The 144,179-nt window shown below is 41.1% G+C and overlaps 2 protein-coding genes across 3 annotated transcripts; both read right to left on the bottom strand.

Moving 5' to 3' along the window:
- Positions 1–26,148: 26,148 nt before the first annotated feature.
- plod2 (procollagen-lysine, 2-oxoglutarate 5-dioxygenase 2) lies at positions 26,149–67,353 on the bottom strand. 2 transcript variants are annotated; one of them, XM_061713056.1, is made up of 20 exons: positions 66,923–67,353; positions 52,095–52,186; positions 50,139–50,275; positions 47,855–48,018; positions 43,238–43,350; positions 43,091–43,154; positions 42,865–42,962; positions 40,545–40,646; positions 38,393–38,518; positions 38,186–38,307; positions 36,456–36,560; positions 35,439–35,564; positions 32,664–32,805; positions 31,929–31,991; positions 30,667–30,780; positions 30,304–30,369; positions 30,020–30,124; positions 27,797–27,943; positions 27,455–27,580; positions 26,149–27,282 (listed from the first exon to the last, which is right to left on the bottom strand). In XM_061713056.1, the coding sequence occupies exons 1-20, from the start codon at positions 67,023–67,025 to the stop codon at positions 27,127–27,129; spliced, it is 2,271 nt and encodes a 756-aa protein (XP_061569040.1). In that variant the 5' UTR covers positions 67,026–67,353; the 3' UTR covers positions 26,149–27,126. The 2 variants fall into 2 exon arrangements, with proteins under 2 accessions (XP_061569040.1, XP_061569041.1); XM_061713057.1 differs by lacking the exon at positions 31,929–31,991.
- A 13,646-nt stretch (positions 67,354–80,999) lies between these two features.
- On the bottom strand, positions 81,000–89,623 carry si:ch73-206p6.1 (phospholipid scramblase 1). Its single transcript, XM_061713118.1, has 7 exons — positions 89,531–89,623; positions 88,464–88,553; positions 86,244–86,286; positions 85,935–86,155; positions 84,159–84,320; positions 83,482–83,643; positions 81,000–82,949 (listed from the first exon to the last, which is right to left on the bottom strand). Exons 2-7 carry the CDS (start codon positions 88,530–88,532, stop codon positions 82,920–82,922), a joined length of 687 nt encoding a protein of 228 aa, XP_061569102.1. The 5' UTR covers positions 88,533–88,553; positions 89,531–89,623; the 3' UTR covers positions 81,000–82,919.
- Between the last annotated feature and the right edge of the window lie 54,556 nt (positions 89,624–144,179).

Raw genomic sequence — 144,179 nt, 5'->3', positions numbered from 1 at the left:
AAGGAAAAAAGGGGGAGAGTTTCGAAGCTCAGATCACCATCCCAGCTGTGAATTCTGAGGATGGGAGCATCATGATGTGGAGTTGCTTTTCTGTACGAGGGACTGATTAACCTCACAAAATAGATGAAGAAAGAAGATAATGTGAGTATATTGAAGGAACATTGCAAGGCATCAGCCAAAAAGTTTGAGTTTGGATGGGTCATGAATTCACAATGACCCCAAGTATACCTCCAAATTAGATGCAAATGTGTCAACAGCAGTATAATGAAGGTATTGGAGTGGCCATTAAAAAATCACTGAAGTCAGTCCCCTACAAAATTTATGTCTAATGCTTAAAAAAAGAAAGTCCAAGACCAAGAGTCTAGAAAAACATTGTGAGAGTCTTGTGGAGTTTTACCCAAGTAAGTGATTCAACTCAAGCAGTTGAAAGACAATATAAATGTATTACTAACTTACTTGAAGATGTGATGGTGAAATCTCTAAGATTTCTGCTCATTATTCTGACATTTTACAAAAAGAAGAAATCAATATCAGAAACCCTCCCTGACCTAGAACAGGAAGGGTTTCTTCACCTTAATGTCAGATGTGGAGAAAAAGCTTTGATTTTTCTCTGTACAGTATGTAGATATTTGGATGTGACTGCAGCTTAATTTGGATTAATTTAGAAGACACTTTAATCTACATTGAAGACACTTTGATGTCCAAACTGGACAAATTGATCATCCAATTAGCAACCATCTGACTGAAGCACAAGGACTCCACACTCGGTAAGTTAGTTGTTATAAAGCACAGCTACATCCATTAGACATTAGTAAACCAGGTGGGGGTTGAATCCCCAGCTCTGGAGGCTTATGGCTTATCCATATCAATCAATCATTTAGTTTCTATGTGGGCTCATTTCTACTCAGGGTTGAGGTAGGGAAAACGTCGGACAGGTCGGCCGTGCATCACATGACTAAATCAGAAATGTACGAGGAGAGAAACCATGAACACTCACACTAACAGTCAATTGAGAATATTTTCAGACTGAGTGAAGAAGCTGGAGAAAACCACGTGGTCACACACATCAAAACTCTGCACAGAAAAGCCTGAGTAGAGATTTAAACCAAGAGTATTTTCTTTGCTGTGAGGCAGCTGTACCAGCCACCACTTTTCCAGCCTTAGATATTTCAGTATTTTTTTAAATTTTCGATAAGTCAACAAAACGCTTCCAAAACCAAGTCTTTGTCATTCAGGAAAATTGTCCAAAGGCTGAAGGGAGAAAAATTGATTGAATTTGATCGAACGAATCCCAACAAAAGCAAAATTTGGAAGATTTCAAAATGACCTGAAACCTTTCTGTCTCTACACTATATCTATCCGTGAAAGGGTTTGTTCTTAGTGTGTTGATAGGATATAATCATTGTCGGTACAATTTATGTCATCGAATGTTGGGATCGTTGTAAACTAAAGATGCTTGTATATCTCAAAGCTCTTCCTCGGTTTTATCACATTCCCTGCATGAGGGCCAACCACTTGAGGACCCATTTCATCCGTCTTTGTGGTGTTTCTTCATTTGGCCTCGCAGAGTTGTTGTCCCAGTAATTCATCACTGCAGACAAGACTACACAAGCCAGTGCAGCATCCATTTTCTTGATATCAAGCATTCACAGATCTATTTTTACGGTAAAGTTTCTTTAAGAGAAGCTGTATACTGTATTAGCTATTCTTTTTAATAAAATCCGCAAATATTACTGATGTGCTCTGGTGTGAGATTTTTTTGTGAGATTGTTCACTATGCTCTATGCTAAGCACCTTGTGAGATATCAATTACTACAGGCCTCGCAGTGGGAACGTGCTGCCGACACAATAACAAGTTCAGCGTGCCATTTATATCCTTGACAGGAAAAGAAAACTAGTAAATTGCACAACGAAGTCTTGTCATCTTGATAGCTTTTGTACTTGTGCATCTCTCCTCTTTACCTCCCCTGGCTGAGATTAATTGCTCCCTCATCCAGCACTGACAACAGCATTTATGGAGGTTAGGGCTACAGATATGGAATGCCTGTATTTCAGGTCCTGGTCTCTGTTGGTATCTCTTATTTACCACTTTTCTTTGATTCACCAGAGGAAAAAACATAGAGGGAGCATGTAATGGGAATACAGTAGATATGGAGCGCCGGGCGACAGCCGGCTGGGGCCGGAGAAAGGTGATGTCTCAATTTATGATTCACCTCCCACACTGTTCGTAAATGTATCGCCCAGATACCACCTGGTGTCACCATCCATGCTTCCATCACCCACACAAGTGCAAAAAAAATCAGCTGTGATGCTGGAATTTCAGAGTTGTAACCATTGAGTTCAGAGAAGTGCACGCTGCAGTAAGTGACTGTAAAGTTTTTGTGAGTTGTCTCTGCAGCCCAAGTCTACTGGATTCTCAATTACACTTCAGCTGTCTTCTAAACATATTTCTAATGGGTTTTGGCACTGACATCATCCAATTTCTATTGGTACTGTATAACAGACTGAATGCTAATAATAAGCACTTCTACACTCACATTTATACTTAATAAAGTAGTGAGTATGTGTATATACATATCAGACTTTATCTGCGACATTGAAAGCTTTTTTTCGCCTTGAACACAGTTGTGCTTTGTCCTACTGTATGCTTTATGAGAGTGGTTCAACAGCTGAGCACTGCTTTCAGTGTTTTCAGAATTCAGTGTCCTTGCCGAGGTTCTGCTATGGTATCTTTAGTGACAGCAGAACAATACGTTCACTGGCAGGGCCTGAACTGAGCTGAGCCACGGCAAAACCGTTAAAAAGCAAGACTCTGACAAATGTTCAACTAGACACAATCAGTTGTTGTACACATTTTTTTATCATTTTCTGAAGCTGTTGGAAGCTGTTGGTCAGTGCAAAATCAAAACAAGGACACATGTAAAACCATTGAATTGATTTTGGTTTTCAGAAAATAAGAGAGAAATACTTTAAAGTAAACCTTGTTGTGGCAGGTTGGAGAGATGGATGGAACACGCACCTGTGTCCCATCCGCCTGAGTGGCTGATTCTCTCCACCTGCCTGCCTTATAAGGCGGAGCTGGACAGCAGCGAGGGGTCGGAGGAGCTGCTGAAGCTGCTGTCTGGGTGATGCTTGTGCACATGTGGGTGTTGTGAGAAAAAGCGGAAATAAAAAAGGGTTTGCACGATTCCTGTGTCTCTCCGTCCTTCGGTCGGGCCCCGGTAGCACTCGCCCTGCTACATCTGGCGCCCAACGTGGGGCTTCGGAGGGCGGAGGAGGGGACGCATGGAGCGGGCCCTGGACGCGCTCGCCCAGGCCATGGCGGGCATGACGGCCATGTTCCGGGACCAGGGCGAGCGGCAGCTGGCCGCGATGGAGGCGCTCGTGGCCGCGGGGAGACCCACCCCTGTGCCAGCAGCGCGGGAGGAGCTGGCGGCGACGGCTCCCGAGACGGCGGGACCGACGGAGCGACCCATCCCTGCACCCCGTCTAAGGTTCGCCGCAGCAGCGCTGTTGGCGCCGCAGCTTTGGGGCCGCGAGGCAAAAGCTGCGGGCCGCCAGGCGACGGCTCCTGGGATGGAGTCAGCGGCGGAGGCGGAGGTGGCTGGGGAGGAGGCTGCGGAGGCGCAGCCTCCAGCGACGGCGGGTCCCGCGAAGACGGGGGCGGACCAGCAGCCCGCGCAGGGCTGCGTCGCGGAGGAGGAGGAGGCGGTCCCGGAGGCGGACCGGCAGCTGGCGCGGGGCCGCGTCACGAAGGAGGACGTGGTCCGGGACGCACCAGCTCCAGAGCGGGGCTGCGCCGCGAGGGACGCGGTCCTGGACGCACCGGGTGGCCCGAGGCCACCATGGGCCCGGCCCCGAGAGCGTCTTCCCCGGCGGGCGGGCCGACGCCGGGGGCGACCCCCGCGACCGTGCCGCAGGTCAGGCCGACGCCGGGGACGACCCCCCGACCAGGAAGCCCGGAGGGTTCCTCTCCCGCTCCGAGGGGGCGGGGGGGGGGGGAGTAGGCTCGGCCGGACGGACCCCGGCTCGAAGTTGGCGTTGGGGGTGTGTGGCAGGTTGGAGAGATGGATGGAACACGCACCTGTGTCCCATCCGCCTGAGTGGCTGATTCTCTCCACCTGCCTGCCTTATAAGGCGGAGCTGGACAGCAGCGAGGGGTCGGAGGAGCTGCTGAAGCTGCTGTCTGGGTGATGCTTGTGCACATGTGGGTGTTGTGAGAAAAAGCGGAAATAAAAAAGGGTTTGCACGATTCCTGTGTCTCTCCGTCCTTCGGTCGGGCCCCCCGTGGCACGCACCCTGCCACACTTGTCTCTTATGAAAAGGCATTGTATGTGACAATACCATCTCTGACAACACTGATGGAGCCAATTTCAAGTAAGTTCATGTGCCAGCCGCATGGTTAAAACATTATGAAGTGCACCTCTAGTAGGACAAAGATGTTACAAGATGTGCTGGCCGAGTGCTGCTTACTGCTGGGGTTGCTGTGCAAGCACAATCCCACCATTTGTTGTCTTGAATGTACAAATTTGGTTAATGTGGCAAAATGACCAGCTCAAATGCATGATGCATGCTATGGCTTTTCTTGTTGGTTTGTTGTACTGCTTCTGAGAAAATCTGCAATTTATCTGCAGAAATACCCATATAATTGAATTTTTCGGAGGCCAATGTGTAACTGACATCTGCCACTGTGGAAGAAGCTGGAAATGAAAAAGAAAAACTTTTTCTTCAACCTGCTCTAGAGCCCAGAGTTTTCACCTCACGGGCCTCAATTTTGCATCAAAGCCGAAAAAGAAATCTCACCTCTCTCTCACAATGTAACTCCCTAAGGCAACAGACCTGAGGTTTTTCCTTGTAGCCTCAAAATGAAAAAAAAAAAGCTTACTCAGCTGCCCTATACAGTCCAATACAAAATCAGTGGGGGGTTGCCAAGGAACCAAAATGTAGTTTTTTTTTCAACTTACCTGTATGGTGACAATTTTTGCTCCAGAAATACGAATGTCACAGCAATCTGTACAGGGATGACTTCTAAGTCTGATTGTGACAACAACATTTTATCCGGAGCTACGGTCTCTTTTGAAATAGAAAAAAGCTTCACTTTAAGCTATTTGACAACAAGATTAAGGTAAAGTTGACTGTTTATGATGTGACTTTCAGATTGTGAAATTATGAAGTTTTGTAAGGAGGAATAGTTAGAGATTCCAGTGGAATGTTTGGCTTTTGGTCACTATGGAAACCATTAATTGCCAATCCGAGCTTTGATGAGTCCAACTCAGACTTTTAAACGATGAGAAAGTTAGTTCAGTTCGTGTTCACAAGTGATGTTTTCACACAAACTCAAATGTTGCATCAGAAGCCACATGACAACCATTAGTGCTGTTACTAGTCTGCATCAGTGTTGACAAAGCGCAGTCGTTCCGTGACGACTGACCTGAAGCGAAGGGTTGAGAAGCAGAGCAATAAAACAACTACGCGTTGTGGCTCTGAGTTAAAATGAAGCGCAACTGAGCTGTGTTACTTTCTTTTGTCATGTGTTTTTATGGGCTCCCTTGAAACCTACAAATCCAGCTGCCAACGTAAGCCTTTTTAGCTTAAACATATATTCATTCAAATTCAAACGTTTATTGATCCCTGAAGGGAGTAGTCATGACTTGGAGTCCGATTTAGCCTCTCGCTGGGTCAAGTCGAGGTCACAGAGCTTTGTCACCTAAGACAAACCACATCAGAGTTCAGTGACGGCTGTGTTCATGTGAAGTGAACTTATGCCCGGAGGTCCTTCGGGCTGACCTAAACAATGCCAGCGTGAAAACCCCCAAAGACTCGACTACAATGAAAATAATTTATGGTTACGAAGCAGATTGTTGGATTTGACTTATTTCTTTTCTTTTCCAGATAGTAATACAAAACTACCGCGAAGAACACACTCAAGCACACATGCAACCAAAAGATCTTTGCTTGATTAGTAATCATTCAAACTGCAAATACCTTTGCTGGCACAACTTATTAGTGGCATTCATGCATATTTGGTTGTGCTTTTGTTTTTGTTTTTGTTATAATCATTATCTCTGTAACTTTATTTACTTGTTGCTGCAATAACAGATGTTTTGCTGGATCTTTTGGACACAAACTGCAGACTAAAAGGCAGTTATTTTCCTTCGCTGCCTGCTGTTGTCTCTCAGGGTAACAGTTTTTATACGGGACTCAAACTGACGCCCCCGAAAAATAAAAAATAAAATAAAAAGTACTTTTTCCATCTCGTGTCCTTGAATCTATCGCATCTCCCTGAACATAAACAGAGAGACGATAAACCAAATATATATATATAGATATATATATATATATATAGATATATATATATTACTTTGCAGAAGAAACTCATTTCTCATCAGAGACTGAAGAAAGGCACAGAAATGCACCAGGCAGCCATGTTAGGCCAGAATCTGTGCACTGCTGTTTCCCCCCTCTCTGCCTCCACCCGCTCCCCCGACCTGCTTTCAGGCCCCTGTGGCATTCACTCTTCTATCCTACTGATGAAAGAGATTGCTTGGGTCTTGAACTAATGAATCGGCATTATTATTAAATGATGTTTATGAATAATGACCCAGTTTACTTCCAGCGGATGGTGTAGAAACCCAAAACCTACATCATGAACTAGTAGATCACAACTACTGCCAACAGTTAGCTGTGGAGTTAAACGTTTTTTTTTTTTTTTTTTTCTGGCCTGAACTTTGGATTCAAGAAAATCCGTCTGCGGCTCGCTGGCGCCGCCTTGTGGTGCAAATATAAACGTGCTTCTTGACCTGCCTTGAAGCGCTCTACTTTTTGTAGCAGCAGACCCAAAAATATGTTATTAAAAATGACAGCTCTATTTTGAGTTATGCTATAAATAAAACTGATTTCTATCCGATTTTTATCAGATTTCATGAAAACAATTACTGATGCTTAATTTAGTTACATGTGGAATTGAATTCATGCAATGATTTTTGCTTTAAAAGAAAATCAAATATGTACTTCCTCACCAGTTCTACAGGGACAACCTCGATTTGGACTGATTTTGTTGTCCCATCTTTAGCCACAAGGGGGAAGAGGAGAGGCGCGGATGCAAGTGCAAAGCTTTTCATCTCTCTCATCAAACATTTCCTTTTCATTTGAAATTCTGCTTTGCAGTTAATGATGTTGACAACAACCTCTTTTGACTCTTGGAAATGGATGTTGATCAAAAGTGAATGCTTGACTGATAATTAGATGTTTGATCCAATGTTTCTTTTTTTCTGAAGTCTCTCTAATGCATTGATTAGCTTGTATGAGAACAACAGCTCGCTTTTCACTTGGAAAGGTTGTGAAAGACCTCAGCAACAGGTTTAAACTCATCCAACTTCAAAAGCAATGTTTATAAAAATCCATTACCTGTTGTCTCTGTAGGATGTAGTTAAAAATCAGGCATTTTACAGAGGATGGCACAAGAACATCAAAGATAAAGAGAATGGACATCCTCCAATCATCTCTCCACTTTAGTGTTTCATATACATTATTGTAATCTATATTTTTATACGAGGGAAAGGGATCTTTTCATAAGTATACAATTTAGAAATAAAATGTGTGTTTTGGTTAGTAATTTAATGTAAATGAGAGTCTAACTAACTCAACATACTATGGTATTTTACATCGGCATGCACATTACAAGTCTGAGTTCATGATGTAGGTTGCTTTCTGTTGGGCTTCTTATGATGTTCTCTGCTCCTTCAGTTGGAACACCGTTACTGACACCGTACAGGTAAAGGAGTCAGCTGCTCATCTGACGCGAAGAGAACCATCACAGCTGAAGGATGTTTGTCTGCTATCCTTGTGTCAGTCAGAGACAGACAGGTGCTCAACTGTTCTCTCTAATGATAGAAGGCTACAAGTTTTAAGCTACAAGATACAAGAAATACGAAAAAAATAAACCAAGTGAGTGTTTTGAGCTGCAAGTACAAAGTAGTGCTGTAGTTTCACTCTCCCAAGATATTAAATCAAATTGATGGAAAAATAAAATATGATCAAAGTGCTCACTTGGGATGCATTAAGGCGCTTTATTAGAATGTGTAACTGCACACTAAATCAAATGCATCAACACATAGACGGGATGTGGCTTTATTGCTTTGTGTTGCGCAGCTTGGATGTCTGCATGAGACTACCACATGTCACTGGAAGCATCATTTTATAGACTGTAAAAAGACTTTATGTGTCCAGAAAATAAAAGAGTACAAGTTAGAATTCATGTGAAATCAATGTGGGGGGAAATGGACTGAAATGGTTTACAGATCATTGAAGTCAACATTCAATATTTTGGAAAGAAACAAGTAAATGATATGGCCGTTGAATGAAAAAAGGGACAAAAGTCAAGAAAGGTGGAACACAAGACTGAGAAACGTGCGTCCTGCTGATCAAAAACATCCCTGAAGTGATGATCCTGGTTGCTAGTTGGTAGACTGGTCATCCATTTTAATCTGTGTCTTCTTAGGTCCAAAGAATGAATCTGTCCCTTCTAGAAACCTATGTATTGCTAAGAAAACCCTGCCGTGGAAACATCGAGAATTCCAAAAATGTAAATATCACAACACTTTCCTGACATGGTTCTTCAGATGTGTCCATAAATGTCCCCCCGCCACGTTCCTCTGAATGTGACACAAAAAAGTCTTCTTAACCTACCCTTAACTTTATAAAGCTAGGACAGGAAGAGTCAGCCTATTTTATTTAGAAAGGGGGTAGAATCATTTACCCTGCCTTTAAATGTGGCTGCTTAGAAATAGCTGCAGCAAACTTGGGGAAAAATAGGTATTTGGTGATCTTTCTGATTTTCTGGCACCAGATGATAGTAGGTTCGTGTGTCCTTCAAAGCTCTTCGAGACTGTCTAAGAAACCAGTCAACCATTTACACATCTGTGTCTCCTGGCTGAGACTTTCCAGACAAAGCTGACTCAATATGCAAAATTAGCTGCCGTCCGTCAGAATCCATTACCCAGAAATATGGGGGTGAAAAAAATCAGGCCAATGCTCAATTGTGCAATTCTATGATGAATACGATTCATTAAAGAGAACCATATGTGCTTGTACCTTCATAAATCTAGCACATTTCTTTCATCATATGTACATATAGTTGTAGTTTTATACGTCTGGCCCCAGAGCTAAAAACGTTTTGCGCATTACACCATGAGAGATGAAACATCGGCGACCCCAACTGCCCAGTAATATTCATATTTGAAAACAATAGCAAACTTTTGGCCTCCGTTTCTGAACACTGACCCAGGTTTATTTCTTTTGGATGAGTTGCATAGTTGTAAATGTGTCCTTGGTCCAAATTCAAATTCAGTTTAGGCCTTGAAAACAACCTCAGTTTCAGAGAGTCTTGAGAGCATTTTTGGTAAAAGATTTGCAAGATAATATTACAGAGGAATTTATTAATGCTGTAAACGAAAAGGAGGTTTTAATGACTGTCATTTGGTGCATCTGCCCCTGTTTTCAGAAAAAATGCTCAAACATTCTGGGAAGGACGGTTAGTCATGCAGTGTTGTATGATTGGCCAGGTTCCACTCCCATACTCCACTGACCAGATGTCTACCCCACACAGCTGAGAGGCTGGACAGTGCTGCAGCCAAAACACATGACGGATAGCCAGGCTCTCCCTCCCATTTCATTTCATGTGGGACAACATAAGATGGTATCCGTCTTTATCAGTGATGAGTCACGCCATCAGTGCAGGGGAAGAAATTCTTCAGAAAGGATGTGCTTCTCAAGAATCCTGCTGCTTTATCTGTGAATTTAAATCTTCCCAAGGCTCTCTGCGTACTTCATTCTTGTTCATCGCATTCATGTGCACAGATCTATTGATTTAATTTGATCAAAGCGGTAACGCCATGCGGCATGGGATTCAGTTTAATGTTTCATATATGACCTAGACACGATGCAACATAAAAATCACTTAATGCCTTTTCTTCTTGAAGGGTGCATTACATCAGCCTCTCAGTAAATAGCAGCTGGTAATAACACTAAAGTAATGCCTTCATTCTTGGGCTTTTACTATTTCCTCTATGCTGTTTGAAAATGCTTGAAAGTTAAATTATACTTTCATAGTTCCAACGTATCTGTGGACCCAATCAGCTGCAGAGTTGCTTCTTGCACCAAACTCGACGTAGATTCAGACGTTTGGCTCTGTGAGCCTCGACTGCGTCCCCCGCAGATGAATTTCACAGCTTTGTGCTACCAGGCCTTGAGGGCTGGTGAGGCGGGGTGTCACATTCCAGACCCGAGGCTTAAAGGAAATGATATCACCCCTGCCCAGACCATTAGATTCGGGCTGAGCTTTCACGTTGGCCCACATTAGAAGCCCTGGCAACTACGGCTGCCTTGGCAGAGCCACCATAAGAGGAAAAGCACCTGGTCAGTTACATTTCCGACTCACGGTATTTTCATGTTTCTTTCCTACATTAAAAAAAAAAAAAAGCCACATTTTTTAATCCGAGCTGTATTATTCACTATTTTTGCTGGATTTGAATTCACACCGGTGGAGTCTGGTCGAAATTTAGAGCACCCTAAACTGGGATTGTTGAGGGCTTTTGACACGGTGGGTGTGAATGCACGATACGGACATTTCTCCCCATGTTACCTAATTTTAGTACAGACAGAGCAGAAAAAAAGCTGCACTACGTAATGTCTGTGTCGGTGAAGCGCAGAGCAATGGTGTAAGATCTCAGTAGCAGAATGAGAAAATTGCGGGTGGAATGGGAGGCGATCAACTCACCCGGCACTGAACTACTCGGAGTTGGGTGGTCATAGGTGCAAATTTAACCTGATTGCAGTCAAGTGAAAATTATACTAAATTGTGCATGAGTGTGCACGTAAGCAGGCGTGCACGAATGACCAGCTCCGATTTTTCAACCTTCAAAAGAAATCAAAGACTTTGTGAAAAGGTGTGTACGGTACTGGGTAGTGTAGTCCGACCCTGATGTTTGCGACTTGTCTTTGTTCTGTTCTTCTCCTTCTGTAAAACCTCTAAATGACTATTATAAAAGCTCAACATGTGCAGCTTTTATAAATGTTTAAATTTATAGCTTTTAAGTGAAATTGAATAATAGTCACTTACCTTTTGTTTATTTAGTTTGTTCATAGTGTGTCTACGGATACTAGTGATATCTCAAAATCATAAGGAGGCCAAGGCATTTGCAGGCCAGCCGACACCTGTCATCTCTCCAGCGTGTCCTGGGTCTGAGACTGGTTTCCTCCCCAGATGGATCTGTCCAAAACTCCTCCCCGGGGAGGCATCCTAACCAGTATCAGTACCTCAGTTGACTCCCCTTTATGTGGAGGAGTGGAGTTCTTCTTCGAGCCCTTCCGGGATGACGAAAGTTCTTGCCCTGTCTCAGTCCATTTTTGATCTCATTCTTTGTGAAGTTCATGAGTGTGGGTGAGGATAGGGACATTGATCTGCCTGTGAAAAGAGCATCTCCCCTTTTGGCTCAACTCTCTCTTCACAGACCCGCAGTGCAGATGCTGCACCCACCCCCCCTGTTGGGATGCTTGAACTCTTTCACTTGAAGCACTGCTTTACTTCTGACTCATGAAAGGCTTCTAACCATTTTCATCGGAAATCTGTGGTCTCAGATTATTTGGAAAAAGGGGAAAAAAAAGTATTTAAAGTACAAAGAAAATTCGTTTGCTGTTTCAACAATATGTCTGAATTAAGTCCAGGAATCTGTGAACAAATTCATTTCAAACAGCTTTAAGGGATGGTTTTGAGAAGTCTGAGAAGTTCCAGTTTGTCTTTGTTTCTTATTCTTGGCTGATCAGCAAGAGAGACAGGAAGCTATCCAAATAAAGATTTCCCATCAGCACCGTGAGTCCTTCTAGCTGTGGCTGTTCATAACTATATAATCATAAAGAGAGGCAGAGAAAATTAAGGCTATTTCAAGACAATCATTTTTATCATGTACTTGTTGCATCAGCTTGTCATTAGTCCCCCCCCCCCCCCCCCCATGAAAGCCAGCATAACTTAAGCTGCGTGAGGTAGTTGTTTGTTTATTGGGTTTATCTTCAGCCCTGTCATTGTAAAAGAACTGAAAAACTTTGAAACAGCTCAATTTTTTTTCCTTCCAAAGCTACTGAGTTGTCAACTTTGTATGATCAGGTCATCTGTATTACTCTGGTGGACTAAAGTTTAGCTGTAAGACTTCAGAATCAGTCCTCTGCTTCTGTCAGCCACATCATGAATAAATACCAGTGACCTAGTTGCATTGGCAGCCATTAGTGTCCATGCCCTCGCGTTGCCTCCGCCGCTTTGACAGATGATGTTTTTTTCATCCATGACCCTTGCTTATTTTTCTCCCTCTTCCAGTAAATCTGGTTCAACCATAAAAAAGAATCTCTTTCCAGAACTGCACAGCCCTTTAAAATCTCTTTGTTCCGAGAGTACAGTCTCACCAGAAGATGCATTACTGGTGTTTATCCACATCTCTAAAACGCAGGATTCTGGCAGTAGATTATTTTATACAAGGCAGCGACTGCAAAAGATCGTGGGAAACGTGACCCATGAACAGTTAACCCCAAACATGTATCTTTTGTGCTTTTTATATTTTTAAGTCTGAATGATATGCAAGTGAGAAGTAGAGAAGTAAGGATTGGTGAAAGATTGGGGAAAGAAAAGTGTAAAAGGTGTGGCCCACAAGCTCCAGTCAGGCAGCCAGCTGGTCCCGTCACTGTAGCACCTTTATTTATTCTGTGCTGTGTGAAACACATGGAGGTGAAATGGCACATTTCATTTTGCCTTGAGAGGTAGTAACCTAGGTGAAATGTGGCTCGTGAATCGGCAACGCAGACTCCACGAAAAGGTTCAAAACAGTGAGTTTGTTGCAGATTTTCTTCATCTTGCTTCATACAACACATCTGGTGTTTGCAAACAAATTACCGATGTGTTTATTTTCATTTTCAGATCCGACAATGACTCAAGATAAATCTGGGCACACATTTTAATGCCTCGTCTACTTCTGTCTGCAGCCACAACGCAAATAAACACCACCGGCCTGTTTGCATTGGTAGCCATTTGTGAACACGCGCTAAAATGCTACCAGGTCTGAACCAGCCCCCCAGTCTCGCACTCAGCAGGCACGCCGATTTTTCCCAGTGGCCAGCCGCGGTACTGCAACAAAAAATCCCATGGGGCCCAGAAAGCTTTTTTCCCATAGACCGCAATAGTAAAAGAGAAGCCTCTAAAACTGTTCACAGGACACCTCCAGCTGTAATCACCTGCAATTACTAATCTTTGTATTCTATATTTTTAAGTCATGGACTTTATATCCATCAAAAATGTTTTATAATGGCCAGAAAAGTTTTAAAAAAAGTCTCTTTCTGGGCGTGACGTCACGGCTGACGTCACAGCCGTGTCCATGCACTCCATGGATGTATTATATTAATATATATTATATAATTATATTATATTAATACATTAATAATATATGTAATACTATACATGTAATAATATACATTAATATATTATATTAATACATATTATATTGATACTCGCGTCATTGCCCCGGGGCATGATGGGAGGCCCCAGAGCATCATTCAATTCAATTCAATTTCATTTTATTATCCCGCGGAGGGGAAATTTGCTTCACAGGGGGGGAATAAAACCAAGAAACATAAAACATAAAAGGCACAAAAACACAGAGCACAAAAACACAGCTAGGACACAGCACACAAAGTACACACAAATACCCTGGGGGGGAGTGAGGATGTAGTGTGGAGAGTGGGGAGTGGAACAGCTGTTCATTTTTTGAGTTGTAAATTAAGTTGGGTGATGGCGTGAGTTATAAAATAATTTTTAAGTCTGTTTGATTTGGTCCTGGGCAATCTGAATCTCCTGCCAGAGGGTAAAAGTTCAAACTGGGCATGGAGAGGATGGTCAGGACACTGTAGGATGTCCTGAGCCTTGGATGTTACCCTCCTGCCAAAGACAGGGAGGTGACTCAACTGCGCATGCTCTATGGGCCCCTTAACGCGGAAGTAAACCCGGAAGTCAGGAAAGTTTCGCCGTATGCGCTAGGTGAGCAATTTACATTGAAATGAATGGGCGGCCATTTTCCTATCTCATATCCAGTTATTTAATACACCCATGGTCTGAACGGGGCCTTATGGTTGCATTTCATTCTCGCTGCACACTTCTGCCATCTAAAGGCTGCTTGAGCAAACTGCAGCTGCACTGTTTGACACCGTTAAAGGATTTCAAACCCTTTAATGACATCATGTTAGTAGTGGGACATTAAGGCTTCAGCTGCATCCCACGAGACCTACAACACCTACACTTCACTGTTTCTGTAAAGCAGGTCAACCCCAGCCATGAACTTGTATCCCATTAATGTTCAATTTACTATGAAAACGGCAAGATTTTGTCAAAAATGTGCAATATCGTGCAAGTGAACTGGTAATAAGTTGAATATTGTTGGTAATCGGTACATTTATTAAAAGAAAAAGCTAAATATTATGGAATTTTGCAGCATGAACTAGCTTACTGCCTGCTCCCAATCCACTGGTTTGACTTGGTTTTACAAACAATACCAGAATCCAGCACTGTAGAGGAGGCTGAAGTGAGTTGCAAAAAGGGATCAGACACGAGGGCTCTCTGACCTTATGAGCCAGTCTTCAGCTTCACATTCCAGGGCTGTTGCTCAAGCAAACTGTGTGATTTCCAGACTTCTCAGCTCCCTGTGGTCTCAGGCATCTGTGCTTATGTGTGATGAGGGTTAGGGTAAGGTTGGGCTTGCACGTGACCTTGAAAGCGACCACCACTTGACTTTTTGCTTTGCATTAATTTTCAATCAAGCCTTCCCAGACTAAATTTACTCAGTCATCTTACACAGGACCTCCTGCATAGCAAGGGTTTGCTCTATAATTCGGTCCAACCAACCCTAATATTATACTGAGCGATCCCTGACAGATGTAACAACTTCTGCACATTACTTCCTACCACCATAACTGTGCTGTTGCAGAAAAATAGCTGTTTTTTTTTTTTTTGAAAAAGCCCAGTTTTGCCCTGAGTCTTTTCAGGGCCTCAGTTTTCTACAATTCACTCTTGAATAATTTACAGTATGTGAAGGCTTGCTATTGAACTATTATCTAGCGATAAATTAAATGACCTCTACTGCTATTTTTCAATGGCACCTGATTCCTTTTGGGACAAGTGATATAATCCATTTGGGTGTAAATCACAAGTTTCATCAAAAACACAATATTATTTAGATTACCTGAATGACGACTTGATATTTGCCAATATCACGATACAATGTTTGATTCGATTTGATTTAGGAGTTAGAGATCGATATGAAAAAATGTCATATGTTGCAGTAAGTAAGTAAAATATCATAATACATTTTTACCTTGGGCTTCTTCCAGGATCTGTTCCTTTAATAGTCAGAACGCTCCTCCGACCTTTCCACAGTTTACAGCTCGTTTTTTTTTTTTTGTCGTCGTTAAAGAATATATATTCATAGCCTCAAAAGAAACATTTTGTTTTGACGCAAAACACTTGCCTTCCACGTCATGGCGCACTTCACGTTGTGTGAACATTCAAGTGGACGTGGCTGTTTTGGATGAGAGGAAGTGGAGGAAAAACGACCACATCCATGACGGTGACCATCTACAATCTGATACTCAACATGTTTATGCAGATCAAATAAAACTGAAACTTATGAACATGAAAAATACTCTGTGTGGTGCTTTAAATGTGTGAATAGACAGAATAACAAAACACAACACTAAAAACATTAGCAGGACTGTCTTTGTTTACGAAGCCTGAGGAAATTTGAGGAGAAAAAAGAATGATGACTGTGACATTTGAAGGGTAAATTCGAGTGACTTTGGTAACTTTAACTTGACTTTGGTAATCCCCTGGACTTTAATGTAGTTGAACTGGCGGGTTCGAGTCTCTTCACTGGTTTGGAAGACACTTTTTCCAGAAACCATCTGGCTTCCAGTGATTTTGTGGATCCTTGCTTTGTTGACATTTCCCTCCATCACTCTGTTTATGTTATCTTTCTGGATCATTTTGTAGATCCTGGAGTGAAATTGGAGAGAAAAACGTTTTCACTCATATTTAGCTCTTGATTACTCATAGCATGCCTGCCTTAGTCAACTGTTTTTCTAGGAGTCTTATATTGAATTGCATGGCTAGTTGCACATGATTATGATCATAAATAATCCATTTATGTAAACTTGTTGAAGTCAGAACAGAAAGAGGGCAACGGCAGAGTTCCCAGATTGAGTTCAGAGCCAAATGTGAAGCTACAGACCATAAAGTGTAGTGTGGAAGATTTCTTTGTACATGCGGCAGAGGTATCCAAGGGGGAAAACAATCCCTCACTTGTGGTTGGCCTTTTAAGTTGGAGCCAGAGAGACAATTAGAAGGATTAGACTGGGTCACTTCTGGTTTTGTCTTGATGTGCTGTGGTCACCAGATTGCCAGTGTGGTGCTGTACTGCCTCCGGCTTCTCAGAGGGCAGCAGGTTCGCATGGATGGCTCTAAACAAACATACCCGCCCTGAGGAATTCTTCATCTTTAGTATCTGATAGAACTTGGGGACAACGTGCTAACTACAAATCTAACAAGAGCCACACAACTGGGAACACATAATTATGTCAAACCAGTGGATAGACAGGAACTGGTTGACAGCTTTCTATGGAATGAGGTCAAGAGTAACTATGGGAATGTTTTTATGTCACGAACACTGGTGCAACCCTGCTTCTCTTTTTTCTCTGCACAAATATACATAGACTGCGGTGCCGCAGCTACTCATAAACAAATGGGTTTATGGGTGGCGATTTACACTTTTGCACATTCAGATTAATGAGGTATTTAACTGACAGCACGTAATTCAAAAGCTCTGAGGGATTGTCCCCATCTGTTTGGGCCAGTGATTTGGGGAGCTTCTGATGTTTCCAAAGAAGCATATTTATGTTTCTCTTGTATCTGTCCTGCCTGGCCCTCATTCATTTCCTCTTTGATACAAATAATTCATCTTGTTCCCCGGGAGCTGACTTTGATTTTCAGGGGAAATACTGATGGAGACGGAATAAAATTGTCTCTGGACTCTGTTGGATACATATACAAGCGATCAGATAAATAAACCATGTGATGCAGAGCGACAACCAGTATCAACAAGACATCCCAAATAGCATGCGGTTAATTAGGATTGACTCAAGGTGTTACTTACAATTCTGCAGCCATTTTGTCTGTTTTCAATAGTAGATCTTCATGTGTATCATCAAAGATGTATTCTACAGTAGGCTATTTGTCTTAATAAATAAATGATCAAGTGCAATTTGATCCCATTAATTTAACTGGATTTTTGTATTCTATATCAAGAAGTTGTTGAACACAATTGGTAATGTTTTAAGTAATATGTTTGCAGTAATATGAAATATTTTGGAAAGTTTCAAAATGTCATAACTTTATTGAATAAAACATCTACATCAAAAAATCCTAAAAATTAACCCTTTCCTTAGTTATAAACATCTTGTTATAGACGGTGAAGATCAGATCTATTCCTTTAAACCCCAGAAGGTAAGATCATACTGTCTGAGAGAAAGGTTTGCATGAGTTGACTCTGATCAATAATCAAAGCAAGGCAAGGCAAAGCATGTTTATTTGTATAGCACAATTCAACACAAGGTAATTAAAAGTGCTTTACATCAACATTAAAAGCGGCAAGACACAATTACAACATAAATAACAAATAAAATGATAAGAAAAGAGGTAAAATAATAAAAAGCACAAGTTGTTAAAAAGTAAGGGCAGTAGAGTACAGCAGGTACACTTCTCATTCTTAAAATGGCAAGAATTATGTTTCTATACGGTCAAAACGTACAAAGACCGGGTAAAATACAATATTACAAAAGTGATCTGTAACAATTCGTACGGTGAATTAAACCAATTTGACAATTCTATGCCAAAATGCCTGTTTCCAGGTCTTATTTCACACAACTGACGAAAAAATACGTTTCTATACGGTCAAAACGTACAAAGACTGTGGGTCAAATATAGTATTACAAAGTAATCTGTGCCAATTCATGCAGTGAATCAAATCAATCAGTGCTCCTCACTTTAACCCTTCAAACCCCTCAAATTCAGTTTTAAAACCACTGGAGACATTTAACCTTGTGTTTTTGTAAATTACTCTTATATGTTCATAAATATCTTAAAAATCTTAATAGTTTGGGATTTTTGAAAAATGTATATGTGACTTGCTCGTCAATATAAGCTTGAAGAACCAGGTGTATATTAGAGGAAATCAATTTCTCAGATTTGCTTGGAAATGTGTTGTAAAATACTTAACCAATAGCTTTTTAAAACATATTAAAAGACTTTGTTGCTTATATCAAGTATTTCGTGCAGAAGATAGAAGATGCACTATTCAAAAAACAAACAAAGTAGCTGCAGAGTTTATAATAACACCATACATCAACAAGTTTTCCCTGCAAAATGGACAAAAATCATTATCTCCTCTGATCAGTTGGTTGTAAGCCTATACAGTCTGGTCCAGAGGCAGTTTCTTTCAAATCAGAGTAATTCAAAATCATAGTTTAATGCAGAGCTATCAGGCTTGTTTTTTGTGTTGAATTAGGATGTCTGACCAGATTACTGTGATGCTGCAGAGTGGGGGTCCAATCCAGACTAATGTGACTCTGCCTTGAACACAGTGATGTTTTAACTCGGTCTGCTGCCATGCATTTAGCATTCTAGCAGCATATCTGACAACTAGTTAGATAAATGCTGCCTTTACTACATAAATACATCCTTCCTGGATACTGGGATTTTGCAGAACTTGAACTGTAATTACACTGAAGAGTAATAATGAGAAGATGAAGTTAAAGCTTTTTTTTAATCCTTGAAAATGTTAGACGTTCCAAACTTTTCATTAGTGCGGACGAAGTCTACCCCTGCATCCATCTACGTGTAGAGCTTATGCAAATGAGGATTATAAGGAAAAAATATGACTCCTCAGTATTAGACTGTGCCTACATGGGAATTTGTGCATAGTTCAGGAGCAGCACAGCCCCCGTGATAGCGCTGAGAATCCCTGCCAACATTTTCCTCTGGCTGGTTTCATAAACTTTCACCAGAGACATCGGGAATTACCAGGCCCACCGGTGCAACAGTATCATTGTTGGATTTAGTTAGTCCCTTGCCTGCTGATGTTAGTGCATCGCAGCAGATGGTTGCACCGTGAAAGCATAAGCTGATAAGTATAGCAATATTGCAAACTAATGCAAACCTTGTGTATATTATTTAATATCTGCTGTGTACGCTTTTAGCTGCATTAGTGGCCTGGTCTGGTTTAAAAGAGCGCTGCTCTGTCGGCGCTGTTGGTGTGGGTTATTAAAGCTGGTTTTGAGATCTGTCAGTCAATGTTACACCACACAAACCCTGGATGCATGTTAATTTCTGCTTTACTGTGATTTTAGTATCATAATTTGGTACTATGCGCATATGGATAGGGCTTTAATATATGCTGAACTCTGAAATTAGATTCTAACCAGCGAACTGTGATGTGTTTTGGCTTCAGAGACTAAATCCTCTGAATTTATCATCGTCATGACAAGTGTGGGTGGCCTTCTCTGACACTGTGCCAAAAATGATAAACGGAATGCTGGAAAGAAACTGCATCACATTTGGGATGTTTTTATTGTTTCTTTTTTGGTATCTGCAGACTATTTAAAATATTATGAGACCGTCTTTGATATTTAAGGTGGCCCTTTCTTCCCTGGCGTATCACTGTCTGGGAACTGAAGAAACACAAATTTGAGCCTTTTTCAAACAAACATTTGCACAAAAAGGGACTGAAACTAGCTGTTATTCCTGACGAAGAACAAGTGGGATTGATTGTTTGCACTTATGTCTAATAATAATTGGTTATTTTACAAGTGGAAGTGCTCCTGTCACCGATAACGCGAGCTTTCTCCTTTCGAAGTGGAAAATGTTGGCGTCCACTTTAGAACTGGCAGCTTTTTCCCACTGGGGGGCTCTGGGAATCTGAGCGCCAGCGGCCTGGTGCTTCTCCTCTGCACCCTTGTTGACCTGGGACACGTTGCCTCCACGTACCCTCCAGCACACGCAGCCTGACACCAGAATGCCCCACACCACCGTCATCTGCAGTTTCGACATAAAAAGGCACTGATTGAAGGAGCAAGCAGACTAAACACACAGAGAGATCATTCAGGAGACTCCAAAATAGCTCATAAAAGACTCATATTTTTCTTTTCTTTACTATAAACAGAGCTCCTGTGGCTTCTGACAATTCCCCATCCACCACCCATCCTCTGTTCCACTTTTGTCTTCTCCATAAATCAATCTCCGTCAGGGAGTGTGGGTCTGCTGATTGTTTTTACAGGGCATTGCTGTGTAATTTGACTAAATGGTACGTGCACGCAGTTTACTCCGAGATGGTAAACAGTCTGGCTGGTAAAAAAGGGAGTGTGCTGATAGTCTTGAACCATACAATCAGCTCTAATTGGTATTATGGACACTGAATGTATCTGATTACTTACCTGAAAACCAGACATAATGACAGGTGAGTAATAATTCTTCTAATGTTAAATCACATAGATTATGTTAACAAACGGTCCATTTTTCGGGTCACATTTAAGTGTAGATATTACCCCAACGCACAAGCAAATATTAAAGGATTTTGCAAACAGCTCTCGGGTTCCCAGGGCCTTTTTTTAGAGTCCAGTAAAGCTTTTTTTACAGTGTGTTAAAACTGCAGCTGCTGCACGTTGTTAAAATCTAAAAGAAAACAGAACAAAAAGATCTTTATGTCTCCTTTTCTGCAGCCGCTGCAGCAATTAGAGCTACGAGATGCGCATGTATTGATATAATACATAAGATGTATATGTTTCTTCCAACAAAACATCCTTGATATTCAACTAAACATTCATCGAGATGTTTAGTTCAGCGCAGGGTCACGTATTTGATTGAGCACCAGCAGCAGGTTGCACTTCAGCAGCTGGAAAATTGGCTTTGTGGCGGACCGCTCATACTTTCAACAAGACTGTATTCGTTCATGTTCACTTTTCCCGTAATCCCGGTAGGCTATTGTCGTTTTAATGGAGATAGAAGGTTTATAAATCGATACAAACACAAACGAAGGTAACACACCGAGACTGAAATGCACAGCTGCACTGAATCGTTCCTCCCTCACTCCGTGACCCATCCTGGTACTTTTCCACTAACACAAAATTGCATCGTCTCAACCCAGATACTCCCGTCCCTCCACCCTCTTCTACAAACATAATTAGAGAAATGAACACAGTTTACCATGCAGCGTATTGTATCCATCATACACAGACGGAGTGGGCGTGTCCTTCAAATGACCTAACTGAAAACTGGGTTTTGGTAGATTTAAGCATTTAACTTAAGCATTTAACTTCTTTAATAGTTTTAACCCTTCGAATCCCAAAATACTAAATAATACACAGAATATCACAGAATACACAGAATAATATATTTTTATTAAAATGGCCTTACAGTGTTGAAGGAGAAACATCACTTCACTTGATGTTTTCCCAATATGTTGGAACGTGTGATAAAAGCAACGTACTTGATCATTTAAATAAATAAATAAGTACGTACGCTCTTACAAAAGCTCTTACAATAGAGATCTGATCAAAGTGTAGACTTTTTGCTTTAATGTCACAAACACATGGTATCCACCTTTAAGACATTTTTTTAAAAGCCTCATCCTAACAGTTTTGTAGCATTTTTTTTGTAGCATTTAGCTGAATGTGAGCAGAAACTGCAGCCCTGTACACCTCAAGGTACCAGTGGTTTGCACCTCTTTGTAAATCCTCAGCATTCATGTTGATGTTGTTTACATACTCCAGAGTATTCCTGACTTCTGATGCTGTGAAGGGGCTCGTCTTCCCCCAAGCAAAATATTCTGTGATCATCCACTTCAGTTGTTTTTTATGTGGTCTTCCAGGAGCTCAGCAGTGCTTTCTTTGTTTTTAAGTATACTTTTCTTTAAATCAACTGGAATTCCTAGATTGTAAATGCCACATTTTTGGGAAAGCTCCTCAATTAAAGTTCAAAGTTTACACTTTGATGACATCTTTGTCATGACTTTGATGAGAAAAAAAAGACTTAAAGTCCGGTTCTGAGACCATTCCACAGTTTTTCTGAAGGCCTCTCTGGTAAATTGCCTGGTGCACATGGATTGATGGTATGATTTATTGCCACAAGTGGTAAAAGGGTGACTCGCTAAACAACGTGTTGGTTGTAGACAGAATTTTCAGGAAACTACTTCTTACTGCCATATAATTGTCTCCATGGCATGGGCAGCAGCTGGGGCCACCATCGACTAAGGCGCTTAAATACTAACATGATTGTAAAGACTTAATTTAAAACCGTTGTTTGCCTAAGGCCAGAGTGGATACTGTGGTAGTGGCTAAATCACTGTCTTCCACTGGCAACCCTGCAGTTAGAGGTACGTTTGAATTTTCTTTAGTATAAGATGCATGGCCACCCGCTGGGTGGGACCTAAAATAATGGGCCTTTGAATTTCAAATACAAAGTTTACGTTCGCCTATATCAACTTTTTTACCTTTTTTTGCCTTTTGATAAAGCCATTCCCTGTCAGGATCTTCTAGTTTGGTTGGTATGAAGGTTTTCCTGCTTGCCTGGTTGAGATCAATGTCACCTTTCAGAGGTTTATGGACACAGGGCAGTTCATGGGAAATGATAGTCACAAAGGACTCTTTCAGCAGCAGTGAGCTTCCCCCCAGACTGACCCAGCTCTCCTCCTCCTCTCCCCCTTCCAGTTGCTGCTTCATAATAGCGAGTCAGACATTCAGCCTTCATCTTGACTTTACAAGGGGCAGAAACGTGCGGCTGGTCAGGGAGTCGGCCCTGCAGGGTGAAAACGCGGCCATCTGGGGTTGGCTCAAGTCTCCGGAGGCTCCTGGTGCTAAAAAGCAACACGATTTGATTGGAAAGCAACACTTGTGGAATTTAAGAGGTGAAATGCTCCACATTTGGTCAAAACTGAGTCCAGATTCTAAATGGGGTTTATAACATAAGTTCTGTCTTCTGTCGAAGTCTCCTGGTTCAATTCTGTCCCAGTTCAGAGAACAAGAGTCAAAACTGTAATTCAAGCTCTCCGTGAGGCACAGAACCAAGTCAACCAAGTAGTGTAACACCATCATACAATCTTAAAGGAAAATGATGGTTAAATTATTAAAACATAAATTATTACGACGCATATTGTTATGAATCTTTATTTCGGCTTGTACAGAACAAGATGAAAAGGAAGAAAAAAAAACAACATTTCTTTTTGCTGAAAAGGTGTAGGCTGAAGCCGTAGCTTATAGTGCCTACCCTTTTTTCTTATGATCAGCAAAAATATGAGACATTAGCTTTTACTCAGTCGAAACAAACAATACATAAAGAAGAAAAAAAATAAGTAAGACAAAATATAAAATTGACGTTTCACATCCTAGAATGTTTTTGATAGTATACTTTATAATTATAGTGTTTTATATTTATTTACAGTATTTTCTTTAAACAATTTCTTAAACTTGACGATAGAGCGACACATTTTTAGGTTGTTATTACAACTATTCCAAATTTCTCTAGCCTTAACTGATGTACATCTCTTTTTAATATTAGTTCTTGCTGTCGTCATCTCAAACATGAGTTTCCCCCTCAGGTCATAGCGGGTTTCTTTTATCTGGAACAGGTCCTGAATGCAGTTTGGAAGCAGTTTCTGCTGGGCTTTAAAGGTTTTCTGCTCTACTATATCATGGAATTTTAAGGTATTATATTTAATAAAAAGATTATTTGTTGGTTAGGCTAGGAGAATAAATAACATCTTTATCTGATTAAAATGTCAACAGCCTAAATAATACCCTGAACTGAGACGCCAAATCCCTGATGAGCCGTAGAAGAGATGTTGTACAGCTGGAGCAAAGCGGAGAGAGAAAAAGAGGATGTTTAAACCATCTCTTCCATAGTTGGGAACATGAGATTTCTTCCAGAATAAGATGGATGAGTTTGGAGCGCTAATCAGCATCCACCCAGAGTATCAGTAATACGGTACTAAATTATGTTTTTCAGTGAGATGTGTTTGCAGCAGCCTATTCCCAACTCCAATGTCTCTCTGCTCGGCCTTCAGGTGACACAAGCAGACAGAGACTCAAAGAAGCTGGCAAAAGTGGAGGTGGTGGACTTGCAGTGATTGTCGAGATGCAGCTGTATGTTTTTTCTTCTCCAACAGAGTTCACCAGGGTTATTTTAGCGGCAGCAGACATCCCACCATCAACTGGTGCCGACTCTGTGTGTGAAGTTGCTGGCTCAATTGTTGCTAGGCTACCAACACAACACCCCACTGCATTTGTGAACATATCCTGGGATTTCAACCACATCTCTCCCTGCCACATTTCCAATGTTTCAGCCATTTTTCAAATGCCAGTAAAGAGAGCATAAAATGTTTAGATTTGTTCTATGCAAACGTCAGAGACGCGTCGGCTGCAGCTCCTGCACGGCTTGCTCTCGCCAGGGCAGGTCATCTGGTTATTTTCTCCCTTACTTACAAATAGGGTTGCCACCTTTCAGAAATAGAAATAAGGGACGCCCTGATTTCAGCAGTGCAGGAGCCAAAAAAAAGCCCCAAAACTTCTAAACTGAATAAAAATGTGTTTATTTTATATGAAAAAACAAAATGCTTTGATTTAAAGTTTAAAGTGCTTTAATAGCATTGAACTTGCATGACTGTAGAGACAGACAACCATACTAGCAACTGAAATAGCCTCCTATGCTACGTATGTCCACATCAGCCAAGATGTATAATATAGTTACAGGTGAAGAATATGGTGTAAAAGTTAATTTATTTCAATAATTCAACTAGAATATGGTGTAAAAGTTAATTTATTTCAATAATTCAACTAGAATATGGTGTAAAAGTTAACTTATTTCAATAATTCAACTAGAATATGGTGTAAAAGTTAATTTATTTCAATAATTCAACTAGAATATGGTGTAAAAGTTAATTTATTTCAATAATTCAACTAGAATATGGTGTAAAGGTTAATTTATTTCAATAATTCAACTAGAATATGGTGTAAAAGTTAACTTATTTCAATAATTCAACTAGAATATGGTGTAAAAATTAATGAAAATACGGTACAAATCGTGTCCCGTATTAGTTCAATACGGGACAAAACATTTTTTTCTCAAATAAAGGACAATTCCGTATTTTACGGGACGGGTGGCAACCCTACTTACAAACCACTCAGAGGCAATCTGTGACCAAAGGAACGGAGAGATGTCCACAGGAAGCTGAAGAAACTCTGCAGGTCTGCAAGTTAGCTGGCTCCAGTAAACTTATGTCAAGTTAAAGTTGTTTAACGTTCGCTGGTTCCAGTAAGCTTGTAATGTTAAGTTAATGTTAGCTGGTTCATTAAAGTTATAATGGTAGTTTAAAGTTAGCTAAAATTTCTGGCTCTACTAATTGGCTGGTGCAAAATCTAAAGACATATTTCTCAGTTTGAGTCAAAGGTTTGGATACGCTATCCCATTCAGTTGTAGTTCAAATACTGCACTCCGCCTTTTCATGACTGGTCTATCCATCTTCAGGACTTCAGCAGCTGACCACAGACATTCAGAAACGCTCAGTGGATTGATTGCAATATTAGTCGGATATAAACACGAAACGGCCACTGGGACTAGTTTAGGAAGTGCAAGAGCTCCATTCTCCATATGTTTCTCCTTTGTTCTGCCATCAGTCTTACAACCCCCGTCTGCACCGCTCTCATAAGGTTTCATGTTCATGTTTACACAGCCTCTACGGTATAGTGAACTACATTCGCACTGATGTACATCATCACACCACACCCCAAACACTCCATTGCCACATCTGGCAGCAGAGCGAGAGCAGGCCTGGCTGATTCTACATGTGACATGTTCAGACTTGGAAAATGACACAGTGATGACATATAAGGTTTTGTCTGCAGAGTTGACTCACTTCCAGACATTATACTGCATCTAGCAAAAGTCTTCAGAAAGCAATGGAACACAAGAAAAGGAGATTTTTAAAGTATACTGAGTACTTATAATAATGCACAAGGGGACATTTTTATAGAGAATTTATTCAATCTTGACAATAAGTTAAAAAAGTTTATTTTCTGAGTTTCAGAATCCAGTCGCACACATTCGTCAGCATGAAAAACAAAATGAGGGAAAAAAAGGGAGAAATATTTCCAGTAAACTAAATGAATCTTGCAATTTCCAATTTAAAACAAAATAAATACATGAGATGGGAGTTCTTTCAAGTAAAGAGAAGCATTGGGCTGAATTCAAACAGATTCACCTCAAACTCTGCTGTCTTGTTTATCAGGCGTGCACAGTTTCAAAAGCAGGTTTCACTGGGCACAAATAAAAATGAAATCTCAAAATCTCAAATGAACTGCCTCAGGTTAGGAAAACGCATTAACATACACTCCAGCAAATACAGAACTGAATCTTGAGTCCAGAAACATGGTAAATCAACAAGCACCAGTAGTAATTACCATCAAGATTACCAGTATAAACTACCAGTATAAATGCACAAATGCATTCAGTGACATTTTACCTGAAACACAATACGATACACACTGATCCATCTGCACACTTAAATGCGGTAGCTGTTTTGTTTTTTTTAATGCTTTTTATGCAACACTACCACTGAGCATGTATGGTGATTACCATGGCAACGTAAGATCAGAGTTGTGAAAATCACAGCAACCTACAGTACAGATTATTCCTCTGAATATGTTGCTTTTTTCGTTTTTAAACTGGCATGGTGCACAACTCTGTCTCGTCTGAACACTTTCTTTTTTTTGGCAAATTTGTAAGTATTGATTACTTTTGTCTATTCCCTTGCCATGACGCACTCTGTTTGACAGAGATTGGTTTTATGAAATCATTTATGATTTTAAAGCTACAGCTTTAGAAAAAAAAGCAAAAAAAAGTATTGCCTCAGGAAGATATCTGCTGCACAAAACTTCAAACTGAAAAAAAAAAGACCAAGACGTAAAGAACAAAAATAATTTACAATACAAAGAGATATTTCAAGGATCGATGAAGGACACTGCGATGTAGCGGGTTCCGTTCGTGGTGGGTAGGCCTTCGTGGAGGTGAGTCAGTCGTCCCGGATGCATGAAGGTCCAGCCTTTTCTTGGTGATTCTATGGAGCAGTTGTACCTATGAAAGCGACAACCTCCACCCTAATTAGGAGACAGAAACAACAGACACAAACGTAGCATTGTCAGTTTTTAAAATGGCACTAATGGTTGTACAATAAGTCATGGAGTTATGGACATTTAGATGAAGTCATCTAGAAATGGCTTAAGATTAAAGTGGTGCAGGTGGGAAAGTTTCAGCGGCACACCAGCTTACCTGGAAATCAGCGTCTTTGTTATTGAGGGCGATGTTGATGGTGAAGGTGGAAGAGTCATGATGGGGCCTTAAATACGACTGCCTCCCTGGTGTATATTTTACCACAAAGTTCATTACTGCGTAACCCTGCCACAAAGGAACAGAAACACATCAACTGGGAGGCAGATGTGTGGTATTTCATAATACCACCCCGTGGCGAAAGATGTAACGAGCTGTTAAAAAATGTCAAATATAAGTAAAAACAGGTCCAATAAAAAGTTCCAACTTATTCTTTGCTTTTTACTTTGAGTAAATACCAGATGGTTTCACAGTTTATCATTCCTTCCAGCAGGACATACTAACCTTTGTGTAGTAGCCAGAGAAAACCTTTAACGTGACGGGTGATATGAATTCTCGGATGAAGTGTAACCACTCTTTATCAAACCCAATTTGCTTCATGTGAATGTCATCAGTCGGCACTGTCTCATAGCCTCCAGTAATTCTCTTGTCCTGCAAAAAAAGTAGCGGAAAATAAAACTGCGTCATTAACGATGGAATGAATTACGCAGCAACTATGAAGTGTAGGACCACAGCCTTCAGGATGATGATGATTATGATGATGATGAAGCCTCTGTGTGTGGGTGTGCCTTTAGAGCTGCAGGCTGAACTGTCGTCTGTGTGTATGAGGCTAAATGACCCGTCCAGCTGTCCTTTCCTAGACAAAGTATCTGTACACATGTAGTCTTGCTGCAAAAACAGACCAATTCTGAACTATATAAAACTACATAAAACAGACTACACAAATGAGACCATTACCCCTTTTTAAAATCTGTTCAAACCTCAGACATCTAAATGATGGCAGCATTTATTTAGATGTTCTGCACCCCAATATTGTTTCTGTCCATATTTGTGTTTAAAAAAAAACTCGTAAGAAATAAAAAGATATTGTAACAGACCTGATCAAATCCTGCACACACTTAGTTTTTTATCATGCAGTTTATGAGTCGTTTGTGAATTCTCAATATTTTTTAGTAGTCTCATGTAATGTAATGTCATATCATTTCCCTGGCTAAGTCCACCCAAAATTAGGTGTAGCCTTCCTCCAGTCCTTCTATACTTAGCCATTTAAATCCACAACGCCATACAATTATCCCTCCAACAATGTCCAAGTCAGCTCTCCACCATCAATTTGGTCTCCCTATGTGCTGCTTCCCCAGTCTAGATCTCCATTCTGTCAGTCTTGTCAAAAGATTAACGGTCATATAGACAATATGCCCCACCCATCTTGTTGTGGAGAGAAGGAAGGACTTCGTGGGAAACTTTGATGGCCTTGCAGCTCAAGCAGACATGTAGTCCTGCTTTGCAGAATCCCAGAGTGTGGTCATGCGTATCCGGTAGTTTTTGAATCCTGTACATCCGAAGAGCATTGTCGCGACAACGCGTTTTTGGTGAAATGTGACACGTGAAGGCAAATCTTTTGGTCTGGAAGTTGCATTAGCAAGTTCTTGTTCACTTATCTACTTAACGTTAATTTAGACCAGCATATTACATTGTTGGAGACTCCCCTCAAAACTAACGCTGGTTTCTGTTGAAGAGTCTGAAGAGGCTGAAGTAGCATTATGTGGTGAAAAGATTGTCAACAAATTCCCATCAGTCGTATGTAATGGGAGAGGAGCAATGCCCTTATCTTTGGGTTGCAGGCATGTGTTTACATGCAATGCAATGAATAAGAAAGTCAGTAATACTTAAAAGGGACAATGAGTAGCTTGGCTAGCAATGCCAATTCTTTTATTATTCAATTGAAAGATTATTCTGGAGAGACTAGACATCGATTTCCCGTGGGCAATGCCGATGGATGAAGAAATAAAGAGAGCTCTGGGTGGCATAGGTCGTTGTAGGCAGAGTGACAATCAGATTAGGATCAATTAAGGACATTCGTAATCGTGTGCAGTGGAGAAGAAATGCCGGTGAATGATTATTGTCGTTTTACAGTTAAAAAATTCCTGATATACGTTTTATAAGCAGTTCTGCAGCTAGCTTTATTGTATTGAATACAATAAATTCCACCCCATTGCGATTGGTTTGGTATATTCTGTACTGATAGCAATAGAAGGAATACCCAACACGATTCACAAGAGAGGATTATTGTGAACTGAATGGCTAGGCTCTCGTTGTTGCCAGACATCCAAACGTCCGACTTAACATGAAGAGGGCTGTACGATGTCATCTCCTGCCGACAGCATATCCAATCAGCAGTAAGTAAACACCATCCCCTCACCTAGTGGTCTTTTGGACTGTGGTGGAGTATCTAACTCATGGTAGGGTCACTTTTTGGTCCTGTGAGAGTTGCAAGGTTATTCCTAGTAATGGAGAAATATTCCACACTATACTGGTCTGGTATGACCAAAAAAAAAAAAAAATCCATTCACAGGCATTTCCTTATTGTTATCAAGCTCCGGCTCTCGAAGATCAAGCTCCGGCTCTCGAAGATGTGCGACCACAAGCATAAAAACAATAAGGCGGGTATTCAGCCTGTAGTAGCATAACTGCACTCATGTTCAGGAAACGTGAATTAACAGTACTGACCTCATGCCTGCCCCCGGACCATGAACCATAGTGCTCCATCTCCTCCACTATTTCATCACAAGCCTTTTCTGAGAAAACTGGGAACCAGAAAACATCTGGGCAAGGCTGGAATACAGACACAAAGACACTCCTGAGAATACGTTTGGATCACACCTTCACCTGCAGTTGCAGTGTAATGTAATACCCAGACATGTTAAACGCAGATGTTGGGATTTCCATACGACATTATGTCACTCTCTCTCCCGTGGACATGCAAATGTACACACACACACACATATACAAACCTCCTCCATTTGGTTCTGAGTGAAGATTTGTGAGTAGTTTTGGTGGATGTACTTCTCCTTCCAGTCCTGTAAGCAGGGAGATTTCTCAGATTAGTAGATGTGTTTTTTTGGACCGTGTCCCGACCTGCATACCTCAGAGAGCTAATGCCTTCTCCCACAGAGCAGATCTGAGCTTGAAAAGTGCAGCAGCCTCATCAATCAGGAGCCTCATCACGCACAAGTCAGTGGCTCAAAATGATCTCATTTTTCTTATCCCTCCATTATAGCCAAGACCCTTTACAGGTGGCTGTTGTTTATCTCAACTTTCCAGAAAAATTGATTGTGTGTGTGTATGAGCGATGGTGAGAGAGCGGGATAACTTACCACAGGGTTTTCAAATATCTGCCACAGGTCATTGTTGTAATGAGAAATGTTATAATTGGCAGTGGAGATGAGCCTCCCAAACTCGTGACGGTTGGTTATGTACATGAACACTCCCTGCAGCAGGCCGGAGAAAAGTTCAGTCAATTTCACATAAATGAGAAAGGCACAAAGTCTTATATTCTGTATCCATAGTGATACTACATGCAGAACTACAGGGCAGTAAGCTATTCAGTGGTTAACCCTGCAATAAAATAGAAATAAAGATTGATTTCAGTGCATTTAAACACACTGAAATCTGATATATGTAACTCTATGTTCAAACACAGACAGGTGTCGTATAAATAATCTGAGATTATTTATGGTTGGTGGGCTGCAAGGGTTTTTGTAGGTAGGGAACACAAGGTTGTGAGGTGGAGGGAGGGATGGGGAGAGCAGGAACAGAAGGGCAGCTTGGGAAACAGTAAATCCAGGAATGATATTCCTTCTACAGTGAAGCGTGGGGAGGGCGTGGTGTAGCAGGAGATTTGGACTCACTGTCAGACTAGGCTTCTTTAATAGCAAAAATAATAAATGAGGGATTGTTTGGCAATGCTGTGTTGCAAATCACCAACTGCAAATGTCTAAAACCATCTTTGGCAGGCTGTGATTAAGCCCAGATGGCTTGTATGGGTGAAGGGGAAAGTTGGAGCCTAGTCTGAGATTAGTCGGTGTGTTTAGACGGAGCAGCTGGTTACATGTGTTTGCTGTGAGGTTTGGCTGTTTGGGGTAAAGCATCAGGACAGGGGACTTGCATGTGTACGGACTCTTCAAGCCTTGTGCCTCCTCAGTGATCTTGTCTCAGAAATGATTATAAAAACAGGACACATACCAAGTCTTTCTCACTGTAGCTAAAAACAGGTCTGCTTTTCAGTGTCAACGCATCACAAACAAATAAGGTCAACATCAATTTCCAAAGAGCTGCCAGTCATACTAATTTTTGTATACTGAGACACAGGCAGCAACTCATTATTAAAACTTTTTTTTTTTTTTTAATGTATATTCCGGTAGCTTCCAATGGGGCATGCTGTGAAGAAAATACTTAATCACGAACCTAAAGGAAATTGAAGCTGGTGCTGCCAAGAAATCTTCAATCAAATCAGATACAAGGCTTTTGCATGTGAAAACGAGTCTGCTTTATGAAACGAATCAAAGCTCTGATCATTTTCTGAGTGTTAACCCATTGGAAATGGATGTTTCAGAGAGAATAATAAGTAGAAGGAGACCTTTGGGGGCCTGAGCATATGGAATGATTCCGGAGAAGGGGAGTCTTTTTCCCTGTGACTGGTCTACAATAAAACAGAAGCACCATGTAAACAGGATAACATTAATCAAATGACTTGAATGAGAGACACAGTGACGGTTGCATGATGTATTTGTCACATAAGAACTCAGGAGGAACGGAAATGCGGTTGCATGAAAAAGGAGCAAGATTCCCTCTGAAGCTGATGTTTGTGGTCGGTTAATAAGGGAGGAATGCATGCTGGGAAAAAGGGCCTACCAATCCAAGAGTGTTTGGATTAGGCAGAGTGGCTGGTTATTGCTAAGCACAGATGATCCGTAAGCAATTTACAAGTGAAAAGATAAACATGTAAAAGGTTAACTGCGTTGTCAGCGAGCAGGCGAGCAACTGATACAGAAGAATGTAAAGGATGATGGCATATGTGTAGAACTTGAACACATCATACAACAACAATGAAGGGTCATGCCTCATTGACAGACAAAGACTCATACTTGCCCGTCTTTGGTTTCCGTTGAGCTGTTGACTTTTGTCAGGAGTTAGATTCATTGCACTTGAGCACCTAGTTGTGCTTAGTCTTAGTATGTAAATACAGCACAGAACGGCTACGTCTGTATGCAAACATTCACATTCCAAAGGCAGTGCTATTAAAATACCATCACCCCATGTTTGAAATACCCCTCCCTAAAAAAAAACTAAAACAATATCAGGGCTTTCTTACCATTTCTCTGGCATTTCTACACATAGCCATGTCTGGGTCCAGTTTCTCCAGAACAAAGTAGTTCCTTTCTTTAAGTTCGTTCCTCAGGACGGTTCCTTTGACGAGGTATACATGTGCCATGTAAGGAATGTTCCACACGCCCCTTGAATCAACAAGACAGAGAAAGTAGGTCTTCGTTTTGCAGTAACCTTCAAAATTAGCATTCTTGGGATTCTGGTGGAGACTTGGCTGATGTTATCAGTCCATTAGGGACTGATGTGGTGGTTATGTGTGTACAATGAATCATTCAGAAGAGTCTTGTTGGTCAAAATGACATCACACACGAGCAAGGGTTAAACTGTCCTCATCACTCAGGATACTTAACTTATCTGCAGGGTTATTTAGTTTCTCAGGCGGGTAGGAGTGCAGCCACATGCTTCAATGTTGAATCAAGGCAACTGGATTTCCTTTTCTTGGTTACTGAAAAGTTTCACCTTCCAGCCAGAATGCTTCCTCAAGTCAAATTAGTAGGGACACATATGGAAATCACTGAGCCTCCCGTCATTCCTGTGGAAGGTGGAGCCTTCTGGATGGAAGTTTAAACGTCTTCATGAACCAAAAAAAGGAAGTCCAGTTGCCTTGAATGAAGCTTTGGAGGATTACCATGACCTGGATGACTAAGCGTCTACAACAGTTTCCACCTTTTTTTCCACCTTTTTCTGTTCATGCGATACGTCTGGGAGTCCACTAATTCCCCTGGAAACATCTGTAATCTAACGTGATTGCAGGACTCCTCTTTCCTGTAATCTCCAAATGTTATTTCCTTTGCTGGCACGTACAAACTGTGTTAACACTTGGCTGTGCAAATATTAATTTCTTTCAGTTGTTAAGCAATAAAGTGAAATTGTATAAGCTCCAGTTGTAAGATGTTATTAGTTGTTTCTCTCTCTTGGTAGCAATCAGTCAGCATCATTATCTGTCTAGTTAGCATCAAGGCAACCATCGGTTAAAAAACTGTGCTTGCTAGTGATGAAAACCAGACAGTATATTTCATTTTTCAATTCGTTCAAAAGCAGTAGCTGCATTAAAGCGCCTCAGCTGGCTCTAAAACACACCGGTGCCACAGACTCTATGCTGACTCAGACGTAGGAGAGGGTTTGTGAGTGGTAGGTGCATGGAAGATAGCAAAAGATAATTTAAACTGGTGTTTTGTTGTTTTTTGCCAATAAATCTCCAACTAGCTGCTAGCAGTTCAAAATGAATTAAAGCTGCAAGCAGCGATGAACGGACCCTCGCACTCATGGCCACCGCCCCCCATAAACATATCAGAAATGACACCACCCACAACTTTCTATGTCAAACCATTCAAAAGTTATGGCAGAAAATAGGAACTATGAAATATTGACCAATCAGAAGAAGGGGCGGAGCTAATTTGCACCAATTATGGTCAAGGACTCAAAACCATGTCCAATGACACCACCCAGTCTTTATGTCAAACCATTCAAAAGTTATTGCAGAAAATCGGAAGTATCACATATCGACCAACCAGAAGAAGGGGTGGGGCTAATTGTTGTGTGTACCGATTTTCGTGCATGTACTTCAAACCGTATTGTGGGGCTTGAGGCACAAGGTTTTCTAGGGGGCGCTGTTGAGCCGTTAGGTCACGCCCATTAATGCAAACCATTAAATATAACATTTTTCGCCAGGCCTGGCTTGCATGCAAAATTTGGTGACTTTTGGGGCACGTTTAGGGGGGCAAAAAGGCCCTCATTTCGTCGAAAGAAAGAAAGAAAGAAAGAAAGAAAGAAAGAAAGAAAGAAAGAAAGAAAGAAAGAAAGAAAGAAAGAAAGAAAGAAAGAGAGAGAAAGAAAGAAAGAAAGAAAGAAAGAAAGAAAGAAAGAAAGAAAGAAAGAAAGAAAGAAAGAAAGAAAGAAAGAAAGAAAGAAAGAAAGAAAGAAAGAAAGAAAGAAAGAAAGAGAAAGACAGACAGACAGACAGACATTTCTACAGATACAATAGGGCCTTCGCACTGTAAGTGCTCGGGCCCTAACTAGAGAAGTAGCTTTAAACTCAACATTCCCATGCCTACGGTGTTTTGAGCACATTGTCATGGCCAGATGATGGATGATAATTGAACGCTAGCAAATGGCAGTGAATTATCCTTTTTTTTCCTTTGCCTTTTCTGGCTTTGCCTTTTCTGGTTCTGCTCAGCAGAACAAGACTTAATCTATGACAGACAAACACGCTTCTTCTAAAGGTACATTTGCCAGTAAATTTAAATTTTTGCCTACAATTTCCATTTTGTGTGTTGATTAATAATTCATGTGGTAAACAAACCGGAGATGCATATTGCATTGCTTTATCTTGTTAGTCAAATGTCAACACCCCCCCAAACATACATGTACATATAAAATACCAATTTACCTTCTAGTTGTGTGTAATAAATTAGGACATATTTTGTTTATTCCTCTGCACCATCTGGCTGCCATTGTAACATATTTTTATGTACAGTCATAGAAAATTGTTGAAATTAACGATAATGATTTTCATGCCTCCGGCTTCGTGTCTCAATGCTAAATCATTACTCAGATAGATTAAAGCTTTAATGCCTCTCCATATGTGCAGTTTAGTGTGAAGTTCATAATAAAGACAGCTTGTGCCGTTGTTTATGGGTAAACAATGATGAGAACTGCTTGAGCAAACAATGGGAAGAGATTTATTCATGGAGGCATGCAGGGGCTGTGTACGAACCATAAAAGATGCAAAGATATTGATTTGTGTACACTTGCGACTTACACACGTTTCCTTTGCACAATGTCGACATAATCCTCAGAGCGTGCATAATAACCATCCAGACTCAAGGCTCCCCAGAAGTTGGACCACAGCTTGCCATGACGAGTGACAAGGGGGGCAATTATATTTCTGTGGGAAAGCAGGAGACAGCGCAGCGAGGTGTTGTCAGAGCAGATAGAACTGAAAGAAATCTCACAGACAGCCAACCACCTAATGTACTGCTTCTCTTGGTAGTAAAACCAGCCTGCAGCTGGACGTATGCACTTACTGCCAAGACAATAACAGGCTGTAGAACGGTGTAATGCAAACCTGTTGTGAATATCGTGCTGGACTGAATTGAAAATTACAACAATTTGCTTTAGAGGACTATTTTTAAAGCTCTAAATTTGGTTTAGTTCTCGGAACTTGCATGTCATATACTGTTACTCAACCTTTACCTTTTAACCAAACTGATAACAAATCAGACTTCCCTTTTTAAAAATTAAATACATTACTACGGTAAATAGAAAAAAACTTCAAATTCATTTCACCTTAAGTGTTGGTTAAATAGATGTACGACAGAATATCAGAAGAATAATGTTGACAAATTTTCCAACTCTAGTGCTTGTGCCACGAGATATTTTAGATGCTGCCTTTAAATACCCAGCAAAGTCTTTTGCTTTGCATGCCTTCAATTCGTCACACTCGCGCCATAGCTACAGCGAAATTCTGTTAATGAGAATGTTTCCTTCCAATCATGATCTGCAGAGGGGAAACGGGGGTTTGCATGTTTGCTTTTTGTGTCGTGCTAAGTGGCATTTCAGGGTTAGCGCCAGACTGTCACGGCGTTTCCATGTGCCCGGGCAAAAACAGGAAGCCAGTGCAGCTTATTTTAAAACTCTAATTGACTCGCCTGTAATGTTCCTGTGGTTTTACCACTTGAGGGGTAAATTCAATGGCTCGGTGATCACGACAGCTACCACGAAAAGGCTTGTCGTGCTGTCTCCACGGGGGCTTCTTTTTCAGTCACTGTATGATTACCTGTTTTGCTCAATGAGAAGCTTGAGTGTCTGCCTGTTGGTGAGCATGACATCTGAATCGATGCTGAAGTAGTGCCCGCATGTTGCATCCTTACGGCAAAGGTCCCTAGTGAAATAATAAAAAAAAAAAACAGTTAATCAGTCAATCAATGCCTTATCATATCCTCAGGAGGCAAATACGGTGCAGCCAGTAGTTAAACATGTCCTCACAACAAATAAGGGGAACCCTTTGGGAGCTAGTTTAGGCAGACATCTCAAGCAAGGATTTCATGTTCGTTCTCACGTCTCTGCATGGTTCACTTACCTTACTTTCTATTCTATTCTATTCTATTCTATTCTATTTGAAAAGTAAGATGCAGGCTTCTCTCGCATGCCCTGTAATGGCTCTCGCCCCTGAAACATCCTGTTACAATCCCTCCTCTTCCCCAGCTTCCCCCTCTATGCTCAGATGTTAGGCATTAGGGAGTTCAGTTACGTCAACATTGTTTTATACGAAGTCTGCAGGAGGTGTCACCTTTGGGTGAAGAACGAATAAAAGAGAGGAAGCACTCCTGTAGAAGACACAAGAACATCAGATAAACTTCCGCTAACTTTAACAAGTGATCCATAAAATCATCTTATCAGAGTAAGACCAACACCATGGGCATGACTCAACCTGTCTAACAGGATTGTTGAGAATTAAAGAAACTCATTTTAGGACCAGCTGCACAAAAGTATTTGTGCCATCCAGTCGTGTCGGGATCAGATTCAGCACCGTGCCAAACAGGCACACTGGAGCTGATTTGAATCTGTCTGGACTTTCTCAGTCAACACCCCTCTTAATGGTTTTCTCAAATGTTTAAAAAGCCAAGAGTTGTTTTAACCACAAGTTTGAAGTCATCAAAGTGGACATAGCCTACTTTTCCATATGTCTGCACTTATCTTAGTGTTGAACGATGACGTCTTTAAACGACAGTGAAGCATTGAAAAGGAGCTGTACAATGTGTCGTATTTCTACTGTATGTGAGATAAACAAAGCGTTTCCAAGTCTTGGAGGAAATGTGTATTTGACTCTGAGGAAGCAACAAAAATGTTCCAGCTTCAGCTGGACTCTACAATCATCCCAAACAGAGACGGTGTTTGATCTAGTTACGGTTGATGACTTTCATGACTTTCCGACAAGTGTGACTGAATATCTGGATTTGTCAGAGTTGTCAAAGTAAGAAGTCTATCAACGTTTTTTTTTTTTTAATTGTAGCTTGGTTTGGAGATCTGTGCTATATCCTGATCTGATGGTAACCGTAGCCTTCATGAGGCACCCCTATCCACTGAAGAAAGCTTACAGAAATTTGACCAATTGGGACACACATATCTTTAACTTATGTACAAATACACCACATAGGACAAAAATGGCTCTAAATCTCCATCTGATGTCCAATTTCAGCACTTTTGGCTAAACGCTGTCCCAGCAGTTATTAGGCGAGATACGGGGAACACCCTGGGCGAGTCACCAGTCCAGTTTAAGCAAGTGCTTTCAGGCATTCTGTGCTTTTAATTATCTATAATTACATCTAAATAGACTAGTTCTGCTTGGATCGGCAACACTGATAACCGTTTGCCTAAACAAAAATATCATAAGCAAAATGAAGAGGTCTAACTGTGATTTATATTGAACCAACAGAAACACGCCGTAATCAACTCCTCCAACGGTGCAGTGTGAAAGGTGACTGGTGTTATTATATACACACGTACATTCCCATATTCCTGGCCTCTCCTTGGCTCAAATTTTCTTCTGGTCCAACAACCTTGAAACTCTTGAACACATTCTTGTTGTCTTCCCAGAACCTCTGGATGTGCTTTTCGTGGTAAACCTCCTGCGCAGGGAGCCAATAGTGATGGGATTAATTCGAGCACTTTGGATGTCGAGAATTAAACATTTGAGCAGCGGCTCACACTCACGTTGTTGTGGATGAATAGTGTGAGTTTATCCTTTGGATAATCCAAGGTCAGCAGCCGCTGGAAGAATTCTGGAAGAAACGGAGTTGGCTGCTCAATGAAAACTCCGACCAACACGTTTGGAAACTCCTGTTTAGATTAGAGGAAAGAGACGTTACTTCTACTTTAAACAACTGTTCCCAGCAACGCGACGTTGTTTAACTTAAAATCACAGTCGATATTTACCCTTCACTGCTCATATAAATAAACTCCTGCAGATGATATCTTTGCCATGACCGACCTGTTCTTGTTTGATCTCCCCATTTCAGTGTTCCCCACTACATTAATCTCTGCATGAAATGAAAGGGCATCTTTTGCTCCTATAGACCACGCCAACCATTGATGGTAAGTATACGCAAAAAGACCCGTGCATGCATAAAAATGACAGCTGGGCTAAGATGATTTACTGAGAAATAAAGAGAGCTGGAGAGCAGAGAAAGAGAAAGACTTTCCCATGACACTCAGCTCCTGCCCACATGTCCTAGTCTGGACTCCTGATCCTCTTGACCAGTTCACAGCAAAGGTCTGGGCCGGGGATGAAAAGCGAAGTGAACAGAACCATCTAATTTGTGAGTTCCGCAATGGCAGCGTTACAGGCACACGGAGGGAACCTCAAATGCGATGCCAGTTTTTGACTTAAATTGTTACACCAAGAGAGTCGACGGGCAGACAAGTGAAGTGGCAGGGAAGACAATGACAAACAAAACTAAGGGATTCATAATAGCAGAGAGAAAAGAGAAACACCCACACTCATTTACCGCAAGACAAAACTACAGTAGTCAATGAAGTTGTCTGGCTGGCACGGCGCTGGTGGAAAACTCAGAAGTGCACAAAGAGCCACGCAGAACTGCCTTTGAACTGAGTCTACCCCACAAGAAAGGGCTGGACCCAGTGTTTCCACATGAGCTGAGCATCCAGAAGCCTCTGTCCCAAACAAACAAAGGTCACAGTGGAATGAAAGGTTCCCTCTAACTTGTCCATTATTGTCGTGAGATCCAGTCCTTTCTGCCATCCATCATGGAAGGTTACAGAAGGTAGCTTTCCCGGAGATCCCTTTCTTGGGTAATTCACATCTGGTTTAACAACTTGTTTGTTTTTTAAGCTTACAGGATTACAGTAAATCTCGTATTTTATATTTTGTGCCAGTAATTCCGGCGCCGGAGAGGATGGCGGCCGCAGTGATTTGGTGCGTGTTACTTTGTCTCTTTTTATTTAATAACGCAGCTTTACTGTTTATACTTTTTATTGTTTATACATTTAATTTTATTTTATCTCTTATATATTTGTTTTTATATTTGTATTGTGTTGCACCAATCCCCAAAACAAATTCCTCGTGTGAAAACTTGGCAATAAACCCTTTTCTGATTCTGATTCTGATTCTGATTCTAATGATACAGTTTATGTCAAATGACGTTATGACGCTATTAATATGCACAAGACCATTTTTTTGTGTTGTGTTGTTTTTTTTTTCCTTTCAAAAAAACAATAAAAACAAAGATTAAGCACGCTGGCTTCAGACGCCTGACCGCAAAGAGGGAAGAGATTTGGTAACTTTCTTGACAGATGCAACCACACAGCCTGAGAAATTTCCCGGTGCCTGCCAATCTTTCTGCCTATACGTTTCCAGCCTTGGCTGAACTCTGCGACAAATTTTCAGCGTAACCACCACAGCTTACTATTGTGAATAAAAGCCACACATAGGAGCCCACTAAAAGGCAGGCTGGTCGACGGTGACACCCCTTTAAATGAGGCTTTCTGAAAACCTCAGAAGCCATATCCTGCACCACAGCTGTGCAGAGCTTCCTTTTCCCCCAGAGTAGTTCACCTCACACTTAGGAGATTTAAAAAAAGGGTCCAAGGGGATGAACTTATTATTGTTGGAAAGAAAGTCTGCAGGACCAACAGTCTTGCTTATCTGTTTAAATAAGACGAGTTAGGCTCTACTCCTGCTGTCTAGACAGGCATAGATAAGTGGATGGCTCACTCTGCAGGACTGGCATCATCCCGCTTCATCCTTTCCTACTATGGCTGGAGACAAACTTTCCACAGCAGAAATTTAAAAATGAGCCAAGAAGGATGGTAAACACATGGAAAATGGCTAAATATGATTGCTTACTTTTAACTCAGACAAGTCTAGAAGGTCGTCGTCACAGTGGCCGCAGCCACGTTCATAGTTCCAGGCATTAGGAACATAGTTAGCCAAGTAGTTCAAGTACATCTGTGGAGGGAAGAAATACAGAGCAGGTAAATAGGTTACAACCTGAAACTCTTAAGAGCAGAATATGGAACATATTTAGAAAAAAAAGCCATAGGATACTATTAAATAATTGCAACCCATGTCCAATTAGCAAAGGGCAGAAGTGCTTCAAAGGCCACAAGAAAACCTGTTCGGTTTTCAGTAACAATATTTTTTCAAACGATTCAAACAATACACAAAGACACAATAATAAGCACTGAGCAAAGACATGCTGCATGGGAAAATGCTATTAACAGTAAAAATAGCCCATGTAGTGGCTTTTAAAAAATAAACCATGAATCAAGTTCTTTTCGGGATGTTATTCAGTTTAAAACTACAGTAGGGGATCTAGTAGTTTTTTAACCCCACATTTATACGTCATTTATATTGGTATTCTTGTGACCTGATCTTCCTGCTATTTATAAATAAACGTACACATCATTTTTCCTTGTTAACACCAAATGCGTTGCTGTTGATAGTCGCCAAAGGCAGCAGCTTGAAGTGACTAGCCGTAAGGAAAGGAAACAAAGGAATGATGGAAAAATAGCCAGATGAGGAATAGCCTTTTTTCCCTAAACTTTATTCAACAAATGATATGTTTAATACAAGGGTGTAATAGCACCTTGTGATCATATGCCTGAGCATGCATTTTAATACGAAGTCTAAACGGGGCCCCTTGTGACCCTGTACTAGGTCTGGAGGGATTGAGGGGTATCAGAAGTTTTCCTTATCATAAAATGAAACCGATGAGGGCAATAAATGTCATATCAACACATGGTAGAGGTTCTCGAGCTCCTTTGTTGTTATAACACAGGAAGCATAAAAGGAGGCATTTTTGACGGACGTGAATTACCTAGAGGTGTAAAACAAAGTTACTTGAGCCCAGCCAGCACGTCCATGTGGGCCCCATCTTCAGAAATATGGGTCCCAAATGCAAAGCCTACAGTATATGGGCCAAATGTATGGGACCATGAAGGATTTGAGTGGACTAAATGTCAATGGACAGAAAAAGTGATAAATTGTGTAGGTCCCATATAGTTTTAGTACCATATGCATCACATTTAAAGATGATCCGGTTGGGGCCCATCTAAAATGTGTAGAAGCTGTCGGTGTTGACCAAAAGTGCAATGGCTCTTATCAATGGTGCTGATAATTGTGTCTGGGGCTTATAGACTTATGATTGCATAATATTCACTTAATGCAAAATGTGTTGTTTTTTTTTTCTTTCTCAATAGCTTTGGATATTTCTTTATTTTTTTTTAAATATTCTGATAAAGTTGTTTTTTTTTCATGTGTGTGAACACTGAAACGTACCAGCTGTGTGTAATATATAGTTGATGTTAACTTCTCAGTGTGTTTATACATTTCAACATATTGTTCTCATTGTACTCTCAGTTGCCGCTGCTCTGTTTAGTGTCCAGCGTGCATTTAAGTTGTATTTTGTGTATGTAATTTCCAGGGTCAAGTTGGCCACTAATCTGTTATTGTAGACATTAACACTGTGATCTTGTGCTTGTCACCAGACTTAACTTGGCATTAAAAAAACCTGGAAAACAATAATAAACTTCAGGCCAGACATCCATCTGGGCAACTCCATGGGGAAAAACCACTTCTGGGACATGGATTCTGTGATCTCCCATGGAGACTTTCTCCTCCAGCTGTTTAGGCTTCAAGGAAGAATGACTTAATAGTTTGGTGGGTTTGGTTCATCACCAAAGAGGACCAGACACATGCTCCTGGCAGCACAACGGGGGCATGTGAGGAGTTACGGGAAGGAAAAGGCCAAATAAAAACTCCATAGAACAGTAGCAATATCAAAGGGGCATCCTGTGTTTTAGGTGAGTGGGCTGCTCACATTGATATACAAATTGAAAACACATGCAAAGAAGCGTGACCTGAGTGACTAATGAGCAGCTCTTGATTATTGTGTAGCTGGAAATCATCTCTTCAACAGACTTGTTTTTTCGGAATGTGTCAGATTTTATCAACTGGAATGTACTTTGAAAAAAATTTAAATAAGGAGTGGTTTCATGAAAAATATTCTCGGTAAATAGAGGTGTTTCTGTGAATGGTAAAAAGGGAGTTTAATAATTTAACACAAAGCTTGTTTCATATGTGATAATAAGGCATATAAAATTAGCTGAAATGTGCCATGTGTGAAGTCCATTAGGTGTGTCCAAGAGGGGAGTTTCTTACTCACTTTGGTGTTTGCGTTGCCATGGACAACGACCGGCAGAGAGTCATACATCGTGTTCCTAACTCTCACTCTGTCTGTTCCAAACTTGAGAAGGACTTCATCTGCCAGTGTTAACACATAAACAGCTATTTAATGCAGAGTGTTTGTTTCTCACCTACGAAAAGGACTTCACAAATACAGAAAAACTCAAAATGGAATCATGAGTTGTAAGGTTTCTGTCATTTCTCACCAACAGCCCCATTCAGATTCTGGAAAATCTGGCACTTGTGGTCCAAAGTCATATTGAGAGTTTCCTGGAAGGAAGGGAAACAGACATTTGCTTGGTGGGTCAAAATGCAATTTCATCTTAAACTTGGTACAGACCAAAGAAACATACTCGTTGTAATGGATCCAGGTATATTTTGGTGTAGAAGAGCTGGTCGTCGTCATTGTCGTGGAGGTTCCACTGTGAAACGATTCTGTTCACGTAAGGGGCATAGCCAATTATACCTGCAAGAAATCAACCATTTCACAAACATACTTAGACATGTTAAGCATACAGAAAGAGACGTTTGGCGGTTAATACACAACTGGCAGATTGTCCGTGATTATCGAGGAGCAATGTTCAGTACTCAGAGCTGTCGCCAATGTGAAAAAAAGAAAATTGCAGTTCCTCGAATCACCATTAGGGGCTTCAGAAACATGTGTGTTTGTTGTTTTTTTTAAATTGAAGGTAGGTACGGAAGGATTTGCATAACTAATTGTTGACCACTGACTCTGAACAGCCTTTTCCTCATGTCGAGCCACCCTCCAGGTTGTTCTGCACTCTTTCAGACTAAATAACTTGGGATTGAGCTCTGTCTGCTGTCAATTAACCGTTTGTCAGCTTTTGAGGGTTCTGGTGTTGCTCGGTCGGAGGTCTGGCTGGCATTGTTTTAGCTCTCGCAGATCTTGTTTCGAATGTTTTTTTGTAGCAAGAACAGAAACAAAGAATGGGTGGAAGGATTCCATCAGAATAAATGTAAGGTAATGCTAGTTAGCAGTCAGCCGTGCTCTAGCTTGCCGAGGATCGCAGTTTCTCTCCCAGTGCTCCACCACCCCTAGTTCCAGCTCCACCATGGCTCATAACAGAACCCTATTGGGTAGCTGAAATAAGGATGGCTCACCAGATTCAATAAAAAAAGAATGTTTTGAAATGTTAGTTAGCAATAGGTTAGCATGAGCTAACCTATGTGGCCATATTTCAGGTGGTCGATAGGCTTCCTTGTACTATTTCTTGAACCATTTTTGGATTGACCAGGGTTGGACTTGGTTATCTCATGCTCATATTGTGTCATTCAGCAGTCCCCACACAAAAACGAAATAAACAAGTCGGGGGACAAAAACAATTATTTTGTCCAATCTAGTAACAATTATAGACTACTACAGTATGGTCTCTACCTGGTCTCAGCGTGATCGGGCTGCGGATGAAGCCCGACGGACTGAGTCCTGACAGGAGGTCTGACAAAGGAACTCCAACCGCTGGACATCGGTGTGAACTGGCCGTTCAAATTAAGGCTGCGAGTGGCGTGGGAGCGATGGATGACCGATGGAGACCACAGTTTCACAGAGTGAAGAGTGGAAGGCAGCGCCGGGCAAGTTACGCCACAGTTTGCGGATGGATTGTAGATGCGTGGGCTAACGTGTCTGCTGGCACTGTTGTTCGAGCTTTCCCAAAAGCCGGCATCATTTCCGAGGGGCCGCACGGCACGGAAAGTGACTCTGACAGCGAAGAAAGTGGAACTGGCATATTTGATTTAGCGCAGCTGTTTAATGCAGAAATGGAGGATGAGGACTTTGATGGGTTTGATTAATGCAATAATGATTGTAATAAAGACTTAAATAAAGCACAATCAAACTCAGTTTTGCTCCCGCTCTATTTTTAAATACGCACACTTGTATGTTTGTGTGTGTTGTTGTAAGGCGGCGCGCCATATGTGTGTGTTAAATACAGTAATGGCACACATAACTGAGACTGCGCCTTTTCATACTGCGCGCCGTATGGCCGTGAAAATACAGTATATCTACTGACTCCATGCTCTGCAGGCGTCACCCATGCAAGCCTGAAGGCTTTAAACAGAGTGTGATATTTAGCAAGGTCCCCAAGGATATAAGCCGCTTGCAGGGACTTTCCCTGCCCACATTTTCTTGACATAAAGGGTTGTAATAATGGCTAGCAAGAAAGTTTCAGTCAGTTCGTCATGACCATCTCACTGCTTGCTGCACTCCTGGAAATGTGTCAGCTGCTATTTCTCACACTCTAAATGTACATTCTCATGGCAATCCGTACTCCAGTTTCCCTCGAGGGTCTTTTTTTCCCTCCCTCTGTAGCTCAAGGACACTGACCACAGTAACAGATTGCAGGGTTTAGCTATGTTGTTGGTGTGCACCGTTTTGCATCCCATCATTTGAAAAAAACCTCAGACATTGTAAAAAAGTCAACGGATAGACATGACATAATCTAAATAGCAGGAATGAAAAAAGAGATCAAAGGACAGAATTTTTTTGCAGACTATATTGTTGGTAGGATCTTTACGGATCCTGGGAAAATGCTGCAAGCGGCCTGCCTTTTTCACCCCGGCCTTTCAGAGGTGGAAAAAAAACTGTTTTCCACTTCTCGCTTAGAGACGTAACTGAAAGAGAATAATTATTTTATGAGATGTGTGTGCTTTGACACAGGTTTTAGTCAGTTTAATTTGCACCATTGCAGCACTTAAAGTAGCTCTGTGTTAAAATCCCGGTGGTTTTAAGTAAGGAGATTCCAGCATTGTCAGTTTTGTAAGTGAGTGACCTTTTTGTTAGTCAGCAGCCACAAAATAAACAACCCATCTATATCTTGAACCCATCTCCAAGACACTGCACTCTCTGTGATCCAGTGGTGTGTGTCCAAAGGCTATAAAATGTGCCCTACGGTCACTTGGGCGGTAGCCATAGGAACACAGAGAGAGCCTACAATTTTGTACCAACTGTGGCACATTTGGGGGCCCAAGACAAATCCACATGTCATGTCAATGACAATGAATGCTAAAAACGGCCTCTGATCAGCCTGAGACAGTTGGGCTCCACTCTGGGAGGTCAAACCAATCGGATGACCACAAAGAAAGCAGTAATTCAGCGTCCTAAAGAACTTTCATCACTCCCTTTGGGAATAAGCACAAGAACTTACTGTTACTCTTTGCTGAAAGTACATCTTAATATCCAAATTATGCAAAATTTTCAACACGCAGCAAACATGGATACTGTATCTGTCAGAGAGGGTGATGTCTAAATGGAGACATCCAAGTATGCAGTTAATATTAGATGAGTGGACTCCCACATCCTGTGCACTATGGACAGGAAATACCTCACAGAACAAGTTTACAGTGAAAATATACTTCCATCCTGCAACATGACACAGTAATGAAAATCCTGGGGTTTTATATTTTAAAACTAACACCAGTCTGTTGCCATTCGTCTGAGCTGCTCCGGCACTCTTTACAGTAACAACACTTGGGAGGGGGCTGCTGCTGTGGAGCTCACTGGATTCCAACAGGGCCTGCAAGTCCTCAAAGTGTGGCAGCTGACGGTGGAATGTGTAAACTCTCATGAGTGGAGTTGAGCGGTTAAGATGAGTTTACGTGCAGGTTACCTCAGGTTACCTCTTGTGTTAAATGCCTAGATATACATGATAAATACAATTACTAAAATTTAAATGAATATAGGTGGTAATCATTGCATCACATGTCTTTTCCGCACCGTTAGATGTAGTATCCCGGTCACTGTAACTCAGTTATAGCAGAATAAAGTGAGATTATTTAGTGCATAAATCAAGACCAAGCAGGGCGGTCCAAATGGGGCACGTTGTAGGTCACAGGAGAGCAGAGCAACCTACAACTCAGCTGTAGGTCACCACAGTTCTGACGGGTCAGGACGTTTGAAACGGATGAAGAGATAGCCGGAGCCTTTTTGCACGTCGTGAAGATGCTTATGAATATGGACAAAACACAGTAATACCACTGGAAGTCATGGGGGCAGTGATAACTCAATCCTTACACATACAAAAAAGGCAAGAAAATTGGCAGACATCCATAAATTAAAATTACATTTGTCGTCAATTTTGCGTCGTCAATTTTTTGCATGGGTTAAATTTAAAATATTTCATTTTGTTTATATTTCGCCGTCATTCAGTGGTCTGTTCTCATCTATGTTTTTGTTCCCTCCGACTCAGAATTTGCACAAATAAAACAATTTCCTCTACAGTTGCCACGTTTGTTGATATCAGTAGCAGACTCATCTCCGTCCCCTGGTCCATCTGTTGCTTAACAACCATACAAATGCTGCACGGAGGTGTGTGGAAGCAACTTGTGCAACAGAGAGATGGACAAACGTACAAAAATGGAGCATAAACTAGGCTTTAGAACCAGAAACAAACCTACTGTTATTATGCTCTAGAAACAAAAGAAACCCAACTTTTATCACAGTTACCTATTTGAGTAAAAACATGTTGCTACTTCCAGACAGCTGGGTTACAGACTGCATGAAGCCCAAACACCAGTTGGTAGCAGTGTGTGTGGGTGTGTGCGTGTGCACATTGTAGACCATGTTGCACAACCTACGAGGTCAAAAGGGCTCTCTGCCCTGGTGCTCTGAAATAATCCAGTAATGCTCAGAAGGAGCTGCATGTGCAAACATGATTGTCCACTCAGCATTTTTTCAGAAAACCTCAATGACCTCAATAATTCAAGAAAGTGGAAGCACAGCTCCCTTCTCTCACAACTTTTGTAAAGACACACTCTTACATTAAAGTCAACTTCAGATTCCAAGATGAACAAACTGCAACAGGATGTGACCCAAGACCCGTACATCTACTTTCTGACCCAGGATTTCTGAAGGTCACCTTTACACGGTGTTAACATGATGTTGATGTAGCAGCATGCTGTCAAAACAGCTGAACCTTTTTTTAATCTTCTTAAAGTTCTGAGTTTTGGAAACTCACCTCCAGAGTTGAGGTAGCGCTTGCCGCTGCGGACTGAGGGGTACTTGTCAGCCAGTCGTTTATCTGGCCATACCAGCCCCTCTGCAGCGAAAAGCACCTTGTTATTGGCTTGCTGGAACTTCCTGAGAATTTCTTCAGGTCCCCCGGCGAAGATGAGATCATAGCTGAAAGGGAGGAGTGAAGACAGCAGATCTTTATCTTTTATTTATCCTCTAAGAGCAATTGTTTTCTTCAACACATTTCGTTATACTTCAGAGACAGATGAAAATCTAAAGATAAACACAGAACATTCCTCGTGATTTGAAAGGACAAGTTTTCTGGAGACACGTGTTGTATTTAGGTATTTCCAGAAAAAGCTCTCTATTGCCAGACATTAACAGACAAACAAACACATACATGCACGGGCTGACAGACATAGGAAATACTGTGAATCTCTAACTAGCTGTTTAAGAACTTTGAATATATCTTTCACTTGTGAAATCATATGTTATTAGCAATTCTGCAGCAATCTGGGCTGTTCTGAAAAGTGGCTCTTGAACACTCCCGTATGAGTCACAACATAAAGCCCATAACTCCCCTGCTGGAATTTGTTCGGTACGTTCCGTACCGATGGAAATGGCAGCGCGTATAGGAGGGCTAACAGACCCACTTCACAGCTCGACAGAATTAATTCATATGGCTGGTCTGGCTAACTGCCTGAGGTTATCAAATATAAATCATCTTAGATTAAATATTGGTGTGATCATCTTAGTACACCTGGGAACTCTATATCCACAAGTGATGTGTCCAAAAAACAAGCAATAGAAAATCAATGGTACTAGATGTGTGGTTTATAAAATATGGCAGCCGAAGTGAAAGTTGTGGGAGGAGGGGAAGTCTAGTGTGTGTATAGAAGTCCGAATGGTCTCTCCACATCTGGCAGACACGTGTTTTTACCAGGAACCAAGAATCCCCTGTGACTTGTTATCTCATAAATCATGGTCCAGTATTGACCCAGTCCTTGAGAGCATGTACAAAGTAATAAAATGAAGACAAATCTAGCCAGGAAACCGACTGCTGTTTTATTTTTTTTGTTATCCCTTTTCTTATTGTCTAAAATTGTTACTGCCGTCACACTACACTATGCAGAACTAAAACAAAAGGCCGATTTAAAATCAAACTAGTATGTAGATTATCATGGATTTATTTTTAAGAAAAGCAATGCCTTTATCAACCATTTATTTTTGGTTTTACCATTGATGCGCCTTTAAATCAAATCAGAGCCAGGAACCAACCTATTTATACATGTTGTGTAAAATAAAGGAGATTATGCTTTATAAAAATGATAATCTGTTTTATTTCATCCCTGTAACACATACATGCAGTGTGATTAAGAAAACCTGCCTACTTCAGTTTTTTATTTTCCACAGAGAAGATAAAAGCAAGGAAAATAAAAACACTAGTTAAAGAAAATGTTGTTCTGTCTCCATATTTAAATATGGAGACAGAAGTCTTTAAATCACTCCAAATAGCCTCCATTTAAACTTCTTTTGATTTATTTTTGTTTTGTTTTATTTTTAGATTTCACCTCGCTGAGAATGTTTCATTTCACTTAGTTTAGTGACTAAACTGAAGATAAGAGATAATGTGAAGTTGTATCTGCATGAGAAGCAGAAACCGAGGAAACTTAAAGGGTGGAACCACATTTTTATATAAAAATACATTTGGATGGCTCATAACTTTATAAAGTGCAAAAGCAGTTTATTAGTCTAAGATCACTTCCTCTAAAAGACAGAAAATTACATTCCGGCTACCTGTTTTGAGGGTGTGACAGCTTTGCGCAGCAATTATGGGAAACATTATTTATGTGAGCTGGAACAGTAAATATTATCATCTTTTGCTCTATTTGGGGAAAGATGTCATGCAAAGCCCTTATTATTCTAAACCACCCTAAAAATTCATTGCAACTTTCCATTGCTCTTGAGCTGATAATTCAGCTTCGTGCATGTGAGAACGACTCTCCTCTTATACAGTATAATAGTGATTTTGCCTGAATTAGTGGTGTTGCCATCAACAGCACTTCTAACTCAGGAGATGACTTTCTAAGTTATTATCACAGTCTATGATTGTGAAGATTAACCCCATACCATAATTAAAGGTGTTTTGCATCACCTTTTGAAATGAAAATTAAAGATAAATTGGATCAAAGGTCACTCTGATGTATAAGAAGAAATGCTGGGTATTAACGTGTCAAATCCTCCGTGTAAGACTCAGACAGATGAGAAAATGTTGGTAGTTAACATACCTGTCCACAGACAGAACAACAAGATCCTCCTGTTCAGCAAGCGCCTCCATGGTCTCCTTCAGTAGTCTGACTTTTTGTCCTCCACCGATTGAACGACCTACATCGCCCCCCTTCCATGTTTCTCCCATCCCCAAGACCTGAGAGAGAATGCATGACAAACTGTAGCTCATTTGGACTGAAAAAAAAAAAAAAAAAAAAAAAACATTTCAAAAAGGGCTTTAAAACCCCCACCCAGACTATCACTGCAATAATTTCAGCATCAAACAGCTGTAGTGCTGTTTGTGTTATGGTTTTGGTAGTTTCCTGTTTTATTTTGAAGCCCGTGTCTTTGTGTTTCAGTTCTAGTTTGACCTTCCTGTTTCCGATTGGCCCTGATTGTCTGCACCTGTGTCTCGTTAACCCTTGTGTATATCTGGTCTCGTCTTTCCCTTCGCTCCCTGCTGGTCCGTGCTCCGTACTGTTTCCTCCCTCTGTGGTTCCATGTCAGGTTTTGTAGTTTTGATTCATGTTGTGGGTTTTTGCCGTCCTGCTAGGCAGCGCTTTTTGGTTGATTAAATAATCACTATTTTTGGAACTCCTACATCTGGGTCCGACTCCAACCGCATTCCTAACAGTTTGTTTGTATTGTGTCTAAAGATGCTACCCATTTGTATTTTTGTCTGTCTGGCAGAAATTTAAATGTCTTGGTGGAAATTCATCCCTCACAAGGGGTTGAAAATCAGCACATTATGTGAAATTGGCCCGTTTAACTGTGACAATTTGGGTCTCACATAAACTAGACCAGCTCCTCCCCCCTGGTTCATACCGACTGGTGCTATCCTGAACTAACCCGCTCTCACCAGCTGCAACCAAAACATGCAGCCAAACTGACAATTCTGGAGTAACGGTCATAATTTGGGTTTTGTGCATTGCACTTTGGTTTTGGTTCATTGTATATTACATTTATAATTATTAGTATTACTTTGTCAGCTGTTTTTAACTTTTATGTTACTGTGCTTCTCTGTATATCATTCCACTCGGAGGATGGGTAATCTGTCTCTTGCCTCCCTTATTTCCTGCTGTGTGCAGCGGTGGAATCTGGTACAAAGCTGCATTTTGTCCAAACAGCACATCGTAGTGGAAATCAATATTACTTCTTTCATTCTTTTTACTTGAATCCCCTCTGAGTACAGAAAAATCCTATGTGGTATACACTTCAGGTACTGAAGCCTCCGCAGACCTATCGTACTTTCAGAAATGTCTGCTTTGTACATCTGAGCTCAAGGAGCTGATGAATAGATTAAGTTGCATTTCTGTGACTAATATTTTTATTAACATGGTGTTTTCAGCTGTCCAAACGAAAAGTAACGAAGTGAGAACAAAATCGAGAAGAGTTTCCTTATGGTTCATTACAATTTACTCTGGCATGACAACAATCAGAATGATTTTGGCACATGGATTGCATCATTTTGAGATTCACCCATCCATAGAGACGGACTACGAATAAGTACCTAGTGGCTGTGAAGCTATTCTTTCTTTATTTTTGGCTTATACCACTTCAGGGTATAAGGGGTCGAGGTAAACTCAAACTGATAACCCACATCAACGTCTGTGTACAGGGAATATCTATTTTTAAAGACAAAAAAATGTTGTTTTGGAGGTTTCTGTAAAGAGATCACAACACAAGTTAAGCCTTAAAAGGTACATGTGGAAAAGAGAGGTTTTAAATTGGTGCAACACATTATCAGGCGGGGGCATGTGAGGCAGCTGAGTCAGGCCAGAAAACAAGCTCCAGGCCAAGATATCCTCACAGAGGAACCAACATTGATAAGAGTGATAAAGTGATAAACTGTTTCCAATCAATCCTGCCAAGTTTGTGTCGTAAACATTTTTACAGAAATTTGTATGAGTTCAGTCCTGTCAGCTGAAACAAAAAAAGAATATTTGTAGAGAAACCTTTAGAAAAGGAGTCTTTACCTTCACAGTGTAGTTGAAATAGTTAGCAGACTGCATGAAGCGGCGGAAGCCATCAGTCTCCTCAGTTGCAACGGTTAAGACGAGCAGTTTTTCTGAAAAAAGATAGAAAAGTACAGTTTCTTAACCAAAGGTAAAAGTCATCATATATTCTTTGGCTACCAAATTGCAGGGATAGGCGGATACACGCTTGCAGATGTAAAGTAAGACGTTTAAGGCTGGAAAAAAGAAATAAAAATATGGTTTCAGTTAAAGGATGGTGTATATTGTTCTAGTACTTATGCTTAAATATAAGTCCTGAGAATTCAGTTTTTTTTTTTTAACCATGTCCCTTGTAAACCTCAAACCTCCGTCAACATCGTGGTAACTTTTTGGTTTAGCAGTCTAAACGTATGTCTCAAATTAACAACAAGAACTGTAGTTTTAATTCGATTCAGAGACAGAGGCATATTTTCAAAGACGCGCTCGCTGAAGTCATCTGTCGCGGGATGGAAGAATTCCCACAAACATTTCCAGTGGCCACGGGGGCTGAAGTCTGAGGTTTGATGAAGGGTTAACCAAGTACAAATTTTCGCCATAGTCTAATGCAAGGCTCAAGAGAAGATGAGAGTGGCCACTTCGCTAGTTTTCACTGGTCCTGTTTGGTTTGTAAAACAAGCTGCACAGCTTTATGCAGAAATATTCCATCTGTTGTTGAGAGCCAAGGAAGGAAATGCCCTGGATCTCTAGATGTTGTTCATCAAACACATGAAGGGGGACGACAAATGAAGTCCCAGATGACATCTCAATCTGTGTAAAATTCTCCTCTGTACTGGTTTCCAGACAGCCCAACAAAAACTAAATGACACCTTAATATCATTTTATTGGACTGCTTGAACACTAAAGTTTCCTTTCATGTTTCAAAAGCCATTTTGCCTTCTGTTTAATATATGCTCTCCACCAAACGTTTGTAAATGTTATATTACTGGTCGCTGCCACAAAGAAAAATAAAGCAGACTATTTCAGGATCCTATAAAGGCCTTGACTATACCATCTTCAAAACTGCAATCTTATAGTCCAATGATGCAATTTTTTTTAATTTGGTGCCTTCCTGTTGCCAGTAGAAGATGCCGTGACTATAAATGAATATTGGCCTCTAAATGTCTGCAGGCTGGGATACTTAGTGTGTCTAAAAGTTTGTCAAATATTTGATATTGCATGTGTTTATTAAAATGTTTGATCAATAGAAAAAGATCTACATTTACATTTACGTCCATGTTTCATAAAAGCTAAAACGCTTTTAAATTAGATGTAAATGAAATGATAATTAAAAATTGCAGACTTCATATTAGGTTCCATGCAAAGTATTTTACATGTGAATACCAGCAGTTTCATCGTTTCGCAGGCATATTCACAATAATTTGCTGTTTTGGGGCTTGATAACCAAGTTTGTAATTTTGTCTTTGCAAAAGACCAGCTGGTCCAACCAACATGTGAAAACGGTCTTTGCTGTGGAAGGTCACTAGTCAGACTTTTCCAAAAGAGATTTTTGAAGGTTTTTTTAAGGAAGAAAGTGTTATTTTTAGGTATGGCCATAAACAGAGTTTTGTAAAAGCCATGGCTGATATCATAAAGCTCAGACATTAAAGGTGCATAGCTATGTTTAGACCAGCCATGTCCTTTTGCCAAAATTTAAAAAAAGAACTTCTGGAGATTACAGATATGGTACATTGTCTGTGAAATATTATTAACTAATTGATACCAGAGTGGTAATTTGTTGCGGATATGGGGCAAATATAATGGCCAACAAATGTCTTAGATGCATATTTTGGCTGAGAACTGCTTACTTACTTCATACACGGGGAAAGAAATGCATTAAATCTCACAGCAATTCAGGGCAGTTCAAGCCACAGCTGAGATAAACATCTCACCTAACCATTATGAATGCTTTCATCTTTGAATAGGAGGCTAAAATGAAAACCATAACGCTCCACAAATACATGGCACACACCATGCAGCTGGTGTGAAGCCAACCTGGTTTCCTCCCAGTTGGGTTGCTGGACTCCAGCCATGGAGACAGAATTAGAAGCTCTGAAGGGAGCCTGGAGTGGAGCCTCTGCCTGTTTTGTGCCAGCTGAGGTGGTTCGAGCATCTGATTAGATCTCCTGGGTGCTTTTCTTTTGAGGTTTTCCAAGCAGCTGGAAGGAGCTAGATTGCTGGAAGTATTTTATATAAACTGACCTGGGAACAACTGGGAATGACACACTGGATGGATGGATGGATGGATGGATGGATGGATGGATGGATGGATGGATGGATGGATGGATGGATGGCAAGTGAGCCAAGCTGAATTCTACATTTACTCATTCTTAAAGGAGCATGAGGCTCCTTTAAGAAATGAGACTCATTAGCGCCACCCTTCGCCACGACGGCCGTCGGGGGTACTGCAGCCAACAGTGAAGCCGGCACGGGAGAACGGGGAGAACGCGCATGCAGCGTCATGTGACGTCACATCCACAGGACAGCGCGGGAAATTCGGCCTCCGAATTGCAGCACATTTTGCAGCACACAGCCTGTTCAAGGGAACGGAGAGATACGCTAGAGGAAACATTCTTTTTGGTTTGGAACGCTTCATCTGACATTATTACTAGAAAACTTAAAACGTATACGAATTTTTTTCATAAATCCTCCCTCAATCCTGCCTCATGCTCCTTTAAGCAACAAAAATACTTTTTGTACATAATTTGGGCCAAGACATCTTCATTAAGCTGCCATTGTTCATCTTTGGTCATTCATATAGAGTCAGACCAAACAGAGGCAACTCACAACAGCATCAGTCTGTGATTACACATTGCATCTTGGGATCAGCTGAATGCCAACAGCCTTGACGGTAAGAGGAGTGTGTTGAACCTGACTCACCCTTACACACACCAACTCAGCTCTGCAGCTACTTTAGTCTGTCCACAACCACCAGACATAACTGTGAAGGAGAGGAATACCAAACAATTTTCCTAAGAGAACCTTTTTGCAAAGGGTTTTGTACTTCAATTTACCAATCCCAAAAATGCAGACCAGCATAAATCTGATGGGTTAGAACGGCCAACAGCTGTCATTCAGGGCACTGAGAAATGTACCAAAGTAAAGATAATGGGCACACTGTACTGAACAGTCCTGTACATACAACTCTCTAAATGTGGGACAGAAATTATTGAGTTAGTGAGGGATTTCAGGCACAGCATGACTTTATTTAAACATCCCAGGTCTCGTTTTAAAGCAGAAAATAACAGCAGTGCCAAAGAGCCTCCTCATAACTCTCCCCTATTCCATTCTTGTAAATATGACTAAGCCATTCCTTTTTCTCAGTCTCACCTATGTCCTGACATCACTTTAATAGCCATCCCAGGCCCAGCCCTCATCTGACGCAACCGTTCTGCTGGAAACAGTTCCTGTCTGGCTTTGTCCTAACTCACTAACCAGAGGAAAAAATAAGCCGACTCCCAAGAATGTGAGTCTAACATTAAGCACTGCACAGAGGAGAGGGGGACGTCTTGTGAATAACAGGTGTTCTCTGTTCTTGTTCTTGGCTTGACAGAAGACGATGTTGGAACATAATATCATGTGGGAGATGATGTTTTCTTCATCTGGGAAACACATTGCCCTTACAGCTCTGTATAACAGGTGATGGTTACAGGAGAAATTTACAAGCTTCCTTCCTCAGCACCAGACAATGGCAGGGATAAAATTGAGGCCCAGCTCAGACGAATTCAAAGGTCAGATCAGGCAAAATAAAAATGTGCTTTCTTTAAGAACTGGTGTTTGGCGTTGCTTAAATACGGAAACGATAATGCCTACTTTTGCATTCTTTTGATGTAGTTAAAAACAAAGAGCAAAAATGGTCAGAAATGGAGCGATTTTTAAGCTCTTTGACCTTCTCGTGACCCATTCACCTCGGCGACATTCGGCTGGGATTTCTTGTCAAAATTAGAGAACTTTGATGACAGTTCAATGTTGCACAAGGGTGTTGTTAAAACCCAAGTGCATATTCAGTATTTCTCCTCACAACAAACTCAGTTTTTTTTTTTTTTGCTTTTCCCATAAAAATGTGATCCGTTGCCAGTCGCTGTATAAACTTGCACAATGAAAGACAGCGGTGTGCTTCAGCTTGTGATTTTGTGCCTTGTCAAGTTTATAAAATGTTTACTGATTTCGAATTTTCTTTGGACTAAATTACAAGGAACTGTGCACTTTGTCTAGCCCACTAAAATAACAACATGCGCAACTTGTTATACTATGTAAACCTTTTTCCATCAAGAAACAATACACAAACACTTAATAGTTATTGCTTTGCAACTTCGCACTCGTCTTACGAAGTCACATAATTTACTCTAAACATCCAGGTCACACGAGTGCTTCCTGACAAGCAAGCTCCCTCTTAAGTATTCCCTGCAGATGCAAACTATCTTTGACTTACAAGAGGTAGTGTGACTTACTAGGTAGTGTAAACTTTAGTGTGTCAGAGTCGCTCCTGTAGTTTCTTGTGCTGGCCCCCCCTTCTCCTCCCTTTTCTCTCTTTTGTCCATGTTGCAGCATCCTTTGCCGGACACCGGAACCTGCAGTGTGGGAGTGAGGGGGGCAGGGTAACAGCCCGGGCAGGTGGGGGAGAAGGTTTGTCCGTCAAGACTCCTCTCCTTGGCCCTGCCCCTTTTCAACCCTTCCCCGACCCTGCACCCCAACCTGGGACCTGATGATTGGGCCGGAGCTTCGGGAGCTGCGTGCTGGCCTGCGGTCCCCACCCCTGGTCATCCCGTTGCTGCTTCCACCTGCCTGCTGTGCTGTTGCCGTCCCTGACCCACCAGTCTGGCCCTCGGCAGGAGGGTCCCCCCCTACGAGCCTGGTCCTGCTCAAGGTTTCTTCCCTCCTAAAGGGGAGTTTTTCCTTGCCACTGTTTGGCTTAAGGTTTTTCTCCCACTATGGGAGTTTTTACCTGCCATTGTTTATGTAATAACTGCTCGGGGGTCATGTTCTGGGTATGGGTCTCTGGAAAGCGTCTAGAGACAACTCTGTTGTATTAGACGCTATATAAATAAAATTGAATTGAATTGAATTGAAGAGCTGCATCATATAGTGCAGTTCTGACACCACATTTACTTTCTCAGCACTCAAATCTCATCTGCGGCTTTTCCATACATAACCTCTGAAATCCCTTTTGGAGTCACAGTCTTCTTGGCTACGCAACATTATAATATATCCAAAGACAGCTCAAGGCGCCATGGGACGAATCCAGTATACCAATTCAATTCCAAACCAAAATGCATCTGTCGAGATTTTGTATCATGATAGTTCCAAATGGTGTCAGTAAAAGAACCCTCTTTGAATATAATGCTTGCCAAACTGTCCTTGCAAAACTAAAATTTGTTGGGTTAGTAAAAAGATCTCTTTTAAAGCTGATTGTATGGTTGCATAATGTTTTCAGGGCATGCTTATTGAGACTTAAATGTCAGATAAGCAGCCAGTAACTTCAAATGTTCTGTGAAATGTGTATTACAACCACTTAAGTTTAAATAGTGGTATTCTGTTGATTTTGAACAATATATAAGGCTTTTCTGTGGATTTCCTTCATACATTTAGCCAGTACTCACATTAGGGAATCCATACCATGCCTAAACATGACTGGACCCTTTAAGTTTAGTTCACTTTAGTGGTAAAACAACCAAACTAAAAAATGCTCAGCATTGTGATGTAGAATGGATTTTTTTAAGCAAAAATGTGAAAAACATGAGTATGTTTCCTCTGACCCCAATAAGCCTACCTATGTAGTTCCTTGGTGATGTCTTTGAGAGTACTCTGAAGACCCTTCACAGGCTACAAATTTCAGATGTCTCTGTTAAACTCATAATCCCTGGTTAAAAATTATCTGTTTTGAGCGATTTGATTGTTTGCAAATACAAGTGCTTGTAGTCCTGGGCGGTATACCGGTTCATACCGAATACCGAATACAACTGAACGATATTCTGGGTTATTGTGAATAAGTAGAATAGTTTGACTTCCATGACTGTTTTGTTTGGCTTTATGTGTTTTACCATGCACTTTATAAACCGGTGCGACTTATGTATAAAAATAAACCTGTTGATATTACGTCTTATAATGCGGTGCGCCTAATGGTCCGCAAAATATGGTACATTAAAAGGCTGGCGAGACGATGGCTGCAGATGTTGTGGAACCATCATTGCAGAGAATTATGTTCAAATTAAATCTAACAAACTGCTTTTCAAGTGTGTTTACCATGTTAGGGAACAAAATTAGTTAGATCCTGGAACCAATGAGATTTGGCCAGATATACGTGTCCAAGTCTCATGACTCAGGAAAGAAAACATGGTTTGGACTTAACCACAGCCTTTGGCAAACCTACATGACTGATAAAGTAGCAGCATGCAATGAAATTATGGAAAGACCAACTTCCTTTGAGCAACAAATGATCAGATACAAAATGTTTGTGGTTTGTAGAATAGTTGAAGGCCAATATTATGATGTAGAGACGGGAAAATCTGACTTTACAAAGTTTTCTTACTGCATGCAGGTCTAGCGTGAAGTTAGAACTCTCCCCGTTCCCTTTTTGTGCAACATTCAAACCCTAATCAGTTTATATTAATTATGATATCTCTGCTTTATAAATTACAGGGTAAAGTGAGTTCAACTGAAAACAGGCAGGTATGAATGTCAGGCATGGGATTAGTTTACACAGTATAAGGGAGAGAAACCGTTTGAGGACAATGTAGCTAAAAACAAAAAGAAAAAGCTATGCATTCTGTCTTTCTAGGCCCATGTTTAATCTGGTAACTACTGCACAGTAGGATATTTGTCCAAGATGCGTTTTAGTGCTGACAACATAAGCACACTAACAATAAGGTACAGTTAAAACTGAGATGTCAGCACAGGACAGCTGGATTTCGTACAGATGGGTTCTTTTGAGGATGAGTGTCCAGTCTAAGTAAACAGCATATTTTCTTGGCAGTACTGTATGAAAAGCCCTGCGAGGACAGGAATGTAGCTCAGACAGAGCTGCTAAAAGTCTCCTCCAAGAAAGACATTGACGGCCAGTGATCTTTCTTTTGCACTCATTTTCAGTACCACATGGGTTCAGTCATCTAGGTAAACTTTCACACTTCGATGAGCAAAGGTTTTGGCTCAGTGGCTGGGCCTTCGCTTATGTAAGCATTTCTTGCCTAAAAGGAAAGAGGTATCAAGGGAATATGGCATGGGTTTGGACATAATCATAACAGAATTGTCTTGTTCCTGGCCTGTCAAGACCAACCCCTGTTCTATTTTGATCATCCAAGTAAATATGGTTTTTACCTCAAGGCCAACCAAAATTGTCAGTTCGAGGAAAGTACAAGTTGTTTAATGCATTTTGTGACCATTTTTGGAGATAATACGACTTGGATCACCAGTGTGACTTGCAACTATGCCTCTTTTATTTGTTTTTCTTTAAACTCTCATCATATCTGACCCAAAGCCATAAAAAGCTGGTGATGTAAGGGAAATACTTTAAAACCAGCCCAGAGAAACCTAAAAAGCAGGTATTTTTACATGACCTTTGACCTTTTCTTTCATTACTGACAATTGTAGCCCACCAACACATTGCAGGATTTGTCATACTGGGTAAATCACATCCTTTTTTATAATTCATCCAGCAACATATTCTGACATCTGTTGGGATGGAGCCAGACTAGGTCTGGCGCTGTGGTAGAAAACGTTATGGGGTTTTAAACTAATGACTGTATCATGACTAGACGCAGGGGATTGCTGAGGGAAACCTTTGTTTAGCACTACAATACGGTGTTAAATTTGCAAATATAACTTAAAACCCTGCTACCCATCAAGACTGCCTTCAGCAATAAGTTCAAAAGCCAGTGCATTGTAAGAGTGCCCTTGAGCAAGGTCATTGGTGTTTGAATGATTGATGCAGAATGTAAACAGAGATTTGAGAACTACGTACGCTGGCACTAAAACTATATCTTTTCAGATGTCAGATGTAGTTTTCAACAAAACCAAATTATGGACACATTACAAAGGTCTGGCTAAGGAAAATTATGTGGAGAAGATGTGGTTTTAGCTTTACCGTCCAAACTTTTTTTTCTTTCTCTTTTTGGAATGTGTTGAAAGTCTGAAATACTGTAGATGCACATTAACAAATGAAATGAAGTTGATGTAATGAAATTTGAGATATTTTGAATTTGACATTGCCTCTGTACTGGAAAAGAAGTAAGTATAAGAATTATTATTATCTTTATCTTCTTTTTTTCTGCTTTGTCCATACTGTGTCCTTGGTTGTAAAGTTTCAATAAGGGTTAGGGTAAGGAGAGATTTTTTAAGGACAACAGCAATATTTATTTATTAACGAAACTTTATCACAATCGGAAATTAGATTTCACTGAAGCGTATGTGGATTCCTGTTAAAAAAACAACATCTTGCTAAACTTGTTCACACGGCCTTCATGTATGACAATCTGTGATTGTCTTGTCTACCACCATTGAATAAAGTATAAATCATTATACTTTATTCAACGCTAACATGATTTATGGACTGAAGACTTGTTCCTGCCGCAGCTGAGGACCCACAAGCTTTTCAAGTTCCTCCTCTTCCCAATGTTCGCCCTTACTACTCGCCATCTGATGCCATTTGACCGCTTTGTCAAATCTTTTTGTTTTGTTTTTTATGGTAAGAAAGGAAAAAAATAAAAATAAATCAGCCGGTTGCTCACGCAACATCTCAGGGCTCAGAGACTCATCTGGGCCGACCATGGATCATCTGTGCGCCATTAGAGCTGTTAGATTCCCGTTTAATGAACAAACCTCCAATGGACTACCATTGTAGAGAAAATATGCCATGTGATTCTGATAACAATGATTATTGGAAATAAAGAGCTGCTTCTAATAAGGGCCGGCACCCTTTGTTATCAACGTAGGTAAAGGCTTTGGCACATGGAAATGAGAGTACATTATTATTTGAAGAGATTGCAGAAAGGTGCATTTAAAGGGATTATCATGATCAGAAATTAATGAGACTTTGTTGCTACATTTTATTGAAAATAAGAGTACCTAAAAGCACCTGAAGTGGTTTAAAAGTTGCTACATAATATTGGCAGCAGTTTAAATCCTTTTGTTCATACACATTCCTCCTGCGTATGATCATGGATTGACTGATGTTTTAGAGTGATGGTCCAGTGCTGATTTTACTGTAGGATTTACTCTGCTGGATATCTGAAAAAATGCATATAGGTGAGTGGGTTGCCAATGTACTTGGGTGACGGATAATATACCTGGGCAGCCTGCCAAAATATATACATTTAGTCACGCAGTAATGTTGTTAAGACCTACAGTCCGTCTTCTTATTCACATGCACTTCACAGCTCCAACATACCGTGTGGAAAACTGTCTTCAACTACTCATGAACGCATGCTAGCAAACCAAAAGTTGCTTCCAAAGTTCTCCAGCTTTAGAAAACATTGAAGCACAGGCAGATTTGAAAGTAAAGCATTACTTGGAGTAATAGTCCAAGCCAGGGGCCCTTGGACATGCAGACATTCCTTTTAACCCAGAGTTACAAATTAATGTAGTTAGGTGAGTACTCCATGTGTTAGCAGTTAGGCTTTAAAAAAAAAACAAAAAAAAAATACAATTTAAGGGATGGATGGACATGGGACCAGGAAACACAATTGTTCGCAGACTGTTAACTCAGTCATTAGTTGTTGTTGACGTATGGGTTTTGTTCATAGTAGTTTTACAAAGACATATTAATCAATTATAGACACTACTTCCATAATCCATGAATCATGCATCGTACCCACAGAAAAGGCTGTGTTTGCAATTACACGTGTCAAACCACAAGCACTTCAGCCTTGGTATGTGGCATGATGTCACCAGCATTGTGCCAGGAAACTGTATTTTGGTCTCATCAGACGTAATTTTGAATGAGGAATAGTTTGTTTAGTTTATCCTGTGAAGGAGGCTCTAATGTTTGCGTCATGTGAGGGCTCCTGCAGCTAGGACAATCATTTCCTCTGGCTTTACTGGAGCTTCAAATTCCTCTGTGCTGAGAGAAAACACTAAAACGTCAACATGAAGAACTTTGATCTTTACAATTTAACACTGTGCTCTAATCAGCGTGTGTGTTTATGGTTTGTGCTGGATAAGTGTATGTGGAAAACAAAACACTGCTGTACAAAAAACTTTGATAACATCTGCTACAAATTAGATATAAATCCAACAAATTAAAACAGTTGCTTCCAAAAAGGCCTATTTTGGCACCTATAGTTTGGCACCTATAGTATAGCCATGTTAGCTCATTCAATGCTGACCTTGTCATTCCTTTTTTTTAAATGTATCTTTATTTTTTTCAAGTTTTGTCTTACTCTTCTTTTATTTATTGGCAGGTGGCAAACAGGAAAAGTTGCCCACTATCACAAATAAGTGGTATTATTGAGTGGTAGTTAATAAAGTCAGTAGATCCTACCGGGTCCCGCATTGCTACAATTGGGGCCCATTGGTTTTACCCCAGACCGTGACCTATGAAAACACAAGTATTGATGAAAGCAAATAAACTGAAATGATTAGCTCATTAAAATAAAGAGATGGTTTTACTGCAATATAACTGTCAGTGTCCTGCAATTTTGCTGTGTTAAAGCTTCATTTGACCATTTGTTAATGCATGAGTTATTTGAATCATCAATCCAGTCAAAAACCCTGAAGAAAAAGTTGTTTTGTCTCCAGTATTAATGTGTAATAATTTAGAGTGTTAAAGTTTGCATTTATTTCACTTTTTTTTAGTCTGTAATAGTAATGCACATCAACAGCTACTCAGTCATTGGGCTCAAGCTATCACCCCTTTGATGACTTCCTCAATAAAACATGATTTTTGCTGAGATGTTACTTTCACTACAGTAGAAACAATAAATGAACTGAAGACAAACCTGCTTTTTATCCTCATCTGGGGACATCATCTGCACCTCAAAACAAAACATGTATATACATATAAATAAACCCACTGCTCGTCTGTGTCTGTCCATTAATGTGATTCAGACTTGTGCCATGTTCAGTGTGACCTCGTCATATTGTCTCCCACATCACCAAGAATCTGGATGTGATCCAACAAGTTTAGCTGCCAGATTAACGGAGAGAAAGTGCGTGTCTGAAAGAGGCCTATTGTGGTAGTTCGCAGAAAATTCCTCAAAGTCAGTCAAGTAAAAAACAGACAGCACAACACATGCTTGGCCAGAAAGGAGGCATGGAGCAAACCTTGTGGTGATAGAGTGACAATGTTTTAAGGCATGATTATAGCCTGGGCCTGCCAAACGGTTTTGTTAGTTGGACTGGCATTACAGGCGAGAACCATTATACGGTAAACAAGCCATGGACAACCCTAGGTGGAGTTTCCTCATCTAAAAAGCGTTCTCTGCTGACACGTCAGTGAGGTCAAGGAAGGTCTGCTCAAGAGATGCTCTCTTCCAGGGGATGGTTGAAAAATTCATCAATCCATGAGAGACAGAGTTGTCCTTGCCTTCGTTTAGCATTCACAAAGAAAGTGTGTCAGCAGCTGTCAGCCTTAACGCCTATCTGATGATATAGAGAAGTGGTGGACCAGTGGCATCTTCATGCTCAAGGCAACATGACCACTAAAGAATGATAAATGAAGGCTTGATTTTCTATGAACCTCACATTGAGACAAAAATATTGTAAAATGACTCTGAAAGCAGCTAAACTCACTTTAAATCAATCAAGAATAAAACAACGCTTTATTTGGTTCCTGTGTTGTAGCAAATTATTGGATCGGCAGCTGGATGAGGAGTTGTACTCAGAAATAAGCCGAGGCACAACCCCACACTATAAGACCTTCACAGTAAATCCAACACTTAGGAATAAGTGAAAGGCTCCTTTCAGGTGGCTGGACAGTGGGGGTCTACGCAGCCCCAGTTTTTGTAACTTTCCAAAACTGACAAACCAACAGCCGCGTCCGTTGTTCACAGTGACCGGCCAGGTGCACACTGGTGAGAAACAGCCAGAGCTCCACATTCCTAGTCCCCCCACTGCCCCTGTTCACTGCTGAATCACACCGTTTGTATGGGACCTGCAGTGGACGTGTGCTCTCAAGGGAGAGTTGGAGGAGAGGTATGAAAATGCAAATGACGTCTAGCATGTTTGCCCCACAAAAGGAAAGACCTTTGTGAAACAGCATGAGCAGCGTCTCTTGTTAACTAGAAGGAAGATACTGTCATGTTTCTTGTTCTAAAAAAGTATAATCAGGCTAACTCGCAGCATAATCCTAACTCAAAATTTCACTTGAAAACTTCCTGTGACTTCATCTTGGAACAAAATTAAAGCTGTTTGATTGAAAAATAAAGTGTGAAATATAGCTTTGAGCTGATATTCAACGCTGTTGCAACACACAGTCTTTGAAACCAGCTGGAAACTGATGGAATCAAGTTGTGGTACAGATTTGGCCCTGGATAGCTCAGTGGGTTGAGCGGGCGCACCATATGCAGAGGCTATTGCTTCATGCAGGCGGCACAGGCTCAAATCCTGGCCTCTTGCTCTTTACAGAGTGTTTTCCCCTTTCTCTCTCTCTCTCTCTCGCTCTACCCTTTCTCTGTCCAGCACCTTTCAAAATAAAGGCCACTAGAGCCACAGAATATCTTTTATATGTATTTCTATATGATACAGCTCTGATTCATTTGGAGATTTGATCTTTTGCCTCGTACTAACCCTACTAGACTATTTCCTTTTCAGAAAAAAAGCATTGTTGTAACTCATTTAAACGTTTTGGGTAATATACTGTAGATGTTTTACTTTTTTTACAGTTTTTGCAAACAACTCCATTTTTATCTTGATATCAGAATCAGTAGGTTTGTATCAGAATCAGATTGAAACAAAAAAAGGGGAAATTATGTAGAAATTTCAGAATCAAAATCGACTTTTTGGCAGGTTTGCACAAACAAACACGGAATTTGATTTAGAAGACTGTCTTTCAAGGTTCAGTAAAAAATAACTAATTAATAATTAAACAAAAGGTAGAGTTTTTTGTTTTTATTTAAGGACAGTATAAAACATAAAACTATTATTTACAGACATGGGGATGTTGCACAAAATCCTAAATTCAAGATGATATTGATGGATTAAATTCCATTTTCATTAAATTAAACGTTTGTAGCAGAAGAGGCATTTGATTGGGGCATTGTCCTGCTTGTGTTGCACATCAAAACACTGTAGGGTGACATGCATTCTTTAAACAATGTTTATATTTGACAGCTGACTTGAGAAATTGTGTATTTTAAACCAAACCAAAGTAGTTTTATTGCTTAAATGTCACAAAACTGCAAGAAAAGGGGAAAGAGGATAATGGAAAGTCCTTCTCACGACTTGAACCCCAGGTTTTTTCTGGGTGTTAGGCGCCCATGATGTAATGCAGAAACAATCCCCTCATTGCAGATTTTTTTTCTTTTGAAAAACAGTCACAGAATTTGACATCTGTACATTTACTTTTCGGATCAGGTTGACGCTAAAGTTATGACACTGACTTGTTCCCCTGTAGTGAACATGTGGGTCTGACTCACAGTGGCTTGTCTTCCCTGAAATCCCAATCTCCCAAGAAGCAGGAAGACTTTAACAAGTAAACGTAATAGGGCTTGTTGACTTTCGGCCACTGTTTGGAAGACTTACTGACTTACTGAGTCAAAACCAGATGGAGGGAAAAATTAAACAAAACTTTATTTAGTGAACGCAGCTCTTGAGTGAAAGGATTAAATAATAAGATGAAAGCACAGTTATTATAATAACCACATCCATATTAAAAACATAGGTCATTGTGCCACAGGCTAGAGGTTTTAAGATCCCTGTGATTGTGTAAAAGGATTTTAGGCCAATTTGGAGCAATTTAGCTGCAGCGACATGTTAATAGGGGAAGGATTTTCAAAGAAGTCTATAAAATTGAGACAGAGATTGCTGGAGGGGGTGCAAACTTCTGCATGTTCAGTATAGGATGACTTTTGTGGCTGAGGAGCTGCAGAAAGAGCAGTTACAGTATATGCTAAACTCCTGAACCTTCAATTATAACAGATTTACAAGCACCTTCTGTGTCTCAATCTCATGCTTGACTGCTAATAATCACTTTTCCCCCCCATTCTTTTCTCCAAATTCAGCTGTATGTTGCTAATGGCTTTCACTCCTGCAGTCAGAGACGCGTTTGCAGTTGGTTTATTCTCGCCTTAAAAACTTTACAGCCATATGTATATAAAAAAGTCTGCACCGCAGCGCAGTCCAATAAAAAAAAGAGTTAAAAAATATACATTTAGATGTCTAACAAAAGAGTGTGACAAACCGCAGACGGGCTCCTTTGTGTGGAAAAAGCATCATTTCACGCCACAACATATGTCGCTCCAGACATGATCGGATTCCCACAGAGGAGCCGCAGGCAGCAACCTGCGCACTGACATCAGCAGCCGGGAAATTACAGCTCAAGGCAGATTTATGGTTCCGCGTTACACCAACGCAGAGCCTACGGCGAACGGTGCGCGTCGCCGCGAACCCTACGCCGTAGGCTCTGCGTCGATTTAACGCGGAACCATAATTCAGGCTTCAGAAACACAGCAGTCCTTATTTGTCCAGTCTGCATGACATCTCCGAAGTTCAGCCGAAGCATATGTGATTCCCCAGCTCTGCCACACATGAGACGGCATGAAGCTTCAGGCTGGATGAAGAGGCTCCAGACTCTGTTGGAGTTCAGGGAACTCACTCTCTCTCTCACACACTTATACACTCAAACACACACACATGCGCGCAAAGTTTTGTGGTGGATTTACCTTTAGGGATGGGCGCAGGAGTTTGGGGGACATCAGTAGGGAAGATGCAGTTCGCAAACGTGATCCAGCATGAAAACAGCAAGCAAAACCTGAGGTACTCCATGGTTGTTGTAGGATGATCAGCCCTGCAGGGTCTCACTCACGATGACGCAAATAATTCAAGGGGAGAGAAGTCGATGAACATGTCCCGGAACAGACGAGCTGGTCCGGAGCCCCCTTGAGACGACTTTTTCTTTAGCTCCGGGGGAAATGGTGGTGGCCTATATAAGCACTGGGATGAGGAGAAATTAGAGAGCAGCGGGTGCGGTTCCTTAATTGCAGCAGCCAGTCACTTGAGTTCCCGGTGAAGGCTGCGCTCCGCGCTGGAGGAGGAGGAGGAGGAGGATAACGGGACTCGTGCGCTCAGGGAAGTCCTGGGAGAGAGCGCCACCAAACACAGCTGTATTTGTACCCCCCACCCACCGACTGAAGTATCCCTCCCCCTGGTCGGTCCCCGGTCCCCTCCCCCCCGGCCCCTGGCTGACCAACACTGCTCCACCTCAGCACAGAGCGGCCCATTAGAGGAGACCGGGGAAAGCACGCCAACGCAGTCAAAGGAAGAGCCTTCCTCTTCATTCCACCCATTCTTTATCCGTTATTATTTTGTCTACAAAGTGTACAAACTTTAGTCCCAAAATCAGTAGTGGAAATGTAAAATTACTGATCAAAACTGCATGAAATATTTGAACTGCATGATCTTTCAAAGAAGTTAATATAATCCTAAAACTAATGCAACCCCTGTCCCTGTGACGTTAAGGCCCAATCCCAATACTCTCCCTACTTTCTTTCACTAGCCCTACTTTCTTTTATTAGCCCTACTTTTCTTCACTACCCCTAAAAAAGAAGGGACAGATTTTAGGGCACTTGAAATCTTCCCATGTCCCAATACTCCCACTACTCCCACTTTCAGCACCACCACTAATCAGGAAGCTGAGAGCCAAAAGCTGTTTTAATTTCAGCTGTAGCGCTGTTAATATGCCACTTTATTAAGTTTTAATATTTTTTCAGGCGTAAAAGTAACCGTTAAGATCCCCAACCTGGGCTCAGTTTATCCAAATAACGCCTGTTAAGAAATTTGACATGATGTTTTCGGAGATGATAAGCAACTAAGCAGCAGCAGCCCGAGTACAGACGTGAACGCCCTGCGCCATCGTCCCGGGGAGAAACTTGCTGCTCTGTTGAGAATTACCGCTGGCTGAAATAAATCATTTAGGAAGATAAATGTTGGTTTAATAGATGAAATCTAACAGTTGTAGCTACGCCTGTTAAGAAATTTGCTCCGAAAATTTCGAGATTTCTGCCTGCCGGCTCCGGAGCTGATTTATGGGTCCGCGTTAAATCGACGCAGAGCCTACGGCGTAGGCAGGGTGCGATTTGTGAGAAAACCAGAGGGGGGGATAATTTTGAGAAACCTTTTTTTCCAGAAAAATTACCACACAACAGCGGGCCAACAGTATAGACTATATGAAAACTTGTTTCTTGTGTAAACCTTACACTTAAGCTACATAACGTAGGCAGTAGGCCTATTTTGAACATGAACTGAATCACTGCATATAGAAATATTTTCTCCTAATATTGTTTTTAAATGTGGCAAATAAAAATAAATAAACAAAATAAATATTTTTTTAATTCTTTCTCTATCAGTTTAACAGAAATCATGAAACAATGTGCTGTCAAAATGTTTTTTGTTTTTTTTCATTCGTTTTTTGTGGTTAATCGGGTATAGGTCAGAGTCTGACCGTCAGACTAAAACATACGGTGGCCGACAAGGGCAAAACGCACTGCAACGGCCTAATGCGTCTCAGTTAAGGAAAACGGCTTCAAGTACAGAAACGATTCAAATTCACAAACTCAAAACAAGGTACAAAAAGAGGAACGTGGTGCAAATAAAAAACGTGCTGCAAAAAACAAAGACAAATGCAGCAGCATCAAACGCGCTGCAAATAGAGAAACGATGCAAAGCACAAAACGATATAAAACGAGAAACCATCTTCAAAAGAAAAACGCTTCATAACCGGTTACCAAACCTGCAGGGGGCGCTCTCAGCGTAACAGCTCAATGGACAGACACACGGGATGTAGAGAGAAATGTTTTTTGCACCTTGACACTGTGTATTTATACACAGTGGGAAGATGCCTTTTTTCCCTCCTCCATCCCAGAGTCATCCTTCCTTCAAGAATGGCGTCCATAGTCAAAAATGGTGCCAGCGGTGTTAACCGGAGTCATATTCCTTGTCTGACATGTCTAACTCGGCTAATAAAGTTTATTCTGATTATAATTTTAATCATTTAGAAAGTGTTAACCCTGAAACAGAGCGGAGCTGTGGAGGTTTAAAGTGTTGTGACCAGGTAGTGCAGTGAAGTAAATAAGGATATGACTGCTGTGGGATGGAGCCGTAGGTCCCGGCTTACACAGCCTCTGTAGCCTCCAACCCTCCCAGCACGGGAGAGACAGATGGAAGCAGAAAAGCTGAACATTTCCTTCCAAGGCTGTTATGCCTCCATTTCACTGTGGGAGGTAGAAACAGTTGGTCTGACCGAGCATTCCCATTCACTTCCAGCGAATTCTCTCTCGTAAAGCGGGTCTGGTACTTTTCCATTCAAGGCCATTTCCACCATTCCGATTTTTTTGGGTCAGAGAGGAAAAGAATGGATATGGCTGGCTAGGCGATGTAAAAGAGGTCTGATCGGGAAGTGGGGAGGGCTGTCTGAACCGGCAGATAGTGTAACAGAAGGGACGATGGCTGCAAACTCCATGGAGAGAAATAAATCAGTTTGTCGTGGAAACATCATTCAGGCCCAGTGACAGTTTGCTTAAGTAACAAGCAAACAAAGGAAAACAAACAACAAACAAACACGCTTTCTGACCACAGTGGTTGGAACAGATGCTTCTAGCTGGACTGGTCATATTACAGACTTTGTCACTTGACTTGGAGCGCTAAGTGCTCAGTGAACCTGCTGCTGTGATTAGCAACCTGGAGGAACCTTCACCAGCTCCATCTCGGCTGCTAGTGAAGACTCTCCCTCCTGCTGCCGCGATAACAACACAAACATCGGCAGCAAAGGAAAGAAACTGAGGCAAGCGATGGTGTGGTTGTCCCACAGGAATCACGGAGGCGCCTTAATACATTTTTTTTTTGCCACTTGCCATCCTGTTTTATTCAGCGCTGACTGAACGGAGCAGTTGGGGACTGCAGAGCAGAGGAAAGGAGGGCCGTCTTCAGAGTTTGGAGCAATGTATAAAAGAAAACTCTGGAGAGGGACTGTTGCACCTTCGTGGGATCACCCTGAATGCACAGCTGGAGAGCGTGGGCGGAATGAACACGACATGTTTATATCGCAGTCTCTGTGTAAAAATGGTTGCAGACACGAAAAAGCATTTATTCAGGAAAAAGAGAAAACTGGGAGGACGACAAATGAAGCAGGCGCTGGCTGCTTAATCTGATGCAGCCTTCTACAGTTAAAGTGTCAAAATGCTTCAGTAAAGAGCCGTCTAAAGAAAAAAGTAATAAAAGTGATTAATTATGAGCAAATGAGCAGCAGACAAGATAACGGCACGTAGTTTAGTACGTGCAGCAGAGAAGTTTGGGGTTGGAATCGATGAATGCCAGAGACAGGTGAGGGGAGCAGCCGTGAAGAAGAGTGTACCGGTTCTGAACGAGCACCAACCATCTAACTTCTGGGTTGAGTCTCATGCAGAACTAAGACTGGTTGCAGTTCCCCGACTGGCCGCTAGGGGCTGGCTGCAAAAGCGAGTCAATCTCCATTGACTCCAATGTTAAAATGTCCAACTTTAGAGCAGAAATAAACATATTTACAGCCTGGTTCTAAAAACATTTTGGTCTCAATCGTTTAATTTCACATACATGGCAACTCTGAGGGGGGTGAACAATTTTTGTACCATGTTATAAGCATTTATATAAAGTAATACATCCATCTTGACTGATTGATAGTCGGCTTAGTCGATGGCTAGCCACTATCTAAATGAGAAACTGTTCTCAACTGACTTACCTGGTTAAATAAAGATAAAATTACGGATTACGGATTCTCATCCGTAATCATCATGCTACTGTGCTGAGCAAAACAATCAGCTATTTGTATTAACCGAGAGTTGGCTTAGCGCAACATCAACTTTTTATTTTGCCATTAAGTCAACATATTGAACGTTATATTCTAGAAACATCTGCTTGATCATCTGGAGACATTTTTGGCAGAGATTCGCAGAAGGAGCTGGTAGCTAGAGCTTTGATTGACAGGTGGGCATGCTCCTACCGACCGTACAAAGAAAAAGAGGCTTCAAAACCAATGGGTCATGTGACTTAATGCTTTGTCGATTGTTTGAATTTTAGAGTTTATGATAGGGAAGTTTAAAATAATGTATTTTTTTATGGTCACATAACTACAAAAAAAATTGTTTTACTTTTTGACTAAAAGCAGTTATAGTCCACTTGATTCCAACCCGTTAGTCATCTCATTGGTTACCTTTAAAAATAATAAACCAGTTTCAACTGATGTCTTTTCTTCACTTATTTGCTTTGTTCACGACCAACAAATATTAAGCTGCATGTAAAGAAACTTAACTAAACCAACAGATTAATCATATGCGTAAAGCTGATATCAGACAATTCGGCAGCATTTTTTCGCACTGAAAAGACGATTAAATACGAACCAGCATCGGTTCTACTGGTTTCTCCTCACGAAGAGCTCGCTCTGACACAATCCAGTCATAAAAATGCTTTGCTTTGTTCCAAATATGCTGAACATATGAAAGTTTCCAGAACAGCTACAATACAACTGAATTAGTCCAAGCCTCCACACACAGCCGTGAAAGGATTATAAGAGTTGACTTGTTAAAATAAGAAGAAAAAAATGATCCTTTTCCAGCCAAAACTGCAAATGAGAGCACAATTCTATGATTTAAAGCGAGATGAAAACCATAACAAGTAACCACACAGACAACTTATTTTAATGGAAATTAATGTTGATAAAACTAGTATTAGAGTGTTGTGTGTGGGGGACTGTGGTGTGGAAAAAAAGGCAGATGCTAAACAATGATATTTTATTTTGAAGCGATTTTGCATCCTTTTGTGTTTGTATGTTTTCACTAGCATCTCTCTGTCTTCCTTGTGTTTCTCGGTTTTGGATTACACATCATGTTTCTGGCGTAAAACCCGAGGTCCAGCAATTCCTTGGCTCTCTAAGCGTGTACTATTCGACGAGGACACAGATGAGGAAAACAGGAACCAAACACTGAAGGTAGCTTCCAGTGGCCAGCAGATTACATCCATGTCTCAGCTGACCTTGAAACAAAATGCTTCATCTCATTTGTGTCTCTCTTTCCTCATAAGAAACACACACACACACACCCTAACCCCCCAGTTTTACAGATGTGACGACTGCTACTGGATTGTTTTACTTAATGGCATGTCCAGATTCATGTTTTTTTTTTTTTATGAGGGACATTACGTCGCCCCAGTTCCCCCCTCATACTTCAGATAAAAGACTAACAGATTTGCCCCCTAAAGCTCAAGCCATTCCTTTCTGGCTCTGCATGGCCACACTGAAAACTGCCTGCAGTTTGTTTTATGTAATGACATCACTGGGTTTGTGGTTTTCGTCTCTAGATTAAGTAGAAGCCAGACATTTTACGGGGTGAATTACCCGTTTCCAGGGAGACTCTGATAAACCTTAAAAATATAGAGTCGTGCCAAAAAACTCAACACAGGAAGCTTAATTTGGATGCGAGCCATACCTCTTTTTTTTTTTACTGCTGTTCAGAGTGCAACCGGCACGGGGGTGAGCTCAAGGCAGGCGCATTTATGGTAATTAGTGTGCCACGAGAGAATTTCCAAGTTTGAGCTCTCTCCGTCTGTCTGTCACATCCCAACGTCCAAAAAAGGTAATTTTTGCCACTCTGAAACTCAAACAGCACATTTCCCCCTGTCTTAGAAGTTGTAGAAAGTATCAAACCTCACATTTGAAATGAAAAGCAGCCTTGAAAAATGTCTTGTTTAATAGCCCCCTACAAATAAATAAAAGAGATTTTTGCCCTGTGGTTTTGGATGGAACTCTCTGGAGATGGAAAATAGAATTGTTTGTGGTGCAGAAATTAATGCCGAATCTTGGCAGCGTGTTGCAGGAGATAGACTGTCTTGCTCCATTTCACTGGCTCAAGATTGCACACCCGCAAAGTATTTAGAAAAGCCTCTGAATTTGAATGCACCCTTGCAAAATATCTAATTGGCACATGAGCAGTTTTAAAGTCATCAGAGTGCTGTTCTGGGGGAGACGCAAGCCCAACTGTAGACTTTAACCTCTCCGAGTTAGCGGTTGCAGATGTTTAACAGGTCTTAAGTGGCCGTGGTGTTGGCATGAGCCCGACGACAACTTTAAACTCCGGGTATGTGAGGTGTGGGTGAGAAAATTGCATTTAATTACACAAAAGTTGGCAGAAACAGAATCTGAGAGATGGCTGTGGTGAGTGGGGTGAGGACAGAGGGGAAAGCTTACTGCTCATCGGGACAGCAGGTCACACCTACGAGCATCCACAGATCCCCACACGGCCTGGCCATCCGTGGAAACTCATAGACCACGGCATACGTGTAAATGCAGCGGAACACAGCTGCTATCAGCTTTAAAAGGATGCGCCTACTGTTGGGAGCCGTTCCCCGGCACAGATGGTGTTTTATTTAAAACTAATCACAGAAGCTCCCAGCCTTTTCTGTCCTGGTCTGGGTTTAAAAGCTAAAGAGGGTTGCAGCTTCCTCATGACAGACAACCATGGTCTATTTTTAATGCTGCTGTGGAGACAGTTGCTTTATAGATACTGTTTAAGTCTAATCAGACTGCCAGAAGAAACATATGATTCCTTAGGAAGGGAGACTCCACAGATGCCTAAGATTGACTAAAAAAAACCTCTGTAGGGGGAAAAGAAAAATCAATGAAAGGGCACATGGAAAAGCAGCATCCCTTTCAGAGCGACTACAATACAGACCTGTGATTTGGAAAAGCTTGCACTACAGAGTCATGATTTATCGCCACAGCAAATAAAGGCCACCTGCAACTCGCAGCTTTGCGAGCTTTCAATACTCACATGGGTAAAAATTCAACAGAATTCAACCAAGTTAAACTTTGACCACGTGAAAAACACTGGTGCAGCCAATATACGCAAGGATCAAACGGTGAAACGTGAAGAAAAGCTAATATTTTTGATGTGAGGATTCCCTGAGCTGCACGACGCAACTTTCCTCTCATAAATTGATTACGAACTGGGAACATCCCTCTCGCCAAAAACAGCAACAGAAAATTTGGCCCAGTTTGTCTGAACGGTTATGAAATGGAGCTTGTGCTTCAATTCATTCGCGGATTCTTTTTTAAGATGACCATCAATATTGGTGGACATGAAATGTAACGAGATACCTTCTAGTTTATGAGTCACTACTCTTTCTTTGCCTGAAGCTCATATCTGTCAGTAGTTGGGACACACCTTGAATTGCGCTCTACTTTCTAGTCTATTTTGGAGCTCTTTTCGGTGGTAGAAGAGCATGGTTTTGCAATTATACTGGTGAGTCACACATCCTAGAAACTCGAGCCCCCTAAATAGTTTCTCAGAACCCGCAATTGCACCGTGATTGTAGAAGAATGGGTTTTATTTTTATCTCAAATGCTTTGATCACCTCATAGGACAAATCTAATTGCTACTCCAGATCACTGGAAAGAGTATTAGTCATTTTCTTCACTCGTCTCATCAAACTGAGTACCCATCACTGCGCCATCCCTCAATTCGGTCCAGGCCACTGTGGTCACGTTTATGGAGCAGCAAGGCACCCATGGGGTGGCCAGGGTGTGGTCCAGGGGTGGCCTGACGAGGGGCACGTTAAGGTTGCATCAACACTGTGTTTATTTATAGGCCAAACAAACACAAAACACGGCAACTGGCTGATTACGCCCATACGGAGCTTTATCACACAAAGGGACAACAGTTAGATATAGATTACTTAATGTTCATGGTAGTCGTCCATATCTACCATGTGCAGGGTTGGAGATGAGTTCACTTCTTCACAGTTCACCATTCACCATTCACAGTTTTACTTTTGGAGCTTTTGGGCATGTCTCCTTTGGAAATTACACATAATGAGCTCCTGGGTCAGCCTTTCATTTGAATGTCATCATTAAACAGCCTTCTTAAAACCACAACGATTGACTAAACCCACCAAGAGTAGGATGAGGAAAGGAAGAGTCAAGCTCACATTAAGCCTGTCCTCCCAGTGCCACCTCATCGCTTTAAACATTCATACACCACTAATTTGCATTTCCAATAACAGTCTGGAGGGAACATAATGGCTGCCTTGACTGCATTCACTGACAACAGCGGTTTCAGTCAATCTGACGTGTGACATCTTTATATATCCCAGTGGTCGTTGGGTAGAGAGCTGGGTGTGTGCTCAGACCTTCAAAGTTCAGAACTTAATGGAGAGTGAGATTTGTTTATCGTGTCTCACGGGTTGTCAGGGGTTCATTTAAAGGGGACATATTATGGCATTTAATGTATATTTTAAACAGGCCTTGAATGTCTTAAAAACAATCTAAAGCTTGTTTTTTCTACATAAATCAGAAATTCAGTCACTGGGCCATGTTTTTATTTTTTCCGCTTCTAAAGCCTTTTTCTGTGGTTCATTTTCAGGGTGGGGGGGGCTATGATACTGAGGCTCTGCGCTGATTGGCTGCTTGAATGACGTGTAGCAGGGGAGGAGACAAAGCGTCGCTGAAGAGCAGCGGCTGCGTAGCAAAGCGTGTCCACGGTTCTGCGTTAAATCGACACGTACCCTACGCCGTAGGCTCTGCGTTGGTGTAACGCGGAACCATAAATCAGCCTTTAGTCACCTCGTCTTCAAACAGGAAGATTGAATTTAATTCTAAACAGGTACACCACGGTTATTTACTCCGATTCCTCATCATTTCATCATTTCACTTATGTTACAAGACAAATGAATCATGTAAACTGTAAAGAAACCACAACACTGAATTTTCACAAATGGCAACTTTATTGTTAAAATATATAAATAAAATTTATGCACTATTGCTGGCTCAAGGAAGGACCGCGCGTCTTCTGAATGTGAACAGCTCCAGGTGCTTGAAAGATCTGAAACCACAGAAGAAAAATGTATTACGGTACTAATAGCGCGCCGAGCCCGGGGCTCCTCGACGGGCCGGTCCGTGAGCAGCTCCGGCAGCTCCGTATGCGGCGCCGAGGCTCCGGAGCTAAGCTAAATACTTAGCCCATGCAAAGATCATACAAATATAAATAACATTAAAAAAAAGGAACTTACCGCTGACTCGTGTGCAGTTACCGGGTCCGTGCTGTGGGAACTGATCCTTTTATGAGGGTAAATGTCGATGCAAAATCTAATTTCTACTCTCCCTCGCTGTTCAAACAGCCACCGCTTCTGAACAATGGCGGACGCTCGAGAGAGCTGGTTGTGGGCGTGGTTTCAGCAGCGGAGGCCGAACCTCTGCGCCTCGGGTGACGTCACCCTAGGCGCAGATTCTCATCGGCTCAAAAAAAATCACGTGACACTGGGGGATTCTGTAAGGCGGGGGTCCAGACCTTGCAGAAATTCATGGTATTTTGTCTCCCCTGTGCTGGCAGGGTGAGGGGAGACCACTTTATATATGTTAAAACAAGAAAAAACGTGTTTTTCATAATATGTCCCCTTTAAAAGCTTTGTGTTAGTTAGCTTAGTGTTGCTAAATCCTAAAACTTTTTAAAACGAAGATTCACCACCCCAAACCTTTTTCCCCTCCGTTTATTTTTAACAGAACTGCAAAGAAATGTGTATTGACCAACTTTACAACCGTGTTTCACTGATGAATAAAATGAACGGTACATGTTGTTCCCAAACAAAGAATCATTTATTTGAAACGTGTAGTCGCCTGGCTGCTCGCCAACAGTTTGTTAGTCCTGGTTCTGCATAATGTTGCCGGATACACTTTTGTAGCCGATAAACTGCATTATGTTTCTGTTTGTCCAGTCGTGCTCTGCTGCGTTCAGGCCCAGAAGCCAGATGCATAAATGATTAATAAACACCTTTTCCTTCAAAAAAACTGGGCTTCATAAAGGAAGACTGTTCACTTTAGTTTAGTTTATCTATACAGCACAAATTCTGTTTAATTTGATATATTTCATGAATCCTCAAAGAGATATCATACATGGAATCAAGTGTCAGTATTTGTATTTGGATGTAGGTGTGGGCAGGAAGGATCTCTTTTCGTGGTCTGTTTTGCAGCAGATCTGAAGAAGCCTCTGACTGCTGTTAAATCATCGTATTGTGAAAATGATGCAGAATGTTGTCCTTCATGTTTATTTGTTCTACAGAGCATCTTCTTTGCATAATTGGCTCCAGAACGAGATGTTGCCAACCCTTTTCATCAATTCTACAATTCTTCTTCTTTTGTTTGTTTTTAAATCATCGGCTGTTGCTACCCCAACAGAGACAAAACATTATAATCGATATCCATTATGTTCCAGTTCGCTGCAGTTCGTGTGACATTTAACGAAGACTCAATTCATAAAAAAGAGACATCTTTGCTGATATTCTGCCCCCGTTGGGTGTGCACATGTGCGTTTTTGCACAACACCATGGTGGATCAACAGGACGTCTGTATCGCAGCCCTGTAACACCTTGAGAGGTTGTAACAGGGGGTTAAAAGGAGAAGAGACAAGCCTTGTTTGTACGTGGAAACTGTAGGAACATGCTGCTTTTACCAGTGATGTGCCTGTGATTCAGAGGATTCTGCCGTGCTGGTATCGGCACTTGGCATAGGTCCAATAGGCTGTTGCCAGGGAACCACCTGCCTGAGAGTTGCTGCTGCATAACCTCTAATTTGCAGCCCTGATTGATATCCTTTCATCGTGCTCTGTCTTCATTTATTTATATATATATATATATATATATATATATATATATATATATATATATATACAAATACATAAAAAACTGTTATAACAATTTACAGTATACTGTATACGGTGCTGTATTGATGCCATACTGTCCCAGCTAAAAGGGCAATGGGGAAAAGTAAAGTGACAAACATGTCTCCTACAAAATTTACTCATGCACTTTGTTTGTTTATGAACACTGAAGGTGGTAAAAAGCTTCTAAATATTGACTTTCTATTTGACATATGGGAGTGAAAGTCGTTAACCAACCCCTTGTGATGGAAAACTGCGCTCTTCCAGCCGCTGAGCTGTTTTCCCAGGCTGTATTTGTACAGTTGTTGCTTCAGCCACTTGTTTGTCGGTGTGGTTTTAAAACCCAGATACCAGAAATTCCACTAAACGTGTGATGCTGTTGGGATCCACGTGCGGTCAACCCTTCATGACAATAGCAACTAGTCTGCTCTTTTACATCTTTAGTTCTCATGAATCTTCTTTGTGTAATTAAAAACCCATCACAAGGTCTTTCCGCATGAATCAAAGTGTTGTGCAATGCAACAACCTCCCATCATGACTTGGTCAACTGTCACCGGTGCAAAAACAAGGTATGAGATATGGCATCGAACCGTCCCAGCTGACGTTTGTGCTCCACCCGCTCGGGTTAGCGCGTTAAAGTTGCTGCTGTTTGTTTGTTTGCGTCTCACGCTTGTGTGACCAAGCGTGACAAATTTAAATAACCACAAAACAAAGAGATTACACCGTTTATGAGATGCAAAGCCTTAACTTCTTTTTAATTACTCCCAAAGCCTGTGAAGCGGGACGTTAGATCCAACACAATCCCATATATCCTGGCCGGGAATCAGTGTTTTATCCCAGTCTGTGTTATCTCCGACATCAAGTCACTGCACTGACATGGTGACATCGGTTCACTGCGGATGTTTAAATCACACCAGATGTGGAGTGCTGCTCTGTAACGTATCCTCTGACAGCACAGCTGTGGTAAATCTAGAAAAGTGTGTTCTCTCGCAGTGCGTCCCTGGCAAGCGTGATTTTCTCTGGAAGTCTGTGAAGTCCATTAAGAAAATGAATTAGGGGAAAGCGACTTAGCTACAGCTGTTTCTGGCCTGACTGGAAGCTCACGGGGGCGCTGAGGGAAATATGAGCTGGCGGCGAGCTGTGCGGAGGTGAGAGTTCACCAGCAGCCGGGTGATGTCAGCAGCCACCCACTGCAGACATCACCAGAAAAAATCCCAACCAGAAATGGCGTGGAAAAAAACCCAACAGAAAACAGATAAAGGATTGTTTTAATCTGCGCCGGGCCTGAGCTCAGACAACTAGAAAGGGGCTGTGCCAAAAAGGGGGTCTGATATTTAAAAATGAAAGATAAATAAATGTCTGAAACACAATTACAAAAAGTGATGTTGATGGTCTCTTTCTGCATTCAAAACATTTTCTTAGATTTAAGAGCGGTTACATGTTGCGGTGTTTAAGATTCCAGTGTGGACGTACCTACTGCATTGTGGGTACGGTCGTGCTCGTGCTTGCTGTACATTTACAAATACACAAGCCATGTTTTTGTTAATAAGGATGACTACGCTGTCTCTCCTCTTTATTTACAGCTTTATCCCCTCACCCTAACCCTGAAGTTCACCAAAAGAAGCTAAAGTGGTGACAAATGACTGTAGGCTATGACATCATACTGTAAACTGCAATATAGGTGTCACTCTTAAACCACATCCCTAGTTATGTAAAAATATGTGGTTTACTATAAGTTTAACCAATGAGGTCAATGAGGACAATGAACTGAAACACACTGGAAAATCTACTGTACGTCAGAATGACTCAATAATTAATAACAGAAAGTGTTGCAATGGTCTAGTTAACATCTTGCCAAAGATTTCAACCCAACTGAAATGCTGCGGAGAAAAGAAAGCCGTTCATACGCAAATAAACACCAATGAACTTAAGCAACCTTGAAAACGCAATTCTTTCACAGTGATACGAGAAACTGTTAAACAACTACTAAAACTCACGGCTGCTAAAAGTGGATCTACAAGCTCCTGAATTATGGTGCTACTTGGTATTGCCCACATGATTTTCTCTTTAGTTTAATTTTTGTCTTTTTAAAAAAGGATATACAGTAGGTCATCAGAGATTGTGTTTCCCTCATACCAATAGTAGTTTTTACACAAAAACCATGAGGTCAAAAAAGTACGTATTAATTTTTCCTCATGATGTTTGTCCTCCTTCGTCATGTCCATATATGGGCAGAGTTCATAATCATTTAAAACAAGAAGACAGCAAGTGTAGACTGAATAGACAGTTATAGCTTCGGTCACGTCATCTTTTGGTTTGTCGACTGCAATTTTAACGCTGAATCGTCTCATTGTTTCACAATAAAAGCCTAAAACTTGTCGTTGAGTGTTTTGGGCCAAGACAAAGATTTGACCCGTCAACTAACTGAGCAGCCAAACATTGCGGTGCCGTCCCCCTGCAGCCGTGTCATTGCCATTAAAATGCTCTCGTCATCAGAAGACGGAATAAAACATCCGTCTCACTTGTGTCCGGTCTCATCTTTTCACGACTGCAGTTTTCCAACCACAGCTTTAAAAAAGAAAAGCTCCCAACTTGGTGTCTTGTCTCACATGTTCCACAATCTGTCCCAAAACGCGGCCAACGTGTCTGAATGTGTGAGTCAGTGTGGCCCCATGAAATATAAAAGGCAAGGCCTCCAATGTTTGCCTCACTGGTTGGTGTTCCCTAAGCCTTCCCGGTGAAAGTGTTTCCCAGACTGGAACAGCTTGTGCACAAATATTCATTGGCAGGCAACCGCGAGGCATTATCATCCTTTTCCTTCAAAGAAATAAAACATGTTTCAATACAAACTGTGTTTTCAGTGAGAGCAGCTTAACTTCTATTACCGAGAGTCCAGGTTTTAACAGGCTGTGCACTCTGAGAAAACGGCTTTGGAAAATAAAGTTAAAGATTGTAGCAGCAGCTTGTAAAGTTAAATGAGTAACAAACAAGGCCAAGTGCTTTTACACAGCCACCCACTAGTGAAATAAACGCATACATACCTTAAATGAATTCACACAAGGCCATTTAGATTTTTTATTTCAGTTTTTCCATGGACTATTAGCACAGTTTAAGCTAAGCTGAGTTTCCATTTAATTGCTTGACTGAAAAGATCATTCACAGCATTAGTGCAAAAGTAGAAGATTAAGAGCTGTGTCTGACTGGAAATAACAAAACCAGCATCATATCACATTCTGATTTTAATTTTTGGCTTTTAAACACAACAAAGGAGCATATTAACATCCTGTACTGGATACTAACAAGTGAAAATGTGCCATATGATCAGGCTACTGACAAAAAAAGAAGTAAAACTGAGTAGTTTCATTACAATATGCCATAAAAAAACCAACAGGCATAAAAGAAGAAGAAAAAATTCCCAACAAGAACTTGAGCATATTGTCAGTGTCAAAGTCAAGGGTTAAAAAAAAAAAATTCTGCTCATTCAAGAAGATAAATCCACTTAAGGTAATTTGCAAACAAGTGTCAGTACACTGAAGGCAGAATGAATCACTGTTGAAACGAAAGATCTCGTTTGCACAAGCAACTGGCAGTATGAAGACATTTTTACAAAAATAAAACTCTTCAGGCTTTTAGGAGTTCATATGTTAGAAAATGTCCTAAGATGAACTTTTTTTCTAGGTTTGCAGAGTAACAGAGAACAAATAAATAGAAAAAAAACGCAATTACGTCACTGCTAATAAAACACTTACTGGCATTTACGCTCATAAATCACTTTTCTTTTACAACATCAATCCTAGTTACTCTGCAGGCCATACGGTGGACAATGGCTTAGATGGAAACTGTGATCATACTTGAAATCCTAATTTACTTTGAATCCCAGTGTGCCACCTTTCTTTAATTTAGATGGATGCAGAAATGTCACATCTGTAATGTCACATTTCATGTACAAAACGCTCTCCAGAAGACTAAAATTCAGATTTGTAGTATCAGATCAGATGTGTTATACCCAGAAGCAGCAGTAGTGAACCCTATAATGCCATGTATTTTCAACCTGAGTTTATCCAAAAGTATAAAATGCCATCAGACACGATCTGAATACAACAATATGGCCTAAGCAGACATCGAGACTGTTCAGTTGGACTATGAACTGATAATAAGTAAATATTTAGCTCCCTCTTGTGGACAAGGCTGAGATGACATCAAGCTCTGCAGCAACATCTACTGAAAAAGGATTAAAACATAACAAACACATGTACAAGGTCAAATTACTTCAGCAATAAAAATATAGTTTGCATCCAAAAAAACGATAAAATAAGTTAAACATACGGCTTTAGTCACAGCACAGACACCCAAGCAGATGCACGAGGCAGTGCACACATTGATCCTGACTGCCACCGTATTAAACTGATCAAGATGTACATCTATCAAAGAGGGGATTGAGATGTGGGGTTAATAATTACTACATTGCATGAACTTTTCAGTTCAACTTAGTTATACAATATAGTTACAAACATTATCGTTCATATAAATTTATATCTCTATATAATCAACTACTGAGGACACGCCCCCTTTGCAAACCATCTACAATAAAACATATTTTCCCTTTTTATTCACTTGCATATAGATGTTTTCATTCCTGCTAATAATTTAGGAACTGGCTCAGACGAGAAAACATTGTTTTCATTAAATTAACACAATTGTTGTTTTGAATAAATAAATAAATATAAAGAAAGAAAGAAAGAAAATACTGTGTATTGTGCACTTACAACCCAGTAACAACTTTACCACCGACCTGAGCAGCTACGACTAAATCAAACCTTCTACATCATTGTTCATGCATTATTATAAGGTTTGGATACATATTTGCACTCTGTTTAAACTATCCGACCGTGTGATGGTTGTTCGATCTCAGGGCTTTTTGGACTGATCATCATGGCTTTGCGGCCTTGTTCCTCCGGGAATGTTGCGTGGAAATGCAGCTCGTCTTCTAGTTGGTCGCCTCAAAGAACATGAAATCCTGTATCAAAACACACACGAGGGAGAAAGAGTTAACAGAAAAGATCCTGATTCGACACCAAACCGTATCCTCTGAGGAAAAGAAACTATGACAAAGCGACGGAAAAAAAAAAAAAAACAGACATTAAAAACATTTCTAGGAATTGACTTTTAGCCAGCCGATCTCATGCCATTATAAAAGTAGCTATGACAAGATGGTTTCCACTTGCGGTGACTGGGATAATCTTAGGCTCCATTTCCCACTAAATAAAGGCCAAGTGGTAATTTAATTGGCAAGTACATGAAATTTCCGACTGCCCCTGACAAGAAACACACTCCCCATGAGATCAGGGTCAAATGAGGCTACAGCGCCTCCAGCTGCCGCACCATGCTGACAGTTAGGCCCAAATTGCAGTGTTTGAATCCTTCAGCTACTCATTTACAGAGTCTAAACATTTTAGGTCATCACGTCACAGATATATATATATATATACTGTATGTTTCATTTTGTTGTGTTATGAACATGTAACTAATGTTTCAAACGTCACACTTACAATGAGAAAGCAGGCCCCGATCATCACAGCCTTCATCCTCACGTCCAGGTCCATGGGAAACTGGATCCCGAAGTTGTCCGAGTCGGTGAACGCCTCCCGCAGCAGTCCCGACCACTGCTTACTGATCTTCCCGATCTTACTGACTTCATCCACTGTCAAAATCTGAAGAAAGGAGTGCAAATGAGGAAAATGACGGCGCTGCCTGAGAATCATCATCACACTTTAAAGTGACTTGTTTTCTTTTGGCAGGCGAACATGGACCACTTCTTATTTCCATCGCTTTTGCTTATTGGTCCAGTAATTTGAGTGCTGTGTGCCTGTAATGACTTCAAAGAGCGTACGCGGGAACCATGATGGTAATATAATGCTTCATCCCCACCTCTCCCGCCCCCACCTCCTCTGAGGCTCGTAAAAAGGTCGAACATTATTGACCCAAATCCTCCTCGCGGTTCGGTCAAATAAAACTATGTGAGCCGTTGGACGGTGTCCACGCCGCACCAAACAACGGCATGTCTTGTGCAGCGGCTCCGTCCAAGCTGCAGCCCGCTGATTGGAAACATACTTCTCCCTTCAGCGCACGAGGAGGACCCTTTCTGAAAAGCTCGTCGCCAGGGGAAGAACGTTACCATGTCATGTTTTCACAGATTTAATGGATTTGGGTGTTGAAGTAAACCCACCTCGAAGTCAACATCTGGAAGGCAGCTCCATCCGCAGAAAGGCCCGTGGATCCTCAGCACAGGCTCGTTGTGCTCATTTGCGATGATAAATTTAGGAGAGAACGGGTGCCACTGCTGTATCACGTAGCCCACTGTGTTGCCGGGGGGAGCCTGCACCTCCAGCTGAGGGAAGCATCACAGAAGGATCTCATTTCTATTCATACGAGTAAAGAATCTTAGAAAACTGTAATATGCAAAGAGTAAACAACCCAAGGATGTAAACGGGATTGTGCCCTGTGTGGTCCCAGTGGCCCTTGTAAACCCCTCCCTGTTGACTTGGGCATTGTGGCAGATTATTTAAAGCCTACAGTCACAAACTTGGGTTTTAAGATGGACAGTGATTTTAAACTAGATCGGCAAATTAGTGCTGTGGTGAGTCCTTCCTTGCACAACAGCACTTTGAAACAGTAATCCATGCCTTCATCACATCTCGGCTGGATTACTGTAATGCACTTTATTTTGGAGTCAGTCTGTCCTCCATTTACACGTCTCCAGTTGGTGCAAAACGCAACCGCTCGCCTCTTAACTAGAGTACGTAATAGGGAGCACATAACTCCCATCCTAGCCTCCCTCCACTGGATGCCTGTGAGTTTTAGAGTCCATTTTAAGATTCTTTTATTAGGGCCCGAGCACTTTTTTTTTTTTCCTCGTTTTTATTTTTAAAAATGAGGGCCTTTTTGCCCCCTTAAACGTCGCCCAAAAGTCACCAAATTTTGCACGCAAGCCAGGCCTGGCGAAAAATTTTATATTTAATGGTTTGCAATAATGGGCGTGGCAAAATGGCTCAACAGCGCCCCCTTGAAAACTTCGTGCCTCAAGCCCCACGATACGGTTTGACGTACATGCACGAAAATCGGTACACACCTGTATCATGTCGCAACTTAAAGAAAAGTCTCTTGGCGCCATGGCCGAAACAAAACAGTAAGTCGGCCATTTTGAATTAATCGTGTAATTTTGGCGCAATTTCTACCATTTCTTCGGCCGCTTCTTCGCCCGAACCGTAACATGCAACCAGGTGTGTTATACATCAAAATGTGCGTCTTGATCCTGCGACAATGCGCATTACTTTTCTCACGCCAAAAAGCGCACCCCCCTTCATCTGATTGGTCCACATTTGATAGTTCCTACTATCTGCCATAACCTTTGATTGGTTTGACATAGAGAGTCATGGTGTCATCGGACTCGGTTTTGAGTCCTTGACCTTTATTGGTGAAAATTGCACACGCGAGGGCCCATTCATCGCTGCTTGCAGCTTTAATTTGTTTTTAAATCTTTAAATGGTCTGGCGCCGCTTTACCTCTCCTCCCCCCCCCCGCTCCTGCTCGACGCCTCAGGTCAGCTGATCTGCTGCTCCCGGAGGTACCGAGGTCAAAGTGGAAGCTCAGAGGAGATAGAGCTTTTTCTGTTGCCGCTCCAAAATTATGGAACGAGCTTCCATTAAACATTAGACAAGCCTCCTCACTGTCCATTTTTAAAACTCGTCTTAAAACCTGTTTTTATTCCTTGGCTTTCAACACTGCATGAGACTCTGCTCCTGTTTTAGTGTTTTTTATGGTTTGTTCTTAGTTATTGTTTTTAATTAGTTTTAAAAACAATAAACAATTATTTTAGTAGGTATTTCTTGTAAATTGTCTTATGTTCCTGTGTTGTTTTATGTATTTGTGTACAGCACCTTGTTTCAGCTGTGGTTGTTTTAAAGTGCTTTATAAATAAAGTTGAGTTGAGTTGAGTGCCCACCTCTTGTAGGCAACAGGGGAAGAAGCAGGACATGCACTTGAGCGGCCTGGTGATGGAGATGACCTCCTGGCCGAAGTTGTCCAGGATGTGGATGTTGAAGGAGCGCAGGGGACCGCAGCACTGTCGGCTCAGGCAGTCGTTCTCCTCCACGGCGTAGAACACGTTCTGGCCCATGACGTTTCGCACCTCGTACTTATTGTTGCTCTCGAAACCGACCAGGGCTGTGCGGATGGAGAGAATACGTCATCAGAGACTGTCGCTGCAAAACATACTCGCTCCTCTCAAAGTGCACCTGTTTGCATAATGTACCTTCAACGAGCTCCACCTTCTGCTTGATGAGTAGCTGGTCCACCTAGAAGAGCACATACATGGGATTCACGTTACTGATCGCATTCCTTGAATGCAGCAGTTAAAGGGGACCTATTATGGCATCTAATACCTTTTTTAAACAGGCCTTGAATGTCTTAAAAACAAGCTTTTGATTGTTTTTTCTAAATAAATTAAAAATTCAGCCTCTGAGCCATGTCTTTCTCATCCCAGTCTCTAACCTCATTATCTATGCGGGATTCTGAGTGGGCGGGGCTATGATAATGAGGCACTGTGCTGATTGGCTGCCTGAATGACGCGATACACCGCTACGAAAAAATGGCCGAAGCTCCGGCCGGCGGAGTTGTTGTTGTTGTTCCGGCCAGAGTTAGTTGTGGGCGTGGTTTCACGCATCGGAGGCCAACCGATGCAAATTGCATTTTGGTTACGTAACAACGGGAGCAGAATCTGAACGGCTCGTAGAAGCTACATCATACTGGATGGCTCATCCGGGCGGCTGTACAGACACTGCAGAATTTGGTTGCTTTCCTCCTTCTCTGAGTTGGCAGGCTGAGGGGAGACCACTTTATATATGTTACAGCAAGAAAAAACGTGTTTTTCATAATAGGTCCCCTGTAAGGGGAAGGGGTGGGTTCTGCAGTGTAGTTCAGGGGATGAACACAGCAGCGGGGTCACTTCTTCATAGTCACATACTCATCTAGCTGGACTGAGGTGTACAAACACACCAGCAGACCTTTTTTATGAAAGTCCCTGCATCTATGAACTGACTGTGCTACAGTGAGAGGAAAAGCTGACAGTACTGGTACCACCACTTTTATGAGGTCTATGGATGGAAAGCATGCATAACCATAGAGTTTACAGGTCTGTTTTTCTAACTAAGTATCAGAAGGTGTGTCACTCCGAGCAAGCCGGACCAGTAGACACGTATTAAACAGTCCCACCTGTGCGATTTAAATCCAAACAAACTAAAACTTTTGGATTTGTCAGCTACAGCAGAACTGTGGTGCTGCCATGTTGGCAGCAGAGCCTTTGAGCGCTCAGCTTTGTGGGCTGAGGCCTCTGTAGATGGGGATTGCTTTCCAGAGATGTTTTCAGGTTCAGTCCACTCAGTATGTGGGGAGTTTAGAGAACAAATAAACAACTCAGACACTTTGCTATGTTTTTTTTTCCTAAAAAGAATGAGTTCAGGGGTAAACTGCTAACCTGCTGAAGGAGGCGGCTACTGTAGAATAATGATGTTGCCATGTCGAGGAGTGAGGCTGCTCTAAAAACATTTTGTAGGTAGGAGGAAGTACTGAAATAACCACCATGTGAATGCCAGGATACAGTTTTGCCCAATAGAACACTGTTTTACAACAAGATGAGGAATGTTTACTCACATGACCAGTCAGTTGGCGTAATGTTATGCCTGATCACCGTATATAATTTGAAGAATCGGTCATGTAATTTAAAAGAAATAAATCACTGCTTCAAAAAAACTAAATTAATCAGTATGTTCACCTTAAAATAAACTGTACACCTACATTCACTATGGTATTATGTATATTATTTATCTAGGCCGGATTATCCATATACTGAAGCGGGTGAGCGCCACCAGCCAATGAGGGGACACCAAATCAAATGACTAACTGGACCATATATGTCATAGTTTGTTATTTTCCCTATATATTTGCTGGAGGAGGAGCAAACAGGTACAGAAGTAACCAATGACACAATAAAAATACTTGAAAATAATAATCATATTAATAAAATAAAAAGAATTGCGTTTGAGTGAGTGTGCTGTTCCCTACCTTCACATCAGCTCATTCAGTAGGCCTGTTTGATTGTTTAGTCATATGCTGTAATAGTTTTGCATGTAGTCCTCAAGACAGGCCATATATGATGGAAATGATGATAACATGTGGTGTTACATTGGCATGTGAGTTGCATTCTGATTGGAGCATCAGTGTAGTATGGCATTTATTTGTAGTATGAGTGTTGAGCATGTACTTCAGCAATACGTCCATATAAATCTATGGTCTTTATAACCATAGTAAATTTCCCTTCTTTTACCATAACATGTGGGAAGAGGGGGGCACAACAAGTCATATGATGATATTAACTTACCAGTTACAATTCAGACTGTTTTAATAATTGATACAATCCTGTCACTTACATTAAATATTAAATAGAAAATAATGAATGTAAAACTGAGTGATTTACCTGTGTCAGGTACTCCAGCCCTGGCGGGCAGCCTGGTATTCCCGGACTGGGCACAGCGTACATGTTCATGACGTCAGAATGACGTGACACCTGTTGATGAGCAGACTTTTAGAGAAAGAAAACTGGCGCCATCTTGTGCCTATTCAGGTCACAGTCATGACAGATGCAGATTCACCGCGGCAGATGGACAGCTGTCATTGTGTGTCTTTCTGAAAATATACAGCCTATTGACTTTTAACTCTCTTCTTTTGTATCTAGCCTAAAAATACACACACACATTTGCATCATGTTAAGTTAAAATAGCATAAAATAGCATTCATACATTTAAATGACCAACAGTATAGTAGCCTATAATACACATCAGACACAAACCAAATTGCTCATAATTTATTTAATTTATGGCTCTTTCATGAAGTAAGCCTTATTTTATTATATATATATATATATATATATATATATATATATATATATATATATATATATATATATATATATATATATATATATATATATATATATATATATATATATATATATATATATATATAGCGTCTTTCTGAAAATATATATCCTATATGTATGCATATATTTTTTTTAACATAACCACGCGGTGAGCCGGTTTCGCCTAAGATATGTACATGGAAAGTGTGTAATAATTGTTTTAACAAACTACGAAGTGGCAGCCTGCAAGTCCACACCCAGGGGGAAGTTATGCGGGCAAGTGGGCGACACAGATATTCTGTTGTATCTTCTGCAAGTGACGCGCAGACTCCGCCGGGAGAAATCCTCTTAGTGCTCTGATTTAAGCATAAACCCTTGGCTTAAAACCCACCCAAGTAACATCGGTCGTCTCCAGTTATTTCGGCCAACACGAGTGCAGCTCGATGGCTGACCACCTTGCATATGTTTACTGGCCGTGAGCGCTTCACCAGCGGCACTTCTTTATTCCAAGAGTCGTGAAACCCGACGAACTACGGTATAAACATCATGTTCTATCTGCACATAATCACACAAAGATGTGACTAAATAAGACAAATAGATGCGACATCTCAATCAGAAATACTCACCGAGGTTACACCTGCTGCCTAAAAAAATAAAAATAAAAATAACAGGCCACTCAGGGTGGGAACAGACCTACGGAATAAACCTCTCGTCTCATTGGTCGACGTCATTGTACTTCCTATATTTATGGACCAATAACAGCATAGTATCATAGCTCTGAGCACAACAGAAGCTGACAGCCTGTACTAGAACTGTTTATGATAGAAAACGTCACACTACCACTAAGTGTCAGTTGTTTCATTGACTATTAACTCTCTTCTTTTGTATCTAGCCTAAAAATACACAGACACATTTGCATCATGTTAAGTTAAAATAGCATCCATAAATTTAAATTACCAACAGTATAATACACATCAGACACAAACCAAATTGCTCATAATTTATTAAAACTTTCATGAAGCAAGCCTTATTTAATATCTTATCTTATATATATATATATATATATATATATATATATATATATATATATATATATATATATATATATATATATATATATATATGTGTGTGTGTGTGTGTGTATATGTATGAACAAAATTCATGACAGCCATGTGAAAAGTAATAAGATTTTAAACTAAATTTATGGTTATGTCTTGACACTAGTTTAGATTATCTTTAGTGAACACTCGCACTTTATTTTCAGCCTTTTCTTACCACAATGTACAGTGGTACTTGCAGATGATTTTAAAGCAAAACCCATTTATACAAAATAAAAATAAATGAATAAAAAACATCTGCAGCCATTAATGTTACCCAGTAATGAAAAAGAGCCTTCTGATTAAAGTTAAAATGTTCAGAGTGAATTTGATCCTCTTTCATGCAGAGGCAAAGCAAGGCAAAGCAGGGCGGGGCAAGGCAAAGCAGGGCAAGGCAAGGCCAAACAAGGCAAGGCAAGGCAAGGCAAGGATAGGCAAGGCAAAGCAGGGCAAGGCAAGGCAAGGCAAGGATAGGCAAGGAAAAACAAGGCAAAACAAGGCAGGGCAACGCCTGGTAAGTTTATTTGCCTGGTACATTTCACATGGTACAAAACATTTCAGAACGCTTTACATGAAAACATTTTTTTTAATGCATTAAATGCTGAAAGAGTTTAAAGGTATACTTAAAGACAGACAGACATGATGTGCGAAATACCCATCCATATTTTTTTTTTGTTTTTTGTTTTTTAAACAGTGTGGCCCTATACAATAAACCAATACAATCAGCCTACTATAGCCTATGACAAATACACGCACACTTTTAACCATTTTAGATGCATGTTGTTTTACTAACAGGAGGCAAAATTGTGCATTACGATGCAGAATGTTATTTACAAATTAAATCTGATAATTAAAATAATTAATTGGCACCACACTGGTGCACTTAATGAATAAATACCAGACAAGACACTGGCGCACGGCCAGTGCATTGCAGAAACGAATAAACAAATAAAATAGGCTAATGTATTTTTTTAGATAAATAAAAAAAATACAATGAAAATTAATTGTGCATTCAAATAACAGTAATAACAACAAATGCCACTATCGGAGATGCGCAATCAGTGCACTTAAACAGATCCTCAGCCTGCACAATGATGACTGATTATTTAACTTTATGTAACCATCCAGGAAATTATTTTTCAACACAGCTGCAGCTGTGTTAAAACATGTGATCACATTCACAAATTCCACTCATAACAGGTCATCACGCAAAATTTAAAAAAAATATGATGGCTCTCAACAGGTGGGTTCACGCAGCTTACACATAAATCACACTCATAACAGGCCATAACGCAAAATAATAATAACAAAAATAAAAAAAAAACATTAGCTCTCATGTGGGTTCAGGCCATATTAAGCAGGCTGGCCTCTAAAGGAGCTTGAGGCAGGATTGAGGCAAGATTTATGAAAAAAATTCGTAAACGTTTTAAGTTTTCTAGTAATAATGTCAGATGAAGCGTTCCAAACCCAAAAGAATGAGCCCTCTACCGTATCTCTCCTTTGCCTTGAACAGGCTGTGTGCTGCAAAATGTGCTGCAATTCGGTCCCGAATTTCCCGCGCTGGGCTGCGGATGTGACGTCACATGACGCTGCATGTGCGTTCTCCCCATTCTCCCGTGCTGGCTTCACTGTTGGCTGCAGTACCCCCAACGGCCGTCGTGGTGAAGGGTGGCGCTAGAGAGTCTCATTTCTTAAAAGGAGCCTCAAGCTCCTTTAAAATAGACCAAATGTGCCTTTTCTTTTTTTTTTTTTTTTTACCTTGTCTGCACGCATATTAATGGTTAATACCATGCTGGTAAAAACCTAAGGCATATATGTGTGCATTGTTACTATATTTAATATATATACATATATACGCATACATACGCATAGACATACATACACATACAAACCCAGTTTTTTCTTTTTTTGTTTTTTTCGACTTTTTGTGCTTTCCGTCCTGGTTTCCATTCCAGTAAGAAGAGAGGCGATGTCCTGCTTTAATCCAGCTTCTGACAAATGGAACCGGGTCGAATTTGTCCAGAGGAGGTCCGTCGAGGTCCACAAACAGGAGTGCAGACAGGCTTTCTTCGCGCAACCCCCCCCGTATTTCGCACTCTGATTACAAAGAATAAAAGATTTTGAAAGAAGGTTTTTTACATCAGAAAAGATGGAAAGGGGGGATGTGCTGTGTCATAAATTACTTCGCATGAACCTAAGGAACCTGGGTTAAAGGTATAGTCTGTAATCGTATTCAAAAACATTTATTGTTATACTGAGTGAAATGGTCCTTCCATCCTGAGAGTAGCCAGTGAATAATGTGTTCAGAAAAAGGAAAGAAAAAAATCTGACCTCTCTGACAGCTTTAATCCTGTAAAAACTCTGACCAATCTGTTTTTTGCGCTCCGAATGGCACGGATTGGTCAGAGGACCAGAGGATTGGCAGGGGGGGAAACCAATCAGATGCCTTCATTTTAAGTCCTGCCCACGCCCCCCTCTGTCCCATGCGCGCACTCGTCACGTCGAAAATCTTGCCGGAAAACTTCACACACTCGAGTCAGGTTTGCTAAAGAATGGCGCAGAAAACGAGAAAACACAGCCAAAAATACCTCCAGCGTTACTTGTAACGGCTCGCCCTGCTAAAAAGGCTAAAAAAAGAAAGCCAAAGTGCGATTCTGCGGCGCAGGTTGTCCGCTACTGGGGGTCTGCCACAGACCGACACGCAACATTCTGCGTTGGTGTAACGCGGAACCATAAATCAGCCTTCAGTGTGTGCTCTGTGTGCTGTTCTGAACACTTCTCTGTTCTGCTCTGCTCATTTCACTGGGACGTCGGGTCCCTCTGCCGAGACACAACTTTTGCGGTATGCGTTCATTGTTGTGTCTAAAAATGATGTGCAGTGCCCACCCAATCAGAGACGGTACAGATATTCTGTGATATTTTTTTATATTTATAAAAAAATAAAGGATCCCCATAACTTTGATAGGGTGGGCAGGATGCACGTTTGGGTGGGCACAGCCCACCCCTGCCCCCCCCTAAAACCAGCCTCGCTTACAGGTGAATGAGACATGGGGTAGTTTTGTTGAAAATGTGCTTTCCAAAATGTCCTGGAAAACTCGACTCCTGCAAATGCGCGTTCCCCAAAGTTTGTGGGGGCGTGCCTTTGGACGGAGCGCTGGCGGGAGGGGGAGGAGGGGGCGGGGCTTAAAGGAGGTGCCACTTTCAAATCTTGCTAGCTCTCCAACATTACAGACTATACTTTTAATTGGAGACCAACCAAAACCTTACCACATGTAGACCAATTTACCTTTTGCTGCCTCTTTATTAACGAAGTACCGAGGTAGGCCGCTTTCATACGCAGGAATATTTGCAGTGATGTATTTTGACAAATTTGACCATGCCTGCGTGTTAAACCAAGGTAGGACATTTTGATGAATAGGATATATCTGTTATATCTCAACAGAACCCCTGTATTCATATACAGACCTGTATAAGTTTGTATCCGTGGATACAAACTGAGTGGGGGGGCAGGATGCCACCCCCCGAATACATAAACATTGCTCCAGCTGGAGGCTTTATACTACTTGGTCACTGGGAGTGGGAGAAGACGCTTGGGAGGGTTTATGTTTTCTTGGGGAGCACTGCAGATATGGGGAGGGAGGAGCTAAATGTCCTCCTATAAACACCAGCAGATGTGACATCAGGAAATCCCTTACCCCACCTTTACGTAGACTTCAGGGAGTCAATTGCATTCAATTGACCTTTATAGCATTTATCTTTGTTTTGCAAAATATAATAAATAATTTTAGTTAAATTAAAAAAAAACTTTTTCTATTCACTTTTCTATTCTTTTTTTGCAATGTCAAAGTTGCCATTAAATGACAATTTACATACAGCACATATGAGAAATCACTGCAATGTTAATTCAATCTTTATCAATCAATCCATCAATGTATCATTCTTTTCCCTCTTAAAAAATAAAATAAAACGAATGCAAAAATAAAAAGAAGAGAACTTCTACTGGGGGGGGGGGGGGGTATCCAACCGCCATACTCCATCAACCCATATGGGAGACCTTAACCTGCTTTTTTTCACAAGACTAAGTGGGAAAATTCACAAACATGTACATCTGTAGAGATACATTTTATGATATAAACAATTTCTGGATCAGCATCTGGCAATTTTTTACAATATCTATTTTAGTGCTTATTTTAGCAAGACAATACTTGTATCGTTTCTGTAAAAACAGAACGTTAAAACAATCTGAATATATGAATATTAATTTCAAATAAAGACCAGACCTGCCTGCGAAATCACTGGACCTCCATTCTCAGTTTGTGGACTCCAGGCTTTATATATCTCCGGTACATCAAGCTGTATAATGAACCAGAAATGGCTTTCAAATTGCTTGTGATGTTTAATATTCTGCTTGTGAGTGCAGAAGAATCTGAGAAGCCCTATCTAGAACGAAACTTTTAATCACGTAAAATAAAATACAACCATCTAACAGAAGTAATAATGACCTATGTGTTCAGCATGTGCTGCACGGCCGGATAATAGTCTCAGAAACTTTAAAATGGCACGGTAAATTATCATTAAAGTTGTTGCAATTATTAGGACAGGATTCATTTCAGCTTTAATACAAAAAACCTCAACAAACAACCCCAGGCGAGTGACTCTTCCACGTGTTACTATACTTTGCATCCATCGGAGAGCAGTGTTGAGCTAATGATGCCCGGCTTCATTGCCATTACTAAGACTAATGCTGATTTTGCCTCTTCAAGGTAAAAGGGAATATAGGAACACACATGTGCACACACATATATGTACACACAAATGCACTTGCTACCATGTTACAAATGACATGATGTTGTCTGGTCCCGTATCCTTATTTGCGGATACAAATTACCTGATTTCCTCAAGCGCGACTGATTTCTCCAAGAAACGCTAATGAGAACAAATCGCACCCAGATCTGCTGACACTTCAAGCACCAAAAGGCGTCTTTTAATTGATTCACTTCATGGCAATCGCTTATAGCACCCTGGTAGAGCTTAGGAAGCCAGTAATGCAGTCTCCTGCAAAAATGTAAACTGGTTTAAAGAAGTCATAAATGTCTTTTTTAACATGTTATTTGTGTGTTTGATGAAAATGTTCACAGAATCACAAGTGGAATAAAGCAATTGGCAGCACCAAGAGTTTTTCCCGTCAGCAGAAGGACGTATGGTCTTCATCAGTGTGATGAAAACAAAGTAAAGAAGGAAAAAAAAAAAAGCAGTGACTTTGAAATGGTGGCATCCGCCGCTGTCATCTGAATAAACAGACCGGACAGTCAGGGGTCTTTGAAAGTCAGTCAGATTGTCTTTTGACTCCCAGAGCCTAGTTACTCCCACCAGGGGTAAGAATGTGAGTGTGTGTGCATGTGTGTGCGCCAATAGTCTGGTCTTTGATCTTGACGTCCCTACCTGTTTTGCATCTCTTCTGTGTGTTTGTGTTCCTTTTCTTCCTTTTGTATCCAGGTAGTGCTCTTTATCCGCTTGGGTAATCTTTCGTGCACTCCTAACGAGGTTGTCAGACTCAGCGCATAATGAGGAGCCCAAAGATGAATGTAAAAACGCTTCCATTACACCGCTTTCATCCGCTTGTTCATTAGGTTAGCATAAGGTTACAATACATTACTCCGGTCCTTATATTGCGAAAAAAAATTGCACGTGTCATTGAAGGGGGGCCTTGTATTAGTTTGCCGTGATAATGTTCACTCAGGAAAGCAAAAATACACGTATTGTTACCTGCCTCAACCTAATGCCCATCCTCACCCTTTTTTCTGGTGATTTTGTAGGAAATAGTCTTATAAAAGCATCTTTCTCATCATAGATGTCTGTAATTTACACCATTATGCAAGAATATATGTATTTTCATGTCCAAGAACAGTGCTTTTGTCATGTTTGCCCATCCCTTAGCCTCCCTCCCTCTCTTCATTTCTCTCATTTCTGCACCCCTGTCAAGTGCTTTGTTTGCTGTGACTTTCCATGTGGTTATCTGAGCGGAGACAGTATGCCTCGCCCTGGCACAGGACCTCAGTTTCCACGGCAACTTTATAATTGTTTTGGATGCGATCCAAACGCCACTGGATACCGAGGCATTATTGATGTCAAAAGAAACATGTATGAAATGAGGAGATGTGGAGGCGTCCATATGGTTCCGTACGCAGCCTCATGCGAGGCCATTTAACTGTTTTTCAATGGGAGTTTTGTGATACCGTTGAATAGATCCCACATGTGTCGCATATTTCATAATTTTGATCTCTTCTTGCCACAAAGGGATAATGGCGTGCAGTGTGACTCACTGAACTGTGCAATATTTCTCCCATTCATGTCATTAAGTCATTGTCACAGTATGAAATGCTGGGTTGAGTACGACAACCTTACCGAATATCACGTCCATCTCAAAAAAAAAAAAAATCTGTCTCGAAAAAATAGGAATTAGTTTCATAAACACATGAAGGTGAAATGAAGTATGCTGGCGTCATCCACTTGGAGCAGTCTTTGTTTTGACAGGAGAGGCCGTATCGGTGATCCTGGTACTTATCACCATAACCATATTGCAATCCCCCATCCCCCACCTGCGCTGTCTGTCTCACGCGTTTGCCCAGCCTCGCAGCACCTCTGAGCCGCGAGTTGTGACCACATTAACTGCTAACACTCATTAAAATAGCATATAGTGTCAACAGCAGCTTAGTCCCAAGTGGCTGAGCGCTGATGCTCCGACTTGACTCCCAAATCCACGGACGTGTCCAGCTAAGAGCAGGTTTTCTCATCTAACTGGAAACTTTGATTCTTTTTGCATTTGAAATTGAAGTGAAATAAGGCCCCTCGTTGACCTTTTTACTTTTACTTTTTTTTTTTCTTTTTATTCCAGGCTTCTCCTCTGCTTAATTTATGAACTGTGAGGAGGAACCCATGGAGTGAGAAGTGAGTGAGACTGGTGTGAAAGCCCTGAATAGAGCAGGGGCAACAGGCTCTCCAAATAACACAAAAGGAACACCACAGCTGTTTGGAGGCGACGCAAGCCCTCCGCGAGGTTTCTGTCTTCTCCCCCAGACGAGCGGTCCTGCTGACTTTGTGAGCACAGTTCTTGTGTCAATACTGTAACATAGTAACAACACGAAAATTCCTCGCAGCGACCCTATCAAGATGAGATCCACGTCAAGTCTAGAGTTTCAAAATTACTGAAAATTGTTAGGCTTTTTCTTGTTTTTTTATGGCTTGGATTTCTGCCCTCATCCTGGTGCTGGAGCTTGAAATGATCCATGCAAGATATAAGGTGAAAATGAGGTCCTCCAAAGAGGGCGTAGATAAAGGCAAGAGACCCATTCGATCACCTTTACGGAGGCCTGGAGCGATGGAGGGAGCATGCTGGGACGCTGGAAAGTGCCAGCGGTCTTGGTGACCCGCTGACTTGACTGAGCTGCAGCTAAAAACCATTTCAGTGTCCAGGCTTAGAAATTCAGCTCATTTTTTTCTCCCCCTCGGAACGTGCTTGGCCAATAATTAATATGAAATAAGGATAACGTCAGCGTCTTAGTCTTCCCTTCAAGTCCATCAGTTGGCCATGTGCAAGCTTTAAATATGATGGTTGTTGCAGCCCGTGTTTATTGTCATGGTTGTCATGTGAATGGGCTTTTTTTTAAAGATATGGAATTGTCAGCCTGAAGGACAATAGGTTAATTACACATAAATCTATTTTTTTGAGGTGACCCCCAGACCTCTGAAAAACAAAGAGGTGCAGTCATAAAGCGTTCAGTCTCTCCCTCTGCTCTCTGCCTCTCACTCGCTTCCCTATTTCATCCCGACAGAGAATCCAGAGCCATCTGCAGACCATGATCCATCCCCGAGCACGGGGGGATCACAGAGGTGTTATTTTTCAAAGCTGGCTCTGTCCACCTCCTGCGGAGGTTGTGCGGCTGCGGTTCAAGGGAAAGTGGGTAACTTCTGAGGCCCTCTTCCTCTTGCATCCCCCCTCCCTGTCGCCTGCCTCCTCACGGGCAGCCCTTTAAGGGTGTCATAACCGCGGCCTGTATAACACGGGTTACTGCTGACGGCGGTTGGTCACAGTTGATGAAGTCTTTAAAGGCAGCCTCCCTTCTCATGGTTTTTGTTAAAATTCTGGAGAGCTGGCCCACGTCCTGGCTCCCAGACAAGTCCAGGCGCGGGAGTGGGAGGACTCTGGAGCAGAGAATCGCTCTGCGCTTCCACTCGTGAAGTCTAGAGGGCGCTCAGAGTCCATGTTTGGCTAGAAAGTTGTTGGGTTCCTTGCAACCCAACATTATTCCCTTCACTTCCCCCCTCCAAAAAAAAAAAGCTCTCCATTTTAGTTTTTGTAAGTTGCCTGCACAAAATGAGTCCTCTGCTTTGGGGCTGCGCAGGATTCTTTACAAAACTAAAAAAGGAAACCCCAAAGACCATGAAACAAGCTGAAATTAGACAGATCTGCAGAACGTGCATCTGTTGTGATGCCATCCCGTTGTCTCTGGGTTGGGGGAAGGGGGGAGGCAAGGTAAAATGGGACAGAGAGCCGTGACGGTGTGGTGGTAATAGCATGAGAGGGTACTCAGCACCTGGTACTCACCTCTTCTCCAGAGAGTCCCTGTGGACGCAGGCTCCTGCTGGCACCCCGTAAAACTTGATTGAGGAAAACACCGACATGCTGAGACTGATAAAGGGAAAAATGGGAGATGCTTTTATTTTCAGATTTGGTTGAAATGGCAGAGGGGGGAAGAAATTGTTTTGCAAATGCTGCTTTTATCATTTTTTTTTAACCCTTCCTTTTTTTAAAACTCTTTGAAAACCCTTCTGGTTAGTGATGAGTGTTGTTGGTGTATTTAAGGTTTCTTTTCTTCATATAAACCGTTAGGGATCATTCTGCAAATTATAATCTTTTTGCATTTTTATGGTATAAAAAATGTTTAAAAAAATGCCTTGAAATATTTCACCTAAAATAACTGCTATTTATAATTTGCACCTGTAAATGCAGTTTTACATTTTTTTCACACACTTTACTGCAAATTATTTAGAAAATTTAGAACATATTTAGCAGATTTCATGTTAAATGCAACAAAAATAATTGAATTCTCTGTTTCTTAGAGAGAAAAAAAGTCTAATAAATGAGGTGAGAGCTACATGATGAGGAACATCTCCAGGAGTACAGTGAGAGCGTTGTTTCCTAACAGCTTAGGGAGCACGTTGAACCTGGCCGGGCCAGACGTACACAGCGAGGCGGCCATGCTGCCCTGTGTGTGTCAGTGTCAGTACAAAGTGCAAAGGCCAGTGCGGTTCAGGACTTCTCCTCAGGCTGCTCACCGTGAGCATGTTGACAAGGTGCTCGGGGAGGACCCGAGGAGCCTCAGCGCTGCACAATGCTCCTCTGTTCGCTGTCATTCTGTCTCGCTCCCTCTGTCCTGCAAACACACAGCCCTCTTCCACTTTCACACACGCAAACACACATATGTTTGCACGGTGAAAGTTCTCTCCACACAGTTGGAAAGCCAGGGGTCACCGACTGGATGCTCCCAGCTGAGTATTTTAGTGCAGGCCTTCTCTGAAACACACACACACACACACATGTCCACACGTGTAGAGTGTTAATGTCTTTTTCCATGCTGGCTCTCTGCAATGCAGCCTGCATTTGTATCCCAATCTCCACCAAATAAATGTTTTCCCCATTCATTTTATAATTAGCGTACAAAAGCTCCACAAAATAATTTTCGAAGCTGATGAACGCCAGGTTTCATCTCTGCTGAGAATCCCGTTGATAAAATGAGAGTAAAACAGTATCCCTTTAAATAAATCCTTTTAATTACGTCTTCAATGACGAATCAATGAAAAAAGAAATCACAGTCGTTCCTGTATAAATAACTTTCATGCAGGTGTCGAGGGGAAAAAAAACCTTGTTTGAAATAAAAGTAACTGTTTTCAAGGTTGAAACTAAACAGATTTATCACAGAATCTCATCTTTGGATCACCATAAAGTTAATGACTTCTTTGTGAGACTCTTTTTCTTTTTTCTTTTTCTCATAATTATGCGGTCATTAACTTTTCAGGAAAATTGAAACCAAATAATCCCACATATGTAGAAGCAGAGAATTCATTAGTCCTATAAGGGATGTCCTGCAGCGATGAGCCGGGAGCCCGTAAATATTCTCAGGTTCACTTTATTACAAGGGAAGTTTTTCACATCAGAGCAAATAGCAATAAAAGTAATTTTGAGCCAACATTAAAAAAAAATTACGTACATTGCAAAAAACTGATAAAACGTCCACTTTTTCGAGAAGTGACTGACTGTTTGGTCAAGTGTTACTCTGTTTAAGACTTCTTAGTTAATTACCAGTGCAGCTCTGCAGCGCGGATCAAAAACCAATGGCCGTTAATCATCGGCGTCAAAATCAGAGAAACATAACTCAGACAGGCTGTGTGTATGTGGGGGGTTGCAGAGGAACGGGAAGCTTGATCCTTCTGCCGCTTTGACGTCAGGCATCCATCTACTGGTGTTATTCCTTAATCTGATTCACTTGGCTGCTCAGCAGACCAGTGTTGCCTGTTGGAAAGGTTTCATGTGAGTGATGGATGCTATTGTCAGAAATGCCAAGGTCAATATGCGACACAGCGGCAAAAAAAGTGAAGACTTTCTTATTTCAAAAATGCTTCCCATGTATCATCAAGTCTGCAATCTGACCTTGCTTCCCTCTGCAATAACATTCAGTGGGAGGACAACTGCTGGGTGCGCACTCATGGGTTGGCGGTGATCTTTAAAACGGGTCATGGCGCTGCAGAGAAGAGGCCCGTGTCACTCATGACAGTGTGCAGGCATATTACTTACACCAAGACAGATTTGGAAATGGAGTTGTAGCTGCAGCTTGGCATGATCGCTGCCTGACAATTATATCTTGATTTGAGCATCTTAACAGAGGGGACACTGTTTAATGGCGCGCTTTCTGTGCAATAGCAATTAGCGGATATGGAGGTGCATCAGCAAATCATCACGTAAACAGATTTATGAGTAATGAAACAAACAATTTTTAGCAAATGAAAAACAGCGGTGGTGAACTTGTTGCCCAAACAGAAATTCAATATAACAATTTGTCACTTTGACTGACAGTGTCAGGTTCGTTTACTTCTGCTTCATGTTCTACGATTTACACAGCTCAGCGTCACACCAAAACCTAATCTCGGTGAAGGCAGTTATTCATACCACGTGAGGCATTTGGTGAACGTTCCTCAACCAGAACGTGGACTGTAGAAGCTGCAGCTTATATTTTTTGGCCCTGATACCAAGTCCAAGTTCAGAAGTGGGACAGTACTGATGAATGATCTCAAATACACAAAAGTTCTTTGAGCTTTTGTGGGAAAGTGCACGAAAGAAGAATAAAAAAAAAACATGTGTTATTCAGGTTTTAATATTACAATCAAAATCACGTTGATTAAATATTCAATGGATTATTTTTATTACCTCATCAAGGAGTTCAACGTGCTTCATGATCCATGTTGACGTGTCGAAAATATGCGTACGCTATCACTCGTATGGATAAATGCATATCAAACCCCCTGTGGGTGTGTAACCCAGGCAACCTATCAAGTAAGGTTATGCAACAAGAGATAAAATAAGTTAAAGAATGTGTTTTAACCCAAACCATCATGTTTTCCCTACCTTAACAAATCGTTTTGAATCCTAAACCTAAACAAGTGGTTTTAATGCCTAAACTTAACCAAAGAGTCAGTGAAACTATTGATTTAAAACATACTTTTTATTGTAACTTAGGATAAATTATTTGAAGTAAACAAAGTATAAAAAAAATGCTCATTGATCCATTCTTACATGGCCCCTTTTAATCTATTTATATTTCCCATTCACTTGCTAATGCAAACACTCAAACATCACTGTTGAGTGTGTATGCTATGTGTGGGCGGGGCCAATTTCATTGCAAATCCATCAATTAAACCTATAGCAATGACCGTTTTTTCCTCTTAGATGCAAAGAATTAGCAGGGTATCTGTGGTTTTTTGACAGGAGGCTAGAACCAACAGAGCAGTAGAAGCTGTCTCAAAATGCCACTTGAGGCAACAAGTCACGCGATGAAGGCAGAACGACAAGCAGACTAGAAAAAATGATATGCTGTGGAGTAGGAACATCATGATTGACTGCTGTGGGTTTTCCATGAAAACTAGTTAAGTCCAGGTATTATTAGCAATTATGCAGCCGTCTTGGCAGTTTTGACTGGAGGCTTTTTGACACGATTGACTCGGTACGTTTTGTACCGGTTGAAATAGCCGGGAATGGGAGAGACGCCGAACCCACTTCACGAGAGAAAATCTTTGCAAAGTGCTTGCTTTTGGTACAGCTGAGGTAAATTATGACAACATAAAGATGCATATCAAGGGCAAAATAGGTGTTTTCTATGTATTTTTCAAAGACACAACATGTAGAAGTGGCCAGGAACTTAACCACCACTCCATCCAGTCGAAAAGACTCAACCCACAGCCTTCTCCAATTTGACTCTTTTAAACTTAAAGGTTCAATACACAGAGGTTTGAGCCTCACTACATCAGCATAAAACCAATGCTCTGTTATGATGTTATGATGGGTTCAGCGGTTCAGCCGCAAGTCCATGTTAGTGCATGTGGAGTACGGAGTGAGTTAACTCCCAGGTTCACTGCAAGTTCCTACAACGGCTCCTGTGTGGTAAGGGATAAGATCAGAGTCCACATGACCCTAACTATTGCGTGGTACAGAAGACTGTGAGGTACTTAAAGGGTTTCAAGTGACTTTCCATGTTAGGCTTTTGCTGATATATTGTAGACTCAATGTAAGGTTGTACTTTTAAAACAAATGTTAAGCAACACAAAATAACTTAGGTATCACTTTTCAAGATTAACTCTTGTTCAGTCTCTTGCTTGGCCAATCTCGGGTTTTCTCCTCTGCAGTGGTGGACAGTAACGGAGTAAATTTACTTGAGTACTGTACTTAAGTACATATCCAGAGGATTTGTACTTTACTTGAGTATTAGATTTCTTTAGTACTTATTACTCTTACTTGAATACATTTCCAAGACAAATATTTTTACTTTTACTCGAGTAAATTTCTAGGAAGGCTGAAAAGTACTCGTTACTTTCAGGTCTGCTCTTTTTTCTTCTTCCCTAAAATCCTATTGGACACAAGCTGTTTTTGTCAAAGGAGGAGACCAATCACAGTGCACGCTCTCCACTGGGATGGACGTAAAGCGGAAATACGTCAAGCCTCCTCAAAACGATACCGCCAAAGTAGCCTGCGTTTGTCAAGACAGAGCCGCAACAATTAATTTAGAAAAAATATAGTAATTTACTGATGTGGAAAATAAGAAATTTACTCTTACTCTTACTCTTACGTTTACTTAAAGTAAATTTAAAAGCATTTACTTTTGGATACTTAAGTACCTTTAAAAGCAAGTACTTTTCTACTCTTACTCGAGTAATATTTTGACTGAGCTACTTTTACTTGTAACGGAGTAAATTTTGACCAGTAGTATTTGTACTCTTACTCAAGTACTGGGGTCGAGTACTCTGTCCACCTCTGCTCCTCTGTCATTATTTTCTTGAGTCTCTTTGTGCCGTCTGCCATGATGTCAACGCTTCCTCCGCAAGCTAGTTTCAGTGTTGATGCGTGACGAGACTGCGGAAGCTACACGAAACTTCCTAAAAGTGATCAAATATTCCTCCAAACTAAATTGAGCTAATTAGCGTCAACTTTTACAAGAAGGATCAGCTCAGTTTTTAACACTCAATTAATAGTTTGATTACTGATCCAGATTTAATGGGATGTTCTGATGAGAAGAAAAACATTCCATGTTGATTTTTAATGAGCTGTTACCACCCAACAAGGTGGACATCACACCATCAAATCCTCCTTTCCCACACTATATTTATGTAAGGAAATGGCTGCTAAACCCAGTGGCCTTCCCCTACCGAGTGTTCATCTCCGAGTGACCACAGGAACGACTGACCCCTCAGCCACCTGTGGACAACCCCCCTACGCACAGTTAAATATGCTCACAGGAAGGAACCAGGAAGAAAATTGATGTCGTTAAGACTCCACACCAGACCTGCTGCCTCCGCTCTGACCAGCCTCCCCTTTCTTTTTTTTTTAAAGGCCAGGGATGAGAAATACCCCAAGTCTTAGAAAATGACTTTAATTAAACATAATGTTAATTACCATTGCTCAGAACAAAAGTCAAGCTGAGAAATCCCTTGATGGAAATTGTTATAATTGCCCTAACAACGGGAATGAATATTTCTCCCTGCTTAATTACATGTGACTTAATATTTAAATATACCATTTGTGGGTTTTAAAGTATCTTAATCTCTGCCATTAATTTTAAATATCTAGCATTTGGAGCAACGGGGGTGCAGACAAACACCTTTTACTGTGTGACTGGTTACATGTGGCAGGTAGCGCTTGCAGAATGTCAGGTATGTATTATGCACGAGGTGCAGCTGACAGGGCGCATATTCCTCAACGAGAACAGGTAATTGTACTTTCCTGCTGCAGAAGGAGGGAGCGATCTGTATAACAACTGTATAGACTTTCAGGTATGAGTGAGACTCGTGCATGTGGATCAACAACCTTAAAGCATTCGCTACTTAAGACATACTTTCCAATAATTAATTTTTTCTCTAGATTTAAAGTTAATTATTAGCTCAAGTTGATGTTCCTGCTGAGATGTTTGAACATCAGTTCATTTTTGAAGCATTTTTTCTGTTTTTTAGGAGGCTTTTGGTATGTGATTTGCTTTGAGATTTGAATAGGAGGAATTTTGCATACTTAGCTTAAACACAGCTGCAAATGTATGATGTAATGATGGGCAGCATTATGGGTTATATTTCTGCACTATGTCACTTCATGGAAGATCCAAATGCAGACCAAGTAGGCAGGAGGAATGCAGTGAAGCAGGAACATAACTTGACTTGGAGAAAACAAGCAAAGATGTGGATCTCTTTGCTGCCCAGAGGACCCATAGTACTACACACGGAGAGGGAAGTAAAGACTGTTAATTCCACAATAAACAAGTGTTCCATGCCGTTTGATACATTGAGACGGCCACCGTGGCGGTCATGAAGAGTCCGGCACTCTACGCACAATCTTCTGATTGGTGTGAGTGCACCATCCTCATATTCATCTGTGCACTCAGAATAGTATCTTTAAGAGCAAAAGGGCAAAAGCAGGAGAAATAGTTTCAAAAGAAAATACTAAATAAAGCTGAAACCAGGTACAATAAAGCCAAATCCACAGACCAAGACAGATAAGGCTCTCTTTTAAAGACTAGCTGCAAGGCTGAGTATCTGTTGTGTGCCGGACTGAGCTCTTTCATTAAGTTAAATGTTCTCGTGAAGTTACGGTAAAGATTAGTTGATATATGATTGGATGAAACAAGTCTCTGCCTTAGGGTTAGGTACTTCATCACAACTCTGAAAAGCTGCTGGGTAGGTGGTGGTGCTGATTTCGTGCTGACGTAGGCAGGAGATGATGTTTAGCTGTCTTCAAACCTCCCTTCAGTTTGAATCTCCTCCTCTAATTGATTGGCACCATTGCAGTGCATGCAACGCCCATTTCCCCTCCTTCATTAATAATCTTTTCATTCCAATACGTTTTTCTTTTTGATCACCTTCTTCCTTTATTTATTGCCGATAGGTAACAGACGTTTTTGGGTTGGTACTTTGCAGGCCTAGTGGATCCTGCAGGGCCCCTCACTGGGATGGATTCACAATGGTTGAAAGGACTGAGGAGAACGTATATATATATATATATATATATATATATATATATATATATATATATATATATATATATATATATATATATATATAAAGAAAATCTCACTGGTAAATGTTCATCTTCAACTTGAATGAAGTGCAGGAAGTGCTTGGCTAGCATAGCTTTCGATGTCTGATATCTGCATGTAGGTCATAAAATAAGAAAAACACATGAAAGTTAAGTTTGAAAAAAAAAGGTACACAACGTTTTACTAAAACAAAAGCAGACACCATAAAACAGCTGTTAGTTCACTGCAATACTGCAACGAGTCAACTAAAACTATAACTGACAGATTAGTTGACTTGAAAAATAATCATTAGGTGCAGCCTAATATTTTGAACTGCTGATTGGAGGTTTGGGATCAGGGGTATTTAGAGGCCACACAGAACCTGTTATAGATATTTCAACCATTTAATTATCTGAGTTAACTGCAAAACCTAAAGAATCATACATTTATGATTAAACAGGAAAAATATTCATAATTCCGAGGCCTTTCATGCGTTACCTAATCAAAAAGCTATTATTTGGGAGGAATTAGTACAGTTCCTCAGATGTTCCCTGCCTCCTCTCCTCTTGCTGTGATCTTATAAGAACTCATTCTTGAAGTTCAGGGGTGGCAACCCCAGCATCCTGGCCACAAGCCAAAAGTGACTCTCCCAATCTGGCCACCTAAATCCTCACCTCATATAATTGGCCAAATCTCCTGCTGCTCTCTCACCCCTGTAGCTGTATGGCGAAGGCCTTCTGAGGCATCAGAGAACGTTTTCAAACTGTGTCTATGTGATCTGTGTTCAAGGATTCTTCTGCAACTACGGGTCACAGAAGAAAGTCTGCATCAGTATGGAGTAAAACCTAATTTTTCAGTTTTATGTTCAAATTGCCACTGTGAGAACCAGTTTTCACTTTCAAACCAATTACTGCAATATACACAAATCAAGCTGACACTGAGATGCAGCACTTCCACCATGCTGTCACTTATCAGGAGTAGACAATAGGCTGAAACGCTGCAGGGCTAAGAAATGCACAGAAATGCAAAGGCAAGCGCGCACACACACCAACACACAACTGTGTGTACCAGCACAAGTTAAGCAGGCCTCTGGGTCACGCAGTGTGAGTGAAAAACAGAGTGGGAGTGAGCAAGCAGCTGCAGGAGCCGTGGGGTGGGTCGGGCCTTACGGCGAGCAGCGAGGGGCTGGGGGAGGCTGGGGGGGGCTGGGGGAGGCTGGGGGAGGCTGGGGGAGGCTGGGGGAGGCTGGGGGAGGCTGGGGGGGCCGTGGAGGGCTGCGGGGAGACCCGGAGCTAGGGGCCGCCTGTTTAATTGGAGCTCATTTACACAGCAGTGGAGCAGGAGACACCTGAAGGGCCTTCCCTGCCTTATCAGCTAAATGGCTCCCACTCCGCCAATTCCACAAGTCAGTTTTGTTTATTCAAATGTTCCTCTCTCTTTCTCTCTCTCTCTCTGTCTCTAAAAGAAAAAAAAACACCTTCACTTCTGATATGCCAACTTTCCCCTTGTGTTTCTTTGTGCCACCTATTTATAGCAGCCTACTGTATGTAGCTGAACAAAAAACAATACCCTAAATTACAGATAATGCAACAAAAGAGACCTTTTTAACAGAGAAAATAAGTAAGTAAATACAGTTCACGACATAGATAGGCTATATATCATTTATGTATATCTATACATAGATAATATGCAGCAGTCAGTTCTCCATCAAAGACAGAGGTGCCTCACTCTGGAACTCTCATATACTTATTGCAAAATCTTCACTGTCTATTAATAGTTTTAAACAGAGATTGAAGACCAGCCTTATTGATCAAGCGTCTAGAAGTGCTTCCACTTAATGTGGACTAACTTCTGCAAGTGCACACCGAGAAATTGTTTGTTTATATCCATCTTTTTGGAACGCACTTTTTTTTAGTTTTTTGTTTTTTTGTTCTTGCTATTATTTCAATACAATGTATTTTTCTTGGTGAGAACTTTGAATAAGCCCATTTAGGGCTTCCTTTCTCACCTGCACATATTTTCATGCTTTTTATGTTCATTTAAACTTTTGTACCGTTTTTTTATGTTGTGCAAATAAACAAATCAAATCAAAATAATATATATACATAGATAAAATAATAATAGCAAGAAGGAAACAGAATAAGCAACAGCTCAGAAACAAACGTTACTATTATGTTTTCTGTTGTATTTTTGGAAACAGTTTTTCTTGATTTAGTATTTTTTAGTTCAATGGTTGTATTTGTAAATTTTGCTTCAGATTTCATATTTAGTTTGTTGTTGTGTTTTGTTGGATTGTATATGTTAAGTTGCTTTGTGTTTGGCTGCCTTGTTCTGTATCAGGCTGTTGCGTTATATGAAACACTGCGTGGTTGGAAATGTTGCTGTATATTTGTATTTTCTGAACTGATCTCGTCTTCTTTCTTCTCCTTTCTTTTTTCAGGCTACGTCTCGTCGGTGCTGCAGTGTTTCAGACTTGTGAAGGGTTGCCTTCGCCGTGTGGAGACTTTGTTGACGGTTCCCTTAATCCCAGTGTTTGAATAATGCCTTCAACTAATATTTTGATTCAGAAAAATAACTGAATCAGTTTTTATTTTATTTTTTTTACTGACAATGAGACCTGCCATAGCATGTTTGTTAACGAAAAGGTAGAGGATGGCAAGGTCTAAAACACGAGGGAGCAGAGAGGGAGAGCATGATGACGAAGAAAAGGAGCCAAAAGAAGGAGCAACTTACTGTAATCATAGTCATGTTCAATCAGACACCTGCTATTAAGTTGATAAATACACTTTTCCCAGTGTGAGTCCGGACACACTGAGTACCCCTAAGGCACTGTTCTGCTCTTTAACTACCTACTCTGCCTGGCTTCTTCACTCAACCACCGACTCTCTTCCCATTAACTCACATTTCACCCAGTCTCGCAAGATATCCCGAAATTCAGTCCTTATAGGGCGCTGTATGATTGACTAAATGCAGTCCTCGACAGTGGGACAGGGAACAGATTTGTTGAGTAGTTTTTCAGGCTTTCGGAGGGTAAAAAGGTGGGGAGTTGGGCACATTTTTGGTCCATTAGTACATTTTATTTCAGCCTTTTTTTTGTCTCCCTTTCGTGCTTACGGTAATAAGAAAAAATGGGATGGTGATATGTGTGTATGTGTGTGTTATAGGGGGGTTGGGATCGCACAGACAAAGCTTCTTGCCTCCTTAATCTCTTGTCTCGCCTTTTCAGCTCCCGTCTGTGCCCACATGCTGGCGACGGGGCCAAGAGGATGCCTCCTGTCGAGAATCTTACTCAGCACGGTGTCATGGGCGCCATGACACCTGATAAACATTAAGTACAGGCTGCAGTACCTAAGTGTTATTATTGTTGTTTATTCATTTTAGCTCTCATTAGTGCTACAGCCTCCGAGGCTCGTCTGCAGCTGTTTGAGCTGGGACTACCATGATTTTAAGGTTTCTTTTCTGGACCAGATGAAGAAGAAAACATCCTTCTTTTGGACGGAATCCAGGAGAAAGTGGACCCATGGGATGTGATTAACAAATGTGTTTGGTTAGCTTATGAAATCAGTTTTTTGTTTGTTTGTTTGAGTGAATGTCATAAATACCCATCTTGATGCAGGAGCAACACTATATTCTGCATATAGCAAAACGGGCCTTTACAAGCCAGGTTTCCATAAAATTGATGTCCCTAAAATTTTTAAGAGTTTACGATGAGCAGTGGTGGACAGTAACGGAGTAAATTTACTTGAGTACTGTACTTAAGTACATATCCAGAAGATTTGTACTTTACTTGAGTATTAGATTTCTTTGGTACTTATTACTCTTACTTGAATACATTTCCAAGACAAATATTTCTACTTTTACTCGAGTAAATTTCTAGGAAGGCTGAAAAGTACTTGTTACTTTCAGGTCTGCTCTTTTTTCTTCTTCCCTAAAATCCTATTGGACACAAGCTGTTTTTGTCAAAGGAGCAGACCTATCAGTGCACGCTCTCCATTGGGATGTACGTAAAGCAGAAATACATCAAGCCTCCTCAAAACGATACCGCCAAAGTAGCCTGCGTTTGTCAAGACATAGCCGCAACAAGTCAAGACATAGTCAACAAGTCAAGACAGAGCCGCAACAATGGCTACGCCTGCGTCAGGAGAAGAAAGACAATCCGCTGAGTCGTCTGAGTCTGATAATGAGCCGGACTCGGAGCAGGGACTTTCACAAAATCCTTGGCCGTATCTTAACTCAATGTTTGAGTTCGACCGAGTAAAAAACGAGGGCACGGACAAACCACAGACATTTATTTTCAAATGTTTATTGTGTCTGCGGAAGCAGAACTACCTCTCTGCTTTCAACAACTCAACATCGAATTCTCAGAAACAAGAGTTAAAAGATCCTTAAATTAATTTAGAAAAAATATAGTAATTTACTGATGTGGAAAATAAGAAATTTACTCTTACTTTTACTTAAAGTAATTTTAAAAGCATTTACTTTTGGATACTTAAGTACCTTAAAAAGCAAGTACTTTTCTACTCTTACTCGAGTAATATTTTGACTGAGCTACTTTTACTTGTAACGGAGTAAATTTTGACCAGTAGTATTTGTACTCTTACTCAAGTACTGGGGTCGAGTACTCTGTCCACCTCTGACGATGAGGGAAAAAAACCTGCTTATTTGCCCTCAACAGAACCAAAGTATAGCTCTTTTTTTCCAACTCTTTGTCAACTTTGCCATCATTAAAAAAAATAAGTTTTAATGTCAAAACGATACTAACTTGACAATTTCCATGCCACCTTGACTCCGCATCTGCCACAACAGATCACTTGGATGCATTGAGGCTATGTACTGTAGATCAAATCTTTATCAATCAATAAAAAGAGAACAGGCTATTTATACCTCTAGTTCTTCCATTTTTGCAAATTAATGAAAATACTGTATTCTTTGTGAGTAAATGACCTAATAACCCTCCTTTTGGTATCCTGCAACAATATTGTATTTGGGTTGTCTGAAGTCCTTGCAACAATATTATGAATGTTCTAAAGAATGAGCAAAACCAACTTGTGGAAACAGCACGGTTAAAAGCAAGACAGCCCAGTGAAATCCAAACTTGCTTTGAAACCTGAATATCCTGTGTAGATTGTCCCGAAAATGTTTTCCTTAAGTTCCTTAGAGCCTTAAAAGAAAATTCATAACGTTGCGGTCAAAGTTCAAAACCATCCCCAGCTTGAACATCTGAAAACAGGAAAAAAGAGTAAGGAAAAAAAGTGGCATTACATACAATTTCTCTCCAAACATCGCACATGTCACTGATTGAGTTGCAGGCTGGCTGAGACGAGATGCATCTGGAGGCATCGGAGGGGGGTCGCTCCCCGTCTTTCTCCTCCATCCCTCTTCCTTCCATCTATCTATCTATTTATCCATATCGGCTGAGAGGAATTCATCATCTGTTGTGAGGGTGCGGCACATGATAAGCATACAAGCAGGCGAGCCGGGCCGCTATATCACTTGGAATGAATGAACGACCTCACTTTGACCCGACCAGGGGAGGAAAACACATGTTCTGCTGGTCTTGGCTGGCTGGCTACCTGCTGAGAGGGTTGGGAATTCCTCCAGCAGGAGCGATGGGGAGATGGAGGGATGGGAAAGGTGGAGGAGGAGGAGAAAGGGAGTTGGTCTTCATGTGTCTACTCTGCCCCGGCATTAACTTGAAGAGGATGTTAGCATATTGTCCCGTTGCGACTGGTGTCTTGTATGAAGCATCTGAGGTGTTGTAGTCTGCTTGGGGAGATGGCGTGTAACATGGATAGAAGTTTGTATTAATTTAGTGGCACATAAAACTTGTTAAGAGGAACAGTGTGAGTGTGTTAACCTCTCCAACAACCGTAGATGAAGAAAGAAGCCTGCTAAGTCCTCCGCTGACACCACAAATCTTATGTTTCCTGCTACGAAACTCAGCAAGCTCTTCGGCTACCAATTGTATTTTATTACGTGTAAAGCATTTTTCCACTTTCTAAATCTACGGGGCGATTTGAACTCCTCGTCCACGGCCCCCTCTGCTCAGAACCAATGTCCATACTTTCTCCAGCCATGTTCCAATGAAATAGAGCTATGGCTTTCATTACCGGAGAAGTTGCGTGTCTGCATGCACATGTGTTTGTGTTTATGTGCTCGGATTTTATGTGTGCAAGATGGAGCAGTCACGTAAGGTGAAAACGCATGCCTTTCATGCGATTGGATGCAACCCTTACTCTCGTGAGTTTACCCTCGTAATGCAAGTACACGGGCGGCGGTGGCGGCGTACGTGTTAAGGCTAAGCATTTGCATTTGTGCCTATTTCACGCACATGGAGAGTCAATGTTTGTGCCACCGCTGGATCCTATATACTCCGGCTTTCCAGCTGTGTTTCAGTGTTCCACTGTTAGAAACTGTGGTGAAGGGGCCCTGGCCTCATGTCTCAACGTGGAGCTGGAGAATGCAGAAAAGGCGGCATGTGGCAGTAGAGGTATGGTTAGCTTCAGGAGGGCGTGGTCACCGCATAAAGAGAGCGATTCCTGTTACTTGGGTGTGGGATGAAGGGTGGAGAAGGGGCTTGCTAGAGGCGGTCCACATCGCCCCTTTATTTACTTTGACCTCAGGTCTGCGGGAGGCCCGGGGAGGGCACATGCCAAACTCCCCAGGCGGGCAGAGCTGCCCTGCCCTCTCTGTCACCTCACTACCCGCCCCTCCGTCTGCAGTTAGATATATGTCTTTTTGAAGCCTGGGCTGCATGAGTGGCAGCGTTACCCCTTTTTCTGTTTTCTCACAAATCTAGACCAAGACATACAGCTGGAAAAAGGTGTGGATATGCAAGCTTTCTTTTGAAACAGATTCCTCAAAAGGCTGTTGAGGACATAGTGTACATAATTCATATTCCTGCAGTATAAATCAAGAACATTCTCAGACAATTTGATTTCTCAGTCATCACCAACACGACACGTTAAACTTTAATCCTAAATAAACAGAAGTTTGTGACTGTAAGCTGCAATTTTACAAATGTGTAGGAATAATTGGTCAATTATGCTTTGGCCTCATCAATCCCATCCTTAATATACTCACAATTAAAAGATGGAATAGATGGAGATGGAAAATAAAGATGAAAAAGATCAGTGTGTGTTGGGATGTTAATTATGCAAATGAGGCCAAATATACCTGCCTGATGTTAATGTCATCACAGGAGTAATTATAACCTAGGTGAATTAGAGTGGGGTTTATTTAGTTAGAGGAATAAAGTGATTAGAAATTAAAAAAAAAAAATCAGTCCAATTTTAATGTCAGCTTTTATTTTGTCACGACTTAAGTTTCCAACATCCAGAGAAACACTTATGTCCTCCAACAGAAGGGCTTCTCTAGGTGTAGGAGTCAAGACTTCTCTTTTCACTCTGACAGGTCTGCAAGCAGAGGAAAACGTTTCCTGACGTCACGACTCTAATTGAAGGCCCTTGTTTAGCGTGGGGATGGTTAATTGATTGTCAAATCATGTCGTACTGTAGCGGGTAACTGAGATGACTCTGGGGCAAATATATTCCTCGTGAACGCGATGCCCTCCTGCCCAGTGTGCTCAGCAGAGTCAGTTGCGGCGCAGTGGCGGCGCTCAAAACGTCAGCCCGAGATGACAGTCATATTCCATTACAGCTATCGCTCAATATCTTCATGCAGGGCAAATTACAGCGTTTCAGCGGAGCATAAAGCAACAAAGGAAAAGCGGTATATAAAGTCAGCTAGGATTCTTTTTTGAGGCCCCTGTATGGCATAATATGTGCTTTATCTCGGGAATTGATAGTTAATCACATCTTCACAGTTGCATTTATGCTTTTCTGAGAATCAAGGGAAATAAAAGAAACACTTTAAAAAAAAAAGGAAAGATGTGTTTTGTGTTGAAGCTAACATGCTGGGACATATTGAAAGACCAATTACGCCACTGTAAACCGCTTTGCCACTGAAAGCTGAAGCTGGTGACAAAATCTATCCAATTCCATTGGTTGTAAGTAGCCGAATGTATTGGACTTCTATGGGGACGGGAATGAAGCTGCTGGGCATCCAGCAAATTTCAGCTCCATCTTGTTTCTTCCAGAAAGGCTCTGGCGAGGGCCTATGGTTGCCAAGCGCCTCCTGAGGTGACTCTATCAGAGCCAGTCAAGCCTGAAATCAATCACTCACACCCATCAAAGGCTGCCCTGCACCACCATTGTGACTAAGCCATCTGGGCCTCAGCACACTGTCTACATTTATCTTTATGAATAACTATATGCAGCTGTGTGTGCATTTTTTCCTGTATGTACATTATACTTTTGTGTTTTTATTGACTGGGCTAGAAATAAAATAGAGTAACAGTAGAATATAATGTGGTTTTGCTGTCTAAACTGCAACCATTCTGGTTGGGGATGCATTAGCAAGCAGAGGCTGGTCTTAGCATCCATCATGGAAGCACTGGACTTACTTACACCTGTTCACAGCCTTCCACTACATGTCTCTCCTGCATGGCATCATCTGCTTGAACTAGTTTACCTCTGTGGCAACTTCTCTCCTTTGGCCTCGCTGCGGTCAGTCTTGTGCTCTGAGGTTCATCCCCTCGGCGCTAACGGCACAGCACTGGCAGTCAGAGCAGAGCACGGCCGTGCTGAGCGAGGCAGCTGCCATTGGAGGGCAGTAGAGCTCCAGTGTATCCATCTGCACCAAAGTGGCCCCCATAGCCCTCAGAGGGTGCCCGAGTGTGAAGCACTACTTAGAGGGATGTCGGGAGCACAGAGACAGGCTTGGGAAAATGTGGACAGGTCAGGCCAACAGTGGACTCCAGTGGCTCTATGGACTGTGAGCAGTATGTGTGCTCGGTTTCACGTGAAGAGACAGGATGAAGCGAGTGGAGGGAGTCGAGAAAATAATTGCAGGACGAAAAAGAAGCAATCGATGCCCCAAATAATGAAAAAGAAAGTCCACAATTCAAAGTCAACTTTCAGTAGAAATAGTTTCCATTTACATATCCACAACAGTAACATCATTCAAAATGTTACAGGTATTTGTCAACATTGAAATGTTACAGTTTATCTTTTCCAATCATAAAGTTATTTCCCATCTCCTTTGATGCAAAAAACTCTGTCTCGTTATTCTTGGAGATGGACATCTAATTCCAGTACATTTCATCAAAAAGGACCAGTCAATGCACTTCGGCGCCATTATTTAAGAACGCTTTAAAGAAAAGGAGAAAGTCGGAAGTAATTCCACCCTTTTCGCCCAGATACACATCCTCTAATCCCTTTTTCAATACAGGTTCAATACTGTAAGGATTTGTTGGCGATATTTTTTAGCTTCACAGTGATGTTACTATTCAAAGCACACGTCAGCATTAATTTAGATCACACCAGAGCAGTCACAGCTTTCTATATTTAAAGTCAATGAAAGTCACAGATCTGTTCTTAATGTATATTAAGACTAAATTATAATGCACTTCTCCCCCTTGCATAGAAAAGATGAAGTAATCACTTCATCCACTTGGAATATTACATTATTATATGAGTAGGAGCAGTGGTTTTCTATCAGGTCATACTGATGGTGTGAAATATAACTGAAAACAAATTAAAATTTTGTTAAAATAATACACTTCTACAGTTACACCATGATGCATCAGTTTGATGAATATTCGTACTTCATTATGCAAAATAATAGGTCATTTTTCGTGCAGAGAATTTAATTATAAGATCCCATTCTCTTAGATTTCCCATCTAATATTTGTTCTAACAATAATCTTTGATTCTTCAGTCATCCCCCCACCACTTTCTCCTGTTTTTGCTATATTACATATATTATGCATATTATTATCATTGATAAATGTATTTAACTGTGTTTTTATGATAAATGAATAGGAGAAGATAATTAAAAAAGGAAATATAAAATCATTCAAATAAGATTATTGTAGATATTTAAAAAAATAAATAAATACACAAAGATAATATCCTGTGTATTTCCCTACATTTCTATGCTATCACTTTGCCTCAAAACAAACCAGCCTGGAAACTTTCATCTCCGGCAGAAAACACATGTTCCCTGTTTTCTGCTTTTACATTAACGTCCGTGTTTTCTCCGTTGCACTCAGACGGAGGATTGGGATGGCCCAGTCCCGGGTGCAATGCCCCAGACCTCGCTCGGCTCTTTTATGTAAACAGAAACTCCTCGCTGTGAAGGGGTCCCATAGTTAAGAATTCCACTTAAAGAGCGAGCTGAACTCTGCCGGAGTACGGGGAGACTCATGTTCTCGCGCCGCTCTTTTAAAGCTGCTGCATGTAGCTCTAAATGTAGCTTCAATACCCAGCTGGCTGACTGGTACAATAAACAATCTAGGTTGAGTCATGAACTTGTTGTTTTCCTTTTTTTTATCTATACATTTCTATCATGTTGGATCCTCAGTTAAATCCATGCATTCTGGTTTGGCCTCAGTTTAAGAAATTATTTTAATATTGTAATATATGAGAACATTTAATGCTTTCTAATATCATCATTCACAATTCATATATGTACTTTTTTTTTCTAAGAAATGTGCGCTATTTCTCTTAATCTGGCAAACAGCCCATTGAAATCCGCCCAATATTGCACCTTCCCCCCCAATTTGTTTTGTTGTTTGTCAGGATGTGTTTGTTCAAAAAGGTTGCCAGATACAGCAGGATGCGAAACTTTGCATGATGACGACAGCATTTCCAAAACACTGTAGCCGTGTTTACCAGTGCCACAGGGCAAAATAAAACCTTCTATTTCCCTCCTGCTAATTGTTTGATTTCCCGTTGCCGCTGGAGAGCCTGGCGCACCGTCGAGGACGAGAAAGGCCCAGGTTGGCACAGGAGCCTGCACACTCACTTCATTTGTCTCAAACACTGCGATGGCTCCAGGCTAGCCTTACTCTCTGGAGATTTGTAGAAATACCAAACAGTGACATCTGACGTTGTCTGTCTACACTTTCCTTTTTTTTGTTTTTATCATCTCCTTTTTATCTCCCCCTTACGCCATCTCAAGCTGTTAGTGACTCCCTGGAAGTGTCTGTCACCGTTTGTTTCTAAACCTTACCTGCACTGATAAGATAAGAACATACGAAAAAGACAATAAAATGCTAAATCATAGATGCAATTGTTTTATTGAAGGAAAAACAAAACAAAAGGAGAGATCTCTGCTTGATATTCTTGTCTCCACCTTCGGCCGTTGTTGTCTTTCCCTTACTGATCATCTATTTGTGTGCATCGTCCTAGATTGACCCTAGCTCGTAGTCCAGCAGGTTGAGGGCCTAAAAACTTTGAGTTTGTAATCTTCTGTCAGATAGATGAAGCATTTACACGGAAGCAGCTCCGGCCAAATATCCCTGCACACACCCACGCCGCTCGGGGAGCGGATCGTGGGCTTCCTTCTGAGGGGCCATAACATCACATAAGACGCAACACTCACCTACCACTGTTTGATCGCGGATGGCCATTCTCATGTAGATGTATGCTAATCAAGACACAAAGAGATTGTTTTAATCGGATTGCTACTTTTTGCTTTGTTTACCCCTGCCTTCAGGACTCGGGAACGCATCAGGAACAAAAAGCACCGTTGTCAGGTGGCAGTAAGCCAGTAAGTCCTCTTGCGGCTTTTTGACGTTAGCACAATTCCGCTGACAGACAGAGTCTCTGCAGGGACCTTTGCGGTGACTGGACTTGTGTGCAGTCGCACCTCAGAAACGTGGTCACAGTCCTTTTGAATTTACTTTAAGAAAGGCAGCATAGTTGGGCTTCTACACTTTCCACATTTGAAGTGAGGCCAATAACAGGGGAGCTAAAAGCGCTACATAAAAAGGGTACCCAGGACTATATGAGGACAGTGGCTGCACTGTTCTGGCTTAACTTTGACACAAACAAAGGCAACTCAAGTAGATTTGATTGAACTGCTTTACCCCATCATGTGTGATTGTCCTGTGACCCAGAGCCGGATAAAGCCGTTGTAAAAAATGGATTGTAATGAGAACGACAGCGGCTGTCGAGTGACTGACTTGTGCCACATCGCCTTGGGTTTTCTGTGACGGATGCCCCTGCCAGTGCCAGTGCATTTCTGCCTGCCAGCAGGCCTTTAATCCCTTCTAATGGGGGTTGTCATCTCACCGCTAATTTAAATGCTCCAACCACGAAGCTCCCCCACCTGGCTAAGCTAATCCCAGTACGAAGGGCCCCCTTCCCCACAGCTAGCCGCCTCGTTTTGGGGCCCAGGGGCCCGGGGGCCTGACCACCCTCCTACACAACAACAGCATCTTTCAATCATCTCTCCCTGATTGTATTAATCTTATCTGTGTTTAATTACATTTTTTTAAGATTATTGCTGTATGCCATCTTTGCACACTGTGGGGGCCGCAGAGGGCTGCTCATTTCGAATGCATTTTCATTTGGGCACAAATCCCCATCAAAGACTGCCAGATATTATAGAAGAGCCATTTCTTCATGCTTGGTGGAGTTTGTGAACTTAATTGTATAGCATATAGTTATGGCTATAGTCTTACTAAATGACATTGTTGATTTTGTAACCTTTATACTCATATACTTCCAGTGGTGAAGGAAATGTAGCATTTTAAGGTAAAACATTTTAAAAAGCAATAAGTGTATACAAATGTGTTCTGCTATAGCTGCCACATAATCTACTTCCTTTTTAAAAGACAGTTGAACAGAAATATTATCCATTGAAAATTAAAGCACTAAAGTAAAGCACTATTACTTGAATTATTAACACTTAAATGTATATTTACTAATGCTCCACTTTTGTTAGATGTCTACTTGGCCCATCATTTTCTTACTCCCAATTCCATCACGTCGCATTCAAGACGCATGCTATTCAGTTATGTATACTGACTTATTAAAAATGTAGGACTCCGTCCTGTAGCTACTTCTGCTACGAAATAGGAAACTAGAAGAAGCTCTTTTTTTTTCTTGTGGGGGGGTATATTTTCTAATGCTCATCAATTTTGTTAAACAGTGGATAAAGGGCTGCAGGGCACGGGGGGAAGCTCCAGCAGGTGCAGCTAATTAACCAGAGGCTAATTCTGCAGTGTTAGAAATGACAAGTCCCCAGACTTCATCCTCATATGTCGGGAAGATGCACATTGTCCAGATTAGCATTAACATGATAACTAACAGGTGTTTTTGCGCCTACTTCGTCCGGCTTTTTCCAACGCTGCCTAATGAAGCTGTGATGGTTGAGAATGATTGCAATCAGAGATATGCTTTTTTCCCCACAAGTAAACAATCAGCCATCTGGTTAGATGAAGAGTTTTGTTTAATTGTAGATTCCTTACCCCGTTTTCTCGCCATTGGCCTACTGCCCTTGAAAAATCCTCCGTTCGTTATTACCAGTCGTAATACAGAAACGGGACCAATATTTTTCGGATTACTGTATGTGAATTGTGTGCTCCAATTTAGTCTGCATGTCCATGTGGACCCCCTCTGAATTTAGAGTACTATTTAGTTTGTCCATTTCAAGGGACAAACTAAGGGAATAAGGGATAAAAGTGTACATGAGCATGGGCTAAAATAGGAGCAATTGCATGGATATTTTATTGTTTTAAAAACATAGGCTGCACATTAGGAAATCCAGGTAAATCCCACTTAGAGTCCAAATGGACAAAGACAGGTAGGGCCACCATGAAACCTGCACACAAACCCACCTGGGACAGATTTTGCAGCCCACTTCTGGCTCACAAAGGGCCTGCATATAAATGCTGGCTGGGTATGAATACCTAAGTTGTTGCTAAGGTGCATCAGAAAGCAAATGTTGATGCTTAATAGTCCACCTTATAGCAAGAAACACATTACAACCCTTATTCACTGCTCATGTTTTATCAATAAAATGCACCGTAGCAAATATGAAGCTGTTACACAAGCTGTGTACCAGAATATTTACATACAGTAGCTATGAACTCTATCTCCAGCCCGGCACATGCATCTGTAATGGCGTTATGCCGTGACTGTAAAGCTTGTAGCAATCAGCAGGACGTTGTGTTTCACTTTAATGCGGAATGGGGGGTGACGGATCACACAGAGCCGGTTGATGGTTTTTTTTTTACTGTGCATATTTTGTGGTGCGATCTAAAGTTAATTTGCAGAGTTATCCTTAGGTGTGAGTTAAACGATTGTGTAAGCGCAGCAAGGTGTGGGACAGGAGTTGTGTATCTTGTGGCTACACTGAAACCCTGGATTTCAGGTCCTCCACCCAACAGGGGGCAGCGAAGCTGGTTATTTAAATATTTTCAAAAAGGATTTGATGTTCAGAAGGTGCTGCACCTGAAAGGAGGTGACATCAAGGGCAGCTACATCACATAGGATTACATGCGCGTTATTGTTAACGCTTCAAGTGGCGCTGCAAAATAAATGTAATGGCAAGAGCTGCTCATTTGAATAATTTCTAGAGTGCAAAGAGACTGATATGGGTTTTGGGGGCATGAGGGGGTAGTTGAGAGAGTTACAAAGAGACGGGGCTTTGCAGCACATGAAAATGATCGTTTGACTTTAAACTTCCTTGTTTAATCGGACATGAGAAGCCTGTGAATTCATATGCGCGATTGTGTTTGATCCGTGACACGTCTGTCTGCTTTTGTTGTCGAGGTGCACGCCATCAAATGTGAAATGCTCACAAATTTATCATAACCTACACTGAATTCACAACAATTGCAGGTCAGTGAGGAAAACTAACGCGTGATTTTCCCGATGAAATCCGTAGATTTCAATTCCCAGCCCTGCGAGTGTCACCGTGGCCTTTCGCAGATCAGATCACTTGTGAAGCTCTATTACCAGCCATTCAGCCCCAACAGTGGAAGAGGAGCCTTGTAATGACTCACTTCAACAAAGCATCACTGATAAAAGGATTAACTAATTAAATTAACAGAGTAAAGTACTTTATAACTGTTAATTATGTGGCTCCCTCGGCTGCTCTGGGCCACTAGCACCCTTTGTTTGAAAGCCCCTTGTCTGTCCTAATTGACCTCTGGGGAGCTTTTGGTGTGTGCATATGTGTCTGTGGAGTGTGCATGTGTGTACACTGGGGGGTATGTGCGTGTGTGTATTTTGGGGGGGTGCCTTATACAATCAAATGGCAAGTATAAACAACTGACAATTTACTTTGGTATAGAGTGACACTTTGTAGGACATGATGACGCTTTGCTTAAGTGACAGTGAATATGCCACCAGAGAATAGAGCCTGGATCCGGGTCGGGCCCCTCAGAAGCCTCAGTAAGCCCTCAGAGAGGCTCCTTGTTTCTTTCTACCCAGATGCTCTGTTTTAAAGTAAAATCTGAAACTATTTTTGGATCCAGTCATAGAATCCTCATGAGTATTTGTGGGAGAATGTACATGTGCAGATCATTTGTCACTCCACGTCTGGTGCTTGCAGCACAAAGCCAGTGTACAATATAGGGCTTTAAATAAAGATAGGGGGCATGTTTTGTTTAGACGGGCCATCTTTTAGACTTTTCATGCCATCACAAGACGGCGGCAGTAGAGACTCTTTTATTCTCGACGGTGTCTCCTCTAACGCGTGGCCAATCACGTTATTAATCTCCATGGCTGCAGTCAAAAGGCTAATATATATGACCCGGTCTGCCATCCATACCCGCCTGAGCCAGCTCCGTCTTTTCCCACTTGTTCTTTTAACCCCTTCTCTTCTCCTCCAAAAGGCTCGGCCACCAAAATCTTAACGACGGGCTTGACAAGTGATCCATCAGTTGGCAATTGCAAAATTTGTCATCATGACAAAGATAGCTTTGGCACTCTTTTGGGGTAACTCTTCCTCCCCAGTGATTATGCTTGGGGTTCTCGCTCTCTCTTTTTTTTTTTTAGGTGGAAATGCAGAATTGGTGGGGTTCTGTGTGTGTGTTGGGGGGTTTAGCCACTTTGTGCAGTAAAAAGGGGGCCGCAGAGACAGACATGTTGACAGCAAACACAAACACAGCAAAACAAATGGTTCACGCCTACCTCTTTAGATTTCCATTCAAATGCACTCCACAACTCTGTGAAAGTGCTCTATCTTCTATAGAGGGAAGAACCTACCAGCTGCCATCGTCTCTCCTCACTACAAAGAGGACCTTTCACTCATGAACAATGAGAGGGCTTCTCTTTTCTCTTGGCACAGAGTCTCTGCTCCACCGTGTTTAATTTCAGTAGCCATAGATCAATGCTGAACAACACTCCAGAAGTGATAGGACTATCTTAAACAGCCCACAAGACTTTTGTTAACATCAGCAAACATGCATTCAAATGGTGACCGGGCAATAACCTGCAGCTGTCACTGTGACAGTCAGCAGCTAACCATGTCAGTTCGCAAACCTACGCACTTTTCAGGGAACCGCATAATCAGTGGAGGTGTGTTTTGAGAGGAACACATCCTGATTCAGATGGATACATTTGCAGATGATGCCTTTAATGCTGTCTTTTCTGTGTCTCAGTGGGAGGAAGAAGTGGGACTTTGCATTGCTTTTCTTTCTCCCCTTTAAGTGGAGCCACCGGATAGATGGCATGACATCACGGGCCCAGCCGGCAGCACAATGTAAAGGTCATGCGGCCCATTGATCTAGGGGGCCCCTGATAGAAACCCCCTGTATTATGGGTCTGCACACGCGGGGTCTTACACACACTGAGCCATAGAAACAGACCACAAATGGAGCCTTGTTGTCTCCGCATTCAGGGCCTGCAATCAGCGGATTTACACTTTGATGTGGAGCTGAGGAATAAAGCCTTTTTTTTCGAGCACTGACCTTTATCGACTGATGGATTAAAATCCATAGCCTTCTCTCTCACTCTACAGAACTACATATCTAAGTTACAGTTCGGTTAGCCTGAGCATTTCTAAACGCCTCTACTCCTCATTCCTTTTTTGTGGCTGGCAACATGGATTTTTTTTTTTCTTTTCAGGAAATGAAAAAATAATGACTGGTTGACTGTTTTTACTCAGAAACTAGAAAGCAAACAAAAGAGGGAACAAATCCAGCCACAGCTTACTGCCTCACTTCGTCTCCAGAGTGTTTCTATAATCATCTTGTGCATTACATCTAGACGTCTGGTCACATTCTCATGGCTTCCCATACCGCTGTAATCATAGGACTCACTCAAGTCAACACTCAAGGAAGTCTTTGGTTTTTGTACCGCATCTTAGACTTTATAAAACAGTGTGCATATATTTCACATCATCATCTAAGTTACCCAATTTCACTTGTGAAATTATGTTTTTTAAGACAAATGGTGATTTATTTTTAAGCCAAACCGAGTGGTTTTTTGGTTCCGGAACATAACTCTGTGCTCTAAAATCCATCTAAACGCAGAAGGAAAGGGAATGGATTTCAAAAAGAGAGTGAAAAATGATTACTCCAGACGACGCCGACGTCAAGTCTGGAGATTTACAGAGCTGCATGTAAGAAGTCCTCAAAGCTCATTGTGGTTTGTAGGTTGTTCAGAACAAGACATCCCTCAGTTTGGCTGAAGGCCCCCCCCCCCCCCCCCCCCCCCACCTAAAATATTGACCCATTTGTTGTGTCAAAGCAGTGACACCAAAAAACACCTTGTGTTTGTGTCTGAAAAGCTTGACAACAGCTCAGACGTACACCAAAGCAACATTTTGAACACAGATTTGAAATAATCTACTATTTTGCAAACTTTAAATGTAATTGTTTTAATTATTTCCCCGTATTACCATGTTTTCAATTATGTATTTTCTTGGATTTCCATATGTCAGAGTGTAATTTATACAGAATGTGTATTTCTGCTGTAAATTTGTGTATTTTTGTGTTGGTCAACGTGGAATATTTACTTGTTCTTGAGTCAACCCCTAGTGATCATTCAAGGCACTGCAGATTTAGGTCAGAGCCAATGACAGTTCAGGTAAAACACTAATCTGGTTCTTCCCTCATCTTTAACCTGCATTGTGTAATTATTATGAAGAATTTAATAAAATGTTGAAGAAATTGCCACAGCTGACACTATTTATTAGACTTTGTTTGCACCATTTCATCAGACCAAGGTCATCTTCTGAATTCCACCTGGTGCAGCTTAATATGACTGCATTAGATTATAGTCTATTTAACTCCACCCTTCTGAGGCTTATCGTGAGATCCTGCTAGCTAGCTTCTGGATCTGGGCAGCACCATTATCTTTTTTGAAGTAGAAGTAAGACATTTTTGCTGTTACAAAATACAGCTGTCTCTTCTTGGCAAAATGTACTTTACAGATGTACGGCGGTTGGCCTCAGGGCTTTATCCATTACACAGCTTCCATCTCACTCACAGTAGTCGAACGCAACCACACAGTTTCCATTTTATGCTTCCTGATTCCTGGCTTCCCCTCTATTGTTTTCAAAATCACCCCTGATGCCCTTTTGGACTTTTCTCTGTCTGTCTGTTGTCCCAGAGGGGCCAGCTTGAAACCGAATTAACAGAAACAGAATATATCACTTCTCGGGTGCACAATCAGGCCAACTAGATTTGATAGCCCCATTCTGCCTTGTCAGACACATGCCAAAGTCTGTTGTAATCCGCTAAAGAACACTTAACAACCGACTAATGTCACGCTAGACCAGCGGTCTGTACGCTGTGACGCACTTTAAAAATCTCGTAGCAACATCCACTTAATTCAGCTTGTGCTTTAGGAAGGCCCACCTGAGAATTATGAGACTGCCTGCAGAGAGTCAACCATCAGCGTTAGAGAGCATTACCACTGAGCAACAACAAATACACTCAGGCTATTTCCCACAAGAAAATGCTAGCATACAAGCCTTTCCCAAAGCTCTTCTAAGTGCAGTGAGAATTCAAGTCTCAGTTTCCTGCCGGGGTTACAGGCCCACAGCACCAATACGATCGCTGATTGAAGAGTTGTGTTCATGCAATCATTGTTCCTATTAGTTTGAGTCTTTGTAAGAGACTCATTCATTTTTTTTTTCCCCCCAGTAAAAAAACAATTGGTTTAAACACTTTAACTGTGAGTTTAAATGCTTCAGGGCTGTGCAGATCATGGGACCATTCTTTGTTTTTCAGCTCGCAGTGTGAAAGGTCTCATAACAAAACAATTACATCACACCACAACAAGGCCCAGAGTGTACAACAATGACAATAGAATTGTGCCTTCAGGCAGAAAACATCAAATACACTGGAGATGAGGAATGCGAGGAGGAGGGCGAGGAGGGGAGCATTTTCTGGCTGATGAGCATAAGGTACATGGTCCATTCAGACAAATGGGGAGAAACAACACGGTACACTGAGATAACGCCACAACAAAAAAACATCCCCATGAAATATTAATGAGGTATATTTACAGAGGAGCAAGCACAACCAGCAGCTATCTTCTGGGAATACGCTGAGAGACCGCTTGTGCTTGACTGACAAGCGCAAGGCGCAGACATACGTGTGGATGAACTGCAAGCTCAGACATAGAAACACACTCACATATACACCTGTGAGGTAATAACAGGACTGGAGCATGGATAAGTCCTCTCATACCTCCAGAGGACACGGAGAACAGTCACTTGGCAGATCTAGATAATACAAAAAATTTCAATTTTTTTTTCCTACTCTTGTGCAGCAGAAAGACTCATATCACCAATTTAATTAGTTAATAGTCTAGGCGGAATTATGTAAGCAAACAGCAAGATCCCTGCATGCACCGGCACACACTCCTCCCCTCGCTTCCTCGTCGTCTCCCTTGGCCTCGCTCCTGAAATCTTGCTCCGTCCCAGAAATTCCAAACTTTGCTTACCTAATTTCTGCAGCATATTTCTCTGCCACAGGAGGTGGTTATGACAAATTAGAAGTCTACAAATGCTCTGATGGTGTAAAGGCTCCAGCTGTCACCAGGGAGATGGTGATCAGGTTTCCGAGCGGCATGGTCTCTTGGCGCCACAAAGAGTTCCATATGGTCATCCAAATGCTGCACCTAAATCTGCTCCCAATCTCCACCCCGGAGCTGAGCGTTTCTACCGAATTAGTCCCAAGGACTTCTAAACATGTGAAGTGCAAGACAACAAAAATTGTATGTCCTTCAAAAAAAAAAAATGTATTTGGTAGAGTTCATTTCATTTAGCATGTCTGTCAAAATTGACAAAAACAACACTGTATGTAAAAATGTAAAAAGCCAGATTGTATCATGAAGCTGTGGTCTGTTAAGTAAAATAAAACACTGTCATGCTGGATATGGGTTATCAATGGCAACATAAATATTCCTTTAAATGTTATTAAGGGCTTGCAGTTTTTTTATGATAATATAAACTGCCTTTTTGCACATTTTGCATCTGCAAGACATTGTGACAATAACAGAACTACTCAGACTGGGGGAAAATTCAACTCTTCATGTCACGTTCTTCCTCAGATCTGTCAATCCGACTCTGCAGAGCATCGTCCCCATCACATTGCACGCCTGTCATTGCTGGGCACTGAAGAGAAGCGGGATAGGTGATCTATAATTAACCAGAGGGTTGGTGTTGATGTCATTGACACAGCGTGGCGGAAGATGGTGGCAGTGCCAAGGCACCTGTTGTTGTCGAGTGCGGCATCTGATATCATTAGCTACCCAGCCGGAGCGCCAATGTCCCCGCTGGGTCGCGAACTGTCCAAGCTACCAGCAACACTCACCTTTCACACGTACACAAATATGCAAATGCACACATATCATCGGCTGTCATCTTGCCCTCCTTTACATAACAAACTCTGACGGCCCTAACCTAGAGGGCAGAGATCCACAGAGAGTTTCAATTACTGTTAATGATATTTTGATGGTAGCTGGTTAACTTATGCAGCCATCAGTATACTGCTGTACAAATATTTGATGGGGAAATATCCATGGTGAAATGTGCAATACGGAAAAAGGATTTAAAAGCACCGTGTTTTTTAGTATCTTTGCTATGTCCAAGAGTCCAAGGGGAATATTTGACTAGTGCAAGCACAAGACTGACTGGGAGAAATGTCTCCACTCCCTGTGGATGGCAAGTGAGGAAAAACATCCCTTTAAATAGCTTCAAGCCTATCCAATTAAATATAAATGATCCCATTTCTCTGAAATCAGTGAATATTCACTAATGCAACTGGCATACACCTAAGCTCTACCCACCACACCCTCTTACTTAAAATGCAACGTAACAAGTTAATAGACACAATTATTAGACTTTTTACCCTTTTTCTTAATTTAAATGGGACCTTAATTCATTCATTTTTAACAAAATGTTCCATTTCTTTTCAGGTTTGATGGAAGTCTTCTCCTGTTTTCAGGTCTTTCAGTGAGATTCAGCTCGGAACCCATAACAAAAAGCCGAATGTTTTCTTCTCATCTCTGTATATGCTCTTGTATGTCTTGGGTCATTATCCTGTTCAAGGAGCCATGACCTGGAACTGAGAGTAACCCCACTGACACGGGGCCGTATCTTCCGCTCCAGAACACTTTGATAACCTTCTGTTAGCCTGTACAGATTTTGGACATCCAACGCGAGAAACAGCAAAAACAGTTCCACAACACAACTGAGCCTCCTCCATGTTTCACAGTAGGGACAGTTCTCCTTTCTTTGAAAGCTTCATTTTTTCGCCCTGTGAACTAAGACCTGATGTAACTGACAACAAAAAAGCTTCTTTTTTTTCTTTTTCCAAAGGGCATTTTCTCTGAAGCGCTGTGATTTGTCAAACCTCAATGTGCCAGATTCCAGTTACAGAGTTTCTGTATTTCTGGGGCTTCTCACTGAGAGTTTGTTTGAATTCAGGAAGCAACTTTCATGATATGATTGGAAACTGGTGATTTGTCTTCCTGCATCAATCCTGAGGTTTCCATGGTTCTTTGTGTACCATTCAACCCATCAGTCCTAATGATTTAGCAGCAGTAACATTTACTCATACCTGGACAATAATGTTCTACCTTTACTTCTAAAATAATTCCCTGTATTTTTACCTGACATTAACAAGCACAATTGCTACTTTTTTATTTTTTAATTGGCTGTAGGTTTATATAATTCGGAAACTCCTGCAAAAAAAGAGGAAAGGGAAGTTAAAATGGTTATGACTGGCAGAAATACTTACATCCTTAATATCTTTTGAAATTCTGTGTACAAAGGTTACTTCCAAGAATGCAAAAAAAAATAAATCTAAATGACAACATAAACTTAAAACAGTAACTTGCTTAACTTGCAGTAACTTGATTTTAACAGACACACATAGAAAATAATTGATTTTCAGTGTCTTCACTGACTGATTTGATTTTAGTAAATAGATCTAGACTTTGACAATACTGCAACACTCAAAACATGTTGGAAATTGGGATTAGGTGCAGTTAAGAGCACATGTAGATGGAGGTTAGATGGTTAGCGAGACAAAGTTATGTCATGATAAAATGATATCATGTTGCCGCCATTGGTGGGCTGTTTCAGGAATATATGGAATGATCTGAGACTTTGGGTGCGCTTATTTGCGCTAGTGTGTTATTGTTGGTCCATTAGTTTTGCTACTGTGGAACAAATATTGGACTTTGCGAACAAGTGCTACTTTGCAGTAGAGAGAAACTAAATGTTAAAATGACGAGTGCTGCCCAGGGCAGTACCTTGTCTTTGCTTCATCCGCCTGCTCTGTTTGGAATGGAAACATCCACCAGTCGTTGGATCTGGCTGGCAGTCAGTTCAACTTTTGAGATGTTTGCAAAGACAAAGGTATTTAACAATACTATAGTGTTCTGTTGCTCAAATGATGTGTCTTGTCATTTAACAAATATTAACAAATATATAATGCCATTGCCAAGCTACAATCACCATAGGTATATTTAAAGAAAAACTATCTAATATGGGAATAGAAGAATGTTCATTCATTCTGCTTCTGTCAAAGTGGTTGAACAATGTCATCAAGTGGCCAAAAATAATAATTTCCCAATCTCTTTAATTATCCTGCTGAATGTTTCTCAGTAAAGTAAAAAAATAAAAAAAGTAGTTCTTAGTAAAAAAGTAAAGAAAAATATAAGCCAGGATTTTTTATTTTTTATTTCAATCATTTTATGGTGAAGCGCAGCATGGCAACTTTTTGGCACACAGTTTCCAATGTTGCCAACTTGCCGCCAGTAGTTTTACAGCATTTCTCTTCAAGGCAAGGCAAGGCAAGTTTATTTATATAGCACAATTCAACACAAGGTAATTCAAAGTGCTTTACATCGACATTAAAAGCGGCAAGACATAAGTAGACAGTAAATAACAAATAAAATGAAATAAAATTATAAATAAAATTATAGGAAAAGAAGTAAAATAATAAAAAGCACCTTAAAACAAGTAAAATACCATGAGCACCAGGGTCCACCTGTGTGACGTAATTTCAGCATCAGATGGTAACTCGTGCAACTCTGCGCTGTTGGCCGTGTAGGTAGGTACGCTTGGTAAGGAACGTATCACATAGCTGATTTTTATATATTGTCGGTTCTTTTCACTCAGTATCTCAGTATCTCACCTCGTCCTTGTCAGTTGTTGTCAGCCCCCACTCTGCTAAAGGTAACTTTAAATTAGTCAGCAACCAACCTGTGTATAGTTTCATATCACAGAGTTATCCAGTTTATATTTCTGAAAAACTGTGCACAAGCCCTTTCACATTGGTTGAATACCCAGTATCATTTTCTCTGTGTGGGATGAGATTAATGCAGATGGATACCTACGTGGTACCATGAATGACTCCCTAGCCTTTCCAAGCAAGGATGAAGAATGGATCACCACTTTGTGGGAATACATGTCTTTCAACATCCGTAGTGAATACAATTTTAACGAAAAATGTAGGGAGTGTGTCAAAATCTCTGCGCATACAGACCAAAGTATGAAACCACTGCTGGAGGCAAGTGACCCTCAGGTCCTCCACCGGCACTGCGTAAGAACCCATCAAATATCATGATCAATACAGCTGTATGAGCTCTGGAGTGGCTTGGAATCCCATAGTCCGCCTGCTGCTGCACATGGATCCATAAATCCTATTTTTAAATCTGTTCTAAGCTACACAACTGGAGAGCTTTTTTTTTCTAATCTAATATTAAAACAACTCGTATGACATAATTTCCGAAAGCCTAGCACTTGCTGCGCTTAAAATCCCAATTGTTGCCTCATGTGACTTTTCAGTGATGTCATATTTTCACACTCAATAAAAGAATGAACAACACTATAAAGTGACAACTAAATCGCTGGCTTGGACATGTCTTTAGCAGAGGCAACGATGAAACAGATTTTATAGGTATTTTGCAAATCTCCAGACGGTCCCTTCAGACAGAAAGTACCCATGTGCTGTTGTAAAAGGATGATTTTGCTAATGCAGTCTGGATGCCGTTAATGTGAGGAAGAAAAATTATTGGCCCGAGTAAATGTGCTGCACAGAGGAAGTATGAAAGACTGGAATAGAAAATTTACAGCGAGACAATGTGACCGTTCCAGTTTAATGCCATTTATTAGTGTAGCAGCTTTCCCAAGCAGATCAGAATGCCTTAGCCCTGGGCACTGGCGGGGATTTCACAGCTCACAGTGATTTTCAGGCTCATGCACATGCACTTTTCACCCGTTCCCTCCCCAACAAGCCACACAGATCTAGAGTTGGCTTATTTCTGTCTTACAAATTATTTATACACAGGATAATATATATCACACTGAAAATATTGCAGAAAGCCCAGAGACATAAGCAGACATGTTCACGGGAGATTAATCATGAATGGTTTACCAAAGTAGCAGGCTTTTGACTCTTTGTCACCTGTGGTTATAGTGAAATATTATAAATAATCCTGTTTTTGTATCAGATTAGCAACAATAATGACTTCAAGAAAAAAAAGTGATGACAACTTCCTGGTCTCCCATGGCCATTATCTGGTGCATGACTATGTGATGCTGCATTTCTTCAGGGAGCTGGTAGCCTTTTCATTAATGTCCCTCAGAGTCAAAGTCTAATATCTTCTGGGACTGCATGTCATCGTCTGACAAGGCTGGGGGATTTAAATGAATTTCTCTTCAATAATGGAAAATATCCCAAGCCCCTGAGACATAATGACAGACAGGAGAGTGGCATATCTTAATCTGCAGTGACCCTTTGTTGGCACCGTTTCTTACTGTTAGTGAGAAGAACACATGCACGTGTCCCTGCACGCACACATACAGCGGAGTACATCTGGATTGCGTTGCAGTGACCAAAGGCCCCTAAGTGTGCAGCCTCCGAGGCGGTGTGTGGGTGAGAACGCGGGTCCAGTGCACCATGGTGGGGGCTCTTCATCACTCTGCCTCCTGGCTTGACAGGCCCCGGCTCTGGGGCCCATCAAGGTCTTGCTGGTCATGCTCAAACTGTGCCCCGCTAAGGAAGGGATTCTGTATCGTTCTAATGGATTACTCAGTCACCTGTCTGAGTGGATTCTCCTGACAGGCAGAGCCTCGCCACAGGCACCCACATTCATGCTCATGTGCACATAGAATAGTTGGGCAATGGGAAGTTTGCATCGACTGAAGGGTATTCCTTTCTTAACTCACACTTACTGCAAAGTCTTATCACTTTTTTACAAAAACGTGTGAAACAGAAATTCCTTGCACTGCGTGGGACAAAAACCATCCAAAACAGACCTCGTAAAGTCACTTTATTTCCTAACTAAAAAGGTCACATGTCTCAGTCATTTACTTTTAATTCAGACAGAGAGAGGCTGCTGGTTTCAAGCTGTTGGACACCTGCAGACACTCCCCTAATCAGCCTAATACATATATGTCAAATGCAATGACCCATAGGCTCTGCTCATAATAAAGGTTACTGGGAGAGAGATGCGCTGTCCCCCCCAAGTCCTTCTTAATGTGGAGCCAGAGTAGCTTTTATAAGCAGGGATGCACAGTACTCCACGATATCACACCATGAATGTGAATAAACTCACATATCTCAGCTATTATCAAAGGAATCATTTTCTTCATACCACAAATGCACTTGAAATACCGGAACAAGGATATTAAAAATACAGTCTAGTCTCCACATGCAAAATCTGTCTCAACTTACTCATGTCACATGACGCGTTATTGACCACCTGTCAACTGAATGACATACAATTGCATTACAAATATTTGGGCACCGCAGGAGGAATAGAAATCTTGATGTGATCACTTTTTCCAAAAGTCTAAATGCAATTTGCTTGTGGAGCTGTTAACATATAAACAAAAATAGCCACATTTTTTATGAAAAATCGTGTTGTGGTGTTTTTAAAACTTTTTGAAGAGTCACATACACTTACTGACAGTTAATACCTGTGGATATTATCAATACCTGGGTGAGTCATATAACATCACTCAAGGTGCTGTTTCTTATATCCCTCTGAGCTTTTTTTTCTAACATTTCTACAACTTGATTATCCCGCTACTTGTTCCTCTTATTTCATGTCGGCCAGAGATAATTCATAAAAGCTTTTTGACAGGGCAATCTTTTATAATGATTTATTCCTTGTTTTTTTACCAGCCTTGGTATGGAATAAAACCCTTTTAACAACAGTTTCATTGTTGCATTATCCAATATTGTCTACCTACAATGACATTTTGAAAAACAAAATAAAGCACAACTGTGCATTTCCCTAAAAAAATAAATGCTCTAAAAAACATATTTACATCAAATCCCTCTGCTTATGATAGTAAAATGAATGTTGACACGTATAGTATATTTATAATGTCTATTTCTTCCACACATCTGTAAAATTACATTACTTTCCAGTGTAAAAGCTTATTAGCAGAATGTTATGTCTCCCCTTTTTCCCTCCGTTACTGTACGTCATTCTCAAGAAAAGCTGAAATGCTATGGCTGGTAAATAACAGCTATAGAGGTCAGCTATTGATCTGCTGCTGACGGGGACCTTAGGGGCATGTTGAGAGGGTCCATTGTTGCTTGTCAATGATCCCTTTATGGCCTTAGACTCAACAAGTATGCCTCAATAAATCAAGGTTAAACTAGTCCACAAACAGCAAATAAATGATGATCAATATTTTTTACAATTCAATTTGTCAAATCCTGGTTTTTTGTTTTTTGGGGGGAAGACAGATGATTTTGTTTTTCTTGTGAGAGATATTCATTGACTGCTTTCTATGAGACTGCAGTTCTGCCTCGACTATAACATAGCAAGGTCATCATTTAGCTTATTAGAGGGGGCTGCTCAGCCTTGGGAGAACAATGTAGAAGTTATACTGAGATAACCTTTACACAACAGCAGATATTTCACCTGCATTAAGATTAGGCCAAGAATAGCCCACTTGTTATTTGGCTCTAAGACTCCTCTATCATCGTGCTTCTACCTATCTGAGAGCAGCATCAGTCAAAACTGTCTGCAATGCAACTAAATGGAGCGCAGGGACATATTTATCCAACTATAACCTTTGCGCTACTGATATTTATGATAAAGACCATTAGGCATTTGTGAGTTGCTTGTGCAAGGGCTTTAAGGCTAACAACGTTCATGAAGAAAGGTGCCATCAGGGGGTTTACGCGGCCGCCGGTGTCATCCGTCTCTGATGGAAATGTCATTACCTGGGGAATTTCTGAGGGGTGATGATGCAAATATTGCCTGCGAAACCTCTGCTGTGGAAGCAAAGATGATAATAGGAACGGAGCGTATTGTTTTCCTTTTCACATTGGCCCCCGTGCTCTACTCATGATGAGTCGCACACAGAGCAGACCGCGCTGTATTCACCGTGCTGCTGTCGAGAACAGTACGCTTAACTACAGGAAGGGGAGAGGAAGGGGGGGAGGCAGGTGTGGCACAGTCTGAGATCTTGAATTGAATGAAAAACTGCACTCAGTTGCAATTCCAGACTACAATCGGATCCGGGTGAGATTCCAAAGCTCCTCATTCATCCATAGAAAATATTAAATACATACGAAGTGTCCTATCAGTTGTAACAACCCAGCAAGAAGAGGCCTTGTTTTGTACTTTGCATATTCATAGCACAACTTTTTTTTTTTTTCCACCAAACACCATTGTGCTTTGATTCCACATGATAAAAGGCTGTCCAGTTTCATTCTCGTGCAGTTTCAGTCCAAATCTAAACACTCTCATTTGGTAAAATGTAATTCTAATTTATCATCTTTCTGCCTGGGGCAAAATCTCTCAAGCCCGGGGCTGTTTGAAAAGCAGTCGGACACAAAGACAGACCCTGGGAACTTTGCCCATGCAGTCAATCAGTCCGACACCCCAGAGTGCCCGGACCCGAGCAGCTTGTTTTTTTGTCCACAGATATCAAACAACTTCTCCCCTCCCTTTAGATAATGAAAACATGTAAATAAGACTGAGATGTCTCCGTCTTTCTCGTCTTCCTCTTTTTTTTTTTGTTTGTTTTTGTTTTACTAGAGATGGTTGGTGGGTACACAGAGCCTGTGCGGTCAGAGGTTTGGCAGCAGAGCAGACATCAAAGGCCAGGCAGAGGTCTGTGACGGCGAATGCAGCTGGTGTCTGCAGCGTCTCAGTGCTGGACGGAGCTGCAGCCGGGTCTCAGCTGCCCCACAATAAGGACACACATGGGGAAGGAAGCACTTTCAAAGACTAGGTAAATACACATACTAAATTACAGCCAGATACATTCAGATTCAGGCAAACGGGTATATAATCGTAAAAAAAAAACTCCCACAAAAAACAAACAATGGTTCTTGAAAATACAATTCTGCACCATAATACCATCCCATGTCTGCAGAGAAATCATGAAATCACGCTTTTTCCTGTCTTCATTTTTGATTGCCTAATTTCTCCCAAAATGGGATTTTGAAAGTGTTTATATTGCGAATGTGTTAATTTAAAGGTTTTTTTGGGCATCTATGCAAATATATATTTTTATTCTGGAGCAGTTTTTATTCAGGTATTTATTTATTTATTTTTGTCTTAAAAAAATATTTGAATTTGATTGTGGCTCAAAACTTGAAAGTGATTTAAGATCAATAGTGCTGATGTGTTTGGAAAATGAAGCAGTATTTTTTTTTCTATTTATGTATTTATTTTTTCAAATTTTAAAGTCATTAACAAAAAAAAAGAAAAAGGTTATCACTGTTTATATTTGTTGGTATGAAATTACATGATTTACCCAGAGGGGAAAAAAAATAGAATCCAAAGGAGAATGAGTGAAATCCTGGTTGCATGCTGAGGACAGCTTCATGTCTGATGTGGTCCAGACTTCACAGTGGGAAACTGTGTCTGCGCTGTTGACAGTCTTTTCATTTATTTATTTATTTATTTTCCCCCTTGTGTCCACTCAAGAAAGTATTTCAAAGGTTCTAAGCACGATCATGCAGCAGCACATGCAACCGACATGACACATTCAGGTTGTTTGATTTTGGTGGATAAAGATCAAAACAAAGGAGGGTTTACACCGTAGGTGTATAATTTAATTTAAATTGAAGTACAGTATTCAGCTGCATTCTTTTCATTGTCAGTGCCGCTGCTTATATTCCATCATAGGGATTTTTTTCTTTTCTTTTTTTTTTAGTATATCTTTGATCTCAAAGGACAGTTTTCCACATTGCCTGTGATTGCAGTTCCGTTGGTGACCTGTAGAGGGCGGACAACATCAGCAATCTGGTGGAGCTCAGTGTGAGTTCATGGACATGCAATCCCCTCAATAGGAGAAGAGCACTGGGCGACTTTCATTTGCCTGTAATGGGAAGGAATTATGCTGTTAGATATATGGGAAAAGAAATACTCCAGTCTCATTCAAGTGCTGTTTAAGTAAAATTTTTCAAACATCACCATTTTGTAGTGTCTGAAACTGCCCTTGATTTACAACATCAATATTACCTCAAATAATATGAGTAATATATATTTACATTTAGATGTGCTGTTAAGAGCTAAAACCCTACTATATTAAAGCACCATCCTCTTACTTTTACTGAGAGGCAATTTAAACAAACTGCTCATTAGAGTAAATGGGTTAGAGGTCCTGAATAAAACATGACTTATTTATTGCAATCACGTTAGTCAAGCCATTATTCATTTAACCATTTATTTATTGCTCCATTCATCTACATAAATATTTAACTATGTCTTGGCATCTTTATGGACTGCTTGCGCTGCCGCTCAGTTTCAAGAAGCAGTGTCCTATCATGGCCATATGCCTTCTATCTGGTGACACTATGTCTCCACAATTTATGGATGCCAACTTACAGCAATATCATTCTGTTGGGCTTTCTGTGTATCTAGAAGTATTAATTTGGGTCATAATGACCAGCAAAAGTATGTTCCAGCTTGTGTGCCCAATATGGTTAGCACTGTATTTATAATATGGCATGACATTATTTGACTGATCTTATCTTATTGTTAGTCTTCAGATAAAAAGGATGCTGATATCTGGTCCTTGTGTAGTATAATAAGCGTAGAAGATAATTTTGAATAAATGTTGTGTTTTTTTTATGCACACCCTGTATATTCTCAGTATATATTATGAGCTCTTGTAAGTTTTCACTCCTCCTCCCACAATAAAAGCTCATTCTCATCTGGCGAGTGGAGCACGGATGCATGCAAGAGGAAGCAAGGAACCGTAAACAACCACCATGGGTCCCCCTTCAAAGTGATGAACGGAAACAAAAGCAGCAGCGTTTTTTCTGCTGGGAGACAAAAAAGAGCATTTGACCACCCTAGTGTCCATCATTTTCTCACACCGCCTCTCAAGCATGACTATCAGGAGATGTCCCCCTTTAACATTATATGTGGCTACCTGAACCCGAGTCCTATACTGCTTCCATACTTTGTCACAGCTCCCACTGTGCCACCTGTTTCTAAGGTGAGGGAATCTCTCAGCTCTCTGGTGAGACCTCAGAGCTGACAGGTTTACACGTCACTTTACTTTACCTGCGAGCTCCCTGCTAAACACGTGTTGTTTCCTCAGCTGAGCTGCACACTAATACCTGGAAACTAACAAGACCGGCCAGGCTGACTGCTGGCAGGGGCAGATAGTGTCTGTGCAACATCCGGTAATATGTAATGGCTTCTTCATTCAGTTCAGTTTTATTGATATATTACATGCACAGATTTCCTCTGAGAAAGTACTTGGCAATAAACGGGAGGAAAAACCGCCATTTCCACATCCTTCAAATACTGTTGTGGAAAATCATCCTAAATATGAATGTTTAAATGTCTCTCTTTAAATGTCCCAGTTACACGCTCACAGAGAGAAAAAGGGAAAGAAAAAACAAACAAAAAAAAACCAGCTCAATCACCTCCAGATACCTTTTTAGAGTTCATGTTGCTGATTAAAATTGCGGGACACTTCAAATCAGCAGCGAATCAAACGTACCGTAGTGTTTTTTTGTCAATTATAATCAAACGCACCCACTGTTATCTCCACCTTTCTCCGTGCCTCTTTTTTTTTTCTCCACGCACTTCCTAAAATCACAGAATGGCATATGTCTGTGTGTGTGTGCGAGAAAGAGAGAGAGAGAGACAATACCAGCTCCACAATGATCAAGTTAATGAATGCCAGGACCAGTGATGTCCTTTGTTTTTCCTGTCACACACAATCCTGTTCTTGCATACGAAGACAGTAGAGCTTTGTGATCGCGTAGGTGAAATTTATGGACTTGAATGAGACTGCATTACATCTATGGGAACTAGTTGAAGCCTTACTGTCATGATTTAAGGTGACACATGTGGAAACTGAGCCATTGTTAATGAAATTGGCCTCACTTGTGCTTTACCTGCTGTGACAAGTCAAAATGCCTGCTGTGGAAAAGTACGTGACCCCTCTAATGTACTGATTTTTGACCAACTTGAACCAGGTGCTGGTGTTGGGCTGGTGCCAGTTCAGAGCTGGGTGAACTTTAGAACATTTTCAGAACTGGTTTGCCTTCCAAATACACACAGCAAGGTAATTTAATTTCCATGTTTCTTCTAATGTTGTTTGAACCTGCCTATAGTGTCCTCTGAATTATGTTGACCACAGTTCCATGTTGAAGTACACTTTTTGAATCTTCTCTTTTGAATCAAACATGATAGAGGCCACTGTGGCTGTGATTTTTATTATTGTTATGCAGCTAATTCTAATACTTGTGCTGCACTTCAGTCAACAATCATAAAACTAAGGAGATAGTCTGGTCCGCTGACAATTGCTCTTTGATATTTATGTCCATTCTTTGTTAAACCCTTTTCACAAGTTTCTCTAAAAACGTGACTTAACAATGACGGTCACAAATGGTTGGTCACGATGGCCCCTACCAAAGCCGGTTCTTCCATTTAGCTCAACAGAGTTTATCATGCACGATAGCGCAAGTTTTCCCAGCTCTTTACATGGTAGTTGTACTAAAGTCGCAACCTTTGCGTCACATCCAGTTTTCTAGCGTGACCCAATCCAGGAAGTAAAGAAAATTGAAACTCCTCCACAGACCACTAGGGCCTGGCTCCAAAAACCAGTTAATCTCCATTGACCCCAATATTGAAATATCCAACTTCGCAGCAGTAATAAACATATTTACAACCTGGCTCAAGAATTGAGTTTGGTCTCCATACTAGATTTTACATCCATTACAACAGAGGTTCATTTTTATGTACCTCTTTAGGTAAAATTATTAAAAGCCACAAATGTATCATGACCTGGGGGCGTGGTCTGCTAATTGACAGGTAGTAATGATTAATGACTAACTGGCACTTATATAGCACTGCCTTGTCCTGGCTGCAGTGCTATGTAACCATAACCTTACTTACCTTTAAAGATCTTTTTTTTTTTTGATGCACTTAAATGTACCAAGAGACCACTGCGACTGGTTTGGGTTGTGGGTGTGTGTAGCTAGCAAATTAACTTAAAGCAATGTTTTGCCCCACAGTCTTTTGCTTAAAATAAGACAATTCTGAGTAGATTTAGGAATATTAGGCTTATTTCTAGAGGGGCTTTTTTTGCTGTGTGAGTGTCATCAGTTCTGACTAACAAGGTGCCATGCAGTAAGAGAAAATAGAGGCTACAAAAGCACTCTTCAGAAAAGTCGTGGGTAACATCACAGGATGTTTCAATACAGTCTATGGGCCCAACTTACAAGTAAACCAATATGGTCACTTTGTATCAAACAACACCTGCATACAAACAATATGCTTCTTCTTCTTTGTTGTGGTGAGTTTTCCCTACCAAATATATTGGTAGTTTAAGCCATTACCTAATGAAAATTTGAATTTCTGTATATTTCTTTCCATTTATTGTTAAGAGATGGCTCTCTTGAAAATACAAAAAAAACCACCACCATCATGTTCTGTCTCCACAGTGTGTGGAGGTTCTGGGCTCCAAGGATTATCACTTTTTCCAGGACGCACTGGGACGGTGTTTATTTTACAAGCAGAAAGATTTAAAATGTTTGTACTTTTAGGTGGCAGAAGGAGAAATATGACCCACTCAAAACACAGAGAGCTGTACTCTAAATGATTTTTAAATAAAGTAAACACTCTGTACCTTATGTGCCACAGACTGCTACCAGACACAGGGGAGCAAATCCTACCATTAAAACACTTAAGTTGCCTTTATTAAATGTTATTAAATGCTAAATTAAATGTCTTTAGCTGGGAAGCATTTTTAATTATTGATTTTTATCACTGAGCACAGCCTGGTATTTATGTTTTTAACTGAAACTTGGTTAGACCAAAATAATAGTGCAGCTGTTCTCATCGACTCAACCCCTCCTGGTTACAGTTTTATCAGTCAGGCCAGAGCGAGCAGCAGGAGTAGTCGCAGTCCTATTTATTGAACCCTTTGAACCTAAGCAGTTATCTCCTGGACCTGGAAGGTCTTTTAAATATGTGTCTTTACAGGTGAAGGCCTCATCCAGAGTCGTGTTTCTTAATGTTTACTTTTTTGATAACCTCACTGAGACTGATCTGACCAAAGTGTTTAATGACAGATGCAGCTAAAGGTTTCTTTTTTTTTTCAGACAAATAGGGTATAGATTTTTTACCCTTACATGTTTCTGCTACATGCTGCAGCTTCCTCAGAAGTGTCATGTGATGGTGGGGATGGCCTGCTCTTATCAGCTGTTCAGAGGGGGGGTGGCCTATGACCGCTCACGTGGCAGAATTGGCCACTTCCACCGCTTTTCGACGGTTTCCAGGGGAGTGCGTCCCAGGTGTGCGAGAGCCTCGTCCCTGTTGATGGTCCCCTGGGCCCACTTCTTGATCTCGATCGCCTCATTAATCCACCGCTTATGTTCTTCAAGTATGTCAGCATGAAAGCACTTATTTTTAATGTGTGACAGCATCCTAAAACGTGTGAAAATTCGGGGAGTTATGATTACTGTAGCATACACATACACCTTCCCCGGTAGAAATAAATGCGCTGGGGGCACATGGGGGACCCATCCAAGATGGTGGCTGCGCTGATACGTTAGCGCCAATAGGCAGCATCCGTCTACGAGGCATCTACGTATATTATGTGGCCTCACGCTGAGACCATCCAATTAAAATATTGGGATGACTTAACGTCAGTACATCATTTACGTCAGTTTTGGATGGTTGGATGAGCAGGAAGGTTATTTTTCTTATTTACCAAGAAAAAATTAATGAAGTACTCTCTTTAATCAAAGTAACATTCATAAATATAGTCAATTATACCAAACAAAGAGTTTATGTTTATATGGATCCATTCATACAATGTCATCTATATCTGAAAATGCATGTTTAAGGAAAAGGAAAAACAAAATATATATATTTCTGCTTTTATTTTTAATTATGTCAGTTTTGGTAATCCATACACGGGACCTTTCATGCCAGAGACACCATTTACTAAGACCAAAAATTGGACCACATCAGTCCAGCTCTGAGATTTTAACACTGGCTGCCTGTCCACCAGAGGATAGAATTTAAAGTTCTGATGCTGATCTATAAAGCTCTGAATGGTCCAGGACCAAAATACATCAGAGATCTCCTGACCCAGTATGAACCTTCCAGACCTCTCAGGTCATCTGGATCCGGTTTTTTATCAGCTCCCAGAGCCAGAACCAGACATGGGGAAGCTGCGTTCAGCTTTGATGCTCCACATGTCTTGAACAAACTCCCAGAAAGACTCAGATCAGCTGAATCACTTATTTAAATCCAGATTGAAGAAACACCTGTTTTCAACTGCATTTGAATGAAGTTCCAAATCTTACTTTTACTTACTTTTAGGCTCTTGTTTCAAAATTGGATCATATTTGAACTACTGTTTTTATCTATTGTTCTTTTTTCTTTCTTTCTTTTCTGTTTAATTTTAAAATCATGCTTTTTATTTCTACTATGTGATGTTTTAATGTCTCTGTAAAGCACTTTGAATCATCTTGTTATTGAATTGTGCTACACAAATAAACTTGCCTTGCTCTACTTAATAGCCAGAAGAGAAGAAGAAGGTGCAATAAGAAGAACATATACGGTAATTAAGAGCACCAGCCAAAATGTGAAAAATCCATGTGATTTTCAATTAGTGCAAGACAAACTTCAGATCATTCCACCACTATATCAGATTATTTTGATAAAACTGAATAACAGAAAAAAAATCCATACATTTCTAATCCAGAACTTAAGAGCCTACTAAATATAACTGCTCTGTGGTTGGTAAAGTGAGTGACCAGTGGCATCCTGCTGGCTCAGCTCGGCCTGCAAAGTCTGCCTGGCGCATGGGTGACATGTCTGGCATGCCTCTGCTGGCTGTTTTTGATACCACAGAGTGTCTAACTGGAAGGCCGTGTTTCCTGCGTCTCGAGCTCTTGAAACAGCCATTCCTCTGAGAGGATGTTTTCAATCCTGCAGCTTCATAGCGTTTGCTGCTCAGTGAGGAGGTCAAGTCTGGCCCACTGCTCACTGAGTAAATGGGCAGAGCCTGTCAGTTTGAGGTCATCAGTAGCGGTAACAGTGTTTCAGTTGTCTCAGTATCATCACATACAGTAGGTAACCTCAAGAAATACATGAAGGTAATCATAACAATTCATTTAAAAATAATTAAGGCTTTTCAATTAATCAAAATGACATAATCACGGAAGAAACACTTAGTGATAACGTATTCAATGATAACACTTTTTTTAAATTAAAATCTTCAACAAAGTTCATATAATGAGTGTTCTTGTCTGATGTATGCAAAGCCATTAAGAGCTTATAAAGTACTCAGTAAGATAGTAAAACAAAAACAGCTTGAATGTTGCAGGAGACTGACAAAAATATTTGACCTCACATGAAGAATCCTTCACACGCAGGCTCATACGCTCGTACGCTCACACATTCAGCTGCTCATCACATGAGTTCAAAGAAAGAAACCCATAAGGATGTCATCTATGTGTTTACCCAAGTTCGGGTCAGTGGTTTCAGGTGCATATACACCTTTACATGCCCTTTTTTCACCATTTACAAACACACAGTCAGACCATTAACCCCCAAACCCATACCACACACTTCCCTTAGTGTTCTTTTAGTGGGGGGGGTGGGGGTGTAGCAATGGTCTGGAACAGGCCTGGGTTTTTTTTTTTGTTTTTTTTGTGGGTCATACCATGGCCAGGCCTCAAGGCAGCAGCCATCTGATCCCTCCCGAGGTGCCTCTGGTTTGGGACCCGTTTGAACCTCCACCTGCTGGGAGAACTTCATTTCAGATACATTGCTCAGGACTCTCTGAACACTGTGGAGGGGAGGCAGGACATTATGTTAAAGTCAACACTGCAGGATCAGTCGAGTCTTTGTGCTGGGCTTTGAGGGTGACCTCCATTCATCGACCATGTTGAGGAAATATGAAGTGCTGTGGCATATGTGGTGAACACACAGTGACTGAAGAGAATGGCTTTCTTTTAAATTAAAAAAGACACTATATGTCAGCTATAAAACATCCTGATGCAAAAGGAAGTATTTTTATTGACAGCCATGAAATGTCTGTCACTTATTCAAAAGGCCGTTGAGTAACTTTGTTTGATCATTTTGAACATCAACAAATTCTACAGTAAGATTTGTAGTTGGTGATGATTAAAAGTCCCTCCATAAACCATTTCAGATGGAAGTATAAACCCTCATATTTAGCCACAATTTTTAGGTCGATGATCTCAGGCACAGGCAATCTTCCCACACATTTTTCTTTCATGTTTTGGTACATGTTGTGGGGATCCCTCAATGTTAAGAATTATAGCCTTTATTAAATTGATTTATTGAACTTCTTAGCTTTGAACATTTTCAGGACCGATAACTTGTCATACTTTGGTTGTTGTTGCCTCCCTTTGTTTTCGTGACTTTTTGTTTGTTTTTGCTGACTCCTGGCTTTAAAACTTGCTCTTCTCGGTCAGATGATGGTTTGAGTTCTAGCTCTCTGTAGATTTACACATGGGATATATGTAGATAGGCACTTGGATGAAACGTTTCTGCAAGCTGTTTTTAAATACCAGCATTTCTGAGTAAAATGTGTCTGATTTTCAAGTTGCAATTATGGACCAATACAAACAACTTACAAAAAAAAAACCTCATCTAAATGGCTCCAAATTTAGTTTTGTGTAGTTTTTGCCCAAAGTCTAACATTTAATGGATCTGGTCTCAGAAAGTATCCCAGAAGTGCTGTTAAATGTCCAGGTATTCACTTGCAGACTTAAAACTTCATTATAGCCATCTTTGTTTAGTGTTCCTCTGAAAGTGGATACATTAACACGTATTTTTAACAAATTGTTGAGATTGCTGTCTGTGTTTTGCTATTACCCTTGGGCTCTTTTTCACCCCTTCCAGCGCTGCACGCTGTGCGCTTGGTGTGATCTCTGCAGGATGCCCACTCCTTGGAGAGTATTAGCAATCCTGATTTCCCTCCATTTGTAGAATAATTTGTCTCGAATAAATGGATGGATAAGCAGGTCTTAGAAAACGCCTTTATGGCCTTTTCCAGGTTCTTGATTCTCCATGATGCTTATCCTGTGGCCCTGTGAAAGAGTTTGTACTTAAGACATGGCCCACACAAACCGATGTTTCTCAGTAGGACTGTTATGAAATGTTCAGGGTTGTTTAGCAAGTTCAATAATACATGAAAATCACTACTTTTCTAATTAGATCAGTCATATAATCTTTGTTTGTCCCGACTTTTTATATCATTTAAGGTCTTAACCACATCTGGATGTTTTGCTAGCCTTTCATTTATGGGTTTAAGTCTGAAATAGCAAACGTACATACTGTAATATGCTGCCTTAAATTGCACTGGCATTACGCTATCCTAGTATGTTTTTCTATTTTGGTATTTCCCCCCATCATTACACTCATCTGGTTTAGGGTCCTGTCTGCCGTGTTTCCGCAGTAGGGCTACTTGTGGCTGAATGTTCAGGTTTTCTGTTGTTTTCTGCTTGTGCTCTCTACTCGTTGGAAGAGGCAGGATGAGGAGTCATCCATCTCCAGCTAACAGCCACCAGTCTGGCCCCATGCTGGAGCCCTGGGAGA

This window comes from Cololabis saira, chromosome 22, assembly GCF_033807715.1.
Source record: "Cololabis saira isolate AMF1-May2022 chromosome 22, fColSai1.1, whole genome shotgun sequence".
NCBI classification, from domain to species: Eukaryota; Metazoa; Chordata; class Actinopteri; order Beloniformes; family Belonidae; genus Cololabis; species Cololabis saira.
The sequence above is the reverse complement of the archived record's forward strand: the minus strand, read 5'-3'. Positions and strand labels throughout refer to the sequence as shown.

Bases quoted from the DNA above. Each gene is read 5' to 3' on its own strand.
- plod2 (XM_061713056.1), bottom strand. From the start codon at position 67,025: ATGGAGTACCTCAGGTTTTGCTTGCTGTTTTCATGCTGGATCACGTTT. The intron at 43,155-43,237 runs GTATGTTTCTTT...CCTTCCTTCCAG, and splicing joins ACCTGGATCCATTACAACGA to GAAACTCTCAATATGACTTT. The intron at 27,944-30,019 runs GTCAGTACTGTT...CTTTTTTTGCAG, and splicing joins GGTCCGGGGGCAGGCATGAG to GACAAGAGAATTACTGGAGG.
- si:ch73-206p6.1 (XM_061713118.1), bottom strand. From the start codon at position 88,532: ATGAACATGTACGCTGTGCCCAGTCCGGGAATACCAGGCTGCCCGCCA. The intron at 86,156-86,243 runs GTACATTATGCA...CCATCCGCACAG, and splicing joins GAAGGTGGAGCTCGTTGAAG to CCCTGGTCGGTTTCGAGAGC. The intron at 83,644-84,158 runs GTGGGTTTACTT...TCCTTTCTTCAG, and splicing joins TTCCAGATGTTGACTTCGAG to ATTTTGACAGTGGATGAAGT.